The 136,945-nt window shown below is 36.6% G+C and overlaps 7 protein-coding genes and 1 long non-coding RNA gene across 15 annotated transcripts; 3 read left to right on the top strand and 5 right to left on the bottom strand.

Moving 5' to 3' along the window:
- Window positions 1-18,562: 18,562 nt before the first annotated feature.
- Window positions 18,563-22,356, bottom strand: LOC109182158 (catalase isozyme 3). The gene is made up of 8 exons (XM_019332243.1): window positions 22,249-22,356; window positions 21,984-22,080; window positions 20,336-20,613; window positions 19,427-20,203; window positions 19,261-19,350; window positions 18,992-19,059; window positions 18,809-18,902; window positions 18,563-18,718 (listed from the first exon to the last, which is right to left on the bottom strand). Exons 1-8 carry the CDS (start codon window positions 22,261-22,263, stop codon window positions 18,659-18,661), a joined length of 1,479 nt encoding a protein of 492 aa, XP_019187788.1. The 5' UTR covers window positions 22,264-22,356; the 3' UTR covers window positions 18,563-18,658.
- Window positions 22,357-39,897: 17,541 nt separating this feature from the next.
- LOC109182301 (protein GLE1) lies at window positions 39,898-47,190 on the bottom strand. 2 transcript variants are annotated; one of them, XM_019332436.1, is made up of 16 exons: window positions 46,905-47,190; window positions 46,325-46,452; window positions 45,973-46,137; window positions 45,736-45,876; window positions 45,233-45,353; window positions 44,854-45,002; window positions 44,439-44,610; window positions 43,610-43,817; window positions 43,328-43,437; window positions 42,897-42,967; window positions 42,671-42,752; window positions 42,209-42,295; window positions 41,359-41,442; window positions 40,773-40,901; window positions 40,520-40,642; window positions 39,898-40,366 (listed from the first exon to the last, which is right to left on the bottom strand). In XM_019332436.1, coding segments are annotated over exons 2-16 (1,863 nt in total). In that variant the 5' UTR covers window positions 46,327-46,452; window positions 46,905-47,190; the 3' UTR covers window positions 39,898-40,147. The 2 variants fall into 2 exon arrangements, with proteins under 2 accessions (XP_019187981.1, XP_019187982.1); XM_019332437.1 differs by having other exon boundaries at window positions 46,325-46,379.
- Window positions 47,191-51,287: 4,097 nt separating this feature from the next.
- On the bottom strand, window positions 51,288-75,705 carry LOC109181701. Its single transcript, XR_002054249.1, has 3 exons — window positions 75,623-75,705; window positions 68,093-68,107; window positions 51,288-51,305 (listed from the first exon to the last, which is right to left on the bottom strand). It is a non-coding gene; the product is annotated as an uncharacterized LOC109181701 (long non-coding RNA).
- LOC109181697 (G2/mitotic-specific cyclin-2) lies at window positions 56,253-59,588 on the top strand. Of its 2 annotated transcripts, XM_019331585.1 has the most exons (12): window positions 56,253-56,411; window positions 56,716-56,785; window positions 56,914-57,043; window positions 57,625-57,687; window positions 57,794-57,857; window positions 57,948-58,070; window positions 58,150-58,281; window positions 58,357-58,446; window positions 58,524-58,745; window positions 58,828-58,926; window positions 59,012-59,190; window positions 59,287-59,588. In XM_019331585.1, the coding sequence occupies exons 2-12, from the start codon at window positions 56,731-56,733 to the stop codon at window positions 59,435-59,437; spliced, it is 1,308 nt and encodes a 435-aa protein (XP_019187130.1). In that variant the 5' UTR covers window positions 56,253-56,411; window positions 56,716-56,730; the 3' UTR covers window positions 59,438-59,588. The 2 variants fall into 2 exon arrangements, with proteins under 2 accessions (XP_019187130.1, XP_019187131.1); XM_019331586.1 differs by lacking the exon at window positions 57,625-57,687 and having other exon boundaries at window positions 56,254-56,411.
- Window positions 69,332-75,730, top strand: LOC109181695 (BTB/POZ domain-containing protein At2g30600). Of its 4 annotated transcripts, none has more exons than XM_019331582.1 (13): window positions 69,332-69,392; window positions 69,973-70,796; window positions 70,933-71,253; window positions 71,497-71,727; window positions 72,058-72,219; window positions 72,834-73,046; window positions 73,125-73,172; window positions 73,279-73,337; window positions 73,800-73,947; window positions 74,039-74,113; window positions 74,272-74,352; window positions 75,061-75,129; window positions 75,221-75,730. In XM_019331582.1, exons 2-13 carry the CDS (start codon window positions 70,005-70,007, stop codon window positions 75,437-75,439), a joined length of 2,418 nt encoding a protein of 805 aa, XP_019187127.1. In that variant the 5' UTR covers window positions 69,332-69,392; window positions 69,973-70,004; the 3' UTR covers window positions 75,440-75,730. The 4 variants fall into 4 exon arrangements, with proteins under 4 accessions (XP_019187127.1, XP_019187128.1, XP_019187124.1 ...); XM_019331583.1 differs by lacking the exon at window positions 69,332-69,392 and adding an exon at window positions 69,454-69,704; XM_019331579.1 differs by lacking the exon at window positions 69,332-69,392 and having other exon boundaries at window positions 69,723-70,796.
- Window positions 75,731-78,226: 2,496 nt separating this feature from the next.
- LOC109181698 (dolichol-phosphate mannosyltransferase subunit 1) lies at window positions 78,227-80,908 on the top strand. The gene is made up of 8 exons (XM_019331587.1): window positions 78,227-78,447; window positions 78,983-79,082; window positions 79,174-79,207; window positions 79,276-79,352; window positions 79,714-79,739; window positions 79,825-79,989; window positions 80,415-80,529; window positions 80,639-80,908. The coding sequence occupies exons 1-8, from the start codon at window positions 78,353-78,355 to the stop codon at window positions 80,741-80,743; spliced, it is 717 nt and encodes a 238-aa protein (XP_019187132.1). The 5' UTR covers window positions 78,227-78,352; the 3' UTR covers window positions 80,744-80,908.
- Window positions 80,909-81,528: 620 nt separating this feature from the next.
- On the bottom strand, window positions 81,529-82,997 carry LOC109181699. 3 transcript variants are annotated; one of them, XM_019331589.1, is made up of 3 exons: window positions 82,934-82,997; window positions 82,698-82,841; window positions 81,529-82,249 (listed from the first exon to the last, which is right to left on the bottom strand). In XM_019331589.1, the coding sequence occupies exons 2-3, from the start codon at window positions 82,807-82,809 to the stop codon at window positions 81,717-81,719; spliced, it is 645 nt and encodes a 214-aa protein (XP_019187134.1). In that variant the 5' UTR covers window positions 82,810-82,841; window positions 82,934-82,997; the 3' UTR covers window positions 81,529-81,716. The 3 variants fall into 3 exon arrangements, with proteins under 3 accessions (XP_019187134.1, XP_019187133.1, XP_019187135.1); XM_019331588.1 differs by having other exon boundaries at window positions 82,930-82,994; XM_019331590.1 differs by having other exon boundaries at window positions 82,698-82,848; window positions 82,934-82,962.
- A 35,953-nt stretch (window positions 82,998-118,950) lies between these two features.
- LOC109181696 (vinorine synthase-like) lies at window positions 118,951-121,453 on the bottom strand. The gene is made up of 2 exons (XM_019331584.1): window positions 120,750-121,453; window positions 118,951-119,674 (listed from the first exon to the last, which is right to left on the bottom strand). The coding sequence occupies exons 1-2, from the start codon at window positions 121,424-121,426 to the stop codon at window positions 119,020-119,022; spliced, it is 1,332 nt and encodes a 443-aa protein (XP_019187129.1). The 5' UTR covers window positions 121,427-121,453; the 3' UTR covers window positions 118,951-119,019.
- Window positions 121,454-136,945: the final 15,492 nt, after the last annotated feature.

Here is a 136,945-nt window from a genome sequence, read left to right as displayed (position 1 = left end):
GTGTTTAGAAATGTACTAATACATCATAGAATGCATTATACACTAGAAAATGCACCATATCATATTATACCTAAAAAAATTTAAACACTTTATAATGTATTTATGCGTACTTTATACTTAAAAAGATGATAGAAGATTTTTTTGTGCACATAATGTAAAGTAAGGGATAAGTACTGAGGAGGGCGTAAGCGTATAATATATATATATATATATATATATATAAGTGCTGTAAAGTAGAGCTGAGGTCCAGCATTGTATATGTATACGTTGGGCGGTCCCCACATGGAGATGACGGACGATAGAGCGGCTTGGAATCTGGGTAGAGCAGGATTCTTGCGTAGATTCCTATAAAACTATATTAATAAATTAATAATTAATAAATTACGATAAAAACAAAATGAAAAAGAGTGCGCTGTGCAACTGTTGCCTGTTGGGAGTGTTTTGTTTGCCTGCCACCTTCCTTAATGCCAACACCAACCCCAACCCTGCACCACTTGCCCCAATTTTTCTTTTTATAACTACTATTCTACATTTCCACCATTTTTATACAAATTCTACTACATATACTCTCAAATCATACTTCCTAAATTTTACTCATTAATATAACAAACACTGATAATATTATTTTTTTCATGTGGATCCCAATACAAGTATTTATTTCAAAATTTTGTGTGTGGGAGTAAAAAATAGGAATACATGTAGTATTTCCCTTTTTTTTATACTCCATTATATATATCTTTTTAAAATACTCATGATTTTTTACAAGATAATATATATTTTATACTTTTTCAAATATTTTTAGTCTAAAGAATCTAATTTTTCTCACCACCGAAGTTCAAACCTATGACTATCCATTTTAAATGGTAATCACAATGTTATGGTTTATACTCCATTATATAATTTTAAATCAAAGTAAATTGTAAACCTATAATATTTATTTAAAACTTCTATTAATTAAACTCAATTTTGCTTCATGGCATGCATCCCAGTTGCTCTTTAGTGGTCATAGGTTTGAACTCCGATGGTGAAGACTTAGACTTTTTGGGTTAAAAATGTTTTAAAAAGTATAAAATAGATACTACATTGTAAAAATTATGAATACTTAAAAAAAAAACTTAAACAATTAAATTCTTAGTATTGTCAATTTGCAGAGAGTCTTTAAAAATTAGACAAGGTGTGCAATAATGCATATTGTAGCTCACAAATTATGCCCTGGAAACGTGTTCACCGTGAATGGTGAACACAAGTCCAAACGACGTCGTTTTTACGCAAAAAAAAAAAAAAAAAAATCGCGGATGTGGAGTTAACGACGCGCGTTTGTTCAAATTATGAATTTTCTGTTATGAGATTATGAATGTAATGTAAATTCATAATCTCATAACAGAAAATTCATAATCGCATAAAAGTAAAATATTTATTAAATTATGAATTTTCTGTTATGAGATTATGAATTTTCTGTTATGAGATTATGAATGTAATGTAGATTCATAATCTCATAACAGAAAATTCATAATCTCATAACTGAAAGTTCATAATCTTATAACAGAAAATTCATAATCTCATGTACTAACACCGTTGGAACCGTGTTCATCATAACAGGGTTCCATGGCATAACGATTGATTGTAGCTAGCCAAGACCAGTAGCTATGAAATTCCAACCCTTTTAATAAAATATTTTTATTCCACCTACGTTGGTTTGGATGGGCTAAAAGTATAAATTTTGTCATATATATATATATATATATATATATATATATATATATATATATAAAGAGTCATATAAATATGATAAATATAAACCACGTAAATTTTAAGTTGCACCCATACAAAATTACTACGCCTCCTTTTTATAACTAAAATAGAAAGTGTACAATTTGTTATAATTACAATTTCATTACATTAATAAAGAGATGCTAATTTTCTCCCTATGCTCTTTAGGGTTTTGTCACTCCCTATTGTTTTCTAGGATTTCTCCAGTAGATTCTTGTCGATTTTCTCTACGCATGCTGGTGCGGTACTTGCTGGAGTGCTTGACTTCAATGGCTTCTTCTTTGACTGAGGACGTTGTGGCTGATTTAACAACTCACTATGCCGACATACTGTTGGAAGAGGAGGAGGTTGGTTTACAACCAGAGGGGGGGGGGGGGGGGGGTTCAACCTGGGACTGGAGTGGATGTCGAGTCATGGATTCTTGTGGGTAGGTTCCTTATTGAACGTCTAGTCAAGCTAGAATACATGCAACAAATTATGGCGTCAATTTGGAGGCCAATGATGGGGTGCAATTACTAAGATCCAGTCGAATCTGTTCATGTTTGTCTTCTACCACAAAACTAACATGCAACGAGTTATTGAGGATGGGCTCTGGTCGTTTGAGAACAGTACTCTAGTGTGCAAACAGGTTGGAGTTGGTGAGTTGCGAGGGTAGGTAGTTCTTGACATAGTTGATATATGGCTGCAACTTCATGACCTTCCAGTAGGTTACACATCAGACGTGATCATTGAGCGGATAAGAAATTTCATCGATACCTTATGTAGTGTGATGATAGGCACTTAGGCAAGTTGGAGGGCCATGGAGAGCTTTATATCGTGTCCGGGTCTCTATCCCTGTCACGAGACCTATCAAACGACGAAAGAAGCTAATCAAGCGTGATAAGTCTTGGTGTTGGGTGTCATTCAAGTACAAGCGGCTTCACACCTTCTTTTTTTTTTTTTTTTCAACGGCTTGTTGGGACATACCGATAAATTTTGTTTGAAGGCACAAGAGGCTAATGTTCCAGTTGAGCAGTACCCGTATGTGGCATGGTTGCGTGCGGGGTTAAAGAAGAGACCGAGAGCTATGGGTGACCGATGGTTACTGCCAGCAGGAGGTTTACCTTGTAAAGATGAGGTTGCGGAGCAGGGAGCTAAGGGTAAGGGTGTGACGGGTCTCTCGGTGGTGTATGGCGGGTTATGGCTTCTATACCCGCCGTCATCATGAGTATTATAAGTTGGAATTGTCGTGACTTAAGCAATCCACGTATAGTTCATGAAGTAGTGGACATGTTGTCCTGCCAAAAGCCTGATTTTGTGTTTCTGATGAAGACTAAGGTGGGCGGGCGCATGATGAGCGTCTCCATGTCAAGCTTGGTTTCGAGGGGTTATTCTATGTTGACTGTGCAAGGTTAAATAGCGGCTTAGCTTTGTTAATTGTTAACGAAAATTACATTTATCATATAATTTAAGTACTAATAGTGTCATATTTTATTTTTCTTAATAAAAATTATACTTAATAATTAATATATTAAGGTCACCCTCCTTAAACGGCATGTTGATGTAGACATAATTTATTAATTATTTGATTTTGTTGGAGAGGAAATACTGTAAAAGGAAAAACAATTTTGGGGCGTGGGGTGCATATCATGATAAGAGCGCGTTGGGAATTAATGAATTATAGCACAAGAATCTCTATTTATCTCTATTTTTAATTTGCGTCATCAAGGTTGCAGTCTTGCAGTTGGGACCACCAATAATATTTGATTTGCTTAAAGTTAGATCTAGGTTTAGCAATTGATTTCATTTAAAAAAAATTATATTTTTAGTGTGCAACTTGCATTTCTATATTTATGATGTCAGCATGTAGAAATGTCATGCATGTGAGTTAAATTTAATATTTACAGTATCGTAAATATCATCACTAAGCAAGTGCTGGTAGTGAGTGATGCTTTGAATTTTATTTTATTTTTTATGAATTAGTATAAGAATTTATTCTTATAGGAATATATTGGGCGTATATTGCACATATCGACATTATTCAACTCTTTCTATGCTCTTTCTGAGCTCTGAGGTAGAGAGGCTGACCCACTCGGGTATTTGCAAGCAGAGCCTTCGATAAACTATTTATATTCATATTCGGTAAAAGTTTGTTTATTAAGGAAAACGAACATAAATGAATAAATTTTAGAACTCATTTAATAAATGAACAGAATATTTACGAACATTTGCATATATGCTTGTTTACTAAGAGCCCGTATGTGAATGCATTCGTTAGTGCTCGTTTAATAATGTTCATATACAAACCTACTCATTTAGTGTTCGGTTAAATGTTTACAAACACGCCCATTTAGTGATCATTTAAGATGGTTCACAAATAGACTCATTTTGCCACCTCCTCACTCATCTCTCATCACGTCATCGGCTTCCTCATTGTGTTAGCTACTCACTTCATCCCCACTCTTAAGATCAATTGTCTTGATTTTTTGATTTTGTATTTTAAAAACATTTATTCTGATTATAGGGTCATACATAACCAAACATCACTATTAGTAATCATTTCAATTCCACCCTACTACCAAACATGCAAAATACTTTCACCAGAACCCATTTCAGTTACCAAGTATTTGACTTTAATTCTGATTTCGATTCCCATGTCCGAACCAAACAAACCCTTATTATGTTTAAACTAATAGTAGTATGATAGATTTTGATACATATGATCAACACGGATCCCCTGTGATAGTTATTATTATTAGAAAAATAGTATAAAATGGCATTGAAAGTGATTATTTTGTGGTATAAATATATGTGAGATCTACTTTCGATTTGGGTCGGGTCAAAGTGAATTTGGGTTTTTCGTAGTGAGACGAATTGAAGAGATTGATATATTGTACGCTTAAAACGAATAATGTGTGAATGAGAAATTGATTATTAAAGTAGACCTATTTGAGTTGAGAAATGAACGTGGAAAGGCTTATAAGTAGCCTTTGTCCCACATTGTGGAAAAACAAGGGAATTTACACCACTATATATACAAGAACCTTTTAGAGGCATGTTGAATTGTATAGCATAGAAGCTCTCTCTCTCGCAGGGGTGCAAATCAAATCCAGGCTATAGTGGCTGGCCTTGCAGGCCACTGAATACACAGACTGATTTGAATATTAGTATAAATGTCAGATTTAATGCTATTGAATACAATCTCTCCTATATATATATATACCTTGGTTGAGTAGCAGATTTTAGACATAACAAAATCCTACGTTTTTTTAGCGCGCTCTCAAAACTCTGCTCATCCTCTTCCTCAAACTCTCTGTGTTCATCCCTTGTTCTAGCTCACTGAGTTTAACTGTTTGAGTGTTTAAACATTAATTCGTTGTATGTTTTATCCTGGCAAACCTAAACTACAATGCTTTTAGCACCTTTGTGAGGTAGCAAATAAGATTTTAAGGAGATAGCGTTTCGCTACTCGTACTAACAACCTTAACCTTTCGTTTGTTGTGCTTGTTATTTTTTCAGAAATATTATTTTCCTAACAATTATAAATCCTATTGACAATGTGTTGGAGATTGACATGAAATTTTTCATTCGTATGTGACACTTATATGATACGATGTATGTATTTTATTTTTATCAATTATGTTAAACATAATAATTTTTTATATTCTCTATGCATACATTCTTTTTTTTTTTTCTTTTTTGTCAATTTTAGTATGAACAGGCGTGCAGTGTGTGCTGGAAAAAATTGCAAACATAACATATGAGAGTTTATTTTGAAACTTTGTTTTGAATTGATTTCCAATTTAAGTCGAGTTAATGTGATATTTTTTTTTTTTTGAATGCAGTTAATGTGATATTTAATTGAAGTGTTTTGTGCATAAATATTTTTATATAAGTAATGTTTAAACTTATTAAGAGGCTATATATCTTTTTACAACAAGATTAAAATTATACCATTTGATTCATTATTAAAACTGTATTGAATTAGTTCACATAAATCTGTGTGCAGACAATCTTATGTAGAAAGAGAGAATACATTAGAAAACAGGTTACCACAACATAAGCATTACATAGTGTTACAACGATGGCCCCATTTTTATTAGTCCTCCCAACTCCGATCAATGACATAAAATTCTTTTTTCTTTTTAGGGTAAAATTCTTATTTAATATACTGAAAGTTTATTTTTAATGTATTAACTATTTAATTTTTTAAGATTTATTTACTTTTGTATATTAAAGTTTCATTTTTAGATGCACTGCCTCAAATATCACTTTTAGTACTTTAAAAAATTATGAGTTTTTTTTTTTTTTTAAAGAGTAGTTTAGGCACACACGTTTGATGAATGGAGAATATCCTTAGTTGTTCGGGGACAGAATCGCCTTGCCAATGCCTTAGCGATAAGAGCCAAAAATCTCACTAAAAGCTTGCATGTTGTGCCAAATTCTCCCGATGAGATTCTGGATGTAGTATATGATGATCTTGATGGTGTACCACTTTGGCGCCAACGACTAAATAGCTAGCTATGTAAATTCTTTTGAGTTCCTCCATTCCAATAGAAATAAACAAAAATATTATTGTCATGTTATTTAGTTATTTTTAGGTGATCGACAAGAGCACAAGGAAAATCTACAACCACACTGTTAAAGATCTTGTGCGATAAACTCAATCAAAAGAGTAGGGTATTGAAAAGAGAATGTTAAATCAGACCGAGAGATGTTTGCAATAATCAAACTCGTGACTTAACTTTTAAGTACAAGAATCACTTCACCCACTTAGACCACCTCTTTCGAGATAATTTTTTTTTAAGTAAATAGGTGGCCTACCCTCAATCCCCAATAATGATACCTTTTATTATTATTATTATTATTATTATTATTATTATTATTATTATTATTATTATTATTATTATTATTATTATTTTTGAATGAGAATTTGACATAATGGCATTAAAAAATTATTTGACAATAGCAACATGACTTTAAAGTACTTAGCTTCTATTGTGGATAGATTTTAAAATGAACATCTATTTCGATGTGTTATGTGATGTTTGTAACATTGTTTATTATTTATAAATTAATCAACACATCATGAATTAATTACATAAAGTCACATACTCACATTAGTTAGATGATAAAGTTAGTTCAATGAAAATCTTTTATTAAGGTAGCATTATCCTAAAATTAAACTAACAATTTTGTATTTTATATATTTATTTATTTTAATATTATTGACTCTATTACAATATAGTATATGTCAATTTATATATGCATACTTTCTTAACATATTGAAACACAAAAAGACATTATTTTACTGGAATTTGAATCTGTGACCTTCCATTTAGAAGAGTCATAGAGGTACCTATTTTGTATTTATTTATTGAAATATTAATATCCATCAAACTAATAATTAATTAATGCAAAGTTATAACTAAGCTTCTTTCTGACACGATTCCATCAAGGCAAACTTAAAGATTAGGACCTACCAGTCTCTACCACTTATTTAATTAAGTAAAGTCATAACATGTTCTTAAATGTGTCGTATATTTTATGCATATGAAAAATACTACATATCTCACCAAGTTTTATCCTAATTTTTAAGCATGTCAAAGTGGACCAAAACTCACAAGTCAACCCTAAACCGTCCCATAGTGAGACGGGTTATAACCTAAAATTTTTGACCCACAAAAATGCAGGTCTCGGGCCAACCCACCAGTTCTCTCTCTCACTCTCTCTCTCTCTCTCTCTCTCTCTCTCTCTCTATATATATATATATATATATATATATATAGGGAAGGGTTCAAGTGCGGTAAAAGCTTCCCGTGCAGTTGTGCGGTTGACGCGCACTTTAAGCATTAAAAAAAACGCTTGTCTAGAAGAAAGTTTTATTCAAAAGTTTTGTTCTTGCAGGTCTAAACCATCCATCAGTTCAAAAGTTTTGTTCTTCTTGAGGGTCTAAACCACCCATTAGTTCAAAAATTTTTTCTCACAGAGAAGGTGCGAAGAAGAAGCACGACGCACATTAAGCACAAAACTCATGCACATTAAGCACAAAACTCACGCACCTTAAGTTTTGTTTTTGTGGGTCTGAACCACTCATTAGTTCAAAAATTTTGTTCTTCTTGAGGGTCTGAACCACCCATCAGTTCAAAAGTTTTATTCTTCTTGAGGGTTTGAACTACCCGTGACTCACAAAGAAGGTGCGCGAAGAAGAAACACAACGCACATTAAGTACAAACTCACGCAACTTAAGCACAAAACCCACGCACATTAAGTACAGAACTCACGCACCTTAAATTTGACCTAGTTACAAAAATTACCAAATTGCCACCGCTTTTTTTTTTTTTATTTTTAAATTACTGTAATCCTAAACGTTGATCTAAACAAAATCAATGGCTCTCCTCTCACCACACAACCGCACATGGGGCTGCCAACAGCACCAGAACCTATATATATATATATATATATATATATATAGAGAGAGAGAGAGAGAGAGAGAGAGAGAGAGAGAGGGAAGGGTTCAGGTGCGGGGATGACTTCCTATGCGGTTGTGCGGTTGGACGCACCTTAATTATTAGCATGGCGCATCTTAAATACACAAATCACCACGCACCTTAAGTCCACAAACAAAGCACCTTAAGAACACAAATCACTCACCTTAAGTACAAAACCCAAGCACATTAAGCACAGAACAAAGCACGTTGAGCACAAAACTCACACACTTAAGATTTTAAAATGTCTCACATTAAGCACAAACTCATGCACATTAAGTACAAAACCCACGCACATTAAGCACAACTTCACGCACATTAAGTACAAAACCCACGCACATTAAGCACAACCTCACGCACATTAACATAACCTCACGCACATTAAGGACAAAACTCACACACTTTAAGTATTAACTCACAGACTCAACTACTGACATTAATCACTAACCTCACACACATTAAGCACAAACCCTACGCACATTAAGCACAAACTCCACTCACATTAAGAACAAATCTCACGCACTTTAAGCACAAAAGCCCACACTTTAAGTTTTAACAACTACTCACATTAAACGCGCGCACGCGCACACACGCACACACACACACTCACGCACGCACGCACGCACACGCACACGCACGCACGCACGCGCACACACACACACACACACACACACACACACACACACACACACACACACACACACACATATATATATATATATATATATATATATATATATATATATATATATATATATATATAGAATTAGGTTCTGTTGCGGTTAGGATGCCGAGGTGCGGTTGTGCGATTTAATCTGGGTCATTCATCGCGCTTAAATTAACGTCTAGAATTACCAAAAAAATTTTTAAAAAACGCGGTGGCAATTTTGTAATTTTTGAATCTAGGTCAAAATTAATGTGAGCGGTTCTGTGATTAATGTGCTTGAGTTTTGTATATAAGATGCGTGAGTCTTGTGCATAAGGTGCGTGAGTTTTGTGCTTAATGTGCGCGGGGGTTGTGCTTAATGTGAGTAGTTGGTAAAACTTAAAGTGTGGGCTTTTGTGTTTAAGGTGCGTGAGATTTGTTCTTAATGTGAGTGGAGTTTGTGCTTAATTTGCGAGGGTTTGTGCTTAATGTGTGTGAGGTTGGTGATTAATGTCAGTAATTGTTGAAACTTAAAATCTGTGAGTTAATACTTAAAGTGCGTGGTTTTTGTGCTTAATGTGCGTGAGATTGTGCTTAATGTGCGTGAGTTTTGTACTTAATGTGCGTGAGATTGTGCTTAATGTGCGTGGGTTTTGTACTTAATGTGCGTGAGTTTGTGCTTAATGTCAGTAGTTGTTGAAACTTAAGGTTTGTGAGTTAATACTTAAATGCGTGGGTTTTGTGCTTAATGTGCGTGAGATTGTGCTTAATGTGCGTGGGTTTTGTACTTAATGTGCGTGGGTTTGTGCTTAAAATCTAACACTTAAAGGTGCGTGGCTTTCTTCCAGACACACTTTTTTTTTTTTTTAATTTTCATTGATTTGAGCCGTTGATCTAGATTTGATGAACAACTCAAATCTAACCGCACAACCGCACGGGAAGCTATATTCGCACATGAACCCTTCCCTATATATATATATATATATATATATATATATATATATATATATATATATATATATATATATATATATATATATGCACGTGCATTCACACAAAATATTTTACAAAAATTAAAATTAAATATTTTATTTTTAAACACGAAAAATTTTAATATTTTATATTTAGGGTCTGTTTGGAAAGCAGAAAATTGACTTCTGAAAAATGAGTCAGTTTCTAAAAATATTTTCTTTTCCGGTGTTTGGATGCACAATAGAAAATTGTGTTTATGTGTTTGGTTCATTTTCTGGAAAATGAGTAGAATTGTATAATTAAAATATAAAAACCAAAATAAAATTTCAATTTAAAGTAATAAACCAAAACAAAATCACAGCAAAATCTTGTCTCTCAAATTGAAATTAATCTCATGTTCATCCACACTAAATTATTGAAAATTGGACTAATAATATTCTCATGGCAATTGCCAGAAATTCCCATGGACTAGAAACAGCAGCCACAGGCGAACAAAGACCACCGCCATCACTGATTTCTTTGTCCACCTCCTCAATTTGCAGGCTGGGTGCCAACGTCCGGACCACCGCCATCACTGATTTCTTTGTCCGCCTCCTCAATTCGCTGACTGGGTGCCAACATCCGGAGAACTCGCCGGTGTCTGATTAACGATCGGGTCATGGATTCGAGGACGGCGCAGACTGCAAAAGATCGGGTCATGAATTTCGACTTTCCCCAAATTCGATTTCCGCCACTGTACTTGATCTACCTCGAAGAATCAGTCGGCGAAGGATGCTCTGGGATGGAGACGACGAAGGAGAAGGCTTTGAGGATGGCGCAGACTGCAAAAGAGAAGGCTATGGGGGCAGCGCAGTCGATGAGGGAGAAGGCGACGGAGGCGACGCAGAGGCGGCGAACGGGAGAACAGAGGCGGCAAAGGCGTCACTCCGATTCCGACGATGGCGAATCGGCCCATGCGAACGCAATTCACTAGCAGCTTGTGGAGATAGCAGAGAGAACAAGCGTGAGGGCAGAGAGAACAGGCGTGAACAGTGCACTTGGAAAATGACTTCCCCCATAAAAAAGGGGAAGTCATTTTCCGGAAGAATGGGGTTGTTTTGCATTGACTGCAAGTGATTTTCCTTTGACTTCTTATTTTCCTGCCTAGCCAAACACCAAAAACTCGGAAAATGATTTCCAGAAATTATTTTTCGGGTTTTCAAACACACCCTTAAGTTAAATTATATTATTATAATATAGAATAATACTATAATATTCTTTTTTAAGTTGGTCCGCAGGGCCCATGAGCCCGCATGAGGCGGGCTAGGATTGAAGACTTCTAATTCGTAGGCTTCACATGTCATAGGCCCGTAAAAATTGCAACCCGTGATAGGGCGGGCCAACCCACATTGACACCAATCGTTATGTTGTGGTTCTATGTTCATAATTACTTAACTATATGTTCATAATTATAAAGCTATATATTCATAATTTTTGAACTTCATATTCATAACTATTGAACTCTATATTCACAATTACAAAACTCTATGTTCATAATTATTAAATTATATGTCCATAATTATAAAGTTATATATTCATAATTTTTAAACTTCATATTCACAATTATTGAATCTCTATATTCATAATTACAGAACTATATGTTCATAATTATGTTCACAACTCTATATTCATAATTATAGAACTATAATTTTGGAACTATATATTCATAATTATGAACAATTTTGGAATCGTCATCATCTTGCAAGGTGGACACCATTTCACAACATAATTTGCCGCAAGGTGGACACTGTTCCACAACATAATTTGCCCATTGACACCTCAACTGTTTTTTGTATATCTTATGATCGATTGAAAAGTTCTGTAAAAAAAGTGTAACAACAACAACAACAATAATAATAATATCAATCAGTCACACCATCAAGAATATTGAAAATAATCTTGAAAAGAGTTGTAAATGGATAAAGCATAATTCTCGTACTTAGAGTTCTCTTATGATCCAAAAATAATATTAACAATAGAGCAAAATTTGCAGGGAAACCTACTATAACTCTTATGCATATATCTATACCTATGAGTAAAGCTACATGAATACATCTAATACATAACATGTCATTATTGTATTAAATTATCTTGTGTATTATATTTAACTAATATATGGATTAAATTCATTAAGAACTCGTGGAAAAGTTGACTATCCATGGATACTCGATCAAGAAAATGAAGAAGATATTTTTTTTTTTAATAATCATGAGATGTGTCAACAAATTAAAGTACAATAGGATGTGTAATAACTAGTTCATATCTATCATGACTCATGAGCAGGATATAACAACTAATTTCCTAGCTGGTTCATCTATTAAGCATGCATGACTGAGTCTTATATATATATAGTTGGTTCATGGAGGATTGATTTGTGTATTTTTGTGGGCATTTCTAGATTACTCAATTTTTACCTTTTCACGAGTTAAAAGATGACCATAAAATTCTGACAATTTGCGTTTGGTGTAATAAAATCATACACATAAAGTGAGGCCGTAACAGTTTTGTAATTAAAAGTTCAAAATTATTTTTCTTTTATTTTTTAAAAAATTTATAGATTATCTACGTCCGTTCTGAGAGAATTTAACAACGGACGCACATAGTCGTCCAATTTTTATTAAATACAATTTGCGATCGTTGTTCTTTCACACTCCTATTAATTAATTAAATACAATTTGCGTCTGAAAAAAAAAAAAAAAAAACAATGTACGTTTTGTTTTGTTTTGTTTTTTTTTTTTTGTTTTTTTTTTTTTTTTTTTTGTGTGTAGGTTTGTTTGGTAAGGAATCCCCCATTCCCCACTCCTGTTGAATAAAAACAAAAATTAAAATAATAATAATAATAATAATAATAATAATAATAATAATAATAATAATAATAATAATAATAATAATAATAACCTATTATAAATATAATGTCAAATGGGATAAAGTGTACGTGCAAATTAAATATTGGTGCCATAATGTGCCTAGCTATTTAAAGCTAAAGTCAGAGATCAGATAATATCTAGATTGATAATGTAGAAATGCGTAAGCAATAAACAGAACAAGAAAGGGATGTCGTTGTAAGTCACGATCATAATTAAGCAATAAAATTGATTACGTTTCACAAAAGTTTGCTTTCTTTTCAAATACAACAAACTAATTGTAATTGACTTTAACATAAAAGTGTTGATAAGTATGTCTTGGAATGATAGAATTTTCGAGTCATGATCAAGGTTCATACTCGATCGGTAGAGCTATTGAAACGAGCTGACAGAGCAGAACTCGCCAAAGTTCGCTATTTTGGTGAAACGGGCTAAAATGCCAGTCAAAATACGTGTCATAAAATTCAAAGTTCGTCTTGGCTTTTTGGCGGGGCCGGATGGACTAATCCGGCGGGCTAAGTCCATTTTGACAACTCTACTCTTCAGTAAGCTTTGTGTGTCAAAGTAATTGGAAAAAAAAAATTTAATTTAAGAGAAAATTGTAATTTATGTGCTCCATAATATGTCAATTTTCAATTTCACCCCTAAATTAATTATTAGTGGGATAAATGTTGCCCCTCAATTTTCAAAACGGTACATATAGTGTCCTCCTGTATGTTGCCTCTCAATTTTCAAAACAGTACATATAGTATCCTCCCGTATGTTGCCCTTCATTTTTCAAAACAGTACATATATTGCCCCTCTCATACGGTACGGGAGGGACAATATATGTATCATTTTGAAAATTGAGGGACAACATTTATATAATTAATAATTCAGGGACGACATTGATATATAATTGACATATTATACGAAAGGATATAAATTACAATTTTTCCTTACTTTAATATATGCATAAATTAAGTGTGAAAAAAAAAAAAAAAAGAATAAAAGAGTGTATAATCGTTTTGGTAGCAGATTGTAGAAAGCTAAATTCACATCCAATACGTTATTGGTGGATTTTCACTAAGAGCATCTCCAACCTATTCAACTCTAAAATATCAAATTTTTTCAGCAAATGTCACATTAAAAAGAATATTCTCAGCATATTCTCACACCAAATTGTATTCATCTCCAACTCATTTACACCAAAACACCAAACTTTTACACTAAAATAATTTTATTTTTCAATTATTAGTTCGAATTTAGTTAGTTTAATATAATTTAGTTCGAACTTAATTAGTTTAATATAAAATATAATTTGTAATGTAAATAACAATTTTTATTAATATTAATTTTTTTATAACATTAATTATTTTAAAAAATCGAATTTAACAATATTTTTGAAAATTTAATTAATTTCACAATATTATGTTCTAGTTATATTTAACGTATTTGAAAATTTAATTAATATATATTCAATATTAGTCTTGTTTCGATCGTCTCAATGAAATCTTTAAAATGGTATAATTTTTATTTAATAATACAAAGTTTAAATATAAGTATTTAACGAAATAAAAGATTACATATAAAACAAATAAAGATACATTTGGAATTATAAAAAGAAGCAAGGGCAAAAATGTCATTTTCATCCTCCATTTTCATTTGGCGCAGATGAACAGTGCTGCGCCAATATAGCGCTGCACTGTTCATCAACGCCATTTTCTTTGGTGTTATAGCGTGATGCAAACCCACATTGGAGACAGAAATTTGCTGCGATGGTGTTTTAGAGTTGAGATTTGGCGTCCGTTGGAGATGCTCTAAGCCGATATGTATCTATGTACTTTTGGTGGATGCGAATTAAATTGAAGCGGATTGGCGGATCCATGTTAACCTAATTGTTTTTGCGCAAATTATGTTGTGGACTCGTGTCTACAATGCATTGTGGACACGAGTCTAAAAAGACGTGGTTTTTAAGGAAATTAAACGTGACATTCTAGTTTTAAAAAAAAAAATTGATTTTGTTTCGCTGTTAACGACGTTATTCGTTTGTGGAATTATGAATGTACAGTTATGAAATTATGGAATTATGAACACAGAGCTCTGACATTATGAACTTACAATTATGAACATATAGTGATAAAATTATGAACATAGAGTTTCGAAAATTATGAATTTACAGTTATTGAATTATGAATATACAATTATGGAAGTATGAATGTACAGTTATGGAATTATGAACACAGAGCTCTGACATTATGAACTTACAATTATGAACATATAGTGATAAAATTATGAACATAGAGCTCTAAAATTGTGAACATAGAGCTCTAAAATTGTGAACATAGAGCTTCGAAAATTATGAATTTACAATTATTGAATTATGAATGTACAGTTATGGAATTATGAATGTACAGTTATGAAAGTATGAATGTACAGTTATGGAATTATGAATGTACAGTTATGGAATTATGGAATTATGAACACAGAGCTCTGACATTATGAACTTACAATTATGAACATATAGTGATGCAATTATGAACATATGCTCCTATAACGAAGCGGTCTGAAATTTAAAAAAAAAAAAAAAAAAAAAAAAAAAAAAAAAAAAAAAAAAAAAACTGGAAGATAACGGTGCCACTAACGGCACTGTTACTGTGTCCACAATGCATGCTGGACACGGGTCCATAGCATAACGATTGTTGCTTTTGCTACGCCGCTATTTTTGAAAAAGAAATGATTTCTTAAAACAAAAAGAATCTGAAGCACAAAAAATCAATAACACCTCACTGAGGCTTGAACTCACAATCTCCCATGTAAAAGTTCAACTTGGTGCCTTATGGTAAATATGTTATCGGAATATATTTGTACAAGTGAATTGAGACAATTCACTACTGGAAATTATTAAATTTCCGACCACCTGAAAGTGATCTTAAATCAAGTTGAAAGTAAAAAATGGTCGGAAATAGCAACAAGGGTTTTTCCGGATACCAAAAGTGGTCGGAACAAGGCTTTCGACTTAATTTAAGATCACTTTCAGGTGGTCGGAAATTTCAGAATTTCCAGTAGTGATTGTATCGCTAAGTGTCTTAGTACAAGAATCAGAGTGTCCCTCAGTAACTACTCTGTGATGAGGCGGTAATGCGTTGGACTCTAAGAACTGTTCCACCTCCTCCTACTTTACTCGATCTTGATTGCTAGCCACTGTCCGTATTGATTGCTTTGACTGTCATTATTGCATTAATGGGTTAGACCAAGTGCACCAAGTCGGATCCAGTACCTTGTCCAATTATCCTGTCAATGACATTGGACCATAAAATCCTTGGCAAATTTGTCAACACGTTAATAATATAGTATATTGGTTCAAGTTTCTATTAATTATTGAATTCAACTTAATAATTATTAATTAATAACATTTTAAGATTCTCTATTTTTAGAGATTATATATGATCTGAAAATCTATGCAATTAACCTATATTTGGAATCCATTAAACAATAATTGTGTGATTAGGTGCTAAATAATCATACCAATCTGAATCTTAAACATTATTTTCTGTCTTAATCAATGACATTACAACTGAAGACGAAAGTTAAATATATGTCAAGCTGTTCAGTTTAATCCTCAACATTAAACTAAAAATAAATAAATAAAAAAAATCGTTCACTATTTACATCTATTTCTAATCTTACCTGGACCAATCAACAACTGATTCAATTTGCCACCTATACAATAAAAAGAGTCATAATATAATATACTTGATTTATCTCATAGCACAGCTTAATTGGTCAACCAACTCAAAATAAGTTCATAAATTTTACTTTACTAAGCAACCAGAATTATTTGGAGTCTTATAGGTTAATTGGGACACATTCTACATTTTATCTCTCACCAATCTCCAAGCATAATGGGTGGGTGGAGGGGATCAGGCATCACGTTGTTGGAGATTTTCATAACCCTCCAATCCATTTTCTATACAAATTAAAATTAAACCTATACAATTAATTAAGCATATCAAATTAAAGACGACAGCTAGATCGATCGCTTAGCTTTAATGTGGTTTTGATATGCTAAGCTATATATATTATATATTGCGCCATTACTCATCATCAGTCAACGATAATGCATCCATACGTAGGCCTCCAACGTGGGATTTCTAATGGACTCTTACATAGAAAGTAGAACCCCCGTCCCAAATACAAATTAAATGGATTTTCCAACTTACATCCCACTTCCTCATCATCTGCACCTAGAATATTATATATATATATATATATATATATATATATATATATATATATATATGCAATAAAAGCTACCACACTTTTGGTTAATTTAATTGTTTAAACTAGCTAGTGTTTTATCCGGGTGTCGAGATATGATGTATAGAATTGAAGAAATTATATTATTATGAATTTAAATAAAAATAAACTAGTGTTTTACTTGTGGTATGTAACAACTACACTAATATTAAATTATTTATTTGAAATTCGAAGGAATGAGATTTTTTTGGGGATGCAACGAAAATAAATTAGAAATTATTCTTGAGAATCTCATAACCTAAGTGAGTTCATGTCTTTGAAAACTAAATAATGAGTCAAATTATTAAGTATAATGTAATATAATTTGAACCAAATGCGTTCAAAACTCTAAACTCCACTTGTTCTTGTATATACGGGAGAGGGTTTAGAGTTGCCTGGTTGGTTTTAACTTGGGCATTTTTAGTGGAGATTTTTTTTTTTTTTTAAACCTGATTTTTTTTTTAGTAGTGGCCTAGTGGGAGGCACACATAACGCTTTTTTAGTAGTGGCTTAGTAGAAGGCATACATAACGCTTCTTAGACACTTTAGCTGGTGATCACTCTCTCTTATTGTTTGTTTGTTTATTTTTTCTTTAACTTGCAATATAATCCAACTCAACCATTGCAATTGCTTTTAAAGTACCACGAAGTGGTTGACCTTTCTTAGTTAAAGAAAGATATCCACAAATGATCAATGTCTATCCTACTCTAAACTAATACATCGTTTGTTTCCATTGTCGGTTGGGCCACACTTGTGTGAAAGAAAAGATAAAAGAGGGCAAATTTTATTATAGAACATGGTCTATATAGCAACGTGGACTAGGTAGAAAAATAATTTCATTTAAAAACTTTCCCATTAATAATGATAGATGGAAAATTCAATTATGGTCTATGTTGCATTCAATGTGTGACAATGGATTCATATTGTTCATGTTTTACACTCACATGGCAAAACATTATCTTTGTTTTTCGAATACATTTTAGCAAAGAGTGAAACATTGCCTACAAAATAACAATATTATCACCTTAATGAAGCTTTAGGCTTGCAACAATGACGTCAAAAAGAAAAGAAAACAACTATACTAGAGCTTGGAGACATAACGACAATGCACTATAGAAATCTAAAGATTTGATTTATCGCAACAACCATTTCCTTTCATTAAAATAAAAGACATCGTTTTGAACCATGGTCCATACTCATGATCCACTGTGTAACAATTGGACAAAAGAGTTTACAGGTCATCTATAATATAAAAAAAAAAAAAAATGGGGCTTCAAAAAGCTACTGTCCTTGCGCATACACTTGTGGAAATTCATATTCTGTGCTTTAATTAGATATATTCCTACCAACGAACAGAGAGTGAAAAGTAGTTAATTAACGCAGGCGATAAGGATGAAGAAAGTTGAATAATGGAGTATTAAAACTTAAAAAGTTTTTTCTTCAAAAAAAAAAAAAAAACAAAAGAACTTAAAAGTTGTTTGGTACAAAATACAACAGTACAACACATGATTACAATTTATTAACTAATCAGCTACTGTAAATCGGAGCACATTATTAAAAGCTTCCCAGTGCTCCATACACAATCAAGACCTCACCAAACGTTTTACCCTGCACGTTACCTTTCACATTGTTGGCCGCACATTGAGTCGTGAAGCTAGCTTCTGTCCAAGAGACTTGTCGGCCTGCATCGCGTTCAAGTAACACATAAACACAGTAAATAACGAGCTATGTGGGCACATATTGCGTAGTTATGGTGGCAAGAAAGATCATACCTGAGTCCAGTATGAAATCCAAATACTGCGAATTTCGTGGGTGACTCGGGGATCAGACAAAGCATCAACCCATCGACACACAAACCTTTCTTGCCTGGATAAATGATAGAATCACCCAATTAATTTCATCTAATCAATATATAGTGAATAAAGCCTGAAAAGAAGCCAAGGGGCAAATGTTACCTGTCTGGTGACCAGGACCTGTATCTCTCACCAGGTTGTTTGAAGTTGTTCTCCTTCTCAATGATGCACTGAATATAAATAAATAAATAAATAAATAAATACCATGTGTACAACATAAATCTTATATGTTTTGCACGTTATAGTTACATAAATAGGTGAGCTAAATATACAAGTGGCTTGCATGAGAGTGACCAATATCGAAATAAAAGCATGCTTGAAGGTTCAAGTTCTTAAATAACCCAAGGATCCAACCATAAGCAACAACCTACCCTGTCACGCTTTCCTGTCAAGATACGTGGAGGGATGGGGTACTGCTCAGCATGACGACAAGGATCATACCTTGATGGGAAATAGTTAACCTGTAGTAAGAATGCTAGGACATGAGATGTCTGAATGCAGAGAAATAAGTGTCTCATAAATGAATAAGAAATGCACCTCTTCGTCTCTATGCATGAAATTCATAAAACCATCATGGTGATTGTTGTGATGAGCACACTCGGGAGCGTTAACAGGAAGCTGTAGATAGTTTGGACCAAGACGATGTCGCTGAGTATCAGCATAAGAGAACACTCGGGTTTGGAGGAGCTTATCATCTGAATAATAGACCCCAGGAACCACAATGGCTGGGCAAAATGCAAGCTGCTCATTCTCTGCAAAGAAGTTGTCAATATTCTTATTCAAAACCAAGCGACCCACAGGCTGCAGGGGCAGGATGTCCTCGGGCCAGGTCTTGGTAACGTCTAGTGGATCAAAGTCAAACCTATCCTCATGGTCAGGATCAATTGTTTGAATAAAAAGCTTCCATTCAGGATAGTTTCCAGCAGCAATAGAATCATAGAGATCCTTGGTTGCATGGCTGTGATTGGCACCTCCAACCTTAATACAATCTTCCTCTAACAAACACTTCACTCCACAAGTTGGCTTCCAGTGGAACTTCACATAATGTACCTTCCCAGCCTTGCTGATCAGTGTGTAGGTGTTAACACCAGAACCTTCCATGTGTCTGTAATCTTGTGGGACACCCAGATCATCAAATAAAAATGAGAACATATGCAAACTCTCTGGATGGTGGGAGAAGAAATCAAGGATCCTCCAATTCTCCTGGATATGAGACTTGGGATTCGGTTTCAGGGCATGAACCATGTCAGGAAACTTCATTCCATCACGGATAAAGAAAACAGGGAAATTGTTACCCACCAAATCAAAGTTACCCTGCACAACAAAACAAATAGCATTAACATACACTAAAACAACGAATTTACAAAAATAATGCTAAACATGAGAAACAAGATAAATAAAGATGAAAGAAAAGCCTTCAAACTTTTCTACTGAATTACAGCATACCTCTCTTGTATAGAACTTTACAGCAAAGCCCCTAGGGTCCCTGAGGGTTTCTGGGCTTCCTCTTTCATGGATAACTGTGGAAAATCGAACAATAACAGGTGTCTGAACCCCGGGAGCTCTAAGGAAATCAGCACAGGTGAGATGAGAAATATCATGAGTGACCTCAAAATAACCCTTGGCACTTGCACCCCTGGCATGCACAACACGTTCTGGAATCCGTTCACGATCAAAATTAGCAAGTTTCTCCACCAAGTGATAATCCTCAATGAGAATTGGCCCTGTTAACATCAGAATTTCATTAGTCAGTGAAAAAATAAAATCAAATACATAGATGAATTTGACGAACTAGCATCAGCTTGCCAGTTGCCAGCATCTTGAGAACCTCTAAACCAGCAGAAAAAGCAAATGCTAAACAAATTGATAGGTTAAAGTACCACAGTTAAATTCTTGGCTTGACAGGGGTGAAAGATCAAAACTTGTATTTAGAATGAAATTTTGGAAAATGGAAGGAAAAATCATAACTAAAACATTGGCATAACTACTAATGATGATCGTCAGTTTCATTTACTAGGTAATTTTCACAATTGCAATATACTATTGAAGTAGGTACTATTCATGGTTTTCAAGAAAATGAAAATCCATTGATATGGCACTTTTCATGCCAGGTATATCTGAAAAAGAAGATTAGGCAATGTTTCTCTTTCTTGCCTTGGATACAATGTAAGAAATCATGAGAGGGTGGGGGTCTAATGGGTGGCAAAAGAGCCACTACCCATAAGTAATGTGGAAAAAATAAAAAGAATAAGCCAAAAGCAAGTAAATAAATTGTAACACATTGAATTTCTTCCTTATTAGTGGCATCAAAAGTTTAAGTTCATTTATAGTGTGTTGGGATGTGTCATGTGTTGAAAACAGGGGGACAAAACAGAAGCAAAATGGGGTAGGATAGTTCCTGTTGTTTGGATAAGAAATAAAATAAAGGAGAAAGAAATTGGGGATAGAAAAGTCCTTTCCTCCTAATATCCTGACAAATATCAATATATCACAACACAGTACATCAACTTAAACTCATTTCTCCCTCTCAATACATGCACACCCTCTATTTCTCACTCGTAAATCTCAGCCTCCCATTTTCGGTTCAAACGTAAGACTCCTTCCTCCAATTTTCTTTCCTCCCACTTTCTACCCATCCAAACACAGCATCACTGTTTCAAAAAAACCTAATCGAGTAAAGCAATGAAATGAGTTCAAAATTTTGTCCAAGTCTTACCAGAATCATTGTGTATTTACAGTTAAATTTCCCATTTTTACAACAAACAAACAAATGAAAACAAAGCTGGACAGATACCAACTAATTGAAGTATCATCTATTATCACATTCAAACCTAATCCAAAGAAGAAGAAAGCTAGCAACCTAACACCAACTACCTAACCAAAATCTATTCGGATTCCAAATGACACGTGATACATGGAACACTGAACAAAAAATTAAAAAATAATAATAATAACAAGAAATCATAACATTGAAATTCTGAAACAAAGCTCTATTGGACATGAATTCATCGCATGATAAACCTACCAAAAATCTGAAGAGTATAGCGATGCAAAAATAGTACTCCGTACAATATATTAATTAATTAATTAATACCTCTGGTTCCGACGGTCAAGGATGAGTTATTGTTCCAAACTGGAGCACCAGAATTAGTTGTCCAGAAAGGTGAATTGAAGGCGCTCGACGGACGGTGCTGCATCGGAATTCACCAGATTCAATATATTTTTTTAAAAAAAAAAATTAAAAATAAACAAATGCCTTTTGACTAACTGAATCAGAACAACACAAAAATCAGAAAAAAAAAAAAAAAAAAAATCAACATCACGATGAACAAACGCAGATGATAATACAGCGGCGATACCTGGTAAGGATCCATAGAGAAAGTTTCCTCTGTTAGCGTAACGTTACGAGAAAACGAAATGCGTACGAAAAGACAGTCGTATGGTGAACACTTTGAGATTCACGAAATGGGACACCTATTTATAGTAACAAAGGTGGGTCATCCCGATCCTCGCGCACGCAGTTTTATGAATATCCACGTAAGAAAGAAAAACACGTAAATATATTTTATTTTATTTATCATTTTGGTTAAACAGAGAATATATTTTTATGTTATCCTTCAGATAAATTGATATGTTTTTGTCATATATAATATCACTAATTCAGATTTAGCCCAAATCACGTCTGCTTACATGGTGCAAATTATTAAATCATGGTGCACATATTAATACTTTGATTATCAACTATTCCAAATTATTGAGTTACATTTTATATGCTTGATTCATTAACAAAATTTTGTTTAAATTTTTTTATCATTTAATTTTTAAAATATTTAAATTAATATTAACTATAATTTTTTTTATATTTAATATTATATTACAAGTATTATTAAATACAAAAGCTCTATTTATAGTTGTATAAAAATTTTAAAGTAAATCATTGAAAAAAAGAAAACTTAAATTTGATCTAATTAATAAATAGCAAATAAATTATAGGTAAAGTTAAGGCAGATGAATATATATATATATATATATACATAGACGGAGCCAGAGGGGGGCAGGGGGGTCAGCTGCCCCCCCTCACCCCACCCCACCCCTACCCTATATTGTATATAATATGTATATATAGTACATTATTCATATAAGTATTATAAAACAAATTATATAAACAAAAGCTGTGATAGACAATGTGGTAGCTAATGTGTATGAGTTTTAGAATGGCCTAGGTTCGAGTCTTTGCATTGACAATGTCACAGTCTTCTTCACTTTTTTTATTAACACAATTAAATTTTGGCATGATATATATAACTTCCATTATAACTTTCTTTATATTAATAATGGAATGTGTAATTTATAATGTGTTATATTCGAATTATTTTATCAAATTAATTATGTTTCATATTTTGTTATAAATATTTTTATAAAGTTTTAATATGTTTTATTTTTCGCTATATCCAACAATATTTATTGTTATACTTTTTAAGTATTTCATTTTTTTTAAACTTTCTCTTTTATTTTAATTTTTTTCCCTCACAAAAAAGAATTTCTGAATCCGCCATTGAATCCATCCTTACTTCTTTGCCCCCCCCCCCCCCCCCCCCCTCAACATATTTTCTGGCTCCGTCCCTATATATATATATATATATATATATATATATATATATGTATAATTAATTAACATAATAACAAACTGCATCTCTGTAATTTTTGAAGAAAGGTCACAGAATCAAATTCTAGTGGTGGGATGATTGAAAATTACATAAAACTTTTGTGTTTTTCTAACTGTAATCATTACAATTCATTGAGTGTTAATGTATTAATAATATATTAAGTTCTTAATTTAATTTAATAATAATAATATAGTAGTTAGTAGTTACATCAATGTGTTTAATTTATTCAATTATTACACACTTTTTATGATGGTGATATTATTGTTAATTTTAAATGTATAATAGTAGTCATCCATTTGAGAGAGAGAGAGAAATGCGTGTTTTACATAGTTCTACTATATGAATTTTCAAATTTTACTATCTAAATTTTATTTCCTGATGTGGCAGGTATTAATAAACTACTTTTTTATGTGGGTCTCACTATAAATCTTTACATCAAGATTTTGTGTGTGTGAGTAAAAGTTAGAAGTAAAAAAAAAAATGATGATTGATCTGATATATTCATTTGGGTAGATTAGTGATTGGAGATTGCTAAAAAAAATAAGGAGAAAAATAGCAGGATGTTGTTTTATAAATAGTATAAACTTCAAAGTTTATAATAATTATAAAATTGACAATGTTTGGGAGTTCATCAAAATATATATATGAGAGAATTCATTTGAGAACAAACTATCAGGTAAAAAATGATGACTAATATCATACATCCATTTGGATAAACAGCGGTTATGGTTGCTAAAAAACGAAAAAGATCGAGCCAATTTTATAAACATTACAAACTTAAAATTGTATAATAATTATAAATTACAGTACGTTTTACTATACATACTCTTAGTTCCTACTCCATCACTTTTTAATCCTCAGATGACAAGTTATGATAAAGCATTTTCAATTCAAAAGGAAAATGTTATGTGTACTATCATTTTTTACTCCTAACTTTTACTCCCAAACACAAAACTTTGATGTAGACACTTATTGGGACCCACATGAAAAAAAAACTAGCTTATTAGAGCTCGAGCTCGCTACATTAGAGAATCAAATTGAGGAAGTAAGATTTGGGAGTACATGTAGTATGACTCTTTTCAAAATGTGGGCCCTACCAAAATTGTTTGCATCAATAGTAAGAGGGTGTGAGTAAAAGTTGATATTAGAGTTTGGGAGTAGATGTAGCATATTCATTATAAAATTGGTCGCGTATTTTTACTAAAATCTTCAACAACTGATAAACTCTAATGGGTGTTTTTTTTACACGAGGGGTTGTTCTCATTTAAACTCACTTATATATATATATATATATATATATGTGTGTGTGTGTGTGTGTGTGTGTGTGTGTGTGTGTGTGTGTGTGTGTGTGTGTGTGTGTGTGTGTGTGTGTGTCCATAATCAGGTGAAAACGTGTGACAAATCTAAACCATTGATCTAGTAGATCTAACGGTTGAAAATAAACAAAATTTCGTAATATTTATGAAAATAACCCCGCTCATTATAAAAAATTGTAATATTTATGAAAATAACCCCGCTCATTATAAAAATTTGTAATATTTATTAAAATAACTCCGCTCATTTTTTACTTGATTTCTCATCCATCAGATCTTGCTGATCAATAGTTTTGATTTGTCCACAAGTTCTCACATAGGAAGTGATTCTCATATGTTAAATGTAATAACTTGTACAGTGTACTTGATTTCTTATATACTTACAATATTTTGTTTTATTCTTAATGTGTTTTCTTTTTTTTTTTGAAAGCTACTGACTCGATTTTTTTTTGTTTGTTTGTTGTGTATTTGTGTCTTTTGACGAACTTATTTTATTTTTATATCTTAAACGAACCAAACAATAAAATCTCATTTCTAAACTATATATGCTTTCAGTGAACCAAATAATAGAATATAATTTATATTCTATTCCTTACCAATTATATTCATATGGAATAGAATTCCTATTCTGTTAAAATTTATTATGTGAACCAACTAGGTTGTTAGTGAAGTAGATGAATAAATTATATATATATATATATATATATATATATATATATATATATATAATCTAATTTATTCATACATACATACATACATGTATGTATGTATGTATGAGAACAAGTCCTTAGGAGAAAATTAAAAATCAATCTCAATCTTACATCTGGAAAAATTGAAAGCACCAGATCATCATATTTAAAATAAAATGTGGTGACGTTTTTGTAATTATCACCAACTTTACTATGTAAACTTGAACACCAAAATTTGCAATTTTTAGACTTTTCAAGGTTTGCAGATTTAGTATTAACATTTTGCGTATTTAGTATTAAAAGATTGCATTTGCAAAAATGCGAAAGTGCATTGCATTTAGGATTTCGATTTTAGAGTTTATGACTTAGTTTTTGGTTTTATTTATTTTTTTTGTAGTTCACTTTTTACTACTTATGATTTAACATTTTTGGTTTAGATTGAAAATTTAATTTTTTCATTGATTTTATAAAATTTACCAAGTTTGCATATTTAGTTGTTAAAGATTGCATATTTAAGTGTTAAAGTTTGCATGGTGAAGTTGATGATAATTACGAAAATGTCACCGCATCTTTTTTTTTTTTTTTAAATTTGATCAGATTCGTTGAATTTTTACAGATGTAAAGCTGAGATTTGTTCTTAGTTTTCTCATAGGGTGTGTGTTATGGGGGTGTGTTATCATTAATCCTAAGCGCGCGCGCACACACACACACACACACACACACACACACACACACACACACACACACACACACACACACACACACATATATATATATATATATATATATATATATATATATATATATATATATATATATATATATATGAGTTCTGGTGTTGCGGAGATGCTCCCAGGTGAAAGATGGGGTTAGATTTGAGCCGTTGATCAAATCTTAAAAAAAAACGTGCGTCCTCAATTAATGCATCCATCTTCTTCAGGTTTACTCAAAAGATAACAACTCTACTATTTGTTATTATATTGCTATCATATTTTTTTTTTCTTTTGAAGTAGATAATTTAAAACAACAAAACCTAGATCAGATTATTTTGAACTTGGGGACCAAAACTGAAAAACACCACTATACCGTTGAGTGAAAAAAATAGTAAAAATGGTGCACCTTAAAAAATGAAAACAACGCACCTTAAGAAACAAACTCACGCACCTTAAGTTTTAGACTGACACACATTAAGAAGGAAAATAACGCACCTTAAGAATGAAAAAAAAAATAAAAAATAACAACGTACCTTAAGAAGGAAAACCACGCACCTAAAGCTTTAGGCCGACGCACCATAAGTTTCAACAACTAACGCACCTTAAGCACACAAACCACGCACCTAAAGCTTTAGACCGACGCACTTAAGTTTCAACAACTAACGCACCTTAAGCACACATGACAAAAACCACGCACCTTAAACACAAAAACCACGCACCTTTGAAGAAAAATCATGCACCTTAAATTTGACCTAGATGCAAAAAGACCAAATTGACACCGCATTTTTTTTAATCTTTGTTAATCCTGAACGTTATTCTTGACAAGATCAATAGCTCTCATCTCACCCCACGTTCGCACCTGAACACATCATCCGCATTTGAACCGTATTATATATATATATATATATATATATATATATATATATATATATATATATATATATATATATATATATATATATATATATATATATATATATATATAGGGAAGGGTTCAAGTGCGGGGATGACTTCCACAAACAAATTAAGCACCTTAATTATTAACATGGCGCATCTTAAATACACAAATCACCACGGACATTAAGTCCACAAACAAAGCACCTTAAGAACACAAATCACTCACCTTAAGTACAAAATCCAAGCACATTAAGCACAGAACAAAGCACTTTGAGCACAAAACTCACACACTTAAGATTTTAAAATGTCTCACATTAAGCACAAAGTCACGCACATTAAGTACAAAACCCACGCACATTAAGCACAACCTCACGCACTACATTAAGCACAAAACTCACGCACTTTAAGTATTAACTCACAAACCTTAAGTTTCAACAACTACTGACATTAATCACTAACCTCACACACATTAAGCACAAACCCTACGCACATTAAGCACAAACTCAACTCACATTAAGAACAAATCTCACGCACCTTAAGCACAAAAGCCCACACTTTAAGTTTTAACAACTACTCACATTAAGCACAACCCCACGCACATTAAGCACAAAACTCACGCACCTTACGCACAAGACTCACGCATCTTATATACAAAACTCACGGACATTAATCACAGCACCGCTCACCTTAATTTTGACCTAGTTGCAAAAATTACAAAATTTCCACCGCATTTTTAAAATTTTTTTTTGGTAATTCTAGACGTTGATTTAAGCAAGATGAATGACCCAAATTAAACCGCACAACCGCACCTGGGCACCCTAACCGCATCAGAACCTAATTATATATATATATATATATATATATATATATATATATATATATATATATATATAGGGATGCACTCAGGTGCGAATAAGTGCTCAGGAAGGAAATGCGAACGAATCAGCGCGCGACACGTGTCCAGATCTAATAACTTTATAACTTAAAAAGAAAACGCGGTGGCATTTTCGTAAATAATTGAACATCGAAGTGCAAGTAAAATCACTTACAAGTGCACCTACTTTCACCTATAAGTGCATGTAATTTTGCCTTGTTAGCATTCACTTTCCGCAAACATTCATGCACCTGGGTGTGCTTATAACTATATGTGCAACTATTTATAACTATAGGTGCAACTACTTATAACTATAGGTGCACCTACTTTCACCTATAAGTGCATGTAATTTTACCTTGTTAGCATTCACTTTTCGCAAACATTCATGCACCTGGGTGTGCTTATAACTATATGTGCAACTATTTATAACTATAGGTGCAACTACTTATAACTATAGGTGCAACTACTTATAACTATGTGTGCAACTACTTATAACTATGTGTGCAACTACTTAGAACTATAGGTGCAACTACTTAGAACTATAGGTGCAACTAAGTATTGATGCTCAATGTAAATTTTTACTTGCACCTATAATACATTTTACATGCACTTGTATTACATTTTACTTGCACTTCGATGTTCAATTATTTACGAAAATGCCACCGCATTTTTTAAAAAATCAGTGTTTCTCATCCATTAGATCTGGACACGTGGACGAACAGAATTCATTCCTATTTTGCGCCTGGGCGAAGCATTCGCACCTGAGTGCGATTATATATATATATATATATATATATATATATATATATATATATATATATATATATATATATATATATATACATTAGGTAGCGGGTTGCTATATATCCTTGTAGAGCATTTCAGTAATGAATAAATTAGCTAGTTTATGTATATTAGGTAGTGCTTTTCTTAAAAGTTAGTATTGATGTTTTTTATATAAGAGCTATTCGATAACTTGATAATAAATTATTGAAAATGTATATGATATTTTCTGTATGTATTAATTTTTTTACTGGTTGTGAATTTGTTATTGAAATTTGTTGGTAAATTGTACTCGTGCCAAATAAATATATAGCTCAACTTTAAGGGTACTTTTTCCTTTTTTTTTTTTTTTTTTTTTTTTTTTTTGGCGTGTATCTTCAAGGAGTGGCAAAAGGTGGTACTAAATGGAAAGTAATATTTTTGGTGTGTTACGAAAAAAATTAGCAGTCACTACGCTAGGATGTATACTGGATAATCTTTGTCTTGTGAGTTGTGACTCTAGCCGACAAAAGATCACAAGAAGGTAAACTAATTCATAGCTTACCGACTCAAACTAAAAATACTAATAGGTCATGTATTATCACTTAGGATCGAACTTGAAATCTTGTGGTAAATTATTAATTTTTTTTCACTATATAATGTGCCAATAAAAAAAATTATTCATTGATTATCATAAATTGGCTAACCTTATCTCGCGTTAAGAAATTTATTTATTAATTAAATACGAATCATATATTGTCGTATTAGATGCAGAAAATATTTAGTCCATGTAACCCGATTCTATACACATAGTGTGCAAAATTTGGCAAGGTGAATTCTTGAGTTTGTTGCCATATAAAATCATATAAAAAATTGACATATAATCATTGTCTAAATTAATTGTTATTACTGAGCTGTTCATGTGAGTTTCAAAAGATTAATATGTTAACCAAATTTGTGTACAAAATGTTAAGCTAAATAATACGGAGTATAACTCATGACAAATGTCATAATTTTTATACTCATTAATTATTTATTAATTTATTGATCTTATCAGTTAAAAAAGTAAAGTTATATAAAAGGATATAATTATTTAATTTGAATTGACGTAATATAAACTCCGAAAAAGGATTATTTTTTCTAAAAAAAAAAATAATAATGGGGTGGTGGGGGAGTCAGTACTGTCTATATGAGTTTATCCCTATCCAGAGCAGATTTACACGTGTCAAAGTATTTGTAGTTGTGATGAAGTTGGAGTATTGAGATGTTGACACGTAGCACAGGTTTTACCTCGACTCGTGTGCAATTTATGGAGTTCTATCTTTGAGCAGTGTGCAATTTATCGCTAATTTGGAATCTTCTTTTACACGTAGTGTGAACGCAGCAAAATTTGCTAAGATTCCGATAAACTATGTCCCTTTCTGTTCAGGAGTATGGGCAGCAACTGACCAACGCCTACCGGAGTTTTTTTTTTTTTTTTTTTGAGAACAACCGGAGTTGTTATTATATACGGAGTAGTGACTTAATGGTTCAGACAGGGACAAATGCGGTGCATACAAGGAATTTGTTTACGTTGGACATAATTTCCATAATGCTGTTGTCGAAATTTAAATCTTGGTCTCTTCTTTCAAATACTGCCCACTAAACCATTGAGCTAAGCTCGTACGGGTTATCGAACTAATTCTAAATTTATAGGATTTCGGTCTTAGAGCTACTGTGAAAATAAATCGTTAGTCATGCAATCAACCAACATGTCAGATTCTAGTTTTCATGTATGCATAAAAGATCAAGTTCAGACTTTCCATCATCATGGCGCCTTAACTTAAAAAATATGTCAACTTCTGACTTTAAAAATAGTGTCTAATCACAATGATGGTTATGTTTTTGACTTGATAATCATAAAGTTACAAATTTAACTTTGCGGGAGCGGCCTATTTGTCTTCTTGATTTGAGTCGGCTAGTTATAGATAGTCTAGAGGTAAGGAAAATACATCTATTACGAAAATTAAGCTTAAGGCTCTAATAATTAAGCTTAGAATCACAGTAGAGATAAAGAAAATTATTTAGAAATGACAATCGGACGAGAAGGAGAAATGGGAAAAATACAACTATTCTTGACTTCAAATTTTTCCCTATTTCTTGTGATCGGGGAATTATTCACAATCATCCATCACAAATGTTGTACTGTTGCAGATCACATGAAAAAAAAATAAAAAAATATTAACATCTTTATAATTAAAGAACTTTCAAAGCTTTTGGAACTAGCTTTTGAACTTTTGGGGAAATTTCTCTCTCTAGATTCTCTCTAGGGTTTTTGCAGACCTACTAGGGTTTTCCTAGGTTTTCAGACAAATTTTGTTCTTTTCCTCCCTGAGGGATGGCTGATGATGTTGTTATGGATGGCGAGGTCAACCAACGTGATGAGAGGCTGGCCGAGATGGAACACACGCGTGATAGAGGTTTGTCGAAAGATGTTGATTTGCGTCGGAACATGGAGGATCGGCGAACTGCTGGCTGGGCGCAAGAAGTAAGGGATTTTGGTCCGAATGAAAGGTCCCAGCCGACAGGAGAATTACGAGAAGGTGGAGGGAGGGTGGAACGTGGCAGTGGCTTAAGGCGTGGGGGAGGGCAGTTGGCAGGTGGTCTAGGCGGTGTGCATGGGGGTGGCGTGGGCAGTTTGAATGGAGGGGATGTAGGCAGTATGGGTAGAGGAGGGAATAGAGGAAGTATGGATCGGCATGGGAGGGGGGAGGGGGGAATTACACGCCAGCAAGGGGTAGAGGGGGGTGCGGCGGAGTTGACGGATAGATGGGCGGAGATGGCGGAGATGGCGTTGATGGAGGAGGAGGGGGCGGTGTTTATGCCGGAAGGTGGGGATGCGGTGGTAGAGGGTGATAGGGAGGAGGAGGAGGAGACTTGGAGGATTGTCGGGCGGTTTTTGACGCAGAAGATGATAAAACTAGACTTTATGAGGCAGGTTCTGGCGTCTGTTTGGCAACCGGTACGTGGAGTACAGGTAACGGAGATTCAAAGGGGTTTGTTCTTATTTGTGTTTTTCCATAAGACGGATATGGAATACGTGCTGAATGGGGGACCCTGGGCTTTTGAGAATAATGCTCTTGTGTGTCGAGAGGTGTTGGATGGGGTAAATCCTGTGGATGTAGAGTTGGATATGATTGACATGTGGGTACAGTTGCATGATATGCCAAAGGGATACACGTCGCATGCAATTCTGGAACAGGCAGGGAATTTTTTGGGCTCTTTTGTTAAACATGATGACCGATTTGAAGGGGCGCCATGGCTAACGTTTCACCGTATTCGGGTGTCGCTCTCGGTTGATAAGCCACTTAGAAGAAGGGTGAGGTTGATGAAGAGAGATGGGACTACAGCATGGGTAAATTTTAGATATGAACAGCTGCATAAGTTTTGCTACTTTTGTGGGTGTATGGGTCACTTGCATACTTTCTGCATACACGCTAGGGAGGCTACAATTCCGGTGGAAAGGTACCTGTACGGCCCGGATATGCAAGCTGGTGGATCCCGGAGCGCTCCTAGAGCGGTTGGGGATAGCTGGCTTGTTCCGGTTGGCGGGAAACCACGACCACTGGGAGTCAAGCTACGTGTGGCAGATGGGAGACAGGGAAGTGGGGGTGTCACACCCACGAGTATGTCTGAGGATGAGGTGGTGGTGGCTACGGCAAAGCGTCGTAGGCATGGGACGGAGGGGGGAGAAGATAGTGGAAACGATGAGGTAACAATTGCGGCTGTTTCAAAAAACTTGTCCATGGCGGGAGCTGGTGTTCAGCCCCGCCCATCATCATGAGTACTTTGAGCTAGAACTGTCGTGGCTTGGGCAATCCACGCACAGTTCGACAGATCGTGGGCCTAGCGTCCAATAAGAAGCCGGATTTTGTGTTCTTGATGGAGACCAAGGTACCACGGATACATGCAGAACGGATCCGGGTTACGCTTGGGTATGAAGGTTTGTTTTATGTTGATAACGATGGTTTGATTGGAGGAATGGCGCTTTTATGGAAGAAGAATAATACGGTGAGGCTTTTAACTTACTCGCAGAGTCATATTGATGTGGAAGTAAGCTTGTTTAATAAGTTATGGCGCATGACATGTATCTATGGTATCCCTGAGCGTGGTAGGCGGGAGGAGACATGGGATTTGCTTGGTACTCTGAAGACTAGATCCTTATTGCCCTGGGTGGTGATAGGAGACTTTAATAATCTGCTATATCAGCATGAGAAGAAGGGGGGAAATCCGTATCCTAATAGTCTGTTACGGGGTTTCGGAGATGCTGTGGATGACTGTGGTTTGATGCAAATGCCAATGAGAGGCCACCAGTTTACGTGGCAGAAGGGAAAGGGGACGCCGAATTGGATAGAGGAAAGGTTGGATAAGGCTTTAATAACGAATGATTGGGGTCTGCTCAATGAGAATGCATGGTTGGAGAATATTCGAACCCGGGCCTCGGACCACTCGATCCTTTTCCTCAGTATTAATGCGATCTGCATGCCGAGGGGAAAGGGGCCGCGGAGATTCAGGTTTGAAATGGCTTAGCTATTAGATGAGGGGTGCAAAGAGGTAGTAGAAACGGCCTGGCAGGAGGGGAAGACGGAGGGATTGCTGCATTGCCAGCAGTTGTGTGGAGAAAAATTAATGCGGTGGGGGGGAGACCAGTTTCATAAATTCGGGAAACGAATTAACCAGCTACAGCAAAGGCAGGATGCCATACAAAATAGGCGAGATTTGGTAGCGCTAGCTGAGTACCAACAGATTGAGAATTCCCTGAAACGAATCGAGGCCCAGGAGGATGTGTTCTGGAGGCAGCGAGCTAAGCAGCACTGGCTACGCGGGGCTGATGCGAATACAAAATTTTATCACAGGTATGCCTCTGCACGTAGGAAAAAGAATTTTATTTCTAGTATTAAATGTAATGCTGGTAATTGGGTGGAGGGGGATGATATGCATGCAGCTATACAAAATTACTTTGATAATATTTTTACCTCTAGTGGATTGAGTTGTGATGATCCACTTTTTGGGGTCCTAGCCCCACGAGTAACGTTAGAACAGAATGTGATGCTTGACCGCCCTTTTGAAAATAATGAGGTTAAAGAGGCTCTCTTTGCAATGTATCCAGATAAGGCACCGGGTCTGGATGGGTTAAACCCGGGTTTTTACCACCAGTTTTGGGAGATAGTGGGAGGAGATGTATCTGGCTTTATAACGAATGCTTTGAATTCCTGTGTATTCCCCGAGGGATTGAATGATACTAACATTGTTTTGATACCGAAGAAAGAGATGCCTGAGACAGTTGCAGATTTAAGGCCGATTGCGTTAAGTAATGTCATTTACAGAGTTATGGCCAAGATGATAGCAAATAGGATGAAAACACTAATGGGAGGATTAATATCAGAATCCCAGAGTGCTTTTATCCCGGGAAGGCTAATCACTGACAACATTCTAGTAGCAGCAGAGGTGGGGCATTATCTGAATAGAAAGCAGTGTGGTAGAGTGGGGTGGAGTGCTTTGAAGTTAGATATGTCAAAAGCCTATGACAGAATGGAGTGGAATTTTCTTGAAAAGATGCTGACTGTTATGGGTTTTAGTGAGAAGTGGATAAAGCTCATTATGCTGTGTGTAACGACTGTTAATTATACTGTAATGGTCAATGGTATAGCAGGGGGCATGTAAAACCAACCAGGGGACTCAGGCAGGGAGACCCTCTCTCCCCGTATTTATTTATTATTTGTGCAGAGGCTCTCTCGATGATATTACAGTATGAACAGTTGGCAGGCTCAATACATGGGTGCAGAGTTGCAAGGGGGGCGCCACCTGTATCGCACCTATTTTTTGCGGATAATAGTCTCCTATTTTTTAAAGCAAATATCCAGGAGACGGGAGTTATAAGGCAGTGCCTTGAAAGGTATGAGAAATTGTCAGGCCAGGTGGTGAATTATAATAAATCTAATATATGTTTTAGCAGAAATACCCAGGAGGCTGACAGGGTGCAGATAGCGGATTGTCTGGGGTGGTGCAAGCACCCAATTTTGGAAAATATTTGGGCCTACCTTCCTTTGTAGGGAGAAATAAGAGAGCTGTTTTTTCGTATGTGGAGGAAAAGATCAGGCAACGAATTGGCTCGTGGAGTAAAAAGTTACTTTCTCAGGCTGGTAAGGAAGTGTTATTGAAAAGTGTAGCGCAATCTATGCCTACCTATTCGATGAGTGTTTTCCTGTTACCTGAGACAGTTTGTCAGTCAATTGAGCGAACTATGAATAAATATTGGTGGGGGAATGGAAGAGAAAGGGGAATACATTGGAAGGCATGAGACAGGTTGTGCATACCAAAGAAGTATGGTGGTATGGGTTTTAAAGAACTAAGGGCTTTTAATCTAGCTATGCTGGGTAAACAGGCATGGCGTTTTTTAACGGACCCAGAATCACTTGTGGCTAAAGTTTATAAGGCAAGGTATTATCCCACAACCAGTTTTACAGATGCAACTATTGGTAATTGCCCAAGTTACTGTTGGAGAAGTATAATGGCAGCTCATGCAATGGTAGTCTCAGGGGTGCGAAGGAGAATTGGGAATGGGCAGACAACTTTAATATGGGGACATCCGTGGTTACGAGATAATCCTAGCCCATTGATTCAAACAGAAATGCCACAGCAATTGAGAGAAGCGCGAGTTGCAGGATTAATTGATTTACAGACTCATACCTGGGATCCACATATTTTGTCTGACTTATTTATTCCTGAAGATGTGGAGCGAATAAATATGATCCCTGTGAGTCCTGAGTATGAGGACTCATGGTATTGGATGAGTGACCCCAAGGGGATATATACAGTAAAGAATGCCTATAGGCATATTGTGGGTGATTATGAGAATAATCCAGCGGATTTTGATAAATGGATTGCAATGTGGAAAATAAAAGTCCCCCCAAGTGGAAAACTTTCTTGTGGAGAGCCATATGTGACATTTTGCCAACAACCCTAAACTTGATATTTAAAAGGGTGGAGGTGGAACCAACATGCCCAATGTGTGGTTTAGATCATGAAGATGTGTTACATGCTTTAGTACTCTGTGAATATTCTAGACTTGTTTGGAATATAACACAATTGCCTGTTATTAATATTATTGCAGACTCTTTTACAACATGGCTAAAAGGGGCTATGTCGGTCTTAACGGAGGAGCAGACCCGGTTAATGGTAGCAATATTATATTATATTTGGAGAACTCGGAATTCAGCTGTCTGGAAGGGATCAATGATGCGGCCTGCCCAATTAGCCAGAGCAGCCACTGTAGCACTACAGGAATACGGCGCTGCCCATGTCCGCCGAACCGAGCTGGCAGCAGCATCGGAGCACTTAAACGGTTCAGGGGAGGGCAGTCTACGGTGTTATGTAGACGCGGGTTTCAGGCACGACACGGGCGAGGCTACGTACGACATGATAATAATAGCGCCAGATGGCTCTTTTGTGGCAGCAAGGAATGGCAAGTTACCGGTTTGTTTTTCACCACTTATGGCGGAGGCCCAGGCATACAAGGAAGCACTATCCTGGCTACTTGAACGAAGCAACACATCAGTAAGTTTACTCACAGATTGCATGGAATTGGCTACGATTATTCGACGCCATCACACGCCGATCCATTCGTACGTTGGGGTCACAATTGACCAGTGCAGAACGTTTATGTCTTTATTTAATCGTATTACTTTGGATTACATCTCTAGACAGGTTAATTTACATGCGCATACTTTAGCTACGTTAGCATTTACACAAGATCAAGTTATGTACTGGGATGTTATCCCACCTGACGCTATTTCGACTTTGATTCATTAATACAATCGCAAGATTGGCCCTCAAAAAAAAAAAAAAAAAAGAACTTTCAAAGCTCAAATAAAAATTATACCACACAACATTAATTTTATGGACAAAAAAAAAAATAATAAGATACAAACTACTAACACCTTCTACAATCGTTTTAACTTTTCATATGGGATTTTCCAATCCTCTTCATTAGGAAATTGTGGCTCCTATATGACCAAGAATGAGAATGGGATACACACTAATTAAAATTATGTGAGATTTTATTCTTTTACATTATTGAAGATATGTAAGTATTTTAATTTTTTTTCAAAATTTAAGTGCATGCCTTATATAATTTACTCCGTATCAATCTAACATAATTTTTTTTATCAATTCACAATTGACTATTTTAATATGTTTTTTTGAATCGGGGGTTCGAGGGAAACTTAAGGGGCCGTTTACTAACTGGAAATTTCTGAGAATTTTCGGAAACTGGAAAATAGAAAACAGAAAACATGTTTACTAACACAGTTTCCATTTTCAAAACTGAAAATAATTTCTGAAAATTTCCGGAAAACTGAAACACACTTAAAAACTGTTTTCAAAATAGAAAACAGAATCATCTATCATCTATTTAGTTATATGTCACTATAACCACATTACTATGATTACATTCATTATCATCTTATTTTACTTATCACTATCTTCTATCTTTTCTACTTACCTTACTTATTTAAACATAATTTATTTGCTTACACTTTAAAGTTAGACATTATTTACATTATCAAAATTAAGAATTAAACTCCATATAATGTTTTAGATTTTGATTGAACTCAATAAACTAAATTTTAGGTGAAAACTAAAAAATTAGAAAACAGAAAACAGAGAACAGTTTTATGTTAGTAAACAAGTTTTCTAAACAGAAAACATAGAATTGAAAACAAAGAATGAAAACTGAAAAATTAGAAAATGAAAACAGAGAACAGTTTTCTGTTGGTAAACAGAGAACAGTTTTCCTCCAGAGCTAGCAATTTCTCTAACTCTACGATCACAAATAGTTCATTACTTCATTTATTTCAAACTTGAGTTTTTTGCACTTTTGATCCCACAACATTAGTGGCACTATCAGAATTGATCCACAACTTTCAAACCTTGCAATTTAGTCCACAACTATTATTTTTTTTGGCAAAAATGGTCCTTCCGATCACTTTTTCGTCAAAATTTCATCGGAGTAAAATTTCTTCATTTTTAAAAGGGCTAAATTTGACATTTCCCTTAACAATTCTTTCTAGATCAAAAACAATTCTTTATTGCAAAATATGGCAGCAAACAATGAGTAATACAAGCCCTCTTAAACATGTCAAATTTAGCCCTCTTAAAAATGAAAAAAATTTTACTCCGATGAAATTTTGACGAAAAAGTGACCGGAAGGACCATTTTTGCAAAAAAAATAATAGTTATATACTAAAATTGCAAGGATTGAAAGTCGTGGATCAATTCTGATAGTGTCACTATAGTCGTGGGACCAAAAGTGCAAAAAACTCGTTCAAACTTTTAAATTTCAAAATTTATTCAAGTATTCAACTTAGAGTCTATTTTTCACTCTCAAAGACATAAACATTAATTTTAGTAATTATTTTTTAGTGTTTTAATTAATTGAAATTACAAAATACAAAATAATAAAATTTGACAAACAAAAACTATTGAATAAAAAGGAAATTAAGATTTAAAAACATCACAAACCGACTCAAGATCAACTTGGTTGAGACTTCTAACTGGTACTATTTTGTCTATGCCTTCTAAGAGAAGTTGCTTAACCCAAACCATGGAAATCTCTACTTCGAGGGATTGTCCATATCTCTTCAAACTTTTAGTTTGAATGCTATCGATTCTGTTGTAGCCCAAATAGTCAATACCCTATCACCGAAATTTGATCATGACCTTCTCTCAAGGATAGTCATAGTCTCACAGGGCTGAACACAAAGTGCTTGGCACCCTTCAAACTTTTTTTTTTTTTTGAAGGCAACCAATAAGGCATATATTAGAGAAAAGATGTAATAGTGTCAGGAAGGCTTGACTCCCAGTACATAGCAGAAGGCTGAGTAAAAGTAATAGAAGCTAAAGTATGAGCTATTAAATTAGATAGACGATCTAGGTATAAAACTGACTACACAATGGTCTAACAAAGAAATAGTAAATCTACAACTGTCGAAGGCATAGCCGACGTAGGAACGAACTGACTCCGTAGACGAAAATAAGCAGTGCTGTAGACTCGAACAATCCGTGAGCAACTCAAGTGATCGCTCCCCACGATCTCTTAACCAAGATAGAACCTCTTTACATGCAAAGGCCTCGGCCATTAGTGGTGAAAAGCAGGGCGGTAACAAAGCATTGAAGGCCGCAACATAAGCCCCATTCTCATCGAACGATACCGCTCCCACCGTAGCTTCGTTGGACAATGAGCGAAAACCGGCGTCGAATCGACATGACCGCAGCCCGGCCGTACTCTCTGTGGCAGCAGGTTGCGGCATGGCAGTGTGGTCCGAGGCAGTGACGTGCATGGGTGCAGCAGCGTGGTCTTCGACAGATTGTGGCGACAGCGGTAGCAGCTCCAACAGCCGATGATCTTGCATCCGTATGTGCACAACGCCATGCATGCATAGCGAACCTAGCGGATGCCACGACCTTTTTCCGGGCTAGGAGACACGCATTCCAAATTGCACCCTTCCTTGCCTTCCAAATAAAATATAGAATAGTAGTAATGAGGAATATTTCGTTAGAGTCTAGAATACTCAATACTTCTTCAAACCAGGAATGAAAAACATTTATGACACTAGTAGGAATTGAGAGGTGGGATTCTCTCCAAACGGCTTAGCAAAATCACACAACACCAAAGAATGCATGGTGTCATATGTGATACCACACATGGCACATAAAGAATCAACTTCCACCCTCTTTATAAACAAGTTTTTTATGGTGGGAAGGATATCTCTAAAAACTCTCCATAAAAAAGTTTTCCATTTCAGGACACCCTTCGAAATACTATACATATTACTTGCTGATGCACAAAAAAAATTCACATTTCAAAAACATTGTGTCATAATTTATAAAATTTTACGATCGTTACCTTAATTTTAAAATATTCAAAAATAAATTTCTTAAAAAGAAACTAATAAACTAATATTTATACATAATTTTTTTTAAAATTACAGTTGCTAGTCCTATATGGTACCTGCCAACAACTACTACACTCGATACTCAGATACTCAGTAGCATACTACAGATTAGGCTTAAAATGCAAAAACATCCTCAAAATTTCAGAATTTTTAAAATGATAAAATGTAGATCCCAGATCTTCAAGTTCTGCTTTGAAAAGAGGTCCACCAAGGCACCAACATCTTGGGGAAGTACACATCCTTTCTTCACCTTTTACTCCCCATATAAAAGCAAATGACAATGTGGGTGATAACCTTTGGGCTTCAGAAATTCATTTGGGAGTTATGTTGTTACTGCTTGCGTTCTGTATCAGCCATCAGGAACAAAATAGCTTGAATCTAAGGAAGTCTTGAGACGCCACCCTTCCGGTTCATTCAGATACTGCTTTGACTCTATATAACTCCGGAGCCTGGTGGTGACTGGGCTTGACTGTAAATCTTCAATTGCTTTCATGAAGTCTTTGGCAATGATATTCAGTAGTTTCTCGAAATGATACTTGTATTTCCTGTATAGTACAAAACCTGCCATCTGCAGATATGGCATGAGAACCTTGTGAGCAGAGTAGCTAGTTGAACTTGTAAACAATGTATAAATGAGTATATGTAATATGAGAAAAACTTCCTAGTCAAACTCGTAAATAATGTTCAACTGAGCATAAGAAATAGTTGTTAGCCAACATACTTCAAGAAATGCTTGTAGCGCAGTAGCAGTATACAAGTTTGCCGGGACCGCATTTAAGAATCTAGCCAACCATGCCCAACCTTCTTGGTGGCCATGCAAGTTTTGGAAGCCCTCAACTTCGGTCTGGAAGACACGTCTCATCAGATACAAACAAACTCAAAAAGTCGAACTAACAAAATTAAATAAATACCCCTTATCAAATTCTATTAGTTATAAAAGAACTAAGGGGGGACAAAAAAACGAAGCAGCAAACCTGAACAAGAGCTCCATAGAGTTTCATGTAGGCACATAACCGATTTAGATAACTATCAACAGTTTCGATCTTTCCATCATCTTGAAAGCCGATAGCTCTATAGTAAGCTTCTTTGGTCTTGAATACTGACTGAAAGTTGCCATGGGAAATGTACTTAAGCAAGCAATAAGGGGGCGGGGAAAGTACGAATGAGGAAGGTAAAGTACAGAATCAAAAGTGAGTTAATTTAGTCACTCGGCTATTCTATTTTTCCACTTTTGGTCCTTGAGTTTAAAATTTACCAAATTTGATCCCAAACTATTGAAAATGTGCCATTTTCAGTCCAAAAATTGCTAGATTTAGAGGACCAAAAGTTGTAAAACTCAATAGTCACGGTACCAGAGGTCCAGAACTAAAACTAATTCAATCAACTATGTCCACGTGGTAATTAAGTCGTGATTGAGAAAAATTACATTGAAACAGGAACATTGATGCTATTTAGCTACATTAAAATATTTTAACCACAAATTGCACCAAAAGAAACAAAATGATAGATCACTCTGGAAGTTAAAATACTAACTGAATATGTCAAAGAAATATTAATTACCTGAGAATAACTTATATGCTTTGGGACTGTATAAATGCATACTTTGTTCAATTCAGCTATGAGAATATCCATTGCAAGTGGGACCTGACGTCAAAGAAAATAGAGTAAAATCAAGAAATAAGAAGCTTTTGGACCTAACTGATTCAGTTGGACTTGTATCACTTGTTAGCCATCTCAATATTAAGGGCAGAGAACAAAAATTTATAAGGGTAAAGGAGATGGCAAATTAAATAGTACAATTACGGGTGCATTTTATTAGAATAGAAAGAAAGTGAAAAATAAAAGAGTCCATTTTGTTTTTCAAACAAACCATGAAGCTTTTAGAGCTAACTGATTCAGTTGTATCACTTGTTAGCCATCTCAATATAAAGGGCTGTGAATGGAAATTTTTAAAGGAGAGAGCACATTAAATATCTTTTTTGATTTTTTTTTTTTGGTGGGGGGGGGTGTTTGTTGTTAGTCAACCACAACATATTTGTTAAGAAACTCTCACAAAGGAAGGATTCAACATCAATTAGAAGGATAAAATTATATTCATTTGCTATTGTCCCATTTTAATCAATTTAATCCCTCATGTTCTTCGGCATTCCAATTTCTCATATTTGTTAAGAAACTCTCACAAAGGAAGGATTCAACATCAATTAGAAGGATAAAATTATATTCATTTGCTATTGTCCCATTTTAATCAATTTAATCCCTCATGTTCTTCGGCATTCCAATTTCAATTGCAACTAATTTAAAAATTGGAACACATTCTCAGTTTTTCAGAGCTTACTTCGACGTCTTTGTCCTGTAGACAATAATAACTACTAGTTACCTGAAATAGCAAGGAAGAAACAAGACGATTTACCTTTGATGTAACAAGAACAATTACACGGCCATAAGCATAAGGGATACTGTTAGAGTTTCCAGCACGACTCACACACCAGGAAACCACCTGCAATATTGCAAACAGGAACATGTTCAGTATACTTGTTTACTCCAAACCAGAATTATGAAGCATATGTTTGCAAAAATGAGCTTAAATACTTCATCATTGCATCAAGAACATACAAACCACCAAGAATGCTCTCTACTCCATGCAGAAAAGGACACCATTAGAGAGAAGGGAGAAGAGGTATTAATCTTAACTCTACCATTCTTCAAGTATAATAAACTAAAACTACTAACCAAAAGAAGGAATGCGTATGATTCAAAAAGTTTCAGAAATCTCTAAGGCACCTTGCTTAGTATGCTTATATTAGAGAAATTAAGCCAGTAAACTGCAAACCGGAGAAAAGAGTCTTACTAAAAACAATAATTAAACATTTACCTGTTCGGCAAAGATAGCAATGCTGATGGATTGAGGACATGGTGAATAATTTATTAACTTAATCAACTCATCTGCTTTCACACTGTGGAAGAGGAAATAGTAGGTGGGCAGTGTATCAAAAACAATACAATTAGTTCAACTTCAAGAGTAATTATCAAAAAAGTTTTTATCATTTGGAAACTATAGGAAATAGACCTAGTCGCCTAAACATAGGTATCCTTCTCACCTGATATTTTCTTTTACACCAGAGATGGTTCTAATCCTCCTCCGCATGTCATTTTTATGTGTTTCATATTCCTGCTCAGAAAGAAGTTTGTCAATAATTAATGACATAATATAATACTGTATTATACACAAAATATTAATGTCAGTTACCATCATTGGAATTAAAAATGTGGGGCAATTTGTTTTAACCACAATTTATGTCCTTATTGATGAAATATTCATTATATCTCATCCTTGCATGTTAAAATATAAGGGATGTTTAATAGATTCTCACGAAACAAATGTGAGAACTTGAACCCTACTTCAGCCACACTTTTTTAAGTGAAATAGAGTACATGATTAAATATACACAGAAATTATATGTTCCTCCTCAGAGTAGAAAATGATAACAGTTAACAAATCTAAGCATAAAGCTCTTTTGATAATGATTACCCTTTTAGAGCCCAAACCCAGAGTCTCATTTTTTACAGCTAATTCCTTATAGATCTTCAATCTTTTCTCCTCTAAATTCAAAGCATTTTCTGCACCTTTGACAATCTTTCCTGCCACAATGCAAAATTACAACCTCAGAAGGCAGATACCCATGAGTAAGCACATATGTGATGTTCATTTTACAATAAGTGTATTGTGACTTGTGTCAAAAAGATATACTCATTTTGAATTGTAAATTATGAAGAAAAAAAAATCACCAAAATGGCTACGATCAAAATGCACCTCGTGATTGTAGAGAATTTTGTACATCAGATCCTAATTCCACTGCCTGCCCTGAGACCTTGTTTACAACCACAGGAGCATCAGCTGTATTATTCTTAACATTCTCAGAGGCTTTCTTCTCTGCAGCCTCCTCAGCTGCTTTCCGCTGGGCTTCCAATTCCGCTACTTTTGCTTTTTCAATTCTTTCGGCTTCTAGTTTAGCTTGCATCTGGTAAATAAAAATTTATGAGCACTAACAAAGCTGAGTATTCTATTTAAAATGTTCGTTTTCTAACAAAACAAGAAGAGTATCATAGTGAATAAGTGTAATTCATAGTAGATAGAATGGTCCAAGAAAAAGGTATTTAAATGAAGTAATTAAAAAATTCGATGGAAAAGATGAAACAGCAACAGCTCACATGGTCAAAGGATAACCGTGAGAAATGTTGAACAATAAATTGAGGTCTTGAAGTCATATGTTGCACAAAACAAAGCAACTTTACCCCAAAAAAATCCAAAACAAAAATAAATCTCTTGATAAATACAGTATTTGGTATTAGGAAAAGAAGAATAAAATAATTATAAGCACTTAAGTGACAACTATAATATAAAGGATAACTTCCCAACAGTTATAAAAATTAAATAAATAAATAAATAAAACAAACAAAGGTAAGTGAGTAAAAAATATGCCATGGAATTTCAATAAGAAAAATAAAACAAGTTAATCTGAGATTTTGGGGACATGTAAGAGAGACATGTTAATAGTAAGGATTTCATATTCAAGTACATTTACAGGTTGTACATTTATCTGGAATATAAAGATATTAAATGAGACAGAATCAAACCAAACCTCTGCTTCAGCTCTAATTTTTTCTAGCCTAGCTTTCTCTTCCTGAAGAACTTTCTCTCTTTTTTTGGCCTCTTCACGGGCTGCATCATCTCTTATTCTCCTTTCTTCTATTTGGGATCTATGTTCATGATCCCTTTGTACGGCTATCAAGTGATCATCAAGTGCTTCTGCACTATTATATAATCCAATAAAAGTCAAGAATACCTAAATTCATACCAGAGCACTATATAGGCAGAAAATGAAACAACTAAAAGAACATTTCTTGGTATATAACAAAATAATCCAAACCAGTTAGTAGTATCTTATGGTTAAAGATTCAAAATATCATGAACAGATTCTTCTTTCTAAATATGCTTGAAATGCAGTTTTATATTTTTACGTTGGCATTCCTGATTAAGTAAATGTAGAAGCTTACATTTTGCGCTGATATTGCATGCCAAGTCTCCGATCCATTTCCTGTTGTGTTTCAGCATTCTTCACAACTGTTGCAAGTGTAGAGGCAAACTTCTGTTGTTCACCCATCAGATCTGTTTCTAATGCTAATATTTGTGTTCTAACTTCCTCCTGTTAATTACAGGAATAAAAGGGATGAGGTTTATGCTCTTGCAGGATAAACAGAGAAGTTTGTGAAACAAAATACTAGTAATGTTCATATACCCCTAGATTGCCAAAGTAGCAGCTTTCATGAAAACATAAAAGTACTTGGAATTGATTTTGAAATAAAACATAACTCTCGCTGTTTTAAAACATCATTATATGGAGAGAATAGAATGTAAATGAATAAAGTTGCCTACCGTTGCACTAAGATGATGGTCATGAGTTAACTCAGACAAAGCACCTTCCACCAACCCCACTTTATCCATTAGATGATGTTCAGCTTCAAAGGCTAACTGATCTTTTGAAATATCACTATCACTGAAGAAATATAGAATATCATATTCAGCACTAAAGAAAAGTGAGGACAAACAACAATCAAATAACTTAATTAGCAGTTTTAACATTATTAAACTAATACTAAACTATCAAGAACCTATCCATAGGCCATAATGTACTTTGTGTTTTATCATATCATTTCAAAGGGAGGAGAAACGCACCTCAAATTTATTAAACACCATAAATTGTGAAAAGAGATTGCACATATAAATAATTAATAATCATTGTGAAAGTGCACTTTTTTATCTCAAATCTCAATGTTTCTTTAGTGGACAAAGTACCTTATATCTCATTGAGGCTTTCTATTGATACATATGTATCTCATTGTTAATTAGTTGATTCAACACAATCAATGAGTAGGTACCTTGTATACAGTTCGTCAAAGTTGAACCGCTTTCCCACAGTGGCAGATTGTTCAGAAACCTCATCCTCGCTATCGCTTACTATCTCCTCCACCCGCATCACAAAACCCGTCCGAGCACCACTTTTTGATGTAGACAGATCCCTGAGAAAGAACAGAAAGCACATGTCATCACATGGATGCTAATTCACCATCAACTAATGCAGATACAGTCAATTAACTCATACTACAAATACAGACCGTGGTTGCATTTTGGTATAAGCTGGAAACTTTGGAGATGCAGTAATCTTCCTTTCAATTGAATTGAGCTCCAGTAATAGAGCATTAAAGCTCCAATCAGGTTCTGGATCAAGCGCAATCCCATCAACATTTTCAGGAACAGTAAGTTTGAATTTCACAGCTACCCTGCTCAGAAAAACTCCATAAATCAGCAAAAATTAATCACTTTCAGAAACATAATTCTTTTAATTCCCAATAATAACACAGCCAACTATTCCCATGCCAAGAACATTAAAATGTGAAATGCAAAAGAAAGAAGAAACAGAACCAAACTTGTATAACAATTGAGAAGAACAAGATATACAATTCTTACATTGTGCTGTTGCGTCTGATGAATGATGAACAAACCTAGATTAATAGCAGTACTCCTGGCACCAGCAATGACTCCTTAATAAATCGATGCCTTGGAAAAGATTTTACTTAACTCTCCACGTTATTGAACTACAAACAATTTTATTTCAGCAATTGCAAGTTAAAACCAAAATATATACAATTTACTTTGAATTCAACGTGGTTTGCAAATGTGATTCGCATCTAGAGCTTGAAGAACAATAAAGAAACCACTATAGTTTCACCCACCCACATAAAAAATAATATAACGAAATCACTATAATTCAAAACAGAAGAGTAATGTCTCTAAGACATTTCTTCGAACACTTTGCATTCATCCACATTTAAAAAAAATAAATTAATTAAAAATTTTAAAAAAAATTTACAATATAAAACTTAGACATCTTATTGATTCCCACAAAGAAGGCATTGGTTCTCATCATCTATGGACTCATAATGAAAAATTTTCACAACATAAAAAACCTAGAAGCCTCACAACAATATTTAAAAAAAATTCAAAATTCAAAAATCTCAATAATGAAGCAAGTAAAAGGTATAGATACCTGCAATGGAAAATTTGTTGGTTCCGAAATAGAGAACAGCGTCCACTTTGCAGCAATTGAGCAGGATGAGTTCGATTTTTTTTTCCTCTCTCTAATTTGGTTGTGCCCGAGAGAGTAATCTAGAGAGGGATCGGATTTTTAATCCAACTCCAGTTTGTGGCAATACAAAGAAACTCATTTTTGATTGCGGGAGAAACTACTAGAAAGGTTAATGTCAGCAGCGAGTGAGCAACCAAGGCGTGAAATATTCACCTGGAACTCTGGAAGAAGGAATTCGAAGTTTAGATACGTGAGAAACAGAGTTAATATTCAATATACAATTTTATTTTTATTTTTTAAAAAAATTCAGCTTACTTTTTTAATTAGACTTGTCAAACAAAATCTACGTAACATTTTAATTCGCTGGAATATCATTTGATTTGATGTACTTTGATGTTTGAGAGATACATATGTTTGATGTACTTTGATGTTTGAGAGATACATAGGTTTCATTACCATATTCTGGAATATGTAGGGATGGCAATGGGTCGAGAAGGGATACATTTATCACTATTAAGATTAGTATTAGGATTTTTGTATTTGAGTCATAGTATGATTTTCTATTCTAGTCTTTCTATGATTCCTCGTGTATATATATTCTCAGCATCTGTACAGTTGTAGTTAAGTTCATTCAATACAATTCATACAGTTCTCATCATCACTCGATCAATTTTATATTTTCTCTATTTATTTTCACCCTCAACTCGTATCGAATGGACTTTTTAAAACTCACTCTACCTCACCAGGTGTGAGTGTCCACGATGAGTACTCACCATTAATCATTTTATTTTTTAAAATAATATTTAAATTAATTATACATAATAAAATAATAAAATTCATTAGGGCATCCTCAGTAATGATTTTTTTGTGGTTTTTGTATATGTGATTATGAAAGATAAAATGGGAGGAAGGGAGGCAAAAAAAAAAAAAAAAAAAAAAAAAAATTGTCAGAATAACAACAAATTAAAAAGAATTTTTAAAAAAAGTCTCTAAACGTGCCTAGCGGACGCGTGCACTACACGCACTTGGCTGGGCGCTTGTTTGCTTTGCACGCAGCCAGGCGCAGAAGCAAGGAAAATTTGGTGGGACCCACAGTTGAGACCAAAAATCAAGTTCTCCTGCAATGAGTTTTCTTATTCTCTCTCTCTTTTTTTCTCTTACTTCCACTTAGGAGAGAGAAATTTAAAAACTCGTGTAAAAACCTTCTCTCTTTTTTCTTTTTTTTTTTTGAAAACCAACCACGGAAACTTTTATAGATTACTTAAGTCATTGTTGGATATTCGTTGGTGAAAAACAAATAATAATCAAATAAATAAGATTATTATTTTTTCTGGAAAAAATAAGGGAATAAAAGATGGAGAATTTGGCTAGTGTTCGGTGTTGGGTTTTTGCAAGAGTCAAGCGATCACTCTTTCCTTAAAACCTTATTTGCCACCTCCCAAAAGTGTTAGGAGCTTCGTGGCCTAGGCTTCCCAGGATAAAACTTGCTTGTGATTCAATGTTTGAGCACCCAAACAAGGAATCCGGCGAACAAGGCAAGATTATGAACACAGTAGGCAAAGAAATAGTAGAAGCAGAGAGTTTTGAGGCTGGAAATTATGTTTTTTTCTTGTGTAAAAATTCTGTTGTCCAACTCATTCTTATATAGGGGTGTTGGAGTGATAGCATTCAATGGATGTCATTTAAATTGGTATTAAAACCAATTCTATAACACTTGAAACAGCAGCCCCATGATGTTGAAATTAAATTCAAAAATTATAGACACTTGAATCAAGCCTTTCCGATCCCGTTTCTAACTAACAAGTGAGCCCCAACATTGGCCGAACGTTTAACAAAACATAAAGAAATATTTGAAAAAGAACCGAGAAGATAAAAAATATCATTAAGGATTAAACTAAACGGTGAGAAATTGTTATTATTATGAAGATGATTCAGAACCAGGTGGGCGTCCGTTTCCACAATAACATTATCTAAATGCAGACCTTTTAACCAACTCATGGCCTCCGGAATAGCTAAAGTCTTAGCATCCCTAGGAAGCAGAGCCCCATGCTTCCCCACCACTCCAACAGCTAGAAAATGACCATGCCAATCTCGTAAAACCCAGCTAGTCCAACCGCATTGTTACTTCCCGGATAGCCGCATCAACATTCAGTTTCAAACTTCCTTGTACCGGAGGCTGCCAGTGCATCACCGATGTCTCACAATTCTGGTTTCTAGTACCACCATGCGCATGATGTTGCCTCCATTCTCTAAGGAAACCCAAAGCATGTTGGACAACATTTCTAGGTGTGGTTCTCACTCCTTCCCAAAGCTGCGAACAAATACCCCAACACAAAACAATAAAATGACAAACTTCACTCACAGTAAGATTAGCAAACCTACCCTCAATCCATCCCAAACATCCTCATCCCTTACCACATGACCCCCCCCCCCCCTTTTCCCCCCTCCCCAACCCATAAGCCTCACACACGCACAGCAAACTCAAGAAAAAAACACATGCGCAACAGTCTCACTTTAAACACCACAAAACACACACGCAACGCCACAATTAACCCTTTTAGAGAGAAGAATCATCTTAGTATGTAAAGACTTTGAGCATAGATTCCAAAAAAAGAACATTTAACTTTAGGAGGAAGATGAAGATTCCACATCTTAACCCAACGAGACACCCCCTCCCCCCCCCCCCCCCCCCCTCAATCCTCAATTAAAAGACGATAAGCAGATTTAACAGAATAAACACCATCCCCAACCCCTACCCAAAACATGGTATCCACCCCTTTCGAATGAGAAATATGGACCCTAATGATCAACTGCTTATCCCGGTTAGAAAACAGGTAATCTAAAATCTCCAAATCCCAACCATCTAACCCCTCAGTCATCAAACAATCAACAATAATGTGTTGCAAGGGCAAATGCACAGGGGTGTCAATACAAGGGTTGTCAAGAGACGGGAGCCACGGATCCCCCCAAACGTGAACCAACCTTCCATTTCTCACCATCCACTAAAAGCCCCCACGAAGCTTGTCCCAAGCCTCCCACATACTCCTCTAAACATAGGAGGGATCAGTCCCTAATTGAGCATAATGAAAAAAATTCCACGGGTAGTACTTAGCCCTAAACACCCTAGCTACCAAGGACTCAGGCCTAGTCATGAATCGCGACCCTTGTTTCCCCAAAAGAGCAATATTGATAGCATGCATACGCCGGAAACCTAACCCCCAAACTTCTTTGGGACACACAAGTTTGGCTACCTTCTCCACCGAATACCCCCATGATCTACCATCCTCGCACCACCCCGCCAAAAGGAATTAAAGAAACGATCAAGCTCATTACAAAGACCCAAGGGAATCAAAAAGACTTGCGATGCATAATTCGGTATAGTTTAAAGGACAGTTTTCATCATAATCTCTTGGGCAGCTCTAGACATATGACGGTTAGTCCAAGAATAAATCATAGCATTAACCCTCTGTTTATTCCACCCTAAAATATCATTCTTTCGTCTACCCACAAGGCATGGTAGCCCCAGGTATTGACCACCCAAATTGGGACACCGGACCCCTAACTCCCCACAAACAACATCCATATCTTGCCCCCACATCCCCCCATCCCTCCCCTCCCTTCCCAATTTAATTCTGACTTATCAAAATTCACTACCTGACCTGAAGCAGCCCCAAAAATACTCAACATATCCTTAATAGCCCCTGCCTCCCTACAATGGGCTTCGAAAAAAATGAGGAGGTCATCCGCAAAGCATAAATGGCTAACGGCAAGAACCCCCGAGCAATTGTCACCCCATGGATCTGACCAGCCTCCTCCCTCACACGCAAAAGACTACTAAAACTCTCCATTATCAACAAAAAAAAAAAAAAAAAAAAAAAAAAAAAAAAAGATAAGGCGATAAAGGATTCCCTTACTTAAGTCCCCGGCCAGGATAAACAGGACCCCATTCATCCCCTTCGATAAGAACATGATAATAAGCAGTAGTAACACATTTCACGACCAAACCTACCCAATGACAATCAAACCCCAACCTCAAAAGAACCTGCTATGAGAAAGGCCACTCCACCCGGTCATATGCCTTGCTCATATCAAGCTTTAAGGCCACATACTGCTCACCCCTCTTCCCATACTGCCTATTTAGAAAATGGTTAATCTCATAAGCCAAAAGAACATTATCCACAATAGATCGACCCGGCACAAAAGCACCATGGGCTTCACCAATGAGACCATCCAACATCCCTTTAAGCATATTTGCTAATACTTTAGCAACAATCCTATAAAGAACGTTGCATAAAACAATCGGGCGTAAATCCCCCATGGTTTTCGAGTGTTTTTTTCTTTGGAATAAGAACAATATGAGTGCTATTTAAACCCCTACAGGCAACCTCCCTTCCCTCATCACCCTCATATATAACAGAACCACCTCCTTCCCCACAACATCCCAATATTCTTGATAAAATCCTAGGTTGAAACCATCAGGCCTCGCGAATTTATCAAGAAACATTGAGAACAAAGCATTTCGTACTTCCCCCTCCGTCACCACTGCACACAACCCCCTATTCTGCTCCTCCGTTACCCTTCCCCGCATAGAATCCATAACCACCCCACAATCTATCCCCTATTGCCGTAGTAAACAGATTTCCAAAATAGCCCAACACAACCCTCCCAATCTCCTGTCTGTCCGACACCGACACACCACACTCATTTTTTATACGCCTAAGAGTATTTTTCAACGACGAGCCTTAACTTTATTATGGAAGAAACGGGTATTCAAATCCCCTTCCCGCAGTCAAAATTGCTTCGCGCACTGCCTCCAATAACCATTCTCACTCTCCAGCAACCCCAAATATTTGGTATGAACAGCCTTGAACTCACTCACCCCCCGCACATCCCTCCTACCCCGCAACTGTTCCATGCGTCTCCTACAGTACTCCACCTCCCGCCGATACTCTCGTCTCTGTCGACCACCCCAAGCTCTCAAACTCTCCCCACACGTCTGGACACCTTCTAAAATGTGCTATTGGTGATACTACTAAAACATAAAATAATAGGAATGTTCAAATATAATAACTAAATTGTTAATTTTTAAAAATAAACTTAGTAGTTTAGAGATATAAAAAATAGTAAAAAGTTACTCATAGTTATAGAAACTTTTATAATGAGTTAATACCCAAAATGGCCATCGACTATAACGGATTTTCTCAATTTCGTCCTAAACAACTTTGGTAACCTAATATAGTCTCAGACTTTTGTGGTTTTGCTCAATTTAGTCTCACATTTGTTATTCCGTCAAATTGGTGTTAAATAAAGCGACAATTCAATAATCTCAATATTGGTCTCTCTTTACTCTCAGACATGTGAAGTGCGAAATCCCTCTTTCTTTTACGAATTACTCCCAAACGTGCGAATCAAATTTTATATTCACATGTTTGAGAGTAATTCTAGGGGTAATTCGTAAAAGAAAGAGGGATTTCACGCTTCGCAGATCTAGGAGTAAAGAGATGCCAATATTGAAATTACTAAATTATCCCTCTATTTAACACCAAATAGACGGAATAATAAACGGAGGACAAAATTGAACAAAAACACAAAAGTCTGGGACTACATTGGGTCACCAAAGTCGTTTAGGACGAAATTGAGAAAAATCACTATAGCCAATGAGCATTTTGGGTATTAACTCCTTTTATAATTAACTACATACTAGTATATATATATATATATATATATATATATATATATATATATATATATATATATATATATATATATATATATGGATGCACTCAGGTGCGAATAAGTGCTCAGGAGGGAAATGCGAACGAATCAGCGCGCGACACGTGTCCAGATCTAATAACTTAAAAAAAACGCGGTGGCATTTTCGTAAATAATTGAATATCGAAGTGCAAGTAAAATCACTTACAAATGCACCTACTTTCACCTATAAGTGCATGTAATTTTGCCTTGTTAACATTCATTGATCTGAGTTCAGCGAGTAGTAATACCCCTGAAATCCACTCGCAAACATTCATACACCTAGGTGCAACTACTTATAACTATGTGTGCAACTACTTAGAACTATAGGTGCAACTAAGTATTGATGCTCAGTGTAAATTTTTACTTGCACCGATAATACATTTTACATGCACTTGTAATACATTTTACTTGCACTTCGATGTTCAATTATTTACGAAAATGCCACCGTGTTTTTTAAAAAAATCAGTGTTTCTTATCCATTAGATCTGGACACGTGGACGGACAGAATCCATTCCTATTTTGCACCTGGGCGAAGCATTCGCACCTGAGTGCGATTCTATATATATATATATATATATATATATATATATATATATATGGATGAGTTCTAGTGCGAAAACTTGCTCAGGTGCGAGGATGCAGTTAGATTTGAGTCTTTGATCAAATCAAGATCAACGGTTCGAATCAATGAAAAAAAACGTACGTATAACAACATCATATTATTAACAAATTACAGCAGCGTATTACACTTTATGTATATTATGACATCATATTTGAATTGAAGTACAGCAATAACAATTTAGCAGCATATTATCCAGTTTTGTTTGGTTTTATTTTTCAGTTTCGTTGTGTGATCAGGTGGACATAAAAATATCTATACGTAAAACAACGCACCTTAAGAAAGAAAACAAAGTACCTTAAGAAGGAAAATAACGCGCATTAAGAAAAAAAAACGATGCACCTAAAGCTTTAGACTGACGCACCTTAAGAAGGAAAATCACGCACCTAAAACCTTAGGCCGACGCACCTTAAGTTTCAACAACTGACGCACCTTAAGCACACAAACCATGCACCTAAAGCTTTAGACCGACACACTTAAATTTCAACAACTGACGCACCTTAAGCACACAACACAAAAACCACGCACCTTAAATTTGACATAGATGCAAACAGACCGAATTGTCACCGCGTTTGTTTTGTTTTTTTTTTTTTTTTTTAAAAAATTTGCTAATCTTAGACATTGATTTTGACAATATCAATGGCCCTCATCTCACCCAATAACCGCATCTAACACACCCAACCACACGGGAACTCATATATATATATATATACACACACACACACACGGTGGGTCGGGTGGGGTTCCATATTAACGATCAAATTTAATGAGTGGTGTTAATAATTGTCCTTTAATATACCATTTTAAAAGTACATAAGGGGTCGTTCGGTTTCACGGAATGTCAGATTACCTTAGCGAATGTTAGATTGTTGGGAATGTTAGGATCCTGTGTTTGGTTAAAACTGAGATATGTAATATAAAGCTGTTTGGTTGAAGGGTTGTTCTTTATGTTATAATGGCTATTTTACTTTAATACCCTCAACATTTTTCATGCATTTCAATATATGAAGTTCAAAAGGTTGCATAGTTCGTAAAAAAGTGGAGGGTAGACTATGTAAAAAAGCAAGGGAATGTTACATAACCTAAGGAAATCAATGGAATTACATTCCCTTCAAAATAAGGAAAATGCTGATGTGGAGGCTAAATAAAATTCCAAGGAAATGTTAGATATCTTCAACCAAACACAGGAATATTATATAACTAGCTAAATATAACCTTAGTTATCTTAGATAACAAGGACATTCCAACTATTTCCAAGTATTTGACCAAATTTTTATTAGCTTTACAAAGTAAGTAATTTTGATACAATACGTTGTAATAATAATAATAATAATAATAATAATAATAATAATAGCATTCAATAATAATAATAATAATAATACTCCACCGGTCCCTTTTATGTGTTGGTTAAGCTTAATTCGAATTATTTACAATTTAATTTTTGTAATATTTAATTTTTGTGTGGAGACATTTATTCTTTTGGCGAGAAATAATTAAGAAAATTTAGAACAGATACTACGTTATAGAGAATTATGAGTGTTTCAAAGAAAATGTTTAGTATTGATATAAAAAAAATTTTATTTATAAACTATATCAAAAGTACTATTAAACGCAAAGAATCAAATTTAAAAATTATAATAAAGTGTTAAGAGAATATAAGTATGGAAAGAATCATTTGTTTAACCAATAAATAATAAACAAGACAAAGAAAATGAGATACCATGTAATGTGATGGCATCTCGGTTACCATTCCAAATGGATGGTCATAGGTTTGAATCCTGAAAATGTTTAAAAAGTATAGAATAGAATAGATACTAACATTCAAAAAAAAAAGAATAGATACTAACATTCAAAAAAAAAAAGAATAGATACTAACTTGTAAAGAATAATGAGTATTTCAAAAAAAAAAAAAAAGATAGATAAAATAATCATTATTCTAATGAACTGATAAAAAATTAGTGTTAAAAGCATTTGCTATAATTATTACAATGTGTAAAACTTTGAACTTTTTATTTACAATATCTTTTAGTTATGATAGGTAATGTGAATGATGAATGTGTAATTTTTTTTAAACAAAATAATGTGTATGGCAACTAATAGCTAACTCATAAAACACTATATAATTTTATGAAAAATATATATTATCTTTGTAACTTGTTTAAGATTTTAAAATTTTATAAAGTATATGTAATTATTAACATCACTTTATGTTATAATGAATTTACTTTCAAAATTTGAAATTATAAATATGAAGGGCAATCTCACAATTCACAAAAAGGAGCTCGGACAACAATATAAAAAAGTTTAGACTTAGTAAATTAAAATAAAATATTTCTTTAAGAAATATCGAATATTATTCATCATTCAATTTAATATATACTCGCATAAAACAAGTTTTAAAAATCATGAAATTTCTAAACAATGAAATATGTAGTTTCCAAAAGAGTAATATTACATACTCTTTCTATATTTTGCCTACAATCTCAATCTCCCTCTCCTAATATAACGTTATTTGATTGGACTTTTGAATATTTGAATATTAACTAAAATTCTTTTTAAATTAATTGTGGGGTCAACCAATTCATGGATATCTAATAAATGAAAGTCACGTTAGAAAAAGACAAAATTAGGTAGGGTAAAAATAATTTCAAATTTCAAAGCAAAGGTTCGAGCGGCATAGTTGGGCCCCTCAAATGAGAGGTTTATGTGCTTCAGTATATTATATTCTAATAGAGTCAATAGCAGGAAAAAAAAAAAAGTCTAAACAAGATATTTTTCTGTTGGCTTTCTTAATTAACCTACTCAACCTTTAATTAAATAAAAAGGGGTATGGGAATTAAATGTAAAAAAAAAATTTTGAAAAGAGAGGGGGCAAGAGAACCGTTAAAGCACAGATCAACGCGACGGTGCCAAGGGCTTCACTAGCCGTTATATTCAAAATATATACAAAACAGGGTGGCGAGTGCCGCTGTTTGAAAGTGGATTATATCCTTCCTTCCGCATTTCCTTTCATAGTCCATTGCCCTAAAACCCCACCTCCTCAAGAACAAGGCATAGAGAGAGAAAACAAGATTGAGGGATTCTCTTTTACCAAGGTAAATCTATTTAATTTATTTCATCGATTTTAAGGAGGTCTCTTCGTATTCCCACTATTCTCCAGGGCTTTTTTCATGCTTTTGAACCGAAAAGTCTTGATCTTTAAATCGAAATTCTTGTAGTATTATTTTCATGATCTGGGTTGTCATTTACATCTCGATTCTTGATTTTTTTTCAAGGGAAAAAATTGTACAGTTTGATCTATCTTTTCAGTCTTTTTTTTTTCCCCCTTGTAGACTACTTGTTTCGGATTTGCTTAGTGATGGGGTTTTCGTAATCTGACGATTCTTTGTTTTATTTAGCCTTTTGTAGTCCAAGATGGTTGGATCAGAAGAGAATTACTCAGGCGTCATCAGGCACTCAAATCTTCACGGTAAGATGAAAACTTCAATGTTTTTTCCTCTTCTCTTTTTCTCAAATGTTTTAGATTTACTTTGGTTTTGAGTTCATTTGATCTTACTTTGGCATCCTAATTTGATTGTGTAATACTGGAAATTTTAGGTGGAGGGGGTTTAATGGCTGGAAGGGGGAAACTTGATGCAGGAATGGGACAAAACCGGAGAGCATTAAGCACCATCAACGGACCTATACAGCATCCTTGTGCTGTCTACAAGGGAAATGTCTTTTCAGAGTAAGATTTCTGAAACCCCAGTATTTCATCTGTTTTCCCCCTTTTGTTCTGAAAAAGATTTGGTTTTCCATTATATTAATGGCTGTGAAAAAAAATTTGGGTTTTATTGAGTATCATCCTTGTTTGCCAAATTTCAAATGTCTTCTTCTCAGATTAAGATTTCTGAAACCCTAGTATTTCATCTGTTTCCCCCCCTTTTGTTTTGAAAAAGATTTGGGTTTTATTGATTATCATCCTTGTTTGCCAAATCTTGAATGTCTTCTTCCCAGATTAAGATTTCTGAAGTCCTAGTATTTCATCTCTTGCCCCCCTTTTGAATCTGAAAAAGATTTGGTTTTTCATTATATTAATGATTAATGATTAATGATTGTGAAAAAAGATTTGGGTTTTATTGATTATCATCCTTGTTTGCCAAATCTTTAATGTCTTCTCAGATTAAGATTTCTGAAACCCTAGTATTTCATCTGTTTTTACCCCCTTTTGTTCTGAAAAACATATTTTTTTTTCATTATATTAGTGATTGTAAAAAAAGATTGGCTTTTATTGATTGCTCTCCTTTTTGATTTGCCAAATCTTGATAGAAATACTGCCAATGTCTCTAACAAGAACCCACCTCCAGGTCATGTTCATCGTCCAGTTACAAGGTCTGATAATTGAAAGGAAATTTTGTTTGAATGACCATGTTTTCCTTATTTTATTTATTTATTTATTTTTAAAAAAAATTAAATTGCTTTCTTGCTGTTTCGATAGGAAATTGGCTGCACAGATGGCTAACAAACAGCAGCATCAGCATCAGCAACCACCAATCATTCAGGTTAATATTTGCCGGGATTATTGTTTAGTTTAAGTACTCTATATATGTTCAGCTTGGTATTTTAGATTCTGACCAATTTCATTGGAACAGGCCACTAAGCCGCCGATGAGTAGCTATGATGTTGACGACTACAAGGCTGCTGCTGATGACTTTGCTGTCCCGATGTTTGTGCAACACACAGAAGCTATGCTGGAGGAAATAGAGGACGAGATGGTATTAGGCCCGACTGTACCTCTAGTGTGGTTTTGGATGTTTTTTTGGACGATTGTTGTTGATTTGTTCTCCGATGCAGGATAAGGAGATTGAAATGGAGGATTTAGAGGAGGAGGATATAGTCTTGGATATAGACAGTCCTGACAAGAGGAATGCACTTGCGGTAGTTGAGTATGTCGATGACATATATGCTTACTACAAGAAGATAGAGGTGAGGCATACTCGTATAAAACTGATAACTTTGTTGATTGTCCACAATGTTAATTCATTTTCGACGTTGTGACAGGGTTCTAGCTGTGTACCCCGAGACTACATGGATCAGCAGCCTGATATTAACGGAAGAATGAGGGGCATTCTCGTTGATTGGCTCATCGAGGTAATACAAAAGAACTAATCTTTGTTTATATCACGAGAAGGGAGTAACTTTACTGACTAATCGAGGTGTATGTATAGGTACATTACAAGTTTGAATTGATGGAGGAGACCCTTTATCTGACTGTGAATCTCATAGACCGATTCTTGGCTGTCCAACCCGTAATGAGGAAAAAACTCCAGCTTGTCGGGGTAACAGCAATGCTTCTCGCTTGCAAATACGAAGAAGTGTCTGTTCCTGTGGTGGAAGATCTCATATTGATCTCAGACAAGGCTTACACCAGACAGGATGTATTGGACATGGTAACATCTATAAATTATATATATATATATAAAAAAAACCAATGTGTTTTTCGTTTTAACTTACTGCATATTTATGGAACAGGAGAAGTTAATGGTTAACATGTTACAATTCAACATGTCCGTGCCCACACCATACGTGTTTATGAGGCGGTTTCTTAAGGCCGCCCAATGTGACAAGAAGGTTTGTTCGCTTTTAAGCAAACTTGGATAATTGACTTTGAGAAAAAGGGAGTCATGTCTTATTGTTTTCTGATATTGATACACAGTCGGAGCACATGGCTTTCTTCATGATCGATCTATGCCTCGTTGAGTACCCGATGCTGAGGTTCCCGCCTTCTCTGTTAGCGGCTGCAGCAATCTTCACCGCTCAAAGCGGTCTGAGTGGCTTCAAGCAGTGGGATCGAACTTGCGAGAAGTATACTTGCTACACTGAAGATCAGCTCTTGTAAGTATAGCCAATCTGCCATGTTTGTTAGTTCTTTAATTTGTTGTTTTCTTGATAATGAAACTTAAAGAAGTGTGATGAATTTGTGTGAACCAGGGAGTGCTCAAAACTGATGGTTTCTTTCCATCACAAGGCAGCAACTGGGAAGCTTAATGCAGTGTACAAAAAGTACAGTACCTCCAAGTATGGTCATGTTGCAAAGTATGAAACTGTGGATTTTCTTCCAGATGAAGAAGATATGGTTTAGGTTACTTAGTTTTTGTGTACCAGGGTGGTGGGGTTTTGGGTTTTAATTCAGCAACATAAGTTGCCCTGGGTGCTTTACATACTGTTATTTCATCAAGACTATATTGAGTTGGATTGATTCTTAATATGAATTTTTAAGTATCTTTGCATATGAACTAGCCTGTTAAGAGCAAGATAGCAACTCCCAAATTTTACTCATTGATGTGATGGGCGCTGGTATGTTATTTTCTTCATGTGGGCTCTGTAAAAGTGTACATCAAAATTTTAAGTGTGAGAGTTGAGGCATAGATTATCTAGATGTAGGTACTTTTATTGGCAAATTTCATCGCACTTGCGGTGTTAGTGTCTGTTTATAACTACTTTTTCAATCTATTCAAGCACAAAGAATTAATCTCGCTTCCACTGAAACTTAATTAGGGGGGGAATTTAATTGAATGTGCTTTAGTTAGCCGCGACTAAGGGGAAATGAGGATTGAAATAATTCCACAATGAATATTGAATATTAAAGTGGGTATTAAAATATTAATTATTCTTTTTTTTTTATCAATGATCAGTGGTGGATATTTGCCAAGACCAAGATTTTTTCATTTCAAGTGTTTAAAATTCTTTATTTATTTATTGCCTCCTTTCAAAAAAAAATTATTTATCGACTTATTATATATTAATCTTTCTTTTCTTTGATTTCTTTTTTCTCATTATATTTCAAACCTCCCATTCTTTTTGTACACAAATGTTAAATTAATTATTTATCGTGAGAATGATCTTTAGTCTCAGTAGTTAATACTATGTTTGTAAGGTTCTAATTTAGAACAACCATTTTTGGGAAGAATGTATAATCATCTATTTCCAAAGTTAGAGGACATATAGCTAATGTATGCCATAATTATATTAGTTTATGTATACTAATCTCTTTTTTCGGGAAGAATGTATAATCATCTATTTTCAAAGTTAAGAGGACATATAAGTGTATAACTAATGTGTGCCGTAATTATATTTCAAAAAAGTAATGATACATTCCACTATTTTACCTATTAATATTAATATTTACTTTATTGTGTAACAATATTTAATTGATTTTTTTGACGGAAGGATTTTTGTGACCTTCCATCAATGAGAGTATAAGGAATGCTTGGCGAGTTGTCGCTACCATGTTTTTTTTAACCTAGTTCTTTACTGAAATGTAAGTACCTTTATTGAGTGAGACAACTGATTTGGAGATTTAAAGTTGCTCTATACTTAAAAGAGTTAATCAACGATTTGGTCCCTCAATTATTATCAAACTATCAATGTAGTTCTCCAATTGCTTAATCATTAATTTAGTCCCCAAAAATAATTATTTTTAGTCGATTTAGTCTATCCGGCCATCAACGGAAGAAGGCCGGAGGATCTAAATTGACTAAAAATAATTGTTTTCGGGAACTAAATTGATGATTAAGCAATTGGGGGATTACATTGACATTGACAATTTGATAATAATTGAGGGACCAAATCGTTGATTAATTCTACTTAAAATTAAGGATCAAACTCTTAATTAAAGATTCAAAGTTAAGAATAGATGAGTTACGTTCGCTAAATAACACCGCTAATTAACTGTACTTACCGTGATTACTATGTGCTGAAACATCTTTTGTTTTTCTTTCACTTTGCCAATTGTTGATCGTGCCATGTAATCGGATTTAGCAATCTATTCTTTTTTTATTTTTGTACACAATAATTTTTATTTTTCTTTATTTACAAATATCAGTAATCTCTCGAAATATACAATTTTGTCATATGTTTCTTGTTATTGGTGCCAACAATAACATAACTGACGGATATATTGGGAATCGACCTGAACCGACTCGAGGGCGCGAAGCAAGAACGGGTCCCGGGGCGGCGCCACGTACCCGTCCCGGCCGGGGCCTCGCCACGTGGCCCCCGCACGGGCAACGTTGGAGGCCGGGCCGGCCTCTCCAGGAGGCCAGGCCGGCCTCTCCAGGAGGCCTGGCCTGCCTCTCCAGGAGGCCGGGCCTGCCTCTCCAGGAGGCCGGGCCGACCTCCACATGGGCTCGGCCTGGGCCCATGATGAGCTCGGCCTGGCCCCCGCAGCGCAGCCCGGTCGCGAGACCGGGCGCGGTCAACTCCAGATCCAACTAACCCCCCGTTTTAGGGGGAGGCGGTTGGGGGCTTGGCTTGTATAAAAGCCCCCCTCCTTGTCCTAACAAGGGACACGCTATCTACGATCTATATTTCCTACATACCTTGTCCTAAAATACTACTGTAATAGCCAATTCTACGACATTTAATACAATCTACGGTCTCACGGCCTTTACTATATCATTCGTATCATTTATTTATTATTCGTATCCTTATTCGGGTTAGTTAAGTCGGACCCCCGGTTTAATTAAATCCATCATTGGTGCTCTTGTTGAGAGCTGCTGTACAAGCTTAAGCGCTCTCCCCACTATTGTTCATCCACAGCGATGGCACGATCCAGATCCAGCTCTCGTCATACCAATGGTTCCCGCGGCACCCAGCTCGTCGCGAACGGGAACGGCCCCAACGGTGCCCCCGCCCCCAGCATCCAACCGGCCGCCTCCACCAGGTCGGGGGAGGATCTGAGGGCCCAACTCACCAACCACCGTAGCAGTGGTGCATCGCCACCACCCCCTGTCGCCCCCGCTCCGGCTCGCGCGCTCATCCAGGAGGGGGTGGCGGTCTTCGAACAAGCTTCCACGGCGCTGGCGCGCGTCGCGGCGGGCCTTCGGGCAGAGGAACAAGCCGACCTAGGCGCCACCCGCGGGGCACCGGCGTCACCTCCACCTCCTCCCACCCGGGGGCGCAGCGGTCCAAGCACCCGGCCACCCCAGACACTTATCACCCAGGGGGAGGTCAACTCACCTCGACCATCGGAGAGGCGGGGAGGAGGGGACTCCCGCCGAGGCCGCCAGCGCGACGGCGATGGAAGGGCACCAACCCAAACCAGGCCCGCCCTGGAGAGGTTGGGCGATCACGTGTCGGCCCGGCACAGGCTGGGTCCGAGGCCAGCCAACGATTCCCGCGGCACCCAGCTCGTCGCGAACAGGAACGGTCCCAACGGGGCCCCCGCCCCCAGCATCCAACCGGCCGCCTCCACCAGGTCGGGGGAGGATCTGAGGGCCCAGCTCACCAACCACCGTAGCAGTGGTGCATCGCCACCACCCCCTGTCGCCCCCGCTCCGGCTCGCGCGCTCATCCAGGAGGGGGTGTCAGTCTTTGAACAAGCCTCCACGGCGCTGGCACGCGTCGCGGCGGGCCTTCGGGCAGAGGAACAAGCCGACCTAGGCCCCACCCGAGGGGCGCCGGCGTCACCTCCACCTCCTCCCACCCGGGGGCGCAGCGGTCCAAGCACCCGGCCACCCCAGGCACCTATCACCCAGGGGGAGGTCAACTCGCCTCGACCATCGGAGAGGCGGGGAGGAGGGGACTCCCGCCGAGGCCGCCAGTGCGACGGCGATGGAAGGGCACCAACCCAAACCAGGCCCGCCCTGGAGAGGTTGGGCGATCACGTGTCGGCTCGGGACAGGCTGGGTGCGAGGCCAGCAAACGGGCCACCGGCGGAGGAATCATGCTCCCGCCGGCCACTGCGACAAGAATCGGCCACTCGGAGGTCGCCGAGCCATGGGCCACGCGCCCAGCCGCGACACGAGGCAGTTTCGCGTGGGCCCGCAGGGCGGGTCCCCAGACCCCACCCGCGACGTGAGCAGGCCTCCCGGGTCGGACGATCGGGTGAAACGAATGGTAGAGCTCCGAGCTCCCATCGGGTAGAGGTCGAGCAGCTGCGGAGGAGGATGGACGAGCTCTAGAAGAAGATCGATGAGAGGGACAGATCTCCAGAGCCCCACGATATGTTTCCTCCCCGTTCGCAAACGCCATCATGGAGGAGCCCTTACCTCGAGATTTTTGCTTTCCCACCATTAAAGCGTACTCGGGGACCACGGACCCGCGGGCACACCTGACCAGGTACAGGACCGCCATGATGATCACCGAGGCAACAGACGCCATCCTATGTAGGGGGTTCTTCGCCACCCTGGACGGACAAGCGCATGATTGGTTCGGATCCCTCCCGGCGGGGTCCATCTCCACCTTTGCGGACCTCACCCGGCAGTTCCTATCCCATTTCGCCACCAGCATACCACGGAAGAAGCAAATTGCCGACCTGTGTGATTTGAAGCAAGGGAGCTCGGAGTCACTGGCCGAGTACCTCAGCAAGTGGAAGAAAGAGGCCATGGGGGTCGCCGACTTTGATGGGAAGTCGGCCATGGTGATTTTCCGAAACAACTTGAGGTCAGGCGCTTTTCACCAGGACCTCATCAGATACCCCCCCAGGACCTATACCGACCTGATGGACAAGGCAGCAAGGTATGCTGACGCCGAGGCTTCCGAGAAGATGAAGAAGGAACAGGAGGAAGGAAGGGGTCGAAAAGACAAGGCGCCCCAGGAGGAACGCAAGGCGCCGCGGCCACACCGACGTGAGTACGCTGAGGGGCCCAGGCTGAACCCCACACGCTATCTCACCCCGCTGACATAACCTGTGGGTGCCATCTTGGCGCACACGGAGGACCAGGGAATCGTGGTATTCCCGAAGAAGGAGTGCATGAAGATATCAGCGAGGGGGGACCCCAACAAGTACTGCAGGTTCCACCGGCAGAAGGGGCACGATACAGACAAATGCATCATCTTAAAGAGACAAATCGAGGAGCTCATCCAAATGGGTTACCTCGGCCAATTCATTAAGAGGCCCGACCAGGCGCAGGGCCAGAAGCAAGGCAATGTATGGAGGAAGGGGGGTGGCCAGGCGCCATCCACCTCGGCTCCCCGTAAGAGGGACCACCACGACAACAGCTCCGAGGAGGAGGAGAAGACAATAGAGGACTCCCAGCCCCCGAGGAAACGTACCATCTACGTCATCTTCGGGGGGCCCGAGGGAGGGGACTCGCCAACTGAGTGGAAGAGGTGGGCGAGAAGCTTGTACGTGGGGGAGGTCACACGAACACCCCGCGAGAAGAAACCAAAGAGGGAGCCCATCACGTTCACCGACGCCGACCTACCTGACGGGCCCCTCCCCCACCGGGACACCTTGGTGGTCAAGCTGGACATCAACAACGTGGTGGTGCACCGGGTGCTCGTGGACACGAGTAGCTCGGTCAACGTCATGTACCACGACACATACATCCTGCTGGGACTCTCAAGAGGGCAGCTGGAGCAGGTACGAACCCCCCTATCCGGGTTCACGGGGGACTCAATCGAGACAGAGGGGTCGATCACTTTGAAGGCGGAGATAGGCACCCCACCTCTCACCAGGAGGTGGGAGGTCGAGTTCGTAGTCGTCAAAATCAACTGCGCCCACAACATCATTCTCGGCCGACACGCCCTAGAGGACCTCAGGTGCGTGATTTCCATGGAGCACCTGTGCCTTAAATTCCCGACACCGACCGGGGTCGGGGTCGCCCGAGGGGACCAAAAGGTGAGCCGCAATTGCTACTTGAAGGCGTGCCGTCAAATTGATCAAAAGGACCGCCAGGTCCACACCAGGACGGCCACGTAAGAGGAGGATCTTGGCATTGCTATTCTAGGAGGAGGACCATTCCCCTCCCCCAATAATGTCTTAGTGAACAACAATAAGCGGAATAAAGTTTCATGTCACGAAACACGTTATGAGTAGGACCCTTGTTACGAAGTTGGTTCTCCAAAAAAATAAAAATAAAAATAAAAATAAAAAAATAAAAATCATGAAACAAAAGGGGAACGAGTGCTCACTCATGACTTCCCCTCGCGGACCCTAAGGGGGCACGAGGTCCGACCTCGCGTACCAACCCCGACGGAGGACGCACCCTAAGGGGGCACGAGGGCCGACCTCGCGTACCAACCCCGATGGAAGAGCCCGGTGGCACAGTCCGAAAGGACTTGGCCCGAGCGGCTAACGCGCACCCTAAGGGGGCACGAGGTCTAACCTCGCGTACCAACCCCGACGGAGGAGCCGGTGGCTTGGTCCGACAGGACTTGGCCCGAGCGGCTAGGCGCACCCTAAGGGGGCACGAGGTCCAACCTCGCGTACCAACCCCGACGGAAGAGCCCGGTGGCGTAGTCCGGAAGGACTTAGCTCGAGCGGCTGAAGTACCCTAAGGGGGCACAAGGCCGGACCTCGCGTACCAACCCCGACGGAAGAGCCCGGTGGCATAGTCCGGAAGGGCTTAGCTCGAGCGGCTGAAGTACCCTAAGGGGGCACGAGGCCGGACCTCGCGTACCAACCCCGACGAAGGAGCCCGAGTGCCTAGGCTTGAACGAGCCAGGACGGAGCGGCTATCGCACCCTAAGGGGGCACGAGGCCGGACCTCGCGTACCAACCCCGACGGAGGAGCCCGAGTGCTTAGGCTCGAAAAAAAAAATCAGGGGCAGTTTGGAGGACCTCGGCCCTAGGCCGAGGTCGAGGTCGGCCCGACCTCGGCGTGGCAGGTCGGCACGCGAGGTCGGCCGACCCCGAGGTTGGCACGACCTCGGCGCCGAAGGATGGCACGACCTCGGCAGAGGGGGACGACCGTCGCCGAGGCCGACCCCGGCGTGGCTTGAGCCCGGGAGGTCGGCTGAGGGGCCACGGAGGCGCGGCCTGCAGGCCACCCCCGTGGTGGCGACGCCACCGCGCCGGCTCCGTGACGGAGTGACATGGCAGAGACGCGGCGGTGCGTATGTGTCCTAGCAGATGAAGGAGTCATGTTCCGGATGGAGTTTTCATCATTATCACAAGAAGTGCACTTTGACGTCACCTATAAGGCTGGGACGCGGACATCTCGGGGTCGGCATTTTGGGGGGTCGGCCGGAGCATCTACTCTCCTTCACTAACGATTCCTCGCAGCTCGGAGAGTGGGGGACTGATGACGGATATATTGGGAATTGACCCGAACCGACCCGAGGGCGCGAAGCAAGAACGGGTCCCGGGGCGGCGCCACGTACCCGCCCCGGCCGGGGCCTCGCCACGTGGCCCCCGCACGGGCCACGTTGGAGGCCGGGCCTGCCTCTCCAGGAGGCCGGGCCTGCCTCTCCAGGAGGCCGGGCCTGCCTCTCCAGGAGGCCGGGCCGACCTCCACATGGGCCCGGCCTGGGCCCATGATGAGCTCGGCCTGGCCCCCGCAGCGCAGCCCGGTCGCGAGACCGGGCGCGGTCAACTCCAGATCCAACTAACCCCCCGTTTTAGGGGGAGGCGGTTAGGGGCTTGGCTTGTATAAAAGCCCCCCTCCTTGTCCTAACAAGGGACACGCTATCTACGATCTACATTTCCTACATACCTTGTCCTAAAATACTACTGTAATAGCCAATTCTACGGCATTTAATACAATCTACGGTCTCACGGCCTTTACTATATCATTCGTATCATTTATTTATTATTCGTATCCTTATTCGGGTTAGTTAAGTCGGACCCCCGGTTTAATTAAATCCATCAATAACCTCCTCGAAACAAATGGTTAAATGTGTAGAATATAATTTTTGTATTATAAAATTATAAATTTAATTATTACAAACACATTTTTAATCGAATTCATTACATATGATATTCTTATTGAATGAATGATACATTGACAAATTGATTTGATCAAACAATATTTTTGAATTCAAACTTTATAAATTAAATGAAATAAACAACCCCAAACAAATTTGAAAATTTGAATATGATCAAAGTGGGTGTAAATCCCTTATACAGTTATAAGCACCGGCATTTGGTAATGTTTGCTGAGTCATTGAGTTATAGTGATTTACATTCTCCCGAATGTTCGATTGGATCGAGATGTGGAAATCCTTGAAGTTGGAAATTCAACATTTTCGAAAAGAAATTGAAAACTTTACAATTTTATGAATTGTACTCAATTTTTTTTTAACCAACGAAAATTCATTAAATCAAACCAAAACCAAATACGAAATACAAAGCGGTGGAACAACGTCCCAAACACCAAAGACATACGAGAAACCAATAAATTGGTTACCAGTAATAATATATTTCTATTACATTGTAATATCTGTTCAAACATATTTTCTCAACTTAATGAAGCACAAAGAGTCAACAATGCCTACTTTCTCAACCTAATGAAGCACAAAGAATCAACAATGGAAGAGATCACTACATGTCATATGAGCACAAGGTGCTTGGCACCAATAATAATATGTTTATTACATTTTTATTTTTATTTTTATCTTCACTCTTTAGTTATGTGAAGTGTATTGGTTGCTAAAAAGGAATAAATTTCATTTTTAATTCTCAATTATTGAAATATTATCACACTTAATCATTTAGTGTTTTTTTTTTGTCTCATTATAATTTTAAATTTTATTTATTTGTTACAATTAATCCCTCGTCTAAAAATGAGTAAATCGTGTGTGAGATTACTCAAGTAAGACATATAATACTCGTTTAAAAAATATTTGATGCACCGTTATTGTATAGATATTATACAACTACGGTGGATAAGAAGATGTCACATCATTAACAAAAAAATGTCAATATTGAATAGATCATTTTTTGCAAAATTAAATTGTTCATCCGGAAAAAAGAAGAAGAGAAATTGGAACTATTAGATTGAGTAGAGAAAAAGAAAGAATCATATTGACAAAATCTCTTGGTTGTATTGGACAGTTTATTATGCGGAACATGATCCACACAAAGCTATGTGAATTATAACGAAATGTACATTTTTAGTATACTAGAAGTACATTATTCGTCTTTAAAAAAAAAGTATATTATTTGTGTACTGAATGTATATAATCCAAAATAATATTTTCAATACTCAAATAATGTATTTTCCTGGAGCACAATGTAAATTTTTAATATATTAAAAGTACATTATATGTGTACTAAATATATATATTATTTAATAGTATGACCTACACAATAATGATGCATATATTGGTACAACATGCCGAAAACTTCTAAAATAGGAAAATGCTATGTGTACTCCTATTATTTACTCTCAATTTGTACTCAGACACACAAAATCGACACTTGTATTGGAATCACATGAAAAAAAAAAAAAAGAGCAAATACCAATTTTGGTCCCACGAGTATTAGCAAAATGATAATTTTGGTCTACTTGTTTAATTCCTACCAATTTTTAACCACGACTATTGTTTTAGTACCAATTTTCATCCACGACTATTGTTTTAGTGTAAAAATTCATCACGTCGGTCACCTTTTGTTTAATATATGCTGAAATATGAAATTATTAAGGGTATTTTCATCATTTTCAAATTAAGGTCCCAATTTGAGTATGAATAAAGAGATTTAAGCCCTAAGATCTATCCCAATTCGTAGTTCTCCTCCTCAAATTAAAGTAAGATGAGGAGGAGAACTGCGAATTGGAATCGATCTTAGAGCTTAAATCCATTTATTTATGCTCAAATTGGAATCTTAAGTTGAAAAGGACGAAAATGTCCTTAAAATTTTCTGAATTCGACATGTTTTAAATGGATGGGTGACCAGCATGATGAATTTTGGTACTAAAATAATAGTTGTGGATGAAAATTGATAGGAATTAAATATGTGGACCAAAATCGTCATTTTACTAATACTAGTGGGACCAAAATTTGTATTTGCTCAAAAAAAATAATACTCCTTTCGTGCTATTTTATGTATCTAGTTCGGTTAAAGAGACTTGACTAAAATTATTTTTAATTTAGTTTTTATAATATTAATTTTAATATTAATATATAAAATTTATATATTTAGAAATATACTAAAAATACTATTAAATATAAAAAAATTAAAAAAAAAAAAGAAGAGTTAATTTGACCCATGAAGTAGGACAGATGGAGTAGCTGTACGAGAACTCCCTAAAATATCCTATAGACCCAAATAACGTTGGTGGCCCTCATCTGACTCAACACTTACTCATATTATCTGTTCCTTTCCGATGACATGCACGATGGAGATGGCTCTGTGAAGATATTCTGAGGCAAGATTAATGATAGCCACGAACTATTTGTTCCTTTCTTGAGAATTTATTTCAAAGTCGAAATCTTTTGTTTTTTTATTGTTTTTTGTTTCTGTGATTCTATAGGATCTTGATGTGATTTCAATATATTCCTCTGGAAATCTGGTTTTGGGAAAACCTATTTTACATTTTTTTTAATATTTATTATTAGGATAACTGGATAAGAACATGAGTAGGATCTGAGCAAGTTTTTGGATGGGTAGGGAACGCTACTTGTCTTCTTTCAATCGTGGGTTTGATGGGTCTCTGGCAAATTATTGATAGACTGTGATGGCGACTGTTTCTCTATCTGAGATCTTTCTTATTTTAGCTTGATAATTACTTTAAATTAGACAATTTCTCTAGTTTCAACTCATAATTTTAGAATTTCTTGTACATACCACCTTTTTCACATTTCATCCCTTCTTGAAATCCTCTGTTACCCTCAGTCGATCGATTGAATCTGATTATTGTTGTTTGTTGCAATCTATTATTAAAGCAAGTGGTTTGGTTCCTTGAACCTCTCTCATTGTACTGATGTTCTTGTTAAATACTGGTACAGCACTGATTTCTGCGGGGTGTGAAGGTGAAACAATGGAGATAAAACCGAAAAAATTCCTCACAGTGGCTCCTTTCGAGTGTGCCTGGCGGGATGATCTTCGATTCAGGGAGGCTGGGAGAGGGTGTGTAGCTTTTGATGCTTTTGCTCACAACGATGTCACGGTTGTGTTCCGAGAGCACGTGGGTAGTCAACACTATCACTACAAGAGGGACGATAGTCCTCATTATACTGTGATTATTGGTAGCCATAGGAATAGGAGATTGAAAATCGAGGTAGATGGGAGAACGGTGGTCGATGTGGCTAGTGTTGATCTTTGCTGTTCTTCGACGTTTCAGAGCTATTGGATCGGTATCTATGATGGGTTGATTAGTATTGGGAAAGGAAGGTACCCGTTTCAGAATCTTTGCTTGCAGTGGCATGATTCGAAACCGAATTGCAGTGTCCAGTATGTTGGTCTTAGTAGTTGGGACAAGCATGTTGGCTACAGGAACGTTAATGTTCTACCTATTACGCAAAACCATATATCTTTGTGGAAACAGGTAGATTATGTTGGGTGTGATAGCGAGGATGCTAATACTGAGCTGGAGGATAGAGCTGGGGATTTCGAAGATTGGGGTCTCGAAAATTTTCTAGAGAGTTGGGAACTATCTGATGTGTTTTTCATCGTTGGAAACGAGCAAAGGGCTGTCCCAGCTCATAAGGTAATATTGGCAGCAGCCGGGGATTTTGGCTTGTCTTCCTCTGGTGAAGTTATTAACCTGCGGGATGTTAGCTATCCAGTTCTGCATGCATTTCTCGAGTATATCTACACTGGACATACTCAGGTTAGTTTAATGTCTCGAACGATTGATTCATTTGTTGCTTATTTAGTGCTAATTGATTCCCGCTAGCATATTCTGGCCTTTGTGAATGCTATGCTTAACTCTTAGTTTCTAAGCCTTCCGGTATATTATTTTGTAGATACCAGAGCCTGAAATCAGTTTGCTGAAAGCTCTGAGCTTGAAGTTTGAAGTTGCACCATTGGTAAAGCAATGTGAAGAAATCATTGCACACATTAGCCTTCACAAAAGAGACTTAGATTCGGGTAAGAATGTTGAAATATCATATGCAAGCTGGGTCCACAGCAGCAACGTCTTCCCTTATGGGCTACCTATCAATAAATGGAGGCTTGAAGAAATTTTCTTGACTGGCAAGTACAGTGATCTAGTCATTTATGTTGGGGACCTTATTGTGCCATCACATAAGGTTATACTTGGTTTGTGGAGTGTTCCTTTTACAAAGGTATTCCAGTTTTCCATGTTTTTTTTTTTGGTCAGACCACAAGGTGTCCTGAGCAGGCCCTAACTGTATGAGGCAGCTCTAAGCCCGTACCATACTCAAACTAATCTCCATTCGCACCGGCCTGGCCCAATTAAGGGGCTAAGTGCTGGCCAGATTGATTTTTCCATACGAGAGGAGGCATCTTCTTTTATGGTATTATCCTTTTGACTGTTTAATAAAAAAAGAGAATATTGCTAATTGCAGATGTTCACTAATGGAATGAAGGAAAGTTTTGCTTCAACTGTCGTCTTAAGAGATGTCCATTTCGAACCATTTCAAACTATGCTTGAATTCATTTACACTGGGAAACTAAAGAAAGAAGTCACCGGGGACATTAATACACTGTTACTCCAGCTGCTTCTACTGGCAGATAAGTTCGGGATCTCTCTTCTTCACCAGGAATGCTGCAAAACAATTCTCGAGCACCTCTCAGAGGTAATCTCCCGAATTTTTTCCAACTTGTATCTTTCCTGCTCATTGTTTAATATGGTACTTAGTGCCAAATGTGGAACTAGAACAAAAGAATGGCGAAGTGGTGCGGTTCGGACTTGTGAACGTGAACACAGCCCTTTATGAGGATGAATTATAAGATGTTATTAATTAATGCCTTTCATCTATATATTACCTGCAGGGATGGCGTCCTCCTATTGGAAGGTCATACAACAAGTTTTCTGATATGCCAAGTTTAGTGCGCGATGAAGCAGATACTTTTCGGCAAGATATTTGTTAGTCCGCTATGAGGCTAACTGTTGGACTTTGTTGCAGGACACACTGTGCCCAATTCTTCAAGTGATAGCGTCCGTTCCCTCGTGTAAACTCATCGAAGAAACATGCGAGAGGGAATTCTCTATGCACTTTGATTATTGTACAACAACAAGCACTGACTTTGTCATGCTGGACGAAGCAACATTTAGTGTTATCCTCCAGGTGAACTTGCATTTCACATTGTTTGTTTCTTTTTTTTAATTAAACATTTTTCTTTTTGAGTACTACTGACTCTGTTACAATGTAGTGACATCTCTTATGTGGGAGGTCATGAGATCGAGCCTCAGTGGAGGCGTTGTTGACTCTTTGTGCTTCATTAGGTTGAGAAAGTATGTTTGAACAGATACTACAATGTAATAGAGTCAGTAGCATTCAAAAAATAAAAAAATAAAAAAATCTGTAGTACTAGTAGCCACTGTCATGCCCGCTCGACCACAAGGTCTTTGGCGCATTTCACATTGTTCATAGCTAGGGAATACATACACTAAATTTATTTTATGAATGAAAAAGAAAAATAAAGACATATGCTATTAAGACATTTAGATGTTCCAACTTTTGAAATTTGAATTTTATGGCATATAAAACATGTTCTTGATTAGGAGGCAATATAATAAGTTTATATATCTGAAATGGATATAACTATAAAAAAACTGGGATACATTTATGGGTGTCTTCATTATCTGGTATTTAGTGGTATCTGGTTTACAAGTTTAAAATAATGATATTGTAGCAAACTCCATCTTATGATGAAATCCTTTTTATTTTATTTTTTTCAGCACCCAGAGCTGACTGTGACGTCTGAGGAAAAAGTTCTGAACGCAATTTTACTCTGGTGCTTGCAAGCAGAAGAATATTTTGGATGGGAAAGAATAGATGAAATGATGATGAATTCAACTCCGGAACTACTTTTTGGGGAGAGGCTTACATCTCTTAATATGTTTTTGCATTTTGTGCGTTTTCCATTGCTTCCATCTGCTTTGTTGGAAAAGGTATGCATTCTATAATGTGAGTTTTTTGTGGATTCGTTTTCTCCCCTAAATCTTGTTGATATTTAAACAATATTGCAGTTGGAGCGAAGTCAACTTAGCCAGACAATTCCTACTTTTGATCAACTGGTGAGTTAACAATAGTGAAAGAAATCAGTCACAAGTTGGTCCTATAAAAATATTGAAGTATTCCGAGTTTTTTTTTTATTTTTGGTTTAACTAATGTGATCGATAGGTGAAAGAAGCCATCAATTTTCTAGAGTTTGGGAGCACGTGTCTTGATAAAAGCCAAAGGTGAGTTCCGTTGTGAAAAACTATTCCATATCCAGGGACGGGACATTAGAAAGGATGATTACTTGGAGTTATGGTTGCAGTAGGCGCTAGTCAGGCAGTAGAGTAGCGCCTAGACGGCCTAGGCGGGCGCCTATGCGGCTAACTAAAAAAAGAAGAAGAAAGCATTGCACGTGTGTGGGTATATATATATATATATATATATATATATATATATATATATATATATATATATATATATATATATATATATATATATATATATATATATATATATATATATATATATATAATGAAACAAATTAGCAAGGCCGAACTGACCGGGTTAACTTGATCGAAATGGACGATTTAACTCGGCCGAATTCGGTCGAGTTAGGCGCTAGGCGGGCGCCTAGGGAGGAAATTGCCACGGTCTAGGGGCGCCTAGACCGATTTTTGCAACAGTGCTTGGGGTGAGTAATAAAATAATTTATATTGCAGTGTGAAGTTTCAGCATAGAAGATCTAGTTTTAAGGAGCTCCAATACATATGCGATGGGGACAGCAATGGAGTTCTTTATTTTGCGGGCACATCTTATGGTGCACACCAGTGGGTAAACCCCGTTCTGTCTAAGGTATATTGTTGAACTTCTCCCTATCTTCCTAATTTTATTTTTGTGATGTCGTAGTATTTTCTTTTCCTAACATCTGAAATTCCATGCTCAGAGAGTAGCCGTTACAGCAAGCAGTCCCTTTTCAAGATTTACTGATCCTAAGGTCCTCGTCTCGAGGAACTTTCAGGTATGAAATAAAAGATGTACGTTTCAAAATTAATGTAAATGAATTGATGTGTATCCTCGTTCACAATGTATGCTTTTAGGTGATTCGGAACAAATTATTCAATTATAACTCTTCTATGAAAGATAGAATAATTTAAAAAAAAAAAAATTGTGTTCTAGGGTACATCTTTTGCCGGACCTCAAGTTGAAGATGGAAACATCAGTTCATGGTGGATGATTGATCTCGGTTATGATCACCAGGTCTGGATACTATTTATCTTATTTTGTGTACCAGATGCTTACTTTTTGTTACAATTGGAATAGAGTTTTTTTTCCACTTTTTGTCCCACGACTATTGGACCATTTTCACATTTGGACTCATGACTTTTAAAACCTTGCCACATTTGGTCCTCAGACCTAATTTCCGGTCACCAGTGACCAAATTTGTATCTCAATTTTTTTTTTTTTCTGGTGTAAAAAACCATGAGGTGTTCTGGTTCTATCTCCATCTATCTTACGGTCTGGGTCCACTCAATTAATCCCCGTTCACTCCAAGAGGCATGGGAGCTGGCCCAAGGGGAATTATCACTTATGGGAATCGAACCCGGGTTATCCAGGGGATCGTCCCCAAGAAGAAGCTCATTTGCCACTTGAGCTCCCCTTTTGGGTTAATTTGTATCTCTATGTTATTGAACATGAGTGCATAATAGTCAAGTGACTTATCTTGAAGGACAAAGTTGTCATTTCTTATGACATTTTTCAACTAAAAAATTTGGTCATTGGTTTAGGCTGGGGGACCAAATATGGAAAAATTAATAGTTAGGGACCAAATGTGGAAATGATGATCTAATAGTGTGACCAAAAGTGGAAAAAACTCGACCGGAATATGTTCCAAGCATTTTTAATGTCTTCTCTCATCCCGAGGATGATTTGAATCTTGATGTGGATGATTTCAATCTGTTGATGCAGCTCATGTGCAACTATTACACAATACGGCAGGATGGATCGAGGGCCTTCATGAGAAGCTGGAATTTTCAGGTAAGCGAGCTAACAAATCTCGGTTTCACACATAATGAAATAACACATAAAATAAAATTATTGAGAAATTTGTGTCTCGGGTGGATTTCAGGGATCTACAGATGGCGTGAATTGGACGAACTTGAGAGTGCACAAGGATGACCAGACAATTTGCAAGCCAGGACAGTTCGCGTCATGGCCTATTACTGGCCCGAACCCTCTGCTCCCTTTCAGATTTTTCCGAATCGTGATGACGGGTCCTGGCACAGACGAGATGAACCCGTGGAACTGCTGCATCTGCGTCTTGGAACTCTATGGATATTTCCGCTAATGCTCCAAAGCTGGTTAGTCATTTCGTAGCTCCTCATTTGCAGGATTATTGGGCTGGCAAACAATAAGACGTGTGTTTGGAACATTAACAACATCTGGTTTGCATTGTATCTGTTCTTGCTAGTTTGTGGTGTTGTGTCTTCTGGCCAACTTTGTGTCAATGCTAGAAGAAAAATACACCAACAAATTTCGTGCCTTCCCAAGTAATAATTTTTCTTTTGAATGAACTTTGCATTGTGGATTGATTGTAACATGTTTGGGCTCTAGATTTTGCGCATCTTCATATTATTCTATGTTGTTTATTAGTGCTAGGATAACGGTAATTGATAAATATCGTGTTAAATTATACAAAGGTCCTGTTTGATAAAAATAGTTAGTCTATCAGCTATTTTTTGACTTATTTGACCACTATTAGTTAATTAGCTTTTTGTAACAGGTTATTGTTTCAAAAGGTTAAAATTCAAAAAGTTGTTCAAAGCAGTTTTTTTTTTATTAGTTTTTTGAGAAAGTCATTTTGCATATAATCAGTTATCAACTAACAATTAATTTACCAAATATCTTTCTACAATCAGTGAATACTATCTACCAATCAAATCCACTAACACAATCAACTAAACACCTCCAAAATCATTTATTCAGAATGTAGGTTTTAGGTTGTCTACTTTGACAAAAATGACATGTACATATGGGATACCTGTCATATTTCAATACTTACAAAAACATGTTTTATTCCAATAATTACAATAGCATGTTTTATTAGCATACATGTCAGCCTCATCAGTCATCACCATCATTATCTGCATCATCAGTTTCTACAGGTCACATTTGTCACATTCTCTGTTTGCACTTCCTCCAGATGTTGTGATTCAGGCTGAGGTAAACACAAACTAATCACTTCTGTCATATTCAACATATATATCACACTTAAAAAAAATGGGATGAAGCTAATTGGGCTAAGTATAAATAATCCTTAAAGTCTCTAATTAAGGGTTCATGTGGGAGTTTTTATAAGATAAGTATTTAATTGTTGGCTTGTTGCATATCTTTGATATGTAATGTACTTCAAAAGATATGAATAACAAATTAAATTTGGGTCTACTTCTATTGTTTCTACTAGTAATTCACCCGCGCGATGTACGGAAAAAAATTATGTTATTATTAATATTATTTAATATAATAATATTTTTGAGCTTCCATTGGTCAAGTATTTATTATTTTTATAGAATACAAAATACAAAATTACAATTAAAATTATAATTTTATATGGTTAATATAATCTCTAATTATGTGCATATTCAAATTTCAAATAAACTTATAGAGAGAATTTACATAATTACATTGATTTATTCTTAATTGTATTTCATCTATATTATAATTTTCACAATACGAATAATAACTAAGATAATTACATTTGGAAAGCAAATTTCAAATTTTGTATGTGTAAATTTAAACTCTAATTGAACACATTTTTTATATAATTATATAATATATAGCTATTTTATTTTTTTAAATGTTGTGTTTATATATATATATATATATATATATAATAAAGGATGTTGTAGCATTAATTGTAACATTAATTATTTCCCAAACCATATAGCTTTATTATATAAAGGATTTCACCATTTATATAATGGAGCCTAGGATTTTGGATAAAGATTTCACCATTGTGAATAATTAATTTCAGACGTTGAAAAAGTAAAGCAAGTGAATAATTAAAGTAATGTTGGACAAACACAACCCTACACAACATCCTACACAACATATAGTAAAACATTTGAATAATTAAAACAAGACAAACAACCAGCATGACCACAACTTGCTCAATTCATACACATCATAGACAAAAATTTCCACTTGCACATGATCATATACATTACATACAAAAAATCATCACTTGCACATTTTATCAAACACTTTACTGACCAACTATCATCATTCTTAATTCTTATACACTTTATCAAAATACTATGGTGAATATGTGAAAATAATTGCGAGCGTGTTAAAATATTTCTAAAGCATTTCATGTGATAAATATTTAGAACGAATACTACCGACACCAAAATATATTCAGAATATACACTTAAAATATAAGTTTCAAGCATATCTTTGTCTCGTCAATGACAAACTCTAATCAACAAGAGACACTTCTTCAATGGTGAGCACTCGTCAATTACAACGAACAAACTCAATGGTGGGCATACATTACTTGTTTTCTAGAATTGAGTATTTTAGTTTGATTTTTGTATTTGGGGATGTGAGCATATTTTAGTTCATAGTACCGGATGAACAATCATGATTAGTACATGAACTTATTTGATCATTTTGCTTAAATTTTTTAATTAAACTAGTATTTTTTTTATGCGCGATGGGCAAAATAGATGCCCAATAATAATAATAGTAATAATAATAATAATAATGTAAATCATTTTTATAAATTTGATATTTATATTTTAAAAAATAACTTATATAGTACTCTAATATATAATGCCAATATTATTAGTATTGAAGAAGATAAGAAAATATATGGTAGATGTATATGTATGACCACAATAGTTGTAAACGATGACGGAAATTATAACGATAGGAATATTTTTGACTAAAATAATGTACAGTATGACGCTTATAGCATAATGTATAAAAAAAGTAATGAAAACAATTAACATAAGGGTATAACATTTATTCATATTTGTATTAAGGAGTAATTTTAGATGATTATACAAAATCATTTATTCAGAGTAAAACCGTAAAATGGGCTTTTTAAGACGTTACGCATGCAGAATTGCAGACGTATGCATAACCCGGATGCGCCGGGTCAAGACCGGGTCGAACTCCGATTGGATTTCTCTAACCTAGTCTTCTGTTAATCAGAGTTTTGATCTTTTCACGGTTTCAATCGTATGATCGCAAAAAAATGGAGAAGAAGACCAAGTTCAGTATAATTGTTCCAACCTACAATGAACGCCTCAACATCGCCCTCATCGTTTACCTTGTTTTCAAACATCTCCAGTAATCTCTTCTACCCCCTCTTTTTCATTTCTTTGTTTACTGTAGTTTTCTTCAGCTATGCAATTCGGTTTGTCGTTTTTTATAATTTATAAGCTGATTATGGATTATTGACTTGAAAAGCTGCTGGAGATCTTGCTCTTTATTAAGTTCAAAGTATTGCAGTTTTGTCTTGCTTTGCTTCTAGTCTAGTATAACAATTTCAACTTCTTTTTTTTTTTTTTTTTTTTTTTTTTTTCTTGTGAAAAATTGTGGCATTTCATCTCATAGTGTTGCTATAGCTCTTTGATCATAGTTGAACTGTGTGCATATTTAATCTTGACATAATCAAAGTTTGTCAAACTAGACTAATTTGTGTTGTGGATATTCTAGTTTAATTAGATGCTATATCACACTTTTCTCAGTCATCCTATAATATCTTGTGCAATTTTTGATAGTCATTTTCTATTCTGCATTATACTTTTTAGTGGTTAAATATATATATAAGGTCCAAACTTAGTTTACAGTATTATACGAGTAATTTGTTTTTCCTGGGTAGGGATGTTGATTTTGAAGTTATAGTTGTGGATGATGGAAGTCCTGATGGGACTCAAGATATTGTCAAACAATTGCAGCGGGTGTACGGAGAAGATCGCATTGTCAGTAATTTTGAGTTAATTCTTTGTGAGTTGTTTCTTACATATTGGTAGAAATTGTTGACTCATTTTTTTTTTCATCCAATGGTTGCAGCTTTTGAGGCCTCGACCTGCAAAACTTGGTTTAGGTATTTACTTGTACTTTTCCTGCTGAACTGATTATCATTAATCAGTCACTAAGTGCACCTTCTTTCAGGTACTGCATATATTCATGGTTTGAAGTATGTTTCTGGAGATTTTGTTGTCATTATGGATGCAGATCTATCCCACCATGTAAGAATTCTCTGGAACATTAAACATATTGACAGTTTTTCTTTTTAAAGTTATCTCTGCTTAATGCATGAGATAATCTCTAAGTTTTCAATGTGATGCTTTCATCACTATTTCAAAGTGCTGTCCACTAAACATGAAAATTCATTTCTTCTAATTACGCACTTAAAAGTTAACTAGCATTTTTTTGGTCACATAGGTTCCTAACAGCTTCATGCATTCTTTTTACATTTATATTTTGTGTTTTGTATATCTGCTCTTGATTTGTCAAATGTATGTTGAACAACTAAAAATATTGGTCTATACTTTCGCTTTGTAAATCCAAATTGTTCATTTAGTTTTTTGGTTTACATCTTCGTTGCAGCCAAAATACCTGCCAAGATTTATAAAGTAAGTGTATGTTTCTGGCTCAACTTTGTAATCCTTTTTCTCTTCCTTTTTTAGCACCATAATTGAGAGATATCTTTGAATTCAGGAAACAAATGGAGACAGGTGCAGATATTGTCACTGGGACTCGCTATGTTAAGGGTGGTGGTGTCCATGGATGGAATCTCATGCGCAAATTGACAAGTAGAGGAGCAAACGTCCTTGCACAGACACTTCTTTGGCCGGGTGTATCAGACTTAACTGGATCATTTCGGTATAGTTTTTGATAAGTGAATCATTCCGCTATCTTGTTAACTACAGACTCGGCTCATGTCTGTCATGAAAAATGAAAACCATGTTTCCCCTTGACCTACTCCAGGAAAATATGAAAATTAGAAATGTAAATATCAGCAAATTGAATTAATCTTTTCTCCCTGTAAACACGTGAGGTCTTCCAAATTATTGTCTTTGATTTTTTTTTTTCTTTTTAATTTTGTATATGCTAAATTTGTAAAGAGGCATTTCTTCTTTAAATTGTGTTGCTATTGTTTTAGCATATACTGAGGTCAATAATACCAAACCTAACTTTTTCTTTCTGTGTTAGAGTTTCTAATATATATAAATCTTGGTGTTTGGCTTTGCCCATTTTGGCCATCACTTTTTGAAACGAAACTAACAATAGCTCTGCTTATGTTGAAGGCTTTACCGGAAATCAGTGCTTGAAGACATTATAAGTTCATGTGTGAGTAAAGGCTATGTTTTTCAAATGGAGATGATAGTCCGTGCTTCCAGGAAACGTTATCACATTGAAGAGGTAGCATAATATAATAGCATGAAGTTGGATATAATTCCTGTCCTTGCATGTTTAAAAAAAAAAAAACTTTTTAGCCATGAAGCTAAATTCTCCCTTTCACCATTTACAGGTTCCTATTACTTTTGTTGATCGAGTATTTGGCAGTTCCAAGCTGGGAGGATCAGAAATAGTTGAGTATCTTAAGGGCCTTGTTTATCTTTTGTTTACAACTTGATACCACACAAGTCAGATAGAATTTTCAGTCTGACCACATCTGATATAACTTTGAGAGTTGACAGTTTCAACTAGTTTGAAATGTCTCATAGGAAAATTGTTGTTGGGATTTTCAACTGATATTTGAGTAATTTTGTATTAGTCACATTTTGCCATGAGCTTTATTGTGCTTGTTTCAGCAGAATCACATTGCTAACTTATAATGCTGCCTGCTTTCTTGCAGCAGGAACTCAGTAAGTAAACATATTGAAAAAAAAAAGGTTTTTTTTTTTTTTTTAGAATCTTATTATGTTAAAATCTTGAAGACATGAAATGGTATGTTAAAAACCAAAGTATTGTGCATGTCTATAGGGTTGTGACTGTTTATGAACATGTACAAGAGTTATGTGTTAGCGGTGTAAGTGCATATATATATATATATATATATATATATATATATATATTATAGTAACATAGAATTATAGAAACATATTATAACTGTTTAGTATTATATAATCCATACTGTCTCATTGTTTGATTCTTCATCTTTGATTCTGTTTAACTGGCTGATGGATGTTATGAGTTACTACATGGTACTCCTAAATTTTATTACTCACTTTACTCCTTGACATGTTAAACAAGGATGAGATATTTTCTATCATGTGGGTCTCAAGAAAAATGTTTTACATCAAGGATTCGTGAGATGAAGTTATAAGTTGGGGAGTAAAAAGTGAGAGTCTATATAATATTTTTCGGATGTTATTCTCCACCGGCTAGGCCTTTTGATCTTTCAAATTCAACATTGTATATAGCTCCAATGCCTAAAAACTGAAATTGTATTGAAGCTATGAGACTTATAGCCTCTTCAAAGCTTGTCATCCTAAATCCATATGATCATCATATAGCCCAATTTACAACAAATAGCAAGCAGCAATAGACTCCAGAAATCACAAAATTAAAAGGCAGAAAAGAACAAAAGGGGGACATCTTTAAAATCAAATTTTCCTGGACCTTCTAACTGCAGTCTTCTTCTTCTCTACACCCCCAACAGATTTCTCAACACTCATAGCCAGATAAGCAGGCTTCTTGTTCTCCTTGCTTGTTGTCATGCTTCTCAGCATATACCTCGGCTTCTCTCCTCCTCTCTGCGCCGTCATGGGAGTCGCCGGAACTGTCTTCCGGCCACTCTGCACCACCACATTTGGCACCCCCCTTTTCTTAACAGACTCAACTCTCACACCAAGACCATAAACCGCCGCCTTCTCTTCGCCGCACTTCTTTCTCTTCAGCCTCTCATTCCTCCTGGCGGAGTACTCTTCATAGAGCCTCCCCCTCTCAAACAAAGGGCTTCTCGGTTTCAATGAGTATTCCTCATTCCCGGGATTGCCCCCATCGCCATTGCCAATTTCTTGCTGCACCATCTTTGCCAGCGCCCGGAGCTCACAGGAAATGGTATGGTATTCCGGACGCATCTCCCATTCTTCAAGGTCACTCCGACGATTAGGCAACTGGGATTTTGTCAATGAACCTAACAAAAAATGGGTCATACAAAAAGAAATGAAAAAAAGACGAAATTTCTCACCCATGAGCGGCCGACAAGATTTGTAGAGATGGTAAATCACGACGATTCAGAAATCATTAGGTAGGAAGACTAGTGTCTAATGTCTATAAAGAGTTCGATTATCAGATTGGGTGTAACTTTTACACTACGACTACTAGGGCAGTAGGGCTAGATCCTACGTTCTTGCTCACAATCGCCCCAGAAAGAATCAACCGACCTACCAGTGCAACTAATTTTTTAATTTTCTCGTCCCAGAAAGAATCAACCGACCTACCAATGCAACCAATTTTCTAATTTTCTTCGCCCCAGAAAGAATCAACCGACCTACCCGTGCAACCAATTTTCTAATTTTCTTGCCCCAGAAAGAATCAACCCACCTACCAGTGCAACCAATTTTTTAATTTTCTTGAAATACCTGGAGGAGTTTGAAGGGTGTTTGTGGTAGACCGGAGGGCACGGCGCGAGCGAAGACGAATCGGAGATCTCGGAAGCGGCGGCTTGCTGGATCTCAACATCATCTTGGACATGGAGGAACTCAATCAACTTGCAACAGAAAAATCTGAAATCTGAAAAAAACAAAAAGATGAGAAAAGATTAGATAGATAGAACATGAATGGGGGGATTTGGGATGGAGAAGAAGGAGCAGCTCGCCTGAAGCTCTCTGAAAGTTGCGATAGATGTTTGAATAGTTTAATGGAGAAATTGTATATATACGAATTTGAATTTTGGGAAAGGGGAAGGGTGCGGGGGAGCGTATCTATCAACGGTCATATTCACTAAATGACGATTCGGAATTGAAAAGATAAAAATATGATTTGATTTGATACAAAACCTTCCTTAATTAAAGATTTCAAAATATTGATTACTTTTTTTTTTTTTTTTTTTTGAAAGCTACTGGTTCTATTACATTGTAGTATCTGTTCATATACTTTCTCAACCTATTGAAACACAAAGAACCAATAACGTCTCCACTGAGGCTCGAACTCATAGTCTTCCAAATGGAAGTCCAACCCGGGTACCATTAGACCACATAGTCCTGGTCAAAATATTGATTACTTAATGCTGCTGCTTTTACTAATTACTGGAATGTGATTATTTAGGCTCCTTTGTTAATTTCCTGAAAATAGGCAAAATATGACTTTTTGGTCTATTGTAAAAATTTTATTTATTTATTTTCAATTATTAATTCTATTACTTTTAAATCTTTTATTTTAAAAAAAATTGATTAAGGCCCAAATACAAAAAAAATTCAGAAAATGACTTTTACTCATTTTTCAGGTTTTTACACTGGCCCTTAAATTAGAATGAGTTAAAATTTATTTTGAATTGAAACTTAGAATTAGTTGGGGTTGACTATCATAAGTTTAAAAGGAATGAATGAATTTTTCCTCTCGCCGTATTCGCGAGTTTTAGGGTTTCCGTAGGGTTTTGCGTTTTGGCCGTGACGAAAGACTGAAAGCCGGTGAGACACGATGGAAGCTGATGATGTAGCCGACCAGTGCGCGGGCCTGACTCTAGCAGACGTAGATGATGATGGAAGTTTCATGCAGATTGCAGATGAGATTGACGCCCCGATTGTGGAGGAAGACTGCTACTATGCGGTGGGGAGGTTAATAACAACCAGGTCAGTACGTTTTGCCTTCTTTCAAGATACAATGGCGGGGGTGTGGCAGCCTGCTATGGGGGTTAATATGCGTGAGTTAGAGCCACGTAAGTTCTTGTTCCGTTTCTATCATGAGGGGGACCGAGCTCGGATATTGAGTGAGGGTCCATGGGCATATGAACAAAGCTTGTTGGTGATGAAGGAGGTGCCGTCCGGGGTTGATGCGGAGACGGTAGCCCTAACTCATGCTGAGTTTTGGGTTCAGATTCATGCATTGCCAGTTGGGTTTCGGTCTGATGTGGTTGTGAGGGCAATAGGCTCGTTTGTGGGCTCGGTTGTTCAAACGGATTCTCATAATTTTGATGGTTCGTTACGAACGTTTTTCCGTGTTCGGGTCTCCGTTGATGTGTCTAAACCACTTAAGAAGCATATGAGATTGAAGAAGGGAGGTGCAGGATGGGTTGTGGTGGATTTCCGGTACGAGAGGCTACCCACATTTTGTTTTCTGTGTGGGGTGATTGGGCATGGGGACAGGTTTTGCCGCCTAGCTTTGGGGCGGGAGCAGCCGATTATGGACAAGCCATATGGGGCCTGGCTCAGGGCGGGGACGAGGAGAGCTACGCCGACGCAGAATCAATGTTGGATCCCTCCGCAAGTGGCTGCTGAGAGGAAGCACTGGAGGTCACCGGTAATGGGGGGTGTGGCCGGTTTTGGTGTGGAGAGTGCTGGACTAGTTGGGGAGGATGGGGTGGAGAAGGGGGATGGAGGCAGTGTTGGGGCGGTGGTGGGGTACTGTACAGGAGGAAGGGGAACGTGGCAGTGTGGGGGGCGGTGTTGGGGGCAGTTTTGTGGGAAGGAGGGGGGGGGGGGGGAGGCAGTGTGGTCTCCGAAGTTGGGGGCAATGTTGGGTTGAGGGGGGATGATGGCAGTGAGGTTGACGTGGAGGGGGGCAGTGTTGTGGGAATGAATGGTGGAGGCAGTGTGGAAATCGGGGGTGGGGCCAGTGTTGTGGGATGGAATGGTGTTGGCAGTGTGGAAAATGGAGGAGGGAGCAGTGTTGTGGTGAGAGGGGACGGGGGCTGTGTGGTGGTTGGGGAGCAGAAACGGAGGCATGTGGAGGAGGTGATGTTAGAGACGGTTTCGGGTATGGACTGTGATGCTTCGGTTTCAAAAAACGGCTTGGAGGCGGGTCTTGCGGCGCAGACCCGCCCAGAATTATGAGTCTTTTATCATGGAATTGTCGGGGGCTTGGCAACCCAACGGCAATTCGTGTACTAGCGGACTTGGTCCGTTCTAAGAGGCCGTGTGTTCTTTTTCTAGTTGAGACGTTTGTTGATAGGCACCGGATGGAGGAGGTGCGTGTACAATTGCGGTATGATAATGTGTTTGCTGTGGATTCGGATGGGCATAGTGGAGGATTGGCGGTTTTGTGGATGAATACGGTGGAGTTGAGGGTAACGGACTATTCTGCTAATCATGTGGACGCGGAGATTGAGTTGGATGTTGGGAGTCCGAGATGGCGTTTAACGGGGTATTATGGATATCCGGAACGAACCCGACGTAGGGAGGCCTGGCAGATGTTACGCACACTATCGGGGCGGAGTCAGTTGCCTTGGTTGGTCGTGGGAGACTTTAATGATCTCATGGACCAGTCAGAGAAACGGGGGCGTGTGCCACACCCGGAGTGGCAGATTAATGGGTTTAGAGCGGCGGTGGATGATTGTGGTCTGCATGATGTGCCTTTTAGTGGAAATCAGTTCACGTGGGTGAAGTCCAGGGGAACTGATCATATGATTGAGGAGAAGTTGGATCGAGTCCTTGCATCTGATGATTGGCTTATTCTGTTTGAGGGTGTACGGGCGCAATCTTTAGTTGTCCCTTACAGTGATCACTCGCCGTTGTTAGTCACTCCAGTTGTGTTACCCGGGGTTCGGAGGCGGTCACGGTTTTGCTTTGATAATATGTGGCTACGGGAGGATGTGTGCCGAGAGATTGTGGTGTAGAGTTGGACCCGGTCTGCGGGTTTGGATACTATATCTAGAATCGGTATGTGTGCCACGGATATTGGTCGTTGGGGCCGTCAGTATAATAAGGAGTTCCAGCGGAGGATAGACCGATGTAAGAGCCAGATGGAAAGGTTGTGTATGCGGTGGGATGGGTATGGGATGAAAGGTTATGCAGCTGCGCATAATGAGCAGTTGTTTTTGCTAGAACAACAGAGTTTGTACTGGAAGCAACGGGCTAAAGAGCACTGGTATAAGGGGGGCGATGTGAATAGTAGATTTTTTCATAGTTTGGTAAAAGCCCGCCGGCGGAGGAATAAGGTGGTGAGGTTGCAAGATGGGGAGGGTAATTGGGTTGAAGGGGAGGAACAGGTAGGAGGGTTGATGGTGGCTTATTTTGAGGAGTTGTTCTCGCCGGACTACGGGGATGTACAGGAGGTGATTGATGTTATTACAAGTAGGGTTTCTGAGGTGGATAATGCAGGGTTGTTAAGGCCGTTGAGTATGGACGAGGTCCGTGAAGCAGCTTTTCAAATGCATCCGGATAAATCGCCTGGTCCTGATGGGTTTGGTCCGGGGTTTTTTCAGCACTACTGGGATATTGTCGGGGGAGAAGTGTGGTTATTTTGTAAGCAGTTTCTTGAGACTGCAAAGTTACCTCAGAGGGCAACTGAAACTTTTATTGTGCTGGTGCCTAAGAAGCCGAGCCCGGTGTCTATGAAGGATCTTTGCCCTATTGCCCTGTGCAACATGGTCTATAAAATCGCGGCAAAGGTATGTGCTAACAGGTTGAAACATATGTTGCATAATTTGATTTCCAGTGCGCAGAGTGCTTTTATTCCGGGGAGACTAATCTCGGATAACATAATGTTGGCATATGAGGTGCACCACTACCTGAAGAGGAAAACGCAGGGACAGAATGGTGTCGTGGCGCTGAAATTGGACATGTCCAAGGCTTATGATAGGGTTGAGTGGTTGTATCTGGAGGCTGTAATGCTGAAAATGGGTTTTGCTAAGCACTGGGTCGATTTAATGATGGAGACGGTAACATTTGTGCGTTATAGTGTGCTGCATGAGCATCGACAGTTGGGGCCTATACTCCCAGGAAGGGGACTTCGTCAGGGGGACCCGCTTTCGCCCTACTTGTTTCTATTTGTAACCGAGGGGCTCAGTGCTTTGTTGGAGAAGAGAATGGCTGGGGGTGTGTTGCATGGTGTCACAGTTGCTAGAGGAGCCCCGGCGATCTCTCATCTTCTTTTTGCTGATGACTGCTTTTTGTTTCATCGGGCGAATTTGGATGAGAGCGTGCAGATGAGGTATGTCCTGGACACTTATTCTAAGGCTTCGGGCCAATGGGTTAATTATGATAAGTCTACTGCGTGCTTTAGTGCAAATGTTCAGCAGAATGTGCGAAATGAGGTGGTGGAGGTTCTGGGGGTGGAGGAAGGGGTTATGAGTGGAAGGTATTTAGGCCTACCATCCCTAGTTGGCAGGAGAAAGAAGGAGATTCTGGGTTTCATCAAAGACCGAATACTTGTTAAGATCAGATTGTGGAGTGCAAAGTTCCTATCGAGAGCAGGAAGGGAAGTCCTGTTGAAGAATGTGATTCAGGCAATGCCCACCTTTGCAATGATGGTTTTCTTGTTACCCGTGGGACTGTGTCGGGAGATTGAGACGTTGATGAATTAGTATTGGTGGACTGGCAGTGTAGGAGGGGGTCGGGGCATCCGGTGGCGCTCTTGGGAAGGGTTGTGTAGGCCGAAAGTTTGTGGTGGGTTGGGGTACCGGAAATTGCATGAGATGAATAAAGCGTTGCTTGGGAAGCAAGCTTGGCGTTTGGTAACCAGGCCACATTCTTTGGTGGCTCAGGTTTACAAAGCGCGTTATTACCCGAGGTGTGGTTTCTTTGATGCAACGGAGGGTAGCAATCCCTCTTACATTTGGAAGGGTATTATGGCGGTACAAGGGGTGTTGAAGGAGGGGTGTAGGAGGGTTGTTGGGAATGGGGCGGACACGATAATTGGTTTGGATCCCTGGTTGCCAGATGAGAACAATCCGTATGTGGAAACAGAGTTGCACCAGTCTGTCATCGGGGCTCGGGTAACGTCTTTGTTAAATGAACAAGGTACGGGATGAGATTATGATTGTGTTAATGATATTTTTAATTCCCGTGATGCAAGATTAATTATGAATATTCCGGTTAGTTGGCGCAGGCCTGTTGATCGGTGGACTTGGCATTGGGATCCGAAGGGGATGTATTCTGTTAAGTCATGTTACAAACGGATTACCATGGTTGCTTCGGATGATCGGCCATGGTCACGTATATGGAGTTTACATGTTCCCCCTAAGGTAAAGTGTTTCTGTTGGCAGCTAGCTTCTGAGTTTCTTCCCACTCGTGATGCTTTGGCTGCGAAAAGGGTAGCTTGTTCACTTGATTGTCATATGTGTAGGCTTGCGGCCGAATCTGCGGTCCATCTTTTTGTTAACTGTGCGGAGGCCAGGCGGGTTTGGAACCTAGTGGGTGTGCCACATCTGAATGCTTATGCAGGTGATAATATCTCTGATTGGTTTTTTTGGTGTGTTAGTAAGTTGTGTGCTGACTCTTTGCCAAGGTTTGTAATGGTGTGTTGGGGAATGTGGACAAGCAGGAATGAAAATGTCTGGAAGGGCAGTGTGCATAATTCAGCATTGGTGGTGCAGCGTGCCCTAGACTTTCTGGAAGGGTGGCGTGGGGCGAATCAGGAACACCGTGTGAATGGGGCGGTGGACGCTGTGTACTGGAGGAAGCCGCGGTTGGGCAGGTTAAAATTAAATACGGATGTTTCTGTGCGGCAGGAAGATGGACGGATGGGGTTGGGTTGGGTGTTGCGGGATGATAATGGGGGGTTCTTGGCGGCTAAGAATGTGCTTGTAGCAGGAACTTATTTGGTGAAGGAAGCCGAGGCCTTGTGCGTAAGAGAAGCTCTCAGCTGGTTGAAGGCTACGAGACTAGGACGCGTGGATGTGGAGATGGACTCACAGTTGGTGTGTAATGCTATTCGTTCTGTGTCTTTTACTTCTGCTTTTGGCTTTTTGGTGGATGATGTAAAGGATTTGGCATCTGAAATTGAGGATGTTGAATTCAATTTTGTTAAGCGATCTGCGAATCGTGCCGCTCACTGTGTTTCTAGGGAGGCCTTTTCTGTGTCAGGTTGCAGGGAGTGGCTGGACTCCCCTCCATCTTTTCTTGTAAACATTCTTCATTCTGATTTAATGAATTAAGTTTACTTTCTCAAAAGGAATGAATGAACAGATACTACAATGAAATAGAGCTAGTAACATTCAAAAAAAAAAAAAAGTTTAAAAGGAATGATGTGACAAGGAATTGAATTTTATATATGGGATGGATGTTTTGTTGTTGAAGCCATTACACTTAGGATTAATATTTGATGCACCGTCAGTGTATAGATACTATATATCGGCGGTTAATGAGAAGATGTCACATCATTAAATAAAAAAATCAATATTGATTATGTCATTTTTTGCAATATTTAAGACTTGTATTTTATTAGGAAAGCCTTTATTTCTAACTAACAAAATATATATATTCTTCTAAACATATTTATTACTTAATGGGAAAATGGCACTTTTTACCCCTGAGTTATATACTTATAGCACTTTTTCCCCCTCAATTATTTAGGTAAGCGCATTAGTCCCCTCAATTATTCTAAAAGTGGTGCTTTTCCCCCCCTGATATATTAAATTGACATTTATACCCTTAAAGTAAACATTTTATTTATTTTACTACTCCAACAAATTATTGCGTATACGTAGGGATGACCACAGTTCGATTTGAATTGAACCGGATACTAAAGCAATCGAATTAATAGTTTACGGTTATAATTCAGATCTAGAACCCAATATTTAAATGTCGATTTATTAAAATTATGTATCAAAAAATTGAATCTTGAACCGTGAACCGGCGGTTCCAGATCTGTTTCGCGGTTTTGAACCGTCTTTATTTTAAAATTTTATTTTTTATTTTAAAATAGTCTAAATTCAACAATAAATGTATTTTATTTTTTTTTCGGAACATGAACCGTCCGTTCCGGTTCACGATTTTAATAAACTCTAAATATCGAATTTCGATTCTAAATTGTAATTGGAATATTTCGGTTTGGTTGCTATAGTGTTTGTTTAGTTTGAACCAAATTATGGTCATAATTTGTTGGAGAAAAAAATAAATTAAATATTTAGTTTAAGGGTAAATATGTCCATTTAATATTTCAGGGGGAAAAACAGCCACTTTAATAACTTAGGGGGAAGAAATGCTATAGGTATATAACTCAGGGGGAAAAAGTGCCATTTTCCCTTACTTAATTATTATCTATCTAATTTCTTTTGCATTTTTAATTATTAAATACATTATTAATTAAATTGACAAATTGTGCTTATTATTATGTTAAATTTGGTGGTGTTGTTTTATTTATTTAGTACAACATTTAAAATAATACTACGTATCAAAAATATCAATTTTAATCTAGATAAAAAATACGTTCATAATGTATATAGATTAAAATTGATATTTTTTTTTTATCTAGATTAAGAAATACGTCCATAATGTTCATAGATTAAGAAATACGTTCATAATGTTCATTGATTAATAAAAATTAAAATAGTTGTACAAGTGTTTTATTTCCAAATGGTCTAGTAATAAAATAAAATTAAAAAAATAATTACAAGGCGTCAATATAGTAGGGTGATTAATGTTTGGGAAGAATATATATTTCATTAGTTCATTCACAGTAGGTGTGATTAATATATATTTAATATAAAATAATCATCATTTGTCAATTTAATTAATAATGTATCTAATAATTAAAAATGCAATGAAAATAGATAGATAATAATTAAATAATAAATATTATTTAGGAAAGTAGATATATTTTATTAGTTAGAAATAAAGACTTTCCTAATAAAATACAAGTCTTAAATATTGCAAAAAATGACCCAACTAATATTGACTTTTTTATTTAATGATGTGACATCTTCTCCTTCACCGCCGGTGTATAGCATATATACACCGATGGTGTATCAAATATTAATCCTTATACTTAATGTAATCGCTATCAATTTCCAACCATGAAATGATTGTTTTCTTACAAAATTCGTTAGCATTTTAGTGACATAATAAAATTTATTTTAGAGTTTATAATTTATTTTAATTTATAAATAAATTATATATTATGCTTGATAAAAAAATTTATGTATTTTAAAAAGTTCTTATTTAAACTTATTTTTCAACGTTATATTTTATAAATTTAGAATTTGGATAATAAATTCATAGATTTTGATGATCTCATTCATTAGAATCCCTATTGATTTGGGAAATTTTAATGTTTGAAATTCTATTTGTTGGTGCCTTTGAAATTGGTGCAGGGACCAAAAAGTATGTTTACTTGTTGTCAAGACTCAAGAGACCTTGTAAAATGTATTTTTTTACCGAATAATTTTGACAAAGGTTTGCACGGTCTTAACATGGCACTTCTGACTTAGTTAATGTAAGATGATATGACATCTATATAAAAAAAAAAAATCTTTAACACAAGAGTCTATGGTTTGTCGTTTGACATAACTAAACAAATAAAGGGTCTGTCAATAAGGTCTATCGATAGTGATGAATGCAATCAAATATCCTTAGGCAACCTTCTACATCTACCGGTGCTCCCATCTACTACTAGGGCCTACCAAAGGGCTTATCTCTGCTCTTAGAGCGATCTGAGTAATTTTTGTATTAGTTGTTACAAAGAAAAGAAATGGGGAACCTAAGTTCGTAAAATACAATAGATAACATCATCAAAATCTATACAACACTTATTTCTAACATCATTTTAAAATATGTGTTTAGTGTATTGTCATTATATTTTTATTTTTATTTACTTTATATGTACTAGGTACATCATGGACATTCAACATAGGAAAAAGATGAAAAAATAAGCACTTCTATTAATTACAATATCATTTGCAACAAGTGCTTATGTGATATATATTATTATAAATATATTTACAATGAGCCTTGTATGACTTCACTTCTAAAAGTTGAGGAATAGATGAGAGAAGTCTTGAATGGACATCCAATTTGATGTGGTAAATCTGTGCCTTGTTATAATAACACTACCTTAAAAGCGTTATTTGCCCCGGTAACGGTGCAGTTAGAACCCTGGCACGCTTTCGACATGCTACACAGACCTACTATGGATAGCTTGCACTAGCAATCACGTAGGCGAACCTCAATATTGCTCAGACTACGACTCAAAGAGATTAAAGAAACTGAAGATTCAAGGATGAAGATTGAGCACTTGTCATCTTCAAGGATGAAGATTGAGCACTTGTTAACAATGTGTATAGCCTTTATATAGTAAGGTTGCATACTATTAAAGCCACAATGTCATCCATGATTTGCGCTACTTCACTCCTTCTCAAAGCACAACAACCACAATTAACTAATGAATGGGATTAGTGGCTTTATATTTGGCTAAGATTTAGTGTAGTAAGGACACATGGCAAAGGATAGATGTTTATGGTTTAATTTGGACTACACAAATCTTTCACTCTCTCAGAATTTTCCAACAATCCCCCACAAATTCTGAGTTTAGACAAGAAGATTTGTCTAAGCTATTCACAAGAAATGATGATAAAGTCTAAGCAATACAAACAAGTTGATCTTAATGTCAGTGTTTGAGAACTTGAACTGACACGTAGTGACATTGAGTAATTTTCTTCCCGAGAGTGATATAAATCTTGAACTCACCGGTTAGATAAATTTTGAACTCTAATGTACACACCAACTCTAACCGCAGGTTCTACGAAAGTCAAATTCTGTGACTTCTTATGAATACCCTTAGTATTCAAGTCTGTTATGTCTATATCCATATAGACCTCCACCCTGTCAAAGTTTATCTCAACATAGACTTTTAACTCTGACAGGTCTTATCGCATTGTAGACTTTTATGTCAAAGTCCTATCACTTTTATGCCTGTCAAGTCTTATCACTTTTATGTCTGTCAAGTCTTATCACTTTTATGTCTGTCAAGTCTTATCACTTTTATGTCTGTCAAGTCTATCTCAACATAGACTTTTAACTCTATCATGTCTATCTCAGTATAGACCACCTTTTTAAAGGCTTATAGAGTAGTTAAAGACATAAATCAGTTGTAAGTCTTTTCTTTCTATCATAGGCACTGTTCTTTGCAATGCAAACGACAGTTTGTGAATCACAATGTAGTGAAGGTGTTGGACACCCCCAGAACTGCACGGTTATCAACATGTTTCTTAGCCACTCAGCTTCTTGGGATACCCGCATTATCTTTCATAAGAGGCGGTTAACCCTTTTCCACTCAAGTCAGGGGTCTCTTTAGGTCTACCTCAAAATAGACCACCCCAATTGAATATAAGTCACCAAGAGAACTTTTGTACTCAAGTCATTATGCGGTGAATTCATTTGGTTTATCTCAACAAAACCACCCTTATCAAAGAGTTATGAATTCATTAAGAGCTGTAGCTCAACCTCACAAGTACGCATATTGTAGGAATGACCAACTAGTGTACTATTTTGTAATTCTTTTCATGGCTTCGTTTAACCACAAAAGTGGGACCCACCACGAATTCATTACCACTTGGACTTTAAGTCCTTCCAATGATTCAATGACTAATCCTTATAATTAGCCATCAAGTAAGTTGATTCTCTTGATCAAACTTACATGTACTTTGACGAGTACTTCGTTTACTCGTAAATAATCCCTTGAGATTTTCATGCTTAACATGCAACATTTTCTCTCATCATTATTCTCAATACCACAGAGAAACTTTGGGTGAAAATATAAGGATTTAATCACTCTCACAATGCAACACTTACAAATATTTTTGTCAAATATATTTGATCTCTTACCCAGATTGAACTTTTGGTGCCCAACATTAGCTCCTTTGTAGGCTGAGTTTTGCCAATTTTCTTTGTGGAGCATTATAGTAGCTTTACACTTTGCCTGATACATACTCAATGGTTGAATATATTTCAACAAACTTGGTTATCTCAATCCATCATAATTACCCTTTAAATAGGAATTATAGGTCTTTCAAAATGACTCAACCAAGAATTTAAATAATGTATATATATTATATACAAATGCTCATTGTTAGTAAGCCATAGAGATAATGTTGTCCACATGCTACTTCAAGTTGAACAGCATAATCATAAATTTCACATCATATTCTTACAAGAAATTAATCTCATACACAAAAAATATGTTCAAACTAATATTTATTAGGAAATATTTCTCAACATGGAGAATTCAAAGTTGCCACCTGCACAACTTTTCCATCGCTTGAGGAGATTAAAACTCATATAAAGCATTCAAATGGTGCATATCAATATTACTATTGCAGTACTTCAACAATTTCTATTGCAAGGTTTTGATTGTTTAACAACACATGAAAGCCAACCTCATTTCAGGTCGAGATCAAGTGGCTCTCTAACTAGCCTGCATGATCAACACCTAACTTCTTAAGCACTCCCAGGTCAAATGGTGAAACCGAAGTTTATTTAAAAACCATCTTCCTAGACAGAGTGTTCAAGAATGATGACGTTTCCATGTTATCATTAAATTGCAATTGAAGCCTTTGATATATGCTCTTATTTTATTTTAGTAAAAATATTTGAGCAATATCTATGCACAAATCATTTAAATCAATGTCATTAGTATTCAACATACTAAAGAAATAAGTACTGCTAAGTAATCAAAACCTAGGCAACCCAACTAGTATTTAGTTCTAAGAAAATCATACTTCATGCGAGCCCTTAGAGTTAGAGCAATTATAGTTACTCAAAATAACTACTTATTTAAAGAGGCTCAATACTCATCTTGCTCTGTCAGATTGACTTTTGCTAGTTTTGCCCTTGCGATGGTAGCACTGGTATGCTAGGTGTCCTTGCTTTCCGCACACAAAACCTCTTCCTTTGAACTTCTTGACTTTTCCACTCCTTTTGTTGTAGACAGTTCTGACACTTTGATTTTTAGTTTCATTAGCACTGTACTTTTCTGACAGTGATTTCCAAATGAATTTTGCTGAGTTTTGTTTGACATAGATGTTGAACAAATTGTCATTTATTTGTGACAGAAGGTATCCTCTGGTTGCCGCATTGTCATTTCTAAACTACATCAGAGTTACACTCGGTTCTTGACCCGGAATGTAATCTATTTCAGGGCTGCTTTCTCTGGATTCTTCACTCGGAGTGTAATCAGGTTCATGGTTAGCTTTTGTAACACCAAGAGGAGAGAACACTGTTGGAGTAGTTCAGGTGCAACTGAATACAACACGTAAACCAACTTTAATTGTTCAAAGAGGATACACATTCTTTGAGCCCACATTTTGTAATTTTTCCCATCAAGCGCAGTGATATTTGATAGATCGGGTATGACATAAGGTGCCATAACGCTAAAGGTTGACTGTTGCAAAAATAACGCTTTTACCTGTAATATAGTCGCAACGTCAACGTGCGATCTGGAAGCCTTTTAAGAAGCACGGACATTATGGGTGTATGGTTGAAAGGAAATCTGTGTCGTGTTATAATAACACTACCTTAAAAGCGTTATTTGCCCGGTAACGGTGCAGTTAGAACCCTGGCACGCTTTCGACATGCTACACAGACCTACTACGGATAGCTTGCACTAGCAATCATGTAGACGAACCTCACTATTGCTCAGACTACGATTCAAAGGGATTAAAGAAACCGAAGATTCAAGGATGAAGATTAAGCACTTGTTAACAATGTGTATAGCCTTTATATAGTAAGGTCGCATACTATTACAGCCACAATGTCATCCATGATTTGTGCTGCTTCACTCCTTCTCAAAGCTCAACAACCATAATTAACTAATGAATGTGATTAGTGGCTTTATATTTGGCTAAGATTTAATGTAGTAAGGACACATGGCAAAGGATGGATGTTTATGGTTTAATTTGGACCACACAAATCTTTCACTCTCTCAGAATTTTCCAACAGAAGGGTCATCACATGATACACTCGTTTTCTTCTACACATTTAATATACCATCAGTGAACTTTCTCAAGCCGCCACAAGGTATCATATTCCTAATTCTTTTTAAGTAAAATAAAGCCATACCACATTTATTTCTTAAAAATTATGGTTTTTATCTTTTAATATTATGAAGATATTATTTGGTGGATAAAGGATATTCAGATAGATCCGAATATTTTTTGCCTTATCCAAAAATAACGTATGACCAATCTCGATTTGAACAAGAGCTGCCAACTAACGCTTAAGAGACATTCAATCGGGCGCACATTCTTCTCGTCATAGTTGTATTGAAAGATCATTGAGAATATTAAAGAAGAGATGAAAGATACTTAGTAAAATGTCACAATTTAGTGTAAACTTCCAAATTGATGTTATTATGACCACATTTGCATTGAAAAATTACTTCCGAAAGAACTCACAAGATAAAATGATGTTCAATATATTCGAACAACATCCAAATTACATACCGCCCGATTAACTTCAAGATTTCAGTGGTACTATCACCGACAATAAAAATTTAAGTGAAAATACCAGTGAGATAGAAGGAAATTTGCAACAATATTGTTACCAATGTTGCAAAAATCGCGCCTAGGTGCCGCACGATTCGGCCGGAATCGGCCTCCTCCGCGGTCGGGCGGCTAGGCGGTCTAGGCAGCCGCCTAGCCGGCCGGCCGGTTCGGCCGTTTAATTTTTTTTTTAATTTTTTTTTACGTTGTAAAGTGTTAAAAGTTCGGGAAGGCATAACTTTTGACTCGGTTGTCCGTTTTGGATAAAAAAAAATTTCAAATCGCGTATTTTTTCGAGAATCTTCAGTTTCCAGATTAATTTTTTTTGTTTCTAGTTCTCCAAAACCAGAATTTTATTCATTTGAAATGCAAAGCAAAAGCTTACTTGGTCACCATTTAGAATGTCAAACAAGTGCACAATAAATGCTATGACAGCCCTTGAGGAGACTATGTGCATAAAAGCATCCCTACTAATGCATAATTAGGAGATAATGTTTGTAAAAACATTGCCAAATAGGAGAGAGAGTGTTGGAGAGAGAATGGAGAGGCTCTTTGCAACAACTAGAGATAATGGAACAGTAATGCAGTGATGAAAGGTGATGTGCGCAAATCAAATACAACAAAAAAAAAAGCTAATAAAAGGTTAATTTCTTGAGCTCCATGCCAACTCCGGGAATGACCCATCCACAGCCACCAGAACTCCCCATGCCAAGTTGCTAACCACCGCTCTACCAGCCGTTCACGACCCAGAGACAAGGCTACAGCTTCACCGGCGACCACCGCTTGGGTTACATAAGGGGCTGTCGAACTGGGTTTTGATCGGTGGAAACCGCAGCATCGACCCCACCATCCTCAGTTTCTTTGTCAACCTCTCCTGCTCACCGGAGACTCGCCGACAGTGCAACAAAAACACCTATTAACGCGCCAGACTGTATATCCCACCGGTAAGTATATCCGCATTCCTATTATTGTCAATCACCCATAGTCCATTCCTATTCCAGTAAAAAAAACCCCATTAAATGCTCCGAGATCCATTTACTCAAAATTTTAATTTCGTTCGTCATTTGTAGCATCATAAATGGCACCCCGACACGGACGCGGAGGCAGAGGCGGAGGCGGAGGCGGCCGTGATAATCCCCCGGAGACTCTCTGTCAAAAAATGAAGGGTTATGTATTCGGGTTCATATCCATTTGCTCACATGGCGCAATGTATAAGTTACACCCCATCCTCAATTTCCTTTGTCCCGTTCTTTGTCCTGCCGTTCCTCCTCCGACTTTTCTCAACCTCTTCCCTCCTCCTCATGGATTTCCCAACTACGTCCCTCGTCCTTTTCCCGAATTTCCCAACGCCGTTCCTCCTCCGGCTGATCCCAACAACACTGTTCCTCCTCCGACTTTTCCCAACAACTCATTTCCTTCTCCGGCTTTTCCCAACCCCATTCCTCTCTATCTTCCCTATGAGAGTTCTCCTCCGCCACAACCTTACTTCAAGCGTGGTCAAAAGTTTTTCCGATCGAGAACTGCACACATCAAAATTGGTTTGGTTAGCTACAGTTCAATTTTGTTTTTTGTTTTGTTTTTTGTTTTTTTTTTTTTGTTTTTTATTGTTTTTGTTTTAGGTTTTTGTTTTTTTTTTTTTTTTTTTTTTTTAATTTCTTCTTTGATTGATCATTTATTTTTGCATCTTAATCTTAATTATTAATTTGTTATATTAATTCTGTTCTGTATGTAGGTATTTACACATCTTTTATATGATCCAACTTGGCATGGGTTGATGATCAATTTTGGATCAGTATTCTTGGAGTTTGGCCATAAAATCCAGGTATCTGTGATTATTTTTCACTTTTAAATCTAAGCTTCATCTCTGACTTCATTTTCACTACAAGAAAAAATGTTCATCTCTGGCTTTTGGGATAACTAATGAGAAACAATTTATATTACTACTCTATATGTTACACAGGTAGGAAACAATAAAAACAATAAGTGGTATTAGGCTATGTGTTAGGTGGAGAAAAGATTTCATTGAGCAAATGTTCTCTTTCATAAAAAGTTATGTACGGAAATAGTAGTCTTAATTAAGATCTTTGAAAACCTATCAATATTAAAATCATGCAAAGAATTTTCTTCTTCCAAAACTTTTCAAATCTTTCACATTGCAAGAAATCTTTCTTCATGGTATCAGAGCTGACCCTCAGAATTTCTTCATGGTATCAGAGCTGACCATCATAATTTTTTCATTGTATCAGAGCTAAGCCCATGCCAAAGGAAATAGATTCGGGTATCGGGTTGCTCCCCTAAGTGGCAGGTGAAAGGTTCGAACCTTAATTGAGGCAAGTAGCGCTCCACTAGCCATTCGCGACCTAGAGACAAGGCTATAGCTTCACCGGCGACCACCCTTGAAACAAGTGTCAAACAAGTGCACAATAAATTCTATGACAGCCCTTGAGGAGACTATGTGCATAAGATCATCCCTACTAATGCATAATTAGGAGATAATGTCTGTAAAAGCATTGTAAAATAGGAGAGAGGGTGTTGGAGAGATAATGGAGAGGCTCTTTACAACAACTAGAGATAATGGAACAGTAATGCAGTGATGTAAGGTGATGCACGCAAATCAAGTACAACAAAAAAAAGCTAATGAAAGGTTAATTTCATTAGCTCCGTGCCAACTCCGAAAATAACCCATCCACAGCCACCAGAACTGCCCATGCCAAGTTGCTAACCACCGCTCCACCAGTCGTTCGCGACCAAGAGATAAGGCTACAGCTTCACCGGCGACCACCGCTTGGGTTACATATGGGGCTGTCGAATTGGGTTTTGGTCGGTGGAAACTGCAGCATCGACCCCACCATCCTCAGTTTTTTAGTCAACCTCCCGTGCTCACCGGAGACTCGCCGACAGTGCAACAAAAACGCCTTTCCACGCGCCAGACTGTATATCCCGCCGGTAAGTATATTCGCATTCCTATTATTGTCAATCACCCATGGTCCATTCCTATTCCAGTAAAAAAAAACCCTCATTAAATGCTCCGAGATCCATTTACTCAAAATTTTAATTTCGTTCGTCATTTGTAGCATTGTAAATGGCACCCCGACACGGACGCGGAGGCAGAGACAGAAGCGGAGGCGGCCGTGATAATCCCCGGAGATCCTCTGTAAAAAAATGAAGGGTTACGTTTTCGGGTTCATATCTATTTGCTCACTTGGCGCAATGTATAAGTTACACCCAGGGTTGCAAAAATCGCGCCTAGGCGCTAGGAGGCCGCCGCGAGGAATGGCCTAGGCAGCCTCCTACGCGGCCGGTCGGTTCGGCGGTTCGGCAATTTTTTTTTTTTAAATGTCGAAAAAGTTTCGGAAGGCATAACTTTTGACTCGGTTGTCCGATTCGCCAAAGGCGGTTTGGTCCACTAATTTCTCAAAAAAATGCTTCTTTAGCTCTTAATTTTAGTTTTTTTATGCATTTAGATGGTTTAAACAATCTTTTGAACACTTTTACAACCACTTTCGTAAATAGTTTCTAAGAAATAACTATGGAAACCTTATGTTTTATTACTAAATTTTTTAAAAAAAAATTAATTTTTAATTAAAAAAAATAAAAAAAAATAAAAAAAATCGGCGCCTAGGCGCTAGGCGCCCCCTTGCCGCCTAGGTGGCGCCTAACGTGTTTTGCAACATTGGTTACACCCCATCCTCAACTTCCTTTGTCCCGTTCTTTGTCACGCCGTTCCTCCTCCGGCTTTTCTCAACCTCTTCCCTCCTCCTCCTAACATCTTCCCTCCTCCTCATGGATTTCCCAACTACGTCCCTCATCCTTCTCTCGAATTTCCCAACGTTGTTCCTCCTCCGGCTGATCCCAACACCATTCCTCCTCCGGTTGATCCCAACAACACTGTTCCTCCACCGACTTTTCCCAACAACTCATTTCCTTCTCCTGCTTTTCCCAACCACATTCCTCTCTATCTTCGCTATGAGAGTTCTCCTCTGCCCCAGCCTTACTTCAAGCGTGGTCAAAAGTTTTTCCGATCGAGAACTGCACACCTCAAAACTGGTTTGGTTAGCTACGGTTCATTTTTGTTTTTTGAAAAAAAATTCTTCTTTGATTGATCATTTATTTTTGCATCTTAATCTTAATTATTAATTTGTTATATTAATTCTGTTCTGTATGTAGGTATTTACACATCTTTTATATGATCCAACTTGGCATGGGTTGATGATCAATTTTGGATCAGTATTCTTGGAGTTTGGCCATAAAATCCAGGTATCTATGTGATTATTTTTCACTTTTAAATCTGAGCTTCATCTCTGACTTCATTTTCACTACAAGAAAAAATGTTAATCTCTGGCTTTTGGGATAACTAATGAGAAACAATTTATATTACTGCTCTATATGTTACATAGGTAGGAAACAATAAAAACAATAAGTGGTGTTAGGCTATGTGTTAGGTGGAGAAAAGATTTCATTGAGCAAATGTTCTCTTTCATAAAAAGTTATGTACGGAAATAGTAGTCTTAATTAAGATCTTTGAAAACCTATCAATATTAAAATCATGCAAAGAATTTTCTTCTTCCAAAACTTTTCAAATCTTTCACATTGCAAGAAATCTTTCTTCATGGTATCAGAGATGACCCTCATAATTTTTTCATGGTATCAGAGCTGACCATCATAATTTCTTCATTGTATCAGAGCTAACCCCATGCCAAAAGAAAAAGATTCGGGTATCGGGTTGCTCCCCTAAGTGGGAGGTGAAAGGTTCGAACCTAAATTTAGGCAAGTAGTGCTCCACTAGCCGTTCGCAACCTAGAGACAAGGCTACAGCTTCACCGGCGACCACCCTTGAAACAAGTGTCAAACAAGTGCACAATAAATATTATGACAGCCCTTGAGGAAACTATGTGCATAAGAGCATCCCTACTAATGCATAATTAGGAGTTAATGTCTGTAAAAGCATTGCCAAATAGGAGAGAGGGTGTTGGAGAAATAATGGAGAGGCTCTTCGCAACAACTAGAGATAATGGAACAGTAATGCAGTGATGAAAGGTGATGCGCGCAAATCAAGTACAACAAAAAAAAGCTAATGAAAGGTTAATTTCTTGAGCTCCGTGCCAACTCCGAGAATGACCCATCCACAGCCACCAGAACTGCCCATGCCAAGTTGCTAACCACCGCTACACCAGACGTTCGCGACCCAGAGACAAGGCTACAGCTTCACCGGCGACCACCGCTTGGGTTACATAAAGGGCTGTCGAACTGGGTTTTGATCGGTGGAAACTGCAGCATCGACCCCACCATCCTCAGTTTCTTTGTCAACCTACCCTGCTCTCCGGAGACTCGCCTACAGTGCAACAAAAATGCCTATCAACGCGCCTGACTGTATATCCCGCCGGTAAGTATATCCGCATTCCTATTTTTGTTAATCACCCATGGTCCATTCCAATTCCAGTAAAAAAAAAACCCCATTAAATGCTCCGAGATCCATTTACTCAAAATTTTAATTTCGTTCGTCATTTGTAGCATTGTAAATGGCACCCCGACACGAACGCGGAGGCAGAGGCGGAGGCGGAGGCGGCCGTGACAATCCTCGGAGATCCTCTGTCAAAAAATGAAGGGTTATGTTTTCGGGTTCATACCTATTTGCTCACATGGAGCAATGTATAAGTTACACCCAGGGTTGCAAAAATCGCGCCTAGGCGCTAGGAGGACGCCGCGAGGAATGGCCTAGGCAGCCTCCTACGCGGCCGGCCGGTTCGGCGGTTCGGCAATTTTTTTTTTTTAAATGTCGGAAAAGTTTCGGAAGGCATAACTTTTGACTCGGTTGTCCGATTTGCCAAAGGCGGTTTGGTCCACTAATTTCTCAAAAAAATGTTTCTTTAGCTCTTAATTTTAGATTTTTTATGCATTTAGATGGTTTAAACAATCTTTTGAACACTTTTACAACCACTTTCGTAAATAGTTTCTAAGAAATAACTATGGAAACCTTATGTTTTATTACTAAATTTTAAAAAAATTTAATTTTTAATTAAAAAAAAATAAAATAAAATAAAAAAATCGGCGCCTAGGCGCTAGGCGCCCCCTTGCCGCCTAGGGGGCGCCTAACGTGTTTTGCAACATTGGTTATACCCCATCCTCAACTTCCTTTGTCCCGTTCTTTGTCACGCCGTTCCTCCTCCGGCTTTTCTCAACCTCTTCCCTCCTCCTCCTAACATCTTCCCTCCTCCTCATGGATTTCCCAACTACGTCCCTCATCCTTCTCTCGAATTTCCCAACGTTGTTCCTCCTCCGGCTGATCCCAACACCATTCCTCCTCCGGCTGATCCCAACAACACTGTTCCTCCACCGACTTTTCCCAACAACTCATTTCCTTCTCCGGCTTTTCCCAACCACATTCCTCTCTATCTTCCCTATGAGAGTTCTCCTCTGCCCCAGCCTTACTTCAAGCGTGGTCAAAAGTTTTTCCGATCGAGAACTGTACACCTCAAAATTGGTTTGGTTAGCTACGGTTCATTTTTGTTTTTTGTTTTTTTTTTTTTTTTGAAAAAAAATTTCTTCTTTGATTGATCATTTATTTTTGCATCTTAATCTTAATTATTAATTTGTTATATTAATTCTGTTCTGTATGTAGGTATTTACAAATCTTTTATATGATCCAACTTGGCATGGGTTGATGATCAATTTTGGATCAGTATTCTTGGAGTTTGGCCATAAAATCCAGGTATCTGTGATTATTTTTCACTTTTAAATCTGAGCTTCATCTCTGACTTCATTTTCACTACAAGAAAAAATGTTAATCTCTGGCTTTTGGGATAACTAATGAGAAACAATTTATATTACTGCTCTATATGTTACATAGGTAGGAAACAATAAAAACAATAAGTGGTGTTAGGCTATGTGTTAGGTGGAGAAAAGATTTCATTGAGCAAATGTTCTCTTTCATAAAAAGTTATGTACGGAAATAGTAGTCTTAATTAAGATCTTTGAAAACCTATCAATATTAAAATCATGCAAAGAATTTTCTTCTTCCAAAACTTTTCAAATCTTTCACATTGCAAGAAATCTTTCTTCATGGTATCAGAGATGACCCTCATAATTTTTTCATGGTATCAGAGCTGACCATCATAATTTCTTCATTGTATCAGAGCTAACCCCATGCCAAAAGAAAAAGATTCGGGTATCGGGTTGCTCCCCTAAGTGGGAGGTGAAAGGTTCGAACCTCAATTTAGGCAAGTAGCGCTCCACTAGCCGTTCGCGACCTAGAGACAAGGCTACAGCTTCACCGGCGACCACCCTTGAAACAAGTGTCAAACAAGTGCACAATAAATATTATGACAGCCCTTGAGGAGACTATGTGCATAAGAGCATCCCTACTAATGCACAATTAGGAGTTAATGTCTGTAAAAGCATTGCCAAATAGGAGAGAGGGTGTTGGAGAGATAATGGAGAGGCTCTTTGCAACAACTAGAGATAATGGAACAGTAATGCAGTGATGAAAGGTGATGCGCGCAAATCAAGTACAACAAAAAAAAGCTAATGAAAGGTTAATTTCTTGAGCTCCGTGCCAACTCCGAGAATGACCCATCCACAGCCACCAGAACTGCCCATGCCAAGTTGCTAACCACCGCTCCACCAGACGTTCGCGACCCAGAGACAAGGCTACAGCTTCACCGGCGACCACCGCTTGGGTTACATAAGGGGCTGTCGAACTGGGTTTTGATCGGTGGAAACTGCAGCATCGACCCCACCATCCTCAGTTTCTTTGTCAACCTACCCTGCTCTCCGGAGACTCGCCTACAGTGCAACAAAAACGCCTATCAACGCGCCTGACTGTATATCCCGCCGGTAAGTATATCCGAATTCCTATTTTTGTCAATCACCCATGGTCCATTCCAATTCCAGTAAAAAAAAACCCCATTAAATGCTCCGAGATCCATTTACTCAAAATTTTAATTTCGTTCGTCATTTGTAGCATTGTAAATGGCACCCCGACACGGACGCGGAGGCAGAGGCGGAGGCGGAGGCGGCCGTGACAATCCTCGGAGATCCTCTGTCAAAAAATGAAGGGTTATGTTTTCGGGTTCATACCTATTTGCTCACATGGAGCAATGTATAAGTTACACCCAGGGTTGCAAAAATCGCGCCTAGGCGCTAGGAGGACGCCGCGAGGAATGGCCTAGGCAGCCTCCTACGCGGCCGGCCGGTTCGGCGGTTCGGCAATTTTTTTTTTTAAATGTCGGAAAAGTTTCGGAAGGCATAACTTTTGACTCGGTTGTCCGATTTGCCAAAGGCGGTTTGGTCCACTAATTTCTCAAAAAAATGTTTCTTTAGCTCTTAATTTTAGATTTTTTATGCATTTAGATGGTTTAAACAATCTTTTGAACACTTTTACAACCACTTTCGTAAATAGTTTCTAAGAAATAACTATGGAAACCTTATGTTTTATTACTAAATTTTAAAAAAATTTAATTTTTAATTAAAAAAAAATAAAATAAAATAAAAAAATCGGCGCCTAGGCGCTAGGCGCCCCCTTGCCGCCTAGGGGGCGCCTAACGTGTTTTGCAACATTGGTTATACCCCATCCTCAACTTCCTTTGTCCCGTTCTTTGTCACGCCGTTCCTCCTCCGGCTTTTCTCAACCTCTTCCCTCCTCCTCCTAACATCTTCCCTCCTCCTCATGGATTTCCCAACTACGTCCCTCATCCTTCTCTCGAATTTCCCAACGTTGTTCCTCCTCCGGCTGATCCCAACACCATTCCTCCTCCGGCTGATCCCAACAACACTGTTCCTCCACCGACTTTTCCCAACAACTCATTTCCTTCTCCGGCTTTTCCCAACCACATTCCTCTCTATCTTCCCTATGAGAGTTCTCCTCTGCCCCAGCCTTACTTCAAGCGTGGTCAAAAGTTTTTCCGATCGAGAACTGTACACCTCAAAATTGGTTTGGTTAGCTACGGTTCATTTTTGTTTTTTGTTTTTTTTGTTTTTTTTTTTTTTTGAAAAAAAATTTCTTCTTTGATTGATCATTTATTTTTGCATCTTAATCTTAATTATTAATTTGTTATATTAATTCTGTTCTGTATGTTGGTATTTACACATCTTTTATATGATCCAACTTGGCATGGGTTGATGATCAATTTTGGATCAGTATTCTTGGAGTTTGGCCATAAAATCCAGGTATCTGTGATTATTTTTCACTTTTAAATCTGAGCTTCATCTTTGACTTCATTTTCACTACAAGAGAAAATGTTAATCTCTGGCTTTTGGGATAACTAATGAGAAACAATTTATATTACTGCTCTATATGTTACATAGGTAGGAAACAATAAAAACAATAAGTGTTATTAGGCTATGTGTTAGGTGGAGAAAAGATTTCATTGAGCAAATGTTCTCTTTCATAAAAAGTTATGTACGGAAATAGTAGTCTTAATTAAGATCTTTGAAAACCTATCAATATTAAAATCATGCAAAGAATTTTCTTCTTCCAAAACTTTTCTAATCTTTCACATTGCAAGAAATCTTTGTTCATGGTATCAGAGATGACCCTCATAATTTTTTCATGGTATCAGAGCTGACCATCATAATTTCTTCATTGTATCAGAGCTAACCCCATGCCAAAGGAAAAAGATTCGGGTATCGGGTTGCTCCCCTAAGTGGGAGGTGAAATGTTCGAACCTCAATTTAGGCAAGTAGCGCTCCACTAGCCGTTCGCGACCTAGAGACAAGGCTACAGCTTCACCGGCGACCACCCTTGAAACAAGTGTCAAACAAGTGCACAATAAATATTATGACAGCCCTTGAGGAGACTATGTGCATAAGAGCATCCCTACTAATGCATAATTAGGAGATAATGTCTGTAAAAGCATTGCCAAATAGGAGAGAGGGTGTTGGAGAGATAATGGAGAGGCTCTTTGCAACAACTAGAGATAATGGAACAGTAATGCAGTGATGAAAGGTGATGCACGCAAATCAAGTACAACAAAAAAAAAAAGCTAATGAAAGGTTAATTTCATGAGCTCCGTGCCAACTCCGAGAATAACCCATCCACAGCCACCAGAACTGCCCATGCCAAGTTGCTAACCACCGCTCCACCAGCCGTTCGCGACCAAGAGATAAGGCTACAGCTTCACCGGCGACCACCGCTTGGGTTACATATGGGGCTGTCGAACTGGGTTTTGGTCGGTGGAAACTGCAGCATCGACCCCACCATCCTCAGTTTTTTAGTCAACCTCCCGTGCTCACCGGAGACTCGCCGACAGTGCAACAAAAACGCCTTTCAACGCGCCAGACTGTATATCCCGCCGGTAAGTATATTCGCATTCCTATTATTGTCAATCACCCATGGTCCATTCCTATTCCAGTAAAAAAAAACCCTCATTAAATGCTCCGAGATCCATTTACTCTAAATTTTAATTTCGTTCGTCATTTGTAGCATTGTAAATGGCACCCCGACACGGACGCGGAGGCAGAGGCAGAAGCGGAGGCGGCCGTGATAATCCCCGGAGATCCTCTGTTAAAAAATGAAGGGTTATGTTTTCGGGTTCATATCTATTTGCTCACTTGGCGCAATGTATAAGTTACACCCAGGGTTGCAAAAATCGCGCCTAGGCGCTAGGAGGCCGCCGCAAGGAATGGCCTAGGCAGCCTCCTACGCGGCCGGCCGGTTCGGCGGTTCGGCAATTTTTTTTTTTTAAATGTCGAAAAAGTTTCGGAAGGCATAACTTTTGACTCGGTTGTCCGATTCGCCAAAGGCGGTTTGGTCCACTAATTTCTCAAAAAAATGCTTCTTTAGCTCTTAATTTTAGTTTTTTTATGCATTTAGATGGTTTAAACAATCTTTTGAACACTTTTACAACCACTTTCGTAAATAGTTTCTAAGAAATAACTATGGAAACCTTATGTTTTATTACTAAATTTTTTTAAAAAAATTAATTTTTAATTAAAAAAATAAAAAAAAAATAAAAAAAATCGGCGCCCCCTTGCCGCCTAGGTGGCGCCTAACGTGTTTTGCAACATTGGTTACACCCCATCCTCAACTTCCTTTGTCCCGTTCTTTGTCACGCCGTTCCTCCTCCGGCTTTTCTCAACCTCTTCCCTCCTCCTCCTAACATCTTCCCTCCTCCTCATGGATTTCCCAACTACGTCCCTCATCCTTCTCTCGAATTTCCCAACGTTGTTCCTCCTCCGGCTGATCCCAACACCATTCCTCCTCCGGCTGATCCCAACAACACTGTTCCTCCACCGACTTTTCCCAACAACTCATTTCCTTCTCCGGCTTTTCCCAACCACATTCCTCTCTATCTTCCCTATGAGAGTTCTCCTCTGCCCCAGCCTTACTTCAAGCGTGGTCAAAAGTTTTTCCGATCGAGAACTGCACACCTCAAAATTGGTTTGGTTAGCTACGGTTCATTTTTGTTTTTTGAAAAAAAATTCTTCTTTGATTGATCATTTATTTTTGCATCTTAATCTTAATTATTAATTTGTTATATTAATTCTGTTCTGTATGTAGGTATTTACACATCTTTTATATGATCCAACTTGGCATGGGTTGATGATCAATTTTGGATCAGTATTCTTGGAGTTTGGCCATAAAATCCAGGTATCTATGTGATTATTTTTCACTTTTAAATCTGAGCTTCATCTCTGACTTCATTTTCACTACAAGAAAAAATGTTAATCTCTGGCTTTTGGGATAACTAATGAGAAACAATTTATATTACTGCTCTATATGTTACATAGGTAGGAAACAATAAAAACAATAAGTGGTGTTAGGCTATGTGTTAGGTGGAGAAAAGATTTCATTGAGCAAATGTTCTCTTTCATAAAAAGTTATGTACGGAAATAGTAGTCTTAATTAAGATCTTTGAAAACCTATCAATATTAAAATCATGCAAAGAATTTTCTTCTTCCAAAACTTTTCAAATCTTTCACATTGCAAGAAATCTTTCTTCATGGTATCAGAGATGACCCTCATAATTTTTTCATGGTATCAGAGCTGACCATCATAATTTCTTCATTGTATCAGAGCTAACCCCATGCCAAAGGAAAAAGATTCGGGTATCGGGTTGCTCCCCTAAGTGGCAGGTGAAAGGTTCGAACCTCAATTTAGGCAAGTAGCGCTCCACTAGCCGTTCGCGACCTAGAGACAAGGCTACAGCTTCACCGGCGACCACCCTTGAAACAAGTGTCAAACAAGTGCACAATAAATATTATGACAGCCCTTGAGGAGACTATGTGCATAAGAGCATCCCTACTAATGCATAATTAGGAGTTAATGTCTGTAAAAGCATTGCCAAATAGGAGAGAGGGTGTTGGAGAGATAATGGAGAGGCTCTTTGCAACAACTAGAGATAATGGAACAGTAATGCAGTGATGAAAGGTGATGCGCGCAAATCAAGTACAACAAAAAAAAGCTAATGAAAGGTTAATTTCTTGAGCTCCGTGCCAACTCCGAGAATGACCCATCCACAGCCACCAGAACTGCCCATGCCAAGTTGCTAACCACCGCTCCACCAGACGTTCGCGACCCAGAGACAAGGTTACAGCTTCACCGGCGACCACCGCTTGGGTTACATAAGGGGCTGTCGAACTGGGTTTTGATCGGTGGAAACTGCAGCATCGACCCCACCATCCTCAGTTTCTTTGTCAACCTACCCTGCTCTCCGGAGACTTGCCTACAGTGCAACAAAAACGCCTATCAACGCGCCTGACTGTATATCCCGCCGGTAAGTATATCCGCATTCCTATTTTTGTCAATCACCCATGGTCCATTCCAATTCCAGTAAAAAAAAACCCCATTAAATGCTCCGAGATCCATTTACTCAAAATTTTAATTTCGTTCGTCATTTGTAGCAATGTAAATGGCACCCCGACACGGACGCGGAGGCAGAGACGTAGGCGGAGGCGGAGGCGGCCGTGATAATCCCCCGGAGACCCCCTGTCAAAAAATGAAGGGTTATGTTTTCGGGTTCATATCTATTTGCTTACATGGCGCAATGTATAAGTTACACCCCATTCTCAACTTCCTTTGTCCCGTTCTTTGTCCCGTCGTTCCTCCTCCGGCTTTTCTCAACCTCTTCCCTCCTCCTCCTAACATCTTCCCTCCTCCTCTTGGATTTCCCAACTACGTCCCTCCCCCTTCTCCCGAATTTTCCAACGTCGTTCCTCCTTCGGCGGATCCCAACACCATTCCTCCTCCGGCTGATCCCAACAACACTGTTCCTCCTCCGACTTTTCCCAACAACACATTTCCTTCTCCGTTTTTTCCCAACCCCATTCCTCTCTATCTTCATTATGAGAGTTCTCCTCCGCCTCAGACTTACTTCAAGCGTGGTCAAAAGTTTTTCCGATCGAGAACTGCACACCTCAAAATTAGTTTGGTTAGCTACGGTTTATTTTTGTTTTTTGTTTTTTGTTTTTTTTTTTTTTAAAAAATCTTCTTTGATTGATCATTTATTTTTGCATCTTAATCTTAATTATTAATTTGTTATATTAATTCTGTTCTGTATGTAGGTATTTACACATCTTTTATATGATCCAACTTGACATGGATTGATGATCAATTTTGCATCAGTATTCTTGGAGTTTGGCCATAAAATCCAGGTATCTGTGATTATTTTTCACTTTTAAATCCAAGTTTCATCTCTGACTTCATTTTCACTACAAGAAAAAAATGTTCATATCTGGCTTTTGGGATAACTAATGAGAAACAATTTATATTACTGCTCTGTATGTTACATAGGTAGGAAACAATAAAAACAATAAGTGGTATTAGGCTATGTGTTAGGTGGAGAAAAGATTTCATTGAGCAAATGTTCTCTTTCATAAAAAGTTATGTATGGAAATAGTAGTCTTAATTAAGATCTTTGAAAACCTATCAATATTAAAATCATGCAAAGAATTTTCTTCTTCCAAAACTTTTCAAATCTTTCACATTGCAAGAAATCTTTCTTAATGGTATTAGAGCTGACCCTCAGAATTTCTTCATGGTATCAGAGCTGACCATCATAATTTCTTCATTGTATCAGAGCTAAGCCCATGCCAAAGGAAATAGATTTGGGTATCGGGTTGCTCTCCTAAGTGGGAGGTGAAAGGTTCGAACCTCAATTGAGGCAAGTAGTGCTCCACTAGCCGTTCGCGACCTAGAGACAAGGCTACAGCTTCACCAGCGACCACCGCTGTCCGCTTGGGTTACATAACGGGGCGTTCAAACTTGATTTTGATTGGTGAAAACCACAGCATTGACTTCGCCATTCTCAATTTCTTTGTCAACCTCCCCAACTCGCCGGAGTCTCACCGACGGTGCAACAGAAACACCTATCTACTTGCCGGACTATATATCCCGCCGGTATGTATATCCGCATTCCTATTATTGTCAATCACTCATGGTCCATTCCTATTCCAGTCAAAAATCGCATTAAATGCTCCGAGATCCATTTACTCAAAATTTTAATTTCGTTCGTCATTTGTAGCATTGTAAATGGCACCCCGACACAGACGCTGAGGCGGATGCGCAGGCGGAGACGGAGGTGGCCGTGATAATCCTCGTAGACTCTTTGTCAAAAAATGAAGGGTTATGTTTTCGAGTTTATATCCATTTGCTTATTTCGCGCAATGTATAAGTTACACCCCATCCTCAACTTCCTTTGTCCCGTTCTTTGTCCCGTTGTTCTTCCTCCGGCTTTTCTCAACCTCTTCCCTCCTCCTCCTCCTCCCAGATTTCCCAACTATGTCCCTCCTCCTTCTCTCGATTTCCCAACACCGTTCCTCCTCCGCATTTTCGCAACACCGTTCCTCCTCCGGCTTTTCCCAACAACTCCTTTCCTTCTCCGGCTTTTCCCAACCCCATTCCTCCTCTCTATCTTCCTTATGAGAGTTCTCCTCCGCCCCAGCCTTACTTCAAGCGTGGTAAAAGTTTTTCCGATCGTGAACTGCACACCTCAAAATTGGTATGGTGAGCTACGGTTCATTTTCTTTTTGTTTTTTTTTTTTTTAATTTCTTCTTTGATTGATCATTTATTTTTGCATCTTAATCTTAATTATTTATTTTTTATATTACTCATGTTCTGTATGTTGTATTTACGCATCTTTTATATGATCGAACTTGGTATGAGTTGATGATTGTATTAGTACTGCAGGAGTTTGGCCATAAAATCCAGGTATATATTTATGTGATTATTTTTTCACTTTTTAATCCAAACTCCATCTCTGACTTCATTTTCACTATAAGAAAAATGTTCATCTCTGACTTTTGGGATAACTAATGAGAAACAATTTATATTACTATTCTATCTGTTACATATTTAGGAAACAATAAAAACAATTAGTGGTATTGGATTAAGTGGTTATAAGTAAATAATAAAAGTATATTAAATTGAGAGGTCATGAGTTTAAGACTTCTTATAAACAAATATTTTAAACTTAAATCAATTAAATTAAAAATATTAAATAACAATAAAAATAATAATGTAGGCTAAATGAACCCACGGGTTGGCCCGTTTGAACCCGTGTAACAGTCGGGTTACACGAGCTGGGCCAAAAAGTGCACGACCCCAACCCACTTAAAAAGTGGGTTAAACGGGCCCAACTCGACCCCCGTCGGGTTGGACCCGTTTTGATAGCAATTAAAAATATTAAATAAAAATAAAAATAATAATGTAGGCTAAATGAACCCACGGGTTGGCCCGTGTAACAGCCGGGTTACACGGGCTAGGCCGAAAAGTGCATGACCCCAACCCACTTAAAAAGTGGGTTAAACGGGTCCAACCCGACACCCGTCGGGTTGGGCCCGTTTTGACAGCTCTACCTGTGCATAGACCGTTACCGTTGTCTAGTAAGTGTTAAAGAAACCGGTGACCGTTACTGTTGTTTAGTAAGTGTTAAAGAAACTGGTGACCGTTACCATTGTCTTGAGAGTCAAGACAACGGTTTTTCTATTATGTGTTGTTAAAACAAGTGACTGTTACCGTTGTCTAGTAAGTGTTAAAGAAACCGGGGCGACAACCGTTGTCTAGTAAGTGTTAAAGAAACCGGTGTTGTTGAAAGTCACAGGCGACAATAGTATTTTTTATATAAGACAACGGTTTTTCTATTGTTAAAACAAATGTTGTTGACAGCCTATAAATATTATTGAATAATGCGTTAAAATCACAATTCAATGAAATTGAGGAATAGCATACTACAAAGAGGTATGCTGCAAAAAATTGTGTTAACAAAAAAGTAACATGCGTTCTATATCCATCAACGTCAATGAATCGTGGGTGTGTCTACCTCTTTGTCTTTGCTTGTAGTCTTTTACTTTTCTTTATCACCTTATTTTGAAAGGGTAATTGGATTTGTTTCGACTTCATTTTGACTGATTTAACAAGAGAAGCTAAGAGAGTTCATGCTTCTCTTTTCTTGAAGGCAACTCTTCTGCCTTGGATTCTTTGGATGGTTGTTGTGGTCTGGTTATATCAGACTGCTCTTTTCTCTAATCATTTTCTTGGTCGACCTTGAGTTCCTTTTCAACTAGCTGCCGTAAATAAACTGCACTCTTGTAACATTAACACCATAAGAATATAGTAAAGATGCGAGGATACAATGCCAGCAAAAAAGAACACGTAAAATGTTTCGATAGTCATTAGTTTAAGGGATGATAGAACCATACCTCTTGAACTGGGATCTGTGAGATCTAAAGCAAAGAGTGGTGAAGTGAATAAGTTGGAGAACCAAGGATCATTATAGTCTACACTTGGTATCTTATTCTCGCCAATAATTATTTTGCCCTTTTTATCCTTTGACTTTCTTCGCTTTAAATTATGGCCTTTCAAGTTGGCATATACTCCATTTTCATCTGCAAGTAATAATTCAAGCTTTGCCTTACTTGCTTCAGCTTCTTGGGCTGTTTCTTGATCATGTTTTCCTTTCTTGGCACGTTTACCTTTTATAATATTGCAAAAATCGCGTCTAGGCGCCGCTCGGCTGCGGACGATTCGGCCGGAATCGGCCTCCTCCGCGGCCGCCTAGCCGGCCGTTTCGGCAGTTTAATTATTATTATTATTATTATTATTATTATTATTATTATTATTATTATTATTATTATTATTATTATTATTGCGTTGTAAAGTGTTAAAAGTTCGGGAAGGCATAACTTTTCTCTCGGTTGTCCGTTTTGGACACACAGGGAATATAATTTTGTAACGTTTGGCTCTCGAACGCATGACGATCGATGGTTGGACCTGTAATTTTTACAAACCTTGTGGCTTGAATCATGTGATCATTGAGTTCCCTAGAAGGTCGCAAATTATGCCCTGAAAATGTGTTCATCATGAATGCGTGGTTCAAATGGTGTCGTTTTTACGAAAAAAAAAAATAATTAATGTGGTGTTAACAGCGCATTTCGTCAGATTATGAATTTTCTGTTATGAGATTATGAATGTACTGTAAATTCATATATAATCTCATAACAGAAAATTCATAATCGCATAAAAGAAAAACATTTATTAAATTATGAATTTTCTGTTTTGAGATTATGAATTTTCTGTTTTGAGATTATGAATTTTCTGTTTTGTAATTATGAATTTTCTGTAAATTCATAATCTCAAAACAGAAAAATCATAATTTCATAACAGAAAATTCATAATCACATAAAAGAAAAACATTTATTAAATTATGAATTTTCTGTTATCAGATTATGAATTTACTATAAATTCATAATATCATAACAGAAAATTCATAATTTCATAACTTCACATTCATAAATCCATGCCTGCATATTCATAATTTATGAATGTTGAAAAAGCTTGCACGAAGAGGAAGTGAAACCGCGAAATGTGAAAATAAATAAGAAAAGTCGCGCGGTTAAAAAAAAAAAAAAAAAAAAAAAAAAAAAAAAAAAAGATAACGGTGCACCGTTATCGTTGGGACCGTGATCACCATGGATGGTGAACGCGGTTCCATGGCATAACGATTGCTAGAAGGTGGCCTGATAGTGGTGATTGGTGACTATAAGCGATGAGACCGTTTGATACAGGCCATGTTTGGTTAGTAGCGGATACGCCAAATTTTGGCAGATCCGCTGACTTTGACATTTTGATCATGGTCAAAACGTCAAAGTCATTGTTTGGTTAACAACGTTTTAGAGCAGTGAATTGCTCCAAACCGTTGAAATTCAACACACTGCATATAACAGCGTGTTGGTTGGCATTTTGGGAAAGGAACCAAAACACCCTCCACCTTACTTAAAAAAGAAACCTGAGGCTTCTTTAAATAAGATACCTCAGGCTTCTCAATTCTTGCCCATCCGATGTGGGATGGGCAAGAAGTTAACATTAAAATTGAAGGGGCGTTGAGCTCCCTTTTATAAGGGAGCCAACGCGCCTTTTTTAATTTGACTTTCGATGTGGGACAATCCGACATCTTTTTTTTTTTTTTTGTTATTATTATTATTATTATATGTATACCCTTTTGGTCATTTTACATGTTAACCGCAATCTAAACCGCTAATTTTACCAAATATTTTTTTACAAACCGTTGATACAATCCGTTGGTCAAACCTGCTAACACAATCCGCTATTCGTTAACCGCTAATACAATCCGCTACCGCTAACCACTAACCGCTGATTGTCAAACAAGCCCACAATTTTATATCGTCCCTCCACAAGAGATTGTGGAATAGTATTTAAATTGGTACTAAACTTTTACTTGTGATTTAATTTTTGTGTTAAAGTTAGAGTCTTGATTTGAGTGTTGTATCATTTAGTGTTCTTAGGTCAGTGTGTGGTGGAAAAAGGTTACTTGAAAGATGGCTACCCGGTGTTTGATAATGTTCTAACGGAACGAAAAAGTGTCCGGAGTGAATTGAAAGCTATCCAGAATGAAGTTGTCGGCTCATCCAATCCATCTAGAGTAAGCTGCCTCTTGCAGAGTAGTACTTAATTAGTTTGGGCCAAACCTCCACTTATGATCTAACTTTTGTAATGGAAGTAAGGTCTCAATTTGAATGTTGTATCCTCTGAGAAATTGCATATGGTTGATTCGGCCGTGCGGCGTAATGTTAAATTAGGTCTATTTTTTCATCGATCTATTTGTTATTCTTGAAATTAGTTTCACTTCATTGAGAAATCACTTCTGTAATTAGCCTTGGAACAAATAATCTTTTAAAAGAGAGCAAATTCAAATAATTGAGGATCGTTGTTCAAAAAAAAAAAAATAATTGAGGATCGTTATGTGAGAAGAGATCTCATATAGAGGAGTAGTATATATCCTCTCATATAAGGGACACATCATTTTACCAGCACAGATTTAACTCACTGGTTCAGTAGGTTCTATGTATTTGAAAAAAGAGATTAAAATTCAAAATACGACACCAACATTTGACTTTATTTACTAACTCACTTAGTTATTGTGAGGAACCTTTGAGAATTGAGATTAGGAGAAGGGAGAAGAAATGCATCATTTTTTATTTTTTATTTTTTAGAAGAAATGCATCGTTAATTAGCTTTTTGTAACTCCAAAATACTAAAATTCAAAAAGCTACTCAAAGCAATTTTTTCAATTAACTTTTTGAAAAAGCTAACAACTAATTTACCAAACACATTTCTACAATCAGCTAATGTTATCAACTAGTTATACCATTTAATTAACCCAATCAGCCAATAGTCATTTACCAAACACGGCGTATATCATTGTATATTATGATTTTGTTTGGTAAAATAGTTAGCCTATAGGTCAATTTTGACTTATTTGACCACTATTAATTGTTTGACTTGATTTAAAAATCAATATTAATATTTGGTTAATTTGCTTTTTGTACTCCAAAATGCTAAAATTCAAAAAGTTACCCAAAGTAACTTTTTCAATTAGCTTTTTGAAAAAAGAAATTATACCAAACAACTATCAGCTAACAGCTAATTTACCAAACACATTCTACAATCAGCTAATTTTATCAATTAGTTATACCTTTTAATTAACTCAATCAGCTAACAGCTAACCATCATTTACCAAACGGGACCATATATATAATTGACTAACTTTTCTTATATATGATTGGCAGAAACCCATATCAAATATGGCTAATTTTTTTCTTTTTAATTTTCACCACCATTGGATAGAAACTTGCAAAAAGTCTGATGGATATTCCACCAAAGTTGTTGGTCAGTGGCCACTTTCAAGTTTCAATGGTGATCAATATTTTCGACCGCTTTTGATAAAAATAGTCAAAAATAATAACTATAATTTTTCAAAATCTAACTACTCAATGTTTTTTTTTTTTTTAATTCTAAATTACACATTTTCAACCATTTTAGATGATTAAAAAAATGTCAAATTAAAATTAGAATTTAGTCTATGATTGCCCCGTAACTTCATAGTGATTGGAAAATTGTGTATATTTATCAAAGTCTATCATACGCATTGTGAATCCTAATCCAAATTATGTACTAAACAAAAGAAATATAATATATTAACTGGTACATAATACACACAGTGAACTTTCATCCATGATATAAGTAGTTGGAAAACTCTCATCTTGTCAACAATAAGTGGCCCCCCTTTTAAAGGAAAAAGATGGCCTTATTTGACTTTATATAGAATATAGAATTGAAGTGCTGTAGTTTGGGTCTTCCACGATTATACTTATCATCCACTAGTTATTAGATATTTTAATTTGGTCAAATTGACAAATTATATTGTAAACCTATTGCAATGTAATTCATTGATACACATTCATTTTAATATATTGTGTGTTGTAAACAATTAGATGTGAATATATTACTAGAGATATTTTACTATAATAAGATCTTCATCTTTATTAGTCTTATAGTCATATTAGAATTTTGTATATTTTGTATATATTGGACTGAAAGATGATTAATAAGAGCGGCATCCATTATTCTCTGTATTCCTTTCTTCCTTATTACTTTACTGCAATTGAAACCACACATTGTTCACGCGTGAATACCTCCAGTTTTGCAATAGTATGTTCATTTTTAGTGCATTACATGTTTATTTTTAAATAATATATTAAAAATAAACTTTTGAAATACTATATATCATTACATTTTGTGGTATCTTAGTTTATAATTCTTTTTGACATACATATCATTAATTTTCAAAATTATATAAACCTAGTAAACTTTAATTATTCACTAATCTATATATATTTCATTTCATCTTATTCAATAAAACTTCACTCATTTAATTTCTTCGCCCTCTTAGATGACTAATCTCCAATTCTCCACCCATAAAACTCCATTCTCTCTATTACAATCCTTCTTTCTCTCCGAAGCATAACCACCAGAGAGGAGAAGGAATTTAAAGAGGAAAGGATATAAGTTTTACTGAAATGATGAAATTAAAAAGAAACTGTTAGATATCCAAATCAAAAAATAATTATAACTGATTATATTTATAATTTAAAAAGTTATATAGCTAATAGCAAATGTTTAACTTTATTCAAAGTTTTCTAGAGGCAGAAGGCTGGCTGAACTTGACATTTCTGTCTCTGCCAAATGAGTAATTCTATATGAACTCTCAAATCTTATTTTCACTTTTCTACTCCTATGACATGACACGTTTGCCCAAGGCCTGTCTTGTGATTGAGCGGTATAGCCGTGGATTGTGATTTTTTAAATCCGAGGTCTCAGATTTGAACCTAGTATATTTTTGACGGGACGTTATGCCATGGAACCGTGTTCACCATTCATGGTGAACACGGTTCCAACGGTGTTAGTACACCGTTATCTTTTTTTTTTTTTTTCTTAATTAATTGCGTGACTTTTCTTCTTTATTTTCACATTTTGCGGTTTCACTTTAATTTGAGGTGAACAAAGATTTCGAACATTCATAAATTATGAATTCATATCTGCCCATTCACTTTGGAACCATGTCTACACATTCCCGTCCGAAATCACGGACATTCATAAATTATGAATCCATGCCTGCACATTCACTTTGGAACCATGCCTACACATTCACTTTGGAACAATGAGATTATGAATTTTCTGTTATGAGATTATGAATTTTCAGTTATGAGATTATGAATTTTCTGTTATGCGATTATGAATTTTCTGTTATGAGATTATGAATTTTCATTACATTCATAATTTCGGACATTCATAAATTATGAATTCATGCCTGCACATTCACTTTGGAACCATGCCTACATATTCCCGTCCGAAATCACGGACATTCATAAATTATGAATCCATGCCTGCACATTCACTTTGGAACCATGCCTACACATTCACTTTGGAACCATGAGATTATGAATTTTCTGTTATAAGATTATGAATTTTCTGTTATGAGATTATGAATTTTCTGTTGTGAGATTATGAATTTTCTGTTATGCGATTATGAATTTTCATAAAATTCATAATCTCATAACAGAAAATTCATAATTTGATCAAACGCGCGCCGTTAACTCCACATCCGTGAAATTTTTTTTTGGCCTAAAAACGACATCATTTTGCCTTGTGTTCACCATTCTCGGTGAACACGATTCCATGGCATAATTTGCGATTTTTGAGAGTACATGAAGCCAACAATTATTAAACCAAAAAGTGTTAGTTCAAGATCGAGGACTAGAGTTTGGGACAGCAATTAAAGCCCAGGAGATCTTGACTCTCTTCAAACCTTTGCATTTCTTCCTCGTCCAACGTTATCCATGCTTCGATTCCATCCCCATTTTTGGTTTCCATCAACACCACGAGGTTCATGAACACCGCACTGCCAGTTGAGGAAGTGGGGCTAACCCACACAGGCTTCCCGAACCCGAAATCAACTTCGTAGAAACCAATCTTGCACCAGCTTGTGAAGCCCAGGTAGCCGCCCGCGAAATCTTCGATGTCTTTCATGGTCTTGCGCATTAGGTTCCGCCCTTGCTCGCCGCTCCTCATACTCTTCACGTAATCGCCGTCGATTTTGGATATGGAGTTTCGAATTTGGTTCACTAGGCCGGGTAAATCTCCCCCGCCGGTTCTTGTTGCGGTCTGGGCAGCCGCAACCCAGATTAGATTTCCCATCGCGTGTTCGGAGAACGGCGGCGCCGCCCTTTTTCGTAGGTTTACCAAGTGCGTCAGCAAAGAACTCCGCCTACCGGAATCTTGGTCGGAAGCTGCAGCCTGCATTGCGGATTTCCAGATACATGCGGAGACAACCTCGACCTGGGTCGGGCGCCGCACGGTGGCGGCCGCCATGGTTTTGAGACGTGTGATTGCTGAGGAATCGAAGAGAAACCTATAGGAAGAAGAAGTGGATTTTGTTAACTTATAAGGATTTTTAAAAAGAACTAGTTATCCACCAGAGCAATGCACGGACAAAGTATAAAATGTATATATATATATATATATATATATATATATATAACACAATTGTTGAGAATAGTAATACTCAAACACTATTAATTTGCTCAACATTTTAAAACAATTGATTGGTCTTAATATATATATGCATTGCTATATTGATTTGCTTAACATTTAAAAAAAATTGATTGGTCTTAATAAATAAATATAATATATATATATATATATATATATATATATATATATATATATATGCATTGCTAACGTGCAATGCATGGACAAAGTATAAATATATATGTATTTATGTATAAGTATAAATTTTTAAATTTAATTTTTTGTGTTTAATAGTACTTTTAGTTTAGTTTCTAAATATATAAATTTTGTATACTAATACTAAACTTAATATTATTAAAAATAACTTCAGTCAAACCCCATTAATCGAACTAGACACATAAAATGAGATTGAGGGAGACGGGAGTGTCTTTTTTAATGTGGGACAAAAAAATTTCAAAGCCTTCAAGTTTCAAACTCCATACACTATACTTGAAAATCAATTTTTCATTCATCAATTGTTCATTTTGTACTTATAATGTGAGAAATTATGTCATGGACCAATGTCACCCTTGCATTATAGACCCTAGTCTAAAATAACTTTCAAATTATGGGTTTGTAGTTCACATATTCTGTATTTGCAAACTATCGTTAACATTTTATTGTGTTACACATAAATGGTTAACGACAGGTACATAATATTGCAAACACATAATCTTTCCTTCAATTTATTTACAGGTAATTACAAATACAGAATATATCAACGGTAGATACATAATTTTTGAACCAAGATTCATAATGCAAGATAAATCATAGGTAAGGGTATAACAAGTAAACCAAATTTTACTTTAATTTAACCCAAATTAAAAGTATACCTAAACCATTGAAAATTATATCACAAAATTATCGCCTTAAATAAAAAAAGAAAGAAGATAATTTTCCAATAAATTAAAATTAACCTCTTGGTGACGCACTTTCCGGTCTTGAACAGGGAGCCCCACATGGCCATGGACGCATCTCTAAGCCACAGATCCTCGGCCGGGAAAAGAGAACTCCCGACGAAGCTCGGGAACACAATTTCCTTGGCTGCACAGGCCGTCCCCGCCCAGCTTCTCAGAAAACTGCTCAACCCAAAACCATCCACAATCTTGTGCGAGACGCACAGCCCAATCGCAACCCCACCGCAAACAAACACATTAATTTGAACACTGGTCACCGGCCGAGTCGTCGTCCCCGCCAAGGATCCACTAAAACACGGCCTGCAGGGAAGAAACTCAGATATGAACTCAAGCTCCGGCCGGCCAAGGAACTCCCCGAGCCGTCGGTTGACCTTGGCGGTGACACAGAAAGCGCCGTGGTCGTTGCAGTGGACGGAGAGTTCGTCGTCGTCTTTGATAACGCCGGCGAGGGGATAGAAACGCGTCAGAGTTTCGGCCAGGGAGCGCTTCAAGAGCAGCAACCTTTCGAGGACTCGGTGGTGGGCGTAAGAAGGGTCGAGATTGGGGTAGTAAAGAACAATGGGGGCGTAGGGGGCGGGGATGAGCTGATCTAACAGGCACAGTTTGAATGTTGTGAGGTGAGGGGGGGTTGGAAGTGATGGCTTGATCAACTCATCTGAGATTATTTTCACTTCCATGATTTTCAGTTTTGTCAATATACAATGGAAACTTGAGATTTGAACGAGATGATGAAGCAACACGTTATGAGGCAATCATATAAAGAAGAGTTAATACCTAAAATGGTCCCTCGACTATGCCATAATTACCAATTTGGTCCTCAACTACCATTCTTATCCAATTAAGTCTTCAATTATGTAACTTTTACTCAATTAAGTCCTCAACTATACAATTTTTACCCAATTTAGTCCTCAACTATACAATTCTTACCCAATTTAATCTTCTGTATTAATTTGACTGTTTGTTGACTGTCAAAAGTCGGGATAAAATTATAATTTTACAAGATTTCTCCTTCCTCTCCATTTAGCAGCGCCAAACCATGCAGCAATACACTTCGATCAGATTTCGATCGTCAAAAAATCGTTGGAAATCAAATTCATGGGCTATCCGATGCATAACCACTACTTCGATACTGACAGGTTTAGAACCCAACCGGAGCTTATTGCTACATGGTTTGGCGCTGCTAAATGAGGAGGAAGGAGAAAACTTGTAAAATTACAACTTTATTTCCACTTTTGACAGTCAACAAACAGTCAAATTGACAAAGAACTAAATTGGGTAAAAATTGTATAGTTGAGAACTTAATTGGATAAGAATGATAGTCAAGGACTAAATTGGTAATTACGACATAATCGAGGGACTATTTTGGGTATTAACTCTATAAAGAATGAAGATGATGATATAAGGTAAGAGATTAGACTAATTGACAATTCGTCTCAAGTGTAGTTTTGATAGCATTTAATTTGAAGGGGGCGGGGAATCATTAAAGAGAGTGGGCGACAATTTAATTTTGACTTTGACTAATGCATAGCTCATGCATTTATGGCAAATTATACACCAAATGTTATTCTAACCATAGTTCAAAACGATATCATTTTGATGTTTAAAAACATATCTTGCATGCAACCAGCTTGGTTGGCATGAGTGGTCGTGCATTTTTATCTCGAGTGCAGAAGTTTGAATTCCTTTTGGTATGAAAAAATCAATCTGGCTAGCATTTTGCCCCTTGGGTTGGAATGGAATTAGATTAGTCTGAGTAAAAAAAATTTACATGCTTCGTGCGCGTGTTAGAATAAATGAACATTTTGAGTTAAGATAATGTATTTTATATGTATTAAAATAATAAAAATTCAGGGGTAAGATAATGTATAATGTAATTTATGTGTTAGAATATGAAATTTATGGGGTAAGATAATGTATTTTATGAGTTAGAATAATTTACTTTATGGCCTTGTTTGGTAAATGGATGTTGCCTAAACTTGCCTTATAACTAGTAGTTGTTAGCTGATTGGGTTAATTAGAGGGTATAACTATTTGATAGCATTAGCTGATTCTAGAAAGGTGTTTGGTAATTAACTGTTAGCTGATAGCTATTTGGTATAATTTTTTTTTTTTTTTACAAAAAGCTAGTTAATTGAAATTTGTTTTGAACCGGTTTTTTAATTTTAACAATTTAAAATTACAAAAAACTAATTAACAAAATACTTATATTAATTTTTTTAATCACTTCAAATAGTTAATAGTGGTCAAATAAATCAAAATTAACTACTTATTTTATCAAACGTGACTATGTGTTTTCGGACCGACTACAATCCACGCTATAATGATTGTGCATTTATGCAATCGTTTAAATTTTCAGTTTCAGTTGATGCCAACACTTGGACGTGCAACCATTCTTGGGATCTTCATAAATTAATGGGAACAACAACATCAATAAATTAGTTTATTATATAATATTAACATTAGCAATGTTAATTAATCATTATGATAATGATGTCTATGACCTTAGTTTCGCGTGGGTAATGGCTCTATTTAACATATCTATATGCTATATTTAACTAAAAACTTAAATTTAATTAAAAATTAAAAATTAGATGTATGTAAGTTTAAAAAGTTTAATTGAACACCAATTATTGAAAAAAAAATGATATATGGTTTAAAAATACACACAAAAGCACATTTTATATGTGTCTTTTTTTTTTTTTTTTTACATAGGAGAATAATGGATTATTTCTTTTTTAATCATGCATAGAGGAATTACCAAAAAAAAAAAAAAAAAAAATAGTAAACACGGCAACAATTGTCATTCACAAAACAACCACTCCATAATATATGGCAAAATGTTAGACATTGTTTATAATGATAAACCAATAAATAAATTGAAAGTACATAATTTGTTAACTGTATGTACATAATACATTATTTTCAATATGTACGTAGTCTACTATCTTAATGTATAATAAGTTAATTACATGTATATAATTTAGGCAGAGTTCATAATGCGCATGCATGGTGAGCCCTATTCATATAACTATTGTTGGTAGTCAAACAATGCCTTATTCTTATATTTCTCATATAAACCATTTCTATCGTGCACGTTCATGTATTTATATATAGAAATGAGACCAATTGAGAACAATACCTAAAATAAAAATGTAACATAATGCAAGTTGTCGATTTAAGACAATCAATGACTTTTGAGTAAGATGAAAATCATTATATTGTAAGAGTTGATAAATATTACAATACAAATTTTTAAACTCTAAAAGTGCATACATACACTTTACATCTGTACATAACTACAAAATACATGGTATGTAAAAATATAAAAGTTTTAAAAACACTTTTACATATCGTTTTATACTTTGGTGCATGCGTGTACCTTTTACAATTTTTTTTTTTTTTTTTTGGAATAAGGGTCAAATAGGCCACTGAACTGCACACGAGAATGCAATTAGGCCACTGAACTTAAAAGTTTAACAATTAGGTTCCTAAACTAACCAATTTCATTCAATTTTTCCATTTTTCAGGTTTCTCAAGTTGCTAACAGGTCACTCCTCCACCAAGGATGTATATGTGGCATTTTTTAAAAAAAATAATTTATTTTTAAATTAGTTTTTTTTAATGTTTAATAAATAAAAACTAAAATGATTTATTTTTAAATTATTTTTTTAATGTTTAATAAATAAAAACTAAAATAATTTGTTTTTTTTTGAAAATAAAATCCAAGCCCATGTACGACGTCTTAACAAATTATTTTATTTTCAAAAAAAAAATTAATTCTTATTTATTAAACATTAAAAAAATAATTTAAAAATAAATTATTTTAGTTTTTATTTATTAAACATTAAAAGAATTAATTTTAAAAAAAAAATTATTTTTAAAAAAATGCTACATATGCATCATAGGTGGAGGGATCACCTGTTAGCAACTTGAGAAACTTGAAAAATAGACAAATTGAATGAAATTGGTTAGTTTAGAGATCCAATTGTAAATTTTTTAGGTTCAGTTGCCTAATTACATTCTCGTACGTGTACAGTTCAGTGACCTATTTGACCCTTATTCTTTTTTCTTTTTTTTTCTTTTTTGTCTAAATTAGTCTCTATATTTATATTTAATAGAAACCTCAGCATCCCACCAATCATATAAAAATTTTAAATCAACACTTTGCATGGGATAATGGAGCAGTCTCCCAACAAGATTCCTATCTACGTACATGGTTAAACGACAAAGAGTTAGTTTAAAAAATATCGAACTAAACTAAGGGAAATTAATTAATTAATGATGGGATAATATAATCCTTGTTCATAGTGATCTATATATCTGCAATTAAATATGTTGTAGTCTTGTAGAGGCCACCAACATAAAATTATCTTGAAGTGTTTGGTAAATAGTTGTTAACTGATTAGGTTAGTAGACTTTACTAGTTGATAACATTAGTTGATTGTAGAAATATGTTTGGTAAATTAGCTGATAACTGATTAATCAAACAGTTATATTAATTATTTAATCAAATTAAACAATTAATAATGATCAAATAAGTTAAAATTAACTAATAAACTATCTATGTTACCAAACAAGGCCACTTCTCTCCTCACTGCAAACCATATTACAAATTACAAAGGCTGACTCACTCTACTTGATAAATCATTATATTTATTGATGATGAGATGATATGCATGTAGGATGTGACATGCATGAAGGAGAAGTTAACTACATCTACATGGCCAGTTTGTCTTTGGAATCTGATAATGGCGTGATTATTATATCTTTTTTAGTTTTTAGTAAGAAGAATCGCCTCCAGTCCCTCCACTATAATTTTGTTATGGCCCTGTTTGGTAAAATGACTGTTAGCTGATAGCTGTTAGTTGTTAGCTGATTGTGTTAATTAAAGTGTATAAATAGTTGATAATATTAGCTGATTGTAGAAAAATGTTTGGTAAATTAGCTGTTAACTGTTAGCTGTTTGGTATAATTTATTTTTTCAAAAAGCTAATTGAAAAAGTTGCTTGGTGTAGCTTTTTCAATTTTAGTCATTTGGAATTGTAAAAAGCTAATTAACCAAATATTTATATTGATATTTTAACTAAATCAAACAATTAATAGTGGTCAAATAAGCCAAAATTGGCCTATAGGCCAACTTTTTACCAAACAGAGCCTATATATATATATATATATATATATATATATATATATATATATATATATATATATATATAGAGAGAGAGAGAGGTACACTCAAATAAAATCCCATCTCACAATCTAGCACCACTAATTTGCGTAGTTGATTCATCGTCATCTGGCTTAAAAATCATGACTGAAAGCAATCAACAGTGTATAGGATTATCTGAATTAGATTCCATGTGCACATATTAAAATTAGGATTTAACCAGTGGACTGATTACGCAACTCCAAAATCATGTGGACCGTGAATTTAAGATTAGTTCGGACAAAAATGAGATCACTTTTAAAAATAATAATTATAAAATAAAATTAGGGACAACCCAACCAAATTGATCAAGACAAATTATACAATAAAGCAAAGCTCGCCTTAGATTGTGAACTCTAATTCAAAATGACATTTAAATTATTTATCAAAATTAGAAACAACCCAACTATGTTGGTCAAAGCAAATTATACCAGGGTTAATTCCACCAAAGGTCCCTTGTCTTTGATGGCAATTCCAAATTTACTCTCAGACTATCGTTTTTACCATTTAACATCCTAGACTATTACTTTTTGGACACTTTTAGTCATTCTTATGATTTTTTCTATTTTTAGTAAGGACATTTTTGTTTCTTCACATATTTCATTTGATATTTTTCCAGTTTCAATGGGTTTAATTGGTTTAGAACTTTACTAAAAATCGGTTGACAAATATGGTTACTAAAAATTAGATGTTACCTAAAGTTCTAAACCGATTAAACCGGTTGAAACCCAAAAAATAACAAAAGAAAAATATGAAAAGACAAAAATGTCATTGCTAAAAATAGAAAAAATCATAAGAAGGACTAAAGGTGTCCAAAAAATAATAGTCTGAGATGTTAAATGATAAAAACAATAATTGGAGACTAAATTTGAAATTGTCACCAAAAACATAAGATCTCTGGTAAAATTAACTCATTATACCATAACCAAAGTTCACCTCGCATTGTGAACTTTAATTCAAAATCACAATAAATTTATAATCACGTCATTTATATTGACAATAGAGAAAAGGAAAATCTTTGTAACGAATGATGAAGCAACACGTTATCAGGCAATCATATTGACTATAGACAAGATTAATTGAAAATTCGTCTCAAGTGTTGATAGCATTTAATTTGGAGGGGCCGGGGGATCATAATAGAGAGCAGGTCATAATTTAGGGTGTGTTTGGTTCGGATATGGAATGAGAATCAAAATGGAATTAAATACTTGGTAATAGTAATATATTTTGGTGAAAATATTTTAAATATTTGGTAGTAGAATAGAATTGAAATGATCATTAACATTGATGTTTGTTTATGTATAACTCTATAATGTGAATAAAGGTTTTTAAAATATAAAAATAACAAATCAAAGGTAATTGGTCCTAAATGATATTCAAATCATCAATAAAAAAGATCAAAATAAAAATCTAAAAGCACTAATCTAAACTTAAAAATCATATTACCAATAAGATAGAATAATACTTATTTTTAATTAGAGAATGATGTTTTTAATTTGAGAATAATCAAATCCTATAATTGTGTTTTAAAAAGTTATCAACCAAACCATAACTATAATTTTGATTCCCAATGTGTAAATCCTAAACCAAACACACCCTTAATTTAGGCTTTGACTAATGTATGGCGCATGCATTTATGCAATCGTTTACGAATCGTTTAAATTTTCAATTTCAGTTAATGCCAACAATTGGACGTGCAACCATTTTTGAGATCTTCATAAATTAGTTTATTATATTTTTTTTGATAATAAATTAGTTTATTATATAATACTAGTAATTCACCCGCGATGCACGGGAAAAAATTATGTTATTATAAATATAAATAAAAAAATTAAAAAATTAAAATATTTTAAATTGTTTAATATAATAATATTTTTGAGCTTCCATTGATCAAGTATTTATTATTTTTATAGAATACAAAAGAATTAATTTCACTTTTGGTCCCACGACTTTTGATGTTCTATCACTTTTGGTGCACAACTTTAAAATTTTTTAATTTTGGTGCCTAACTTTGTTATTTTTATCAATTTTGGTCCTTTCGGCCAAATTGACAGCGAAATGTTGTTGGATTTTATATTGTTAGGGGTAAAATCGTCATCCCAAGGAAACATCTTCAATATCTAAACAAAATCACCATAAAATCATATCTATAGGTGTTTGATGATGAGAATAATGGGGAAGATGGGCAGAAACCAGACAGATCTATGGGATTTATAGTTTCGACCATTGGCAAACTCTTCTTTTTCTCTTAATATGATTTTTCTTTTGTTTAAATATTGAAGATCTTTCCATGGGATGACGATTTTGCCCCTAAAATATAAAATCTGGAAATATTTTACCGTCAATTTGGCTAGAAGGACCTAAACTGATAAAAATAACAAAGTTAGGCACCAAAATTGAAAAAATTTAAAGTTGTGCACCAAAAGTGATAAGAACTCAAAAGTCGTGGGACCAAAAGTGAAATTAATTCAATACAAAATTACAATTAAAATTAAAATTAAAATTAAAATTAAAATTAAAATTTTGTATGATTAATATAATCTCTAATTATGTGCATATTCAAATAAACTTAGAAAGAGAATTTACACAATTACATTGATTTATTCTTAATTGTATTTCATCTATATTATAATTTTCACAATACGAATAATAACTAAGATAATTACATTTGGAAAGCAAATTTCAAATTTTGTATGAGTAAATTTAAACTCTAATTGAACACATTTTTTATATGATTATATAATATTTAGCTATTTTATTTTTCAAAAGTACATTTTTTATATGATTATATAATATATAGTTATTTTATTTTTCAAATGTTGTGCTTTTTTTTTTTTAATAATAATAAAAGATGTTGTGACATTAATTGTAACATTAATTACTTCCCAAACCATATAGCTTTATTATAGTTAAAAATTAACATTAACAATATTAATTAATCATTATATATGATATAATAATGATGTCTATGCATGGCTTTAGTTTCGCGTGGGGTAATGGCTCTATTTAGCATATCTATAATTCTATATGCTATACTAAACTAAAAACTTAATTAAAAATTAAAAGTTAGATGTATGTAAGTTTAATTAAAAAGTTTGATTTAAAACCAATTATTGAAAAATATTGATGTATGGTTTAAAAAATGCACATTTTTTATATATGTTTATTTTATTTTTTAACATTGTTGTGAATTTTTGTGTATGAATTCTGTGATCTTGTACCTCGTCATTTTGATTAAGGATCCGTAATCCATAATATAAATTGCATACATAGTCAATTTTTTTTTAATTCTAAATTAGTCTCTATATTTATATTTAATAGAAAGTAACAGTCATCAACATCCCACCAATCATATAAAAATGTTAAATCAACACTTTGCATGTTGGATAATGGAGAAGTCTCCCAACAAGATTCCTATCCACGTACATGGTTAAACGACAAATGGTTAGTTTAGAAAGTATCACACTAAAGTATGGGAAATTAATTAATTAATGATGAGATAATATAATCCTTGTTCATAGTGATCTATCTGCAAAATATGTTGTAGATGCGGTTAGATATTAATATATACTAACATATATATATATATATATATATATATATATATATATATATATATATATATATATATATATATATAGGGGAGCCTTCAAGTAGGAACCACTCAATAGGTAAGAACGTAAGAACTCATCCTAGCTGTTGAATCTATGACAATTAATGGTTAAGATTAAGTAATAATTAATAAGGAGATCATTAACATAAATAATTTAAAAGGTCACTAGGGTAATTTCCGTCAACTAACAATTATTAACTAATAATATATTTGATTTGATTCCAAGAATTTAGGAATAGAAGTTGACAAAGGACTCCACTTGGATTACAACTTGCGAACGCCAATTCTTCTCTAAGATTTCCTCCGATCAGAGCCTACGATTCACGACCGACCGTGTGCACCTGGAGGCCGCCAACCGTCGTGATCCTGAAGAGAAATTTGCCGGAGAGGATGGCGGAAATAGATAACCACCAAAGTAAGCCCACTGAATCAATACTTGACCATGTTTGCCATTGTATTTTGAATTCAAACAAATTTGGAATGCAACAAGACAGAACATTGAATGCCATACCACTGTCTGCAAACGGATGTGGCACCGGGTATGTAAACATCGTCCTGCTACACACAATGTAATTGTGGGGCTATGGCACCCCGTGCGACACTAAAGTGCATAGACAGATGTGGGCATCTTTGTATGTGTGCACTTGTGTGGTTAGGTACGTGCCAAATAGGACTGCGGAACTCTTGCGTATGCATTCTCGGCTGTCTGCACTTATATTTAAATGATAGTGAACATTTGTAAACCGTGTGTAACCATAAGTGCACATGGTCGCCAGCTTAAGAGCACACAACGACACCCATGTGGGGTGATGTTCTAGGACCTTTTACGAACCCATAATTACATAGCCGTAAAGAGCGTGTGTGCACATACGAGGTAATGAATGTGCCATTCAGGTTCTCGCCCCACACAGTGGGCGTGCATATTGGCTATAATCTTAGAGTCATGCTAGTTAACCACATATTGAACTAATAAGTTTACAATGTTCTACAGGTGACCTCGACTCAATAGGCTGTTTGGTGAATATCTCTCCTGGCTCAACGAAGTATTGGACTCCAAAGTGTGAAGATACGAGGTAATGAATGTGCCATTCAAGGTCAAGTTTTCACCAGTTTGGAAGCAAGAATTGGGTTTTACAAAACTTACGCAACTAGTATTGGGTTTGACGTGCGACGCGCCTCCGAGAAAAGGGATCGGCAAGCGAGAAATTATGACACACACATAATTTCCTGTGTGCACACTTGTCTTTCCCCGATTAGTGGTTTCTCTGGATCATTTAGTGTCTCCGTAAAATGTAGTTGGTTGCCAAACTTGCGAAGTATTAATGCGAAAATGCAATAGTAACGTGTGGGCAAAAACCTGTTGTCATGGACCACATGCAGGCACACAGTACTGATCTCAGGTGCACACGGGCTGCCCTTTTCTAAATATAGATATGCCATCTCAGGTGCACACGGGCTGCCCTTTTCTAATCATGTTGGTAGTCAATTATTCGTACACAAATACAGTATTAAAGAATGTGTAAAAACATGGCGGTGGGGTTAACCCTGTGTTTGGTCAGTATAGCACACACATATGTTAGTGCACACTAGTAGCTTAGCTAGTTGATTAGTAGATTAGTTTTGTTCACTTGGTTACGCTGGGTGAATATGTTTTTTGTTAGCGTTTCCGAGATTAATTTATATTTTTTCCCTGGGCTTACTCTTTCGGTCTTTCCTTTACGAGCGGTGGTTTTCCGAGATTAATTTATACTTTTTCCCTAGGCTTACTCTTTCCTTTACAAGCGATGGTTCATTCTGCCAGTACTATCGACAACGATGGCACATACATTCCAACGTGCGTGCACACCAGGGCATGGCTACAATTACACAACACATATGGCACACGATTTGTTGATCCGGTGCACACGAACTAGAATGAACCATTCATGCTTGTTACATTATGGCACATGCAGTTTAACTAGTATGCACACTAACTTTAGTCTCCTTTACAAATTGCACTGGCACAAATATTTAATCAAAAGTGCATACTCAGTGTCTCCTTGGACACTCTAATCCGGTGCAGACGAACTGGAATGAACCATTCATGCTAGTTTCATTATAGCACATGCAGTTTAACCAGTATGCACACTGACGTCAGTCTCCTTTACAAACTGCACTGGCACAGATATTTACTCAATAGTGCATACTCAAATGACTGGTGCAACTATATGCACATCCAATATACAACATACGATCGTTCCAAAAGCATAACATCTGTGTCCAAAGGCCTAAAAGAAGACTCTATGAGCATCTCCTTTGAAACTTTTGTGCGCCACGCTAATTTCTCAAATGGAACACATGTTATGTGCACACACTATTATCATCATATACATAAGTCATAAGCTTATATAAACTGAGTAAACACTTGTGTGCACATGTTGAACAAATTGTGTGTCATTCCGATAACATCTACACAAAACACATTGTACACGTGACAAACTCCAAAGACAGTAAAAAAAAAAAAAAACTTTAGGCTACGTGCACTATTGCTTATATGTATGTGCATGTACGTCATGATCATTGCCAGCCAAAAATAAGGGAAAACAAAAAATGAACAATAAACCAGGAACAAATTCCTAACATCATAAATATATTGCAAAAAGTTGCTAACTAAACTGAACATAATAACTAAACGAGAGAAACACACTAAATAAAGTAATGTTCAACTTGCATAAATAAGCACAAATTGCTAGCACTGTTCAACCGCATCGTGATATTCAACCGTGCTCTGGATGTTCCTCGAATGGAGTATGTTAAACTCAGCAGCTAGGATCTCACGCATATAAATCATCCTCAACGAATCAAGCACCATACTATCACCGTTATGCAACCCATAATGCCATTCATTCACTACTTGACCCAAGGAGCTATCCATGTAGCACATCACAAAAGACCCAGCATTCCACCTTGTTCTGAGCATCATGCCAACGCATCTACAACCTTCTAGGATTAAGCTTTCCTACTACCGTCCCACACCGTTCATCAACCACATCATCTGACACAAACAAGAAATCTTTTTGGCAAAGGGGATAAAACGATAGAAAACATTAGGAAATGCCAAAAACAACAGAATCAAACATTAGGGAACTAAACGTTGGGTGAAAGTTGGAAAGCAGCTACGTATGCACATAGGCAGAATGATGTGTGCCATAATGTGCAACAATACTATTCAGCAGGAATACATGCAAACTAGGATGATGTGATATCTATTGTGTGCACATTAGTTAACATGTGTGTGCCAAACCGTACAGACTTAATTTATATATGTACAACTGACTAAACAAGCTGGAGTGCATCTATGTTCACGAGTGTGTGCACGAAGAGAATGACAATTACAACAAATATAAAGTGAATCCAGAGCCAAGGCGAACATTTTTCTATATGATTGATAGTAGTTTTTGAGAATTCATCAGCAATTGGGTAACTAATCAATCTTCACTCAATGGACAGCATTGAAGATCATCCCTTATCAAAAAAATAGATGAAATTAAGTAATTATCTTAGGGATATAAACGCGGAGGTGATTGAAAAGGGATATGTTGGTTGGCCATTGATAATTCCGATCCTTGCCAAGCTTATCTTGAAATGCAGCAACTGATTCTATCAAATTTGTGGCCCCAAACCAATTAATGAATCTTTAGCATATGCTAAATAAAAATTAGACCATAAAAAAAATCAAATAAAAAATGGAAAACAACTCTAGCAACAAAAAAACCAAAGGGAAAACGACCAGAGAAAAAAAAAACGCCATAACTCGCGGCTACAACCCAACACCAACAAACAACTCATATATGATTAAAGTACACACAAATTGCAAAGGGAATCTAAACTTCAAAGAAAAAAAAAATAAAAACCCACCTCAAGCAGTGAACGACCTTGTCGCGGATGGGGACATTTGGGTCGGGGTTCTTACCATCACCGTCGCCCATTTGACACGAAGAACTGAAGCAGAGACGAGGGATGGCTTGAAGCGAATAGCAATCTGGGCGTGACTCTTGAGGAAGAAGACGACGATGAGAGAGTCCAATCTACGACTTTGAAAATCAGACTGCGAAGATCCAGCGAGATTTTCTCCTCTTACACACATGTACACGATATGAAGTTCCCAAACTAACCCTGCTCACCCAAAATAAAACAAATCAGCGGTAAAAAAACCATTAAAAATATAAAATATGAACCGTAGATTGAATAAAATAAAGGACTTAGATTAGTTCCTAAGTTCCTACCTAAAGATGGGTTCCTATATGATTGTAATTATATATATATATATATATATATATATATATATATATATATATATATATATATAATTAATAAAATTTAATCATAAGAAGTCTAATCTCGTGACAATAGAAATTTTAGAATTATCTGAATATTTTCTTGTCATAGTTGATATCACAGATCAGAGTTGCCTTTGAAATAATAAACATGCAGATAGTTCCATGATATTAGCTATGACGAGAGAATATTCATATATATAATTTTAAAGTGTTTACTATTATGAGGTTAGACTTCTCGTGATTGAATTTTTCATTAATTGCAATTACAACATGAAATTATCTGCCGCCACATGACAACAGAGGCATCTAAGTCTGCATGAGTTTTGCAACCTAGTTTGTGTCTTTCCTGGATGGCCTGAGAGTTGAGATCATCATCATCATCATGTGTCACATTACAAATTACAAATGCTGACTCACTCTACTTGGTGCATCATTGATGAGATGTCGTATTTAATTTGTTGAGATCTACTATATGCTCACACATCTTACTTTTTTAAATTTACTCCCATATGACGAGCGAGCGGGCGTTGATAGATTATTTTTCATGTAGGTGCCTATAAATGTATCTACATCAAAATTTTAAGTGTGAGAATACTAATTGAGAATAAAGAATGGGAGTACACATAATATTTTCCTAACTTGTTTACTTCAGTCATTCAACCTTTTTCAGGTAGGATAAATATATATATATATATATATATATGAAAAAGTTCAGGTGTGAATTGTGGGTATAGTGTGAACTTGTGCACTTATTGTTCAGGGAAATGACGATGAGAAAATTAAAAGGCATACACCAAAAATAAATGGTCATCCCGTGAGATAAGAAAAGAGGTAAGTCATCTCGTTAGGGCTTGGGGTAATTCCATTGCACTGTCTTCGAAAAAGCGTAGAGCTCTACGTGAAGTCGGTTAGTTGTCCCAATGGCGATGTCTTACGAGATGAGAAAAAAAAAAAAAAAAAAAAAAAGTCATTGCTTATGTTGGGATCACAAAAGACTTCCTCAGGTTAAAACATAAAGATCTATGCCGCGGGGAGTCGATCTTTAGCATAAGGGTGGAAGTGTGTGAGAACCAACGCTTAAGGCGGGACCACAAAAAGTTTTCCCGGATTAAAACACGGAGCTCCGTGCCGAAGGAAATTGGACCTTTGCTTAAGGTTAGTGAGCGGCCCATGCCAAACCATTCACTTATTTTCTTGTAAAGGACCTTGGCGTTTGATGAATATTATTTTAACGAAAAGAAAAATTGAAAGCCGATTGTTTACCTCCAGAGTCCGAGAATAGTTGCTACTAGAAAGTTCTTTAGCCAGTGAATTCATAATCTTTCCATACAGAATGCATAAGACAGGCCATTTTCAAGTGTGAGCACCAAGAAAGAATATTAGATTAGATCGAGACAAACAATATAATGTTAAAGACCAAGATCGACCAATATCATCGATCTCATACAGATAGATAGATAAATAGATAATTAGAAGGAAAAGAAGCCAAAATCGCTGATTTGTATAAGTTGGAATATTAGAGGACCTATTTGATTGTCGGAGTATGATAATATTTATTTGGCAGAAGGGTCAAATAGCCTCATTTACTACTTCAAAGTGCTCAATTCTCCCCATCATCTCAAATATAATGTAATTGGACACACTTACATCTAAAAATTGTTCAATTAACTTTTTTTACAGGTTACCTCCGATTTTGTGATGACTTGGCCCGGTTAGGATTAGGTGGCATTGCTTACATGGCATTAAAATAACAAAATTAGGATTAGGTGGCATTGCTTACATGGCATTAAAACAACAAAAATAACAAAAACAATTTGCAACACATCGACTCGGAGGAAGCGGAGGACGGCAGCGGCGAGATTCCGGTGACGCATCTCGTTACTGCTATTGATCTCAAATGTTGTCGGCAATTCCATCAAATTCAAGATCTCGAAATTGACTCAGCTTTCATTCTGTTATTCGCATTGTATTCTAGGTCAGAACTCAGAGCACATTATTATCTTATTTCTCTATAATCTTCGGTTGAAATTTTTGTCAAAATTCTTAGAAATATCATCTGTTTAGTTGAAATTTCATGTCGTGCCTGGAAGTTTTCACTTCTCTTTTTTTTTTTAGATGAGTTTTACTTGTTTCTGGTGTATGTGTGTGCACTTGGTTTTCAGCTGGTTCAATTTACCAGAAGAGATAGCAGGGGTGTATTAATGAATGATTACGATGTTGATCTCAAACGTTGTCGGCAATTACGGTGTTGATCTTAAACGTTGTCAGCAATTACAGGAATGATTACGGTGTTTTGCTCTCTGATTCTCTTGAGATTCGCGCTGCGATGAAGATGATTGGGTGAAAATCTCCGTTTCCTGGAGGCGTTTTTGGGGAAGAAGAAAAGCAAAAGGTGATTTCTCTCGATGGTGGTCTTCTTCTGGTACTGTATATTTGTACCAGTATGTATTGAAATTTCTGGATGTAGCGGTAATTTCTGGTCCAAAAACTTCGCAATTCTCATCGATTAAACAGCAGCAATCCTGCATAAATCGCAATCATTTCCAAGTTCCTTTGAAACGCAGATTACTAATGCTGAAAGCAGAGCCAGAGAGGCGGGTAGGTTTTCCTATGTTTGAGAGTGCGTGTATTCGCTAAAGCTTTCTCTCTCTAAATTTTCCGACGAATTGTTAGAGTGAGGCGTTAATGTGTAATTTTCATCAAGCTTCCTGTAATGGTGTGTAGTTTGCAGACATTAAGGTTTCCAGCTTCCAATAATGGTGTGAATGAGCCGCCAGATTGGGCATCAAGTGAGTCAGCGTTGAGTTTTGATTATCGTCTTCTCGGACTTCGAAGATGAAGATTGTTTGGTTTGGACATGGGTTCTTGCTGTCAAGAAGTAATTTCCACCTCACCATACACTTTTATTCTAATAAAATTACATGTCAGTAATTTGATTGGCAACCTGGAGGTAACCTGCAAAAAAAGCTAATCAAACAATTTTAGGAAGTAATTAGACTATATTTTAGTGTATCTAATTAGACTATATTTTAGTTCGTGGTGTGAATTGAACACTTGG

This window comes from Ipomoea nil, unplaced genomic scaffold (assembly GCF_001879475.1).
Source record: "Ipomoea nil cultivar Tokyo-kokei standard unplaced genomic scaffold, Asagao_1.1 scaffold1043, whole genome shotgun sequence".
NCBI classification, from domain to species: Eukaryota; Viridiplantae; Streptophyta; class Magnoliopsida; order Solanales; family Convolvulaceae; genus Ipomoea; species Ipomoea nil.
The sequence above is the reverse complement of the archived record's forward strand: the minus strand, read 5'-3'. Positions and strand labels throughout refer to the sequence as shown.

Excerpts from the sequence above, each read along its gene's own strand:
- LOC109181699 (XM_019331589.1), bottom strand. The coding sequence starts at position 82,809 with ATGTCCAAGATGATGTTGAGATCCAGCAAGCCGCCGCTTCCGAGATCT. Across the intron at positions 82,250-82,697 it reads CACCCTTCAAACTCCTCCAG|GTTCATTGACAAAATCCCAG; the intron begins GTATTTCAAGAA and ends ATTTTTTGTTAG.
- LOC109181696 (XM_019331584.1), bottom strand. The coding sequence starts at position 121,426 with ATGGAAGTGAAAATAATCTCAGATGAGTTGATCAAGCCATCACTTCCA. Across the intron at positions 119,675-120,749 it reads GGAAAGTGCGTCACCAAGAG|GTTTCTCTTCGATTCCTCAG; the intron begins GTTAATTTTAAT and ends TTCTTCCTATAG.
- LOC109181695 (XM_019331579.1), top strand. The coding sequence starts at position 69,948 with ATGTTCTTGTTAAATACTGGTACAGCACTGATTTCTGCGGGGTGTGAA. Across the intron at positions 72,220-72,833 it reads CATTTAGTGTTATCCTCCAG|CACCCAGAGCTGACTGTGAC; the intron begins GTGAACTTGCAT and ends TATTTTTTTCAG. Across the intron at positions 73,047-73,124 it reads CATCTGCTTTGTTGGAAAAG|TTGGAGCGAAGTCAACTTAG; the intron begins GTATGCATTCTA and ends ACAATATTGCAG.
- LOC109181698 (XM_019331587.1), top strand. The coding sequence starts at position 78,353 with ATGGAGAAGAAGACCAAGTTCAGTATAATTGTTCCAACCTACAATGAA. Across the intron at positions 78,448-78,982 it reads CTTGTTTTCAAACATCTCCA|GGATGTTGATTTTGAAGTTA; the intron begins GTAATCTCTTCT and ends TTTCCTGGGTAG. Across the intron at positions 79,990-80,414 it reads GACTTAACTGGATCATTTCG|GCTTTACCGGAAATCAGTGC; the intron begins GTATAGTTTTTG and ends CTTATGTTGAAG.
- LOC109182301 (XM_019332436.1), bottom strand. Across the intron at positions 41,443-42,208 it reads TTGTTCTTGTTACATCAAAG|GTCCCACTTGCAATGGATAT; the intron begins GTAAATCGTCTT and ends CTTTGACGTCAG. Across the intron at positions 40,902-41,358 it reads AGCATATAAGTTATTCTCAG|TCAGTATTCAAGACCAAAGA; the intron begins GTAATTAATATT and ends GGCAACTTTCAG.
- LOC109182158 (XM_019332243.1), bottom strand. Across the intron at positions 20,204-20,335 it reads TAAAGTTCTATACAAGAGAG|GGTAACTTTGATTTGGTGGG; the intron begins GTATGCTGTAAT and ends TTTGTTGTGCAG. Across the intron at positions 18,719-18,808 it reads GGATTTCATACTGGACTCAG|GCCGACAAGTCTCTTGGACA; the intron begins GTATGATCTTTC and ends AACGCGATGCAG.
- LOC109181697 (XM_019331585.1), top strand. The coding sequence starts at position 56,731 with ATGGTTGGATCAGAAGAGAATTACTCAGGCGTCATCAGGCACTCAAAT. Across the intron at positions 56,786-56,913 it reads CAGGCACTCAAATCTTCACG|GTGGAGGGGGTTTAATGGCT; the intron begins GTAAGATGAAAA and ends TGGAAATTTTAG. Across the intron at positions 58,746-58,827 it reads GACAGGATGTATTGGACATG|GAGAAGTTAATGGTTAACAT; the intron begins GTAACATCTATA and ends TTTATGGAACAG.